Source organism: Paramormyrops kingsleyae, chromosome 16 (assembly GCF_048594095.1).
Source record: "Paramormyrops kingsleyae isolate MSU_618 chromosome 16, PKINGS_0.4, whole genome shotgun sequence".
NCBI lineage: Eukaryota > Metazoa > Chordata > Actinopteri > Osteoglossiformes > Mormyridae > Paramormyrops > Paramormyrops kingsleyae.
In genome coordinates this window covers 21,549,518-21,666,578 of record NC_132812.1, presented here as the reverse complement: position 1 = coordinate 21,666,578, position 117,061 = coordinate 21,549,518, and the positions used below count along the sequence as shown (strand labels likewise).

Sequence of the window (117,061 nt, the reverse complement as noted above, 5' to 3'; positions counted from 1 at the left end):
GGTCGTTCCCTGACTTGCACCCGCAGCCTCCAGGATCGGCTCTGGACTCCCTGCAACCCTGAATAGGACAAGTGCAGAAAATGAATGGATGGATGGATGGACGAATGAATGTATGGACAGTAATAATAATAATTATTTATGATGGTGTTTGTGAGTGAGTAAGGCTGGGTACCGTCCAAGGCGTTCCCTGGGTGTCCCCGCCTATGGAACCTGTTTTTTTTTTTCTTGTCTCAGTCAGCATCTAAATTAATTATCCCCAAGGGGGCTGTTGATTGGACAAATGGCACACATCCAAATTTGTTAAGAAGAACAAGCATCTAAGAGCTCAGTATGACTTTTCAATTGTTTTTAATGCTCAAGCAATCAGGTAGGGATTTGATATAATTTAAATGATATTGTTCAGTGGTAAATTTAGCGTTGATTTCATAGATTACAATATAAAGGAAACAGGAGTTTCCAAACGCACAGGAAACGTAGCCTAAACATGTATTTAACTGATAAATTGTTAGTAATTAAAGTAACGGTTACTGCAGGGTACGATTCATCCACATTTTTAAAGCAGCGCTATCATTATCTTCCACAGTGACAGATATTCCTCAGATAAATTTGGGTGAAAAAAAATGTCTTCAAGTATGCGTTAGATTTAACACGATTCAATCTTGTCATTCGTTCAGGAAGCTTAATCAAAAATACTTAATTCCGAGCTCAGCTGGGGGAAAAAACAGCACAGTCGGTTGCTGAGACTCGGATTACGAATCAGCGACATGGTGGGGACTGTTTGCAGATGATTTATAATTTTATATTTGATAAATATGGGTATTAAATTTCAGGCTTAGTACCATGCCTAATGTCCGACTGGGCCCAGATCGTCTCTTACATACTGCTGGGTGGTACGTTCCAGAAGACTTAGTGGTATGACCGGTCACTGAAACATAACAGTAGCCTGTAGATGAGGCTGCTTTATTCTGGCAATTTCGTCTTCATGAATGTAAAAGGAGATGCATCTTTGCTTCATATCGCGATCTCCTGTGCTGCCAGAATACTGTGGCGTTGCTCCCAGCGCCTCTCCTACACACGGTGCATAAGGCGTGTCTCCTACACACGGTGCATAAGGCGTGTCTCCTACACACGGTGCATAAGGCGTGTCTCCTACACACGGTGCATAAGGCGTGTCTCCTACACACGGTGCATAAGGCGTGTCTCCTACACACGGTGCATAAGGCGTGTCTCCAACACACGGTGCATAAGGCGTGTCTCTTACACACGGTGCATAAGGCGTGTCTCTTACACACGGTGCATAAGGCGTGTCTCTTACACACGGTGCATAAGGCGTGTCTCCTACACACGGTACAAAAGGCGTGTCTCCTACACACGGTGTGTAAGGCGTGTCTCCTACACACGGTGCATAAGGCGTGTCTCCTACACACGGTGCATAAGGCGTGTCTCTTACACACGGTGCATAAGGCGTGTCTCTTACACACGGTGCATAAGGCGTGTCTCCTACACACGGTGCATAAGGCGTGTCTCTTACACACGGTGCATAAGGCGTGTCTCCTACACACGGTGCATAAGGCGTGTCTCTTACACACGGTGCATAAGGCGTGTCTCTTACACACGGTGCATAAGGCGTGTCTCTTACACACGGTGCATAAGGCGTGTCTCTTACACACGGTGCATAAGGCGTGTCTCCTACACACGGTGCATAAGGCGTGTCTCTTACACACGGTGCATAAGGCGTGTCTCCTACACACGGTGCATAAGGCGTGTCTCCTACACACGGTGCATAAGGCGTGTCTCCTACACACGGTGCATAAGGCGTGTCTCCTACACACGGTGCATAAGGCGTGTCTCCTACACACGGTGCATAAGGCGTGTCTCCTACACACGGTGCATAAGGCGTGTCTCCTACACACGGTGCATAAGGCGTGTCTCCTACACACGGTGCATAAGGCGTGTCTCTTACACACGGTGCATAAGGCGTGTCTCCTACACACGGTGCATAAGGCGTGTCTCTTACACACGGTGCATAAGGCGTGTCTCCTACACACGGTGCATAAGGCGTGTCTCCTACACACGGTGCATAAGGCGTGTCTCCTACACACGGTGCATAAGGCGTGTCTCTTACACACGGTGCATAAGGCGTGTCTCTTACACACGGTGCATAAGGCGTGTCTCCTACACACGGTGCATAAGGCGTGTCTCCTACACACGGTGCATAAGGCGTGTCTCCTACACACGGTGCATAAGGCGTGTCTCCTACACACGGTGCATAAGGCGTGTCTCTTACACACGGTGCATAAGGCGTGTCTCCTACACACGGTGCGTAAGGCGTGTCTCCTACACACGGTGCATAAGGCGTGTCTCCTACACACGGTGCATAAGGCGTGTCTTCTGGGAAACATCCCACGTCGTCAAACACATCAATACAGCTGCGATCTGAGTTTGCCAGTTATCAGAACCCAATGGTTATTATTTTACTGTCTTTCTTAATTTATATCCCTGAATTTCCCTTCATCCAATTCTGATATTGGCTCACATTGCACAGATTAGAACCAGTATCCTTCTGGATATGAAACCAGCTCCCTAAGAACATTACCCTCTGTCTTGCCCATGTCAGTTCTGCCCCTCCCCCCCAACCCATTCAGGGATCGGTTACAAAATTAGTGGGAGAATCACTTCTGATACAAGAGTGATTTGAAAACATCCGGCCTTAAAGTCTGAATTTCAATTTGTTGATCACTAATTGCTTAACAAAGAGCACAACAAGCTCTTGCTCAACTTAAAATGCATGGCTGAACGCCTCAGGAAATCGCCGGTCATAAGACTGCACAACCACTGAATCACTCAGGGCACCTGTGCAGTAAAATCCTATTTCTATAAATATCTCTCTTTATTAAACGGTCTAGTGCAATATTTACTGTATTAATCGTCATAATCATCCACCTATTAATTACCATCTCCTTATGTTTTACTTTTTAATTTTTATACAGAAATTGTTGTATGTGGTACTGTGTACTGCTTGTTTCTGTCTTTTTGTGTGGTTGTGTACTAGGCAGTCTGTAATCGCAAACAATTTCCATCCATCCGATTCCTGTAACCACTGGTCCTCTTCAAGGTCATGAGGGTCCGGAGCCTGTGGGCGCGATGCAATGCAAACAATTTCCTCCAGGATAATAAAAGTTTTCTGATTCCAATTGTTAATGTATACTTTACCTTCACAAATCCAATAAAGCAGAGCTCTGAAGGATCATTTAAAGGTTAGAGCATAAGAGAATGACAGCGCTGCATTCCAGGAGCAGGGCATGCTGGGAGGGGAATCTGAGCGGGGAGACAGCCTGGCAGGGACGCTGGCCAGGTGGAGATGGTTTCCCTGAGTTTAATCAAGTCGTTCAGTGGGAACCCAGTATGAGCAGGAAAGGTGGAGGGGAAGGGGGTGGGGCTAAGGGTGGGGGGGGGTTGGGGGGGGGGGGTAGTGACAGATCACGCAGCTGCTGGATAAGAGGATGGCCCCACACGCGAGGGCAGAGGATCACATACGGCGGATGCAGACGGCTCGGCCACCCCCCAGGCCTGGCCTCCGGTCCCCCAGGTCCCCCCCCGTAGAGGACTTTCAAAGCTGTGCCATTTACCCATAAACGCTACGGCACATTTGTAGTTACGGCATATTTCGTCCCCGTTCCACATTTTGGCCGTGTCTTTAGCTGGATCTTTCCTGAAGTCATTCTGGCCCACATCTCTGGCTCTGTGTGTGTGTGTGCAGTTTGTACGGCTTGGCTCCCACAGTCTGAAAGCACGTGGTTAGTCCTTGGTGCGTGTGAGTGTGTGCCCTACAAACGGCGGACATCCTGAAGGGTGTTCCCTGCCTTGGGCCCTGTGCTTCCCAACATAACCATGTAATTGATAAGCAGTTTTGGAAAATGGATGGATGGATGGAACTTTGAGCTTAACGCACAAAGATCCAGGGGCACGCTGTGCGTGGTGCACTGGCATGAAACTAAAGGTCCAACAGCAGAGAGGGAATTTGAACTGGCAGTGCACTGATTCACACACCCACTGCACCGACCGGTGCCCTGTTATCTGTATGCCAGCCTGCGATCGTGCTAGCGTCTGTAACAAGGTAGAACAATGTTCTGCCATTCGTTGGTCGCTGTTGGTTGCTAAGACCGTTTGGAGCAACGCGGGGTGATTACTGGGCCATCAAGCCAAAGGGTGTGGCTGCATCCGAGTCAGTGACGGCCTGGGATTCCGTGATGTGAGCCTCTCTGAGGGAGGGGTCCCTTTCACCGCACCACTGGTAAGAATTTCCATCCCAGCTGCCTTGACAGCAACTGTGAGCAATTTCAGCAATATTAGAAAAAAATCACCTCATATGCCTAATGTAGAACACAGGATGTAAGGATGGATTTGAAATGGATTTTTCATGCTTGTTAACTGTCGTTAGTTACGTCAGACAGTACAGAAAGTAGACCACCCACCGGAAATTCAAAGAAGATTTGAAAAGATCTAGTGGATGTGACAGGAAAATAATGGCAGTCCTGTGCCCAGACATGTTCAGGAACAATCCGCTGAATGTTTTTACTTGTTTACATCAGCCCTAAGGACAACATTACCAGCCAGGGCCAGCTCTGCCTCTCATGTCGGTAGTGGGAGAGGGCAATACCCAAAAAACATCTTATGGCTGATTTATTGATGATGAGACACCCTTTTGTTAATTAGTGTGAATGCATAATAGGCTGCTATGCTGTATTTTCAGACTGGCAGGAGTTACGGGGACACACCTCAACCTGAACGTGTACAATCGGGACACCCTTCCTGGACATACAGCATGTGTAATGGCACCTATCTCCAAATAAGCAATAGTGGGTAATGCTGTACATTAATTGCACCTTCATAATGCATTCATAGAACATTCATAAGCAGCATGTAGATATACATTAAGGTCCTAACATACCCTAACAGGTTCAATATACATAAATGACAAACATTATAATCATATGAAGTTTGTTATTAATGTATATTAAAGCTGTTAGGGTAGATTAGGACATTAATGTATACTTGCATGCTGCTTATGAATGTTCTATGAATGCATTATGAAGGTGCAGTTAACGTACAGCAGCACCCAATAGTGCCAAGCTGTCCCTTGCAGGAGATGCCAGGTGCGCATCTCTCTCCTGGCTGTTTGTTGATCTTTCTCCTCATAGACTGATAACATCTCTGCGGCAGAATGGCTTTTATTCGTCCGCTAAGCAGAATCACTTCCAAACACTTCCGCTCCATTCATACAGAACAACAACGTAATACAGACAGGTTACAGACTCACCACAGACACAAAAATGTTTGCATTTATTAACGGGGCAGAGGATCTCCATGGCGACTTGCAAGTCAGATATAAGTACAGAAGCAGGCGGTCATCAATGCAGGTGCACAGTAGCGCGACCTGGAAGCTCAATGTGAGACACCGTCACAAGTTTTACTACAGTCTACACAAGCTGCTCAGGAGACCGTCTGAATGACATGTACCTGCTTGGTAAAACGTGTTTTTTTTTCCCCTTCCCTTTGTGTGTTTGGCACAGCACTGAGCCCTAGATGATGTCAGTGCGGGAATAGGTGTGTTTTCATGTCACGTGTGCACACAGCTACCCAGAGAAACTTACAGTATTTATTTTCTTAGGAGACATTTTCAATCCAGAGCTAAACGACTTACAGTTTCACCTGTTTTCTCAGCTGGATATTAAGTGAAGGATTAAGTGCCACAGGGCAGGTTCCTAACACTAATGGGAAAAACCAGGCTTTAAAACTCATGGTGAGCGATATTACTGCATGCTGTCAGTCACTGCCTGCATTATACCTCATGGGAAGCAATAAAGTAGCCAATGGGAAGTGGGTAAAAGCAGCCTGTGACCAATAAAGCAGAACAGCCTCACCAACTGTGGGCCTGGAAGCCTTTGTCCTCCCTTTGCTGATTCCCACTTGGAAATAACAGTCGCCGGTTCATTTTTCTGAATTCTGTACCAGCAGTAATCAGGGCGACCCTGGTGGTCCTGTGGCCGCTGCCCGCTCATCACTCTGCAGCCAGGTCCAGGCATGACAGAAGTCCAAGACGTGGCAGCTTTCGCGACCAATGCTAAAGAATCCTTACGGGGATTCGTGGAAAAATCTGTGCGTCCTAAATTTGAATTTTAAATATTTTCCTGCCCATGGCAACAGGAGTGACTAACAGAAGTCAGTGTGCAGCCATTTTTGGCTTCCAAACTGTGAGGAGAAATAAGATGCATACATACTGGAACTCTACAGACGTTGTGTGGAGCATTATACTGCCGATCTGATTAGAAAAGCATCACTGTACATGATAATGGCTGGCTCAGCTTAATGAGAATAGTCTGTAGAAGCTACCGCTTCTTTGCAATGTTTATATTTTGACATTCTGGCACGACTCCTCCTACGGGTTCCATAGCGGAGTCGGTATGCACAAGTAAATTAATATTTCAGTCTTTTCTTGGCTGTTAAATTGACTTTAGTTGAACTTGTTTCAAATGTCTGGCAAAGGAAAGGCTCATTAGAAAAGCAGAATTGTGGAAGTTTTCTGCTCGATAGTTTCTCACAACGGGTACATGCTTATGAATCTGTGCCATAATCCTGTTTTCCTTCCACAGCATGTCCTGTGATGTCACTGTGGATTTGCATTCCCATTGGTCAAATTCAGATGCAGACTTTTATCTTTGTTGGCCATCTCCAGAGGATAGGTGGCACTCGAGGGTGGAGTCTCCGGGTAAGTTATCACGACATGCAGGCTGTCGTAACAGAGACACACAAAAGCCACAATGCTTTTACCCAGAACGAAATCATTTTACTAACCTAGTAACTAGAACAAAATGCAACCATGCAGTACAATTTGGGTGTTATCTATAACCGCTCGTAATATCTCGTTATTAGTATAGTCATGCAAATGTGTGAAGAACATCAAGATTGATTTTCACCGTCCTGAGATTTTAATATTAATTATGCAGTTAATTATGCCTGCCAATTGCTCATGAGATTATGAATCTGATGAAGCTGTCTCATTGCAGGACAGAGCTGTCCATCTCAGATTAGTAACCAATTGGAAGTGTCCTTTGCCTCTGGGCTCTGATTGGACTACTGGGAAGGCCTGTGCTGAATGTTTAACTCTCAGGGGAGGGACACAACTTTTAACCCAAACCCTACTTATTCAGTACAAAGGCTGACACTGCAACTCTGACAGCAGAACTGACACTCAGAGGATTTTGGAGCTGTTTTCAAACCAAGGTTCCGACAAGGATTGTATTACAAAAATATGTCGTAGTGTTTTAATGCACCATATAAATGTTCATGTTTAATAAGTTTGTATATAAATGTTTTAAATGTCATGCAAGAATTATAAGTGTAAGAATGTATTAATGTCAATATTATCCCAGCTCTTTTCTCTTTTTGACTTCAAGCCCACTGGGCACCTCGCCTCATATGAGGAAATTAAGTCTCTCTGAATATCTAGCATCCCCCCCCCTTACAGCTATGCCTTGGAGGCTGTATTTTATGTCTTCTGGGGTCAGGAGGTTGCAGGAGGAATGTTGCAGACGCTGAGGGTGTGGCAGCCGGGGGCCGAGGGCGACGCGGGAATCCCACTGACCAAACTGTTGGGCTGCCAGAGCTGAGCAGCCAATCCCGGCGGCTGTCTCATGTCTCTTACAGCTTACATCAGGCAAATAGACTTTTCTCACTTATCTTTCCCTTAATTGGCCATTTGATTTGACAACATCACGGGTCCTCGGGATAACATCTCCTGAGGCTAAATTTGACGCTCCAGTGATGTTTATATTATTGACTTATTCAGTTTGACTGACATAAACACACTTTAATGCACAGGTTCACCCGGGCTGAAAACCAGGGGCCTCTGTGAATAAGGGGCCTCAAGTAACCTTGCTCAATAAAATTTTTAACACCCCCCCACCCCCAGCCAATAACTTTTACCGAGTTCCCACCCCCACTTGACAATTGCATCATCACTAGAAATCTTAGGGGGGGTTCCTGACCATGTGAATGTGTAGTTATGACAGGTCTCCTGTGTTCTTGTTAAACAGGCAATATGCCCCTTTTCGTCGATGTGAACCGGCAAACTGCTAATCACACATCCGGTTCCTTATCCGCTGTGCGTTCAGCTTCAGGCAGCTCACAGCTTAGCCGTCTGCACTTCCAGGAAAAGGCTGGTTAAAATGACTAGCATCCTGTCTCTCACACACACACACACACACACACACACACACACACACACACACATACACACACAGGTGAAGAGAGATACAGAGGACACACCTGGAATGTGCACACAATGCCCAAACCATATCATCCAAAAGGCCTTTTATTCACTGCCATCATGAAATGCTCGGGGGGGGGGGCTCTGCGTATAACCTCAGGTGGATGTGAAGCGACGGGAAGCAGGTTGAAACCGCAGCTGGCTGGTGAAGATCCAAGCGCCAATGATGTTTCAACCAAACTGTGGCGCTTTCAAACGAACAGACGGCGCACTATGTATCGATTGTGACCTGTTCATGAGACGTGGGTTCGGTGGGCCTCCCTTATCGTTCGTATGTCTGTGCCATGCGTGTGTTGGAAACGCAATAAATTATTAACCCTGTCAAGACCATTCATGCCGAGCGTGCTTATTGGACGTTAGCCCTGGGCTTAGTGCTGGTGTGAAAGCAAAGAACATCTGGCCTCCTTATTCACAGAGGGAACCCTGTTAAAATCCTTGTCACGTATGGTATGTGTACATAATGTAATACATACGAGGTAAAATGTACCCCAGATTAAATTGTGCTCTTACTCAGATTTATGAAATTTAGCACTTAGGTTAATCTTATCAGACATGACTAATATCCATACCGCTAATACAACGGCTGTGTTCTTTTCTGTCATTCAACCATTTTCTATTCGCTTTTACAGAACAGAGTCGTGGAGTAAAATTAACGAGTTAAAAATAAGATCTTTGATGAGCCATGATTGAGTTGTCAGTAAAGATGCAGTGAATGAATATAGCACGCTAATGTCGGCACTTAAATTTTCTACAGCTGCTTCAGGTTCAAACAACGGTCCTTGGAGATTTTGGAAAAAAAGTGAAGAAACTTAATTTTTTCTCATGCTTTTCTCCGAATCGTTTATAGAATACAACGTCGCGACAAGCACGGAGTTAATGCCATGACTGCAGGCAGTGCATCTACACACTAAGAGTAATCTGCAGGCATTGCATAACGAAAGGAAACTCACAGGAACCGAAGAGAACCTGCAAACGATGCATGCGCATCTCTGTAAGTGTGAGGCCGCAGGGTAACCCGGTGAACCAGCCTCGTTACTTTAAAATTCGTTCAGTCTGCCATCTAGTGGTAGGTAGAATTCTGCCCACTGTTTTCGTAACGTGTCATACAGAGATATCACAACCAGGGGCGCCGTAAGGGGGAGGAAAGCTAGGACGATTCCAAGGGCCCCTGAGTGACAGGGGCCCTAAAAAATTAGGAAAATAACTGGATTGGTTTGGACTGGGGGGCCTAATATGATATGCTTTCATGGGGCCCAAAATCTCTAGCAACGCCCCTGATCACAACTATATCTTTTTATCATCGTTTACTCAATGGGTTACGAAGATGATGTTTGTCATAATAATCTTGGTTTTCGGTTTTGAACGTATGTGTATATATGTTTGTGTGTGTGTGTGTATATATATATATATATATACACACAGTATATACAGTGAATATAAAAAATCCACACAACAGGTTTTTGTGTGATTTACCAATCTTCCGATTGTTTATCCTAGCCCAGATCGCGGGAGATACATACATTATTATTTTTCATAAATAATATATAAGGGTTACACAAAGGCAAAGTGAGTGGCAGTGTTTCCTCACTCCACCATCTCGCATTCAGCTCCCCGAGACCCAGCACGAAATAAGCAGTTGGCAGATGGATGGATAGAAGGTATCTTTCGTATGAAGCAGCACTGGAGGATGTCAGTAGGTGGCGCAAGATAAATAAAATCAAGTACAACAACGTAGGAAATTTCACTTCCGGGGTTATATTGCTGAACATCAAAACTTCCCTTGAAGTATCTTAAGGCGGGTCCATTTAAGTTAGAAATTTCCTTGGTTATTAAACATCCATCCAACTTTTAAACGCTAACCCAGTACAGGGTCGCAGCTTTCGGCATTACTCTTTGGAAGTCATCCGCTTTCATTATTTCGCTAAAGTTAGTGTGGGTTGAAATGTATTTTACAATGTAAGAATATTGCGTAAAAACAAGCTGGGTACCAATGGCCTGACGTTATAAAGGTGGAATACGATTCTGTTCACTTTTAAGTTATTTCTTTTAATTAATTTACTATTTTTTTTTATTTATTAAGCCCGCACGCACCTACTGTTACAAACAAGCTAATGTAGCCAAATATGCAATGAAAGGCAAAAAGGTCCGTTCGTATTACCTCCTTTAATGATTAATAACTGTTAGTGTTTCGAGGATAAACGTGGTTTTACTTAATCTCATTTGTTAATTTTATATGTCACGTAGGCCTATACTTCTTAACTGTAACAGTGTACTATGTCTGTTATTATAGGGCACCTGGTGATGTAGGAGGACCAGAAGTGGCATTCTGATTCACGCCGGGAGGGAATCAACTTTACCTTCTTGAGCAAGATACTTAAATTGTTTCAATAAAAGAATTACAGCATTAAAAAACCGTGGGGCTGAGTAATATATTGTCCGATTAGCCAAAGTGACTATAGCGTTATAATGTAGCACATTACAGCGCAATACTGTGAATGAGTATCGGACACACATCACCCGATACATATGTAAAATGCATGTAGCAATGTACAAATACAAAAACACAGTTATCAGTTGAAAGTATACGAGTTATATGACACATGAATAATTGCACATGAGATAAATTATTGCACCTGAGAAAGGCAGCGGTTGAGAATTGTAGTATTACTGCAAGATAATGATCATGACCAGCAGTATTGTATAGTATAATGGATTACATAGAACACAATTGTGGTACTAAGATCACTGTGATAGAAGCATTGTCATACAGTCACCATGGGTGCATATTCTGTGTGTGTGGTGCCTGGTGTGTGTGGTGTGGATAAGTCACAATACAGTTCAGTGTGGTGTTCTTGTGAGGAGGGGCCCAGTATGTTTAGCAGTGTGACAGACTGGGGGTGGAAGCTGTTCGGCAGTCTTGCCATGCGAGTGTACAGGGCTCTGTGACTCTCGCTAGATGGCAGACGTATGAAGAGGTTGTGTCCAGGGAAGGCAAGGTGTGTTTCTTTATGTGACTTAGGACCAGTCAATCACTTCATGGTTATGGGGGTCTGGGCCACTGGACGACAGTCGTTCAGAAACCTGACTTCTTCCTGTTTTGGATCAGGGATGATGGTGGCAGTCTTGAGACAGGTGGGAACGACGGCCTGTTCTAAGGAGCTGTCCTGCGCACTGCTTCAGGATCCACCCAGAACTCCCATACCCCACCACCCCCCCAGGCCAATTATTGTATGACGTTAACTGTCCAGGACTGACAGTGGAAAGGATTGAAATTTCATAAGTTTGGGAATACATATACTCAGACGTAGTTTGAGCAGAAAAAAACTGCATTATATTAATAGTATTAATAATAACAACAACAATAATAATCTGTATTTATATAGCACCTTTTATACCTGAAATGCAGCTTAAAGTGCTTTACCAGGCCTTGGCTACATACTGAGTGACTCAGCTGCTAGGTCCTTTGCTATACATCTGCTGAATCTCACTTCTGCTCTCTACAGACCTATGTTTTCAGCTCCATGTTATGCAGGTATCCGAAGACATGTACAACTGTGCTGATTGCCATCTCTGAATTTTCCGTTGCATGTGTGTATATGTATAGTGATGTGCTGTGGACCCTTTCTGTCCATTGTGAAATAAGCCATTGAAAGATGCATGGATTAATTAATCCAGTAGGTGGCGACAGCGAATATTGTATAGTTTTCTCCAGTGGTGTGTTCAAGACTAACCGCCTTTTCTTCACATACCAGCTTTGTTACGGTTGGTTTTAATTTTTTTATTTAGTTTTTATTATTATTTTCGTTTGAAATTCAGTTTAATTTCAGTTAGTTTTCTGCGTGGTTTCATTAGTTTTTACTCTTCTTTATTTTAAAGATATATAAATTTCTATTTAATTCTCATATACAGTTGACCCTTTTGCATCGCGACTTACCCGATAACGGTTTCGATATATGGCAGGGTTAGCATAAGAAATCAAATGGAAAATTTTTGGGAGTTTTTCCGCAGACACACAAAGAGTTTTGTAACTCATAAATGTATAAAATCTGTGTACAGTGCTGGTTTGGAGGACGCCGTCCGTGTGATATCTCACAATGATCGCGTCGCGAGTATGTAAAAGTGGGACACTTTTTGGTAAATGATTTAGAAAAATATCTCATGAAAGCCATTTGCTCAAACTAATATTTTTTTTCTATTGGCTGCATGTCTCCTTAAAAGGTTTTGTGTGGACATTTAAACAAGCTATGTAATATTTAAGAGTTAAATGGGATAAAACATAGAGAGGCACCTCTCATTTATTGATGAGCTTGTTCAGTTAAAGTGGGACAGCGTTTTTTGTATGCAACATAAGGCAACATATATTTTAATTGCACAAAGCAACATTTTATTGACCAAGAAAACAAGCCATAAATAAATTCATTGTAACATTTTGTTCACATGATCCAACTACTTCAAGTAAGTAATTGTTTTCTTTTTCACTTGCGCTACACAGCATGTCTGAAATTCTGAACAAAACCATATCACACCAATGAAAGCAGTTTTTGAAGACCAAGCCGTGTTGTGGCATGATTGTAGCACAGTTTGTTTTCATTGGTTGTTGATTTTTTTTTAAGTAGCACAGGGCGAAGCTTAAATGTCCCATTTTACTAGATGTCCCACTTTTGCTGAACTCATTCTATTAATGTCCTCAACATGAATAATATATCTTCCAAGTATTATTCATCGTAATTATATAGATAAACAAATAATTGCTATAGTTTCCGAATAGATATTTATAATTTTCGTTTAGTTGTGCTTTTTGCGTATCTTATTTAAGTTTATGATTTTTTTTTGTTGTAGTTTTAGTTTTTGTTACAGTTTAGTTTTGTTAATAACGCAGGACTGACAGACATTCTCTTGGGCTGTCTGTAAATGTACTGTATGCATTAACATTAAAAATGAGTGCGTGCATTTTCCTTCATGGAGTGTCTTAATTGTTCCTGGGCTGAGGAGGAGGGATCAGAACTGAGAAGAAACAGCCGGCTGAGGCGCTGCAGCATATTGTGTGCTGCAAAGAATCGCACTGCTGCTTGCGTAGGTGAGAGCCGTCGCTGTTCAGCAAGATGAGTGCGAATTGTTAGGAAAGTATGACTTGCTGCTTGCCAGAAAATCAGCAGCTATATTTATTTTCAGTTATCTTCCATTGTCATAGTGGCAGAATTTGGTACCGTAGCAGAAAAATTTAAGTCATATCGCTGTTTTTGCTAATTTGCCAAAATATACTACCTATAGTTTTTAGTGGACAAAACGTTCATGATCCACAACATATTGTTTTTTCTCTCGTACTCACATATAATGTACAATAAAATATAACCAAGCCCTAATTAAATGTGTTATTGGCAGTTTCCCCACACCAAGTTTTTAAGTGTCATGGAGGCATATGTTGGTGTTTCAAGATGACAAAATGCAATAAACACAATGCAAGTGTGGTTATTTCGGACATTTGTTTTGCAGTAAATCAACATTGCTGATATTTTACACCACAGTGTTTGAAAATGAACAATTAACACCTCTATAAGGTATATAAAGGTTGGAATTATAGCGTGCATGTAAGAGATTATTTTCGTAGTGGTTGGAATCCGTGCAATACAGTCTAAAAGTAAGCTTAAGTTGTAGGGATTCAGTCGAGATTTAAAGCCTGAGACTGAGTTGGCATCCCAAATATAGGCTGGCAGACCATTCCACAATATAGCATGTAGCAGAATGCTTTACTTCTCACTGTCATTTTATTTATATGTGGAATGACAAGGAAACCTGCATTTTGTGTTCTGAGTGGATGGCACGGCTTGTAAACTTGAAGTAATTCTATTAGGCAGGCAGATGCTAGACCTAAGTGCTTTATATATTAATTAATTGATCCACAACATATTGTTTTTTCTCTCGTACTCACATATAATGCATATTTGCATATTATATTTGCATATTTGCATACATGCATATTTCACAAACTGATTGCAATTATGTATTTTGCGTAAATAACATCCGCCTTAATAGTTATTCGCGCAACCATGCAAATATGGGTTAATTCACTGACACTGTGTATAGCTGCCCAAGTATAATGTAAGCTGTAATATAATGTACAGTGCAGGTCTATAATTTGTATGATGTTATATTTTGTTTAGGGCATGTATAGTTTTCAAATATATTTCGATTTTTGGTTTATCCCTGTTCATTTCTCATTAAGCCCATTATCCAATAGATGTAACTCTGGCTCCCACTCTCCGACTGGCAAGCCTGGCGTGTAGCGTACCGTTCTTGTGTTTTTACCGGATCCCGCGGTCCGGAGGGGCGGGCTACACGCGCTGCCCCGGAAACGTTCCTCGCGCAGCCGCCGCCGTGTTGAATGAAATACGGCTGATTCATTGCGGGCTTCGTCGAGTTTTTCGACGCGGAGTGTTTGTTTGTTCCGCTTTCAGGGGGTTAATACAGGTAATGAAGACTTATTAGTATAGTACATATATTTCTCTTGTCATGGATCAGATTTGATGCGGCGGATTTCTGTGTTAAAGCAATAATGGACTTATTTATAGCGGATACCACAAGTGTTAGCCGGCTTAGTTAGCATGCTAAGGCGCTAACGTTAGCATGAACGCCGTTAGCATTAACTGGCTAACTAGCTGACTGGTTACTCGGGACGCACTTTACTAGAAATATTAATGGCGATTACCGTGGGTCCAGAACTATGCTGCCAATATCTAAAACTGGGTATCTAGTATAGGGCCGCGTCGGTGGTTGTTCGCTTCCCTGCTAGCTGACATCTGCACTGTCACTCTCTGTTAATGCTGTGGAAGAATATCAACAAACTAATAAAGGCTTTTAATAAATCAGATAAATCAACTAGTAGTTGGTTTGCGAACAAAGCGAAGCATTTTGGCGAAAGTTGCAGGGGGAAAGTAAGCTGTCAGGGACTTAATGTGTCAAATCTTTGCTTTTGCGTCCCCGTTAGCCCGACTGCCTTTGAGGATTGATATTGTAATGAAATACAAGCGATTAATAGATGCACATAGATGTATATAAGACTGTGCAGTTTATGATTTTGTAAGGCAATGCTTTCTCTACATATGCCATGAATTGCAGATGAAAATTCACTCCTGTTACAGTTCTCCGAGGTTGATTTATTGAGATTATATAGATAGTTGTTAGTGTGTGTATGTATATATATAAAATGTCTCATCGTTAATAACCATTTCTCTGGTAATAATGCAATATATGAAGTGATTTAGATGGCTGCTCTACCTTCCGGCGATTTTTACAAAAAAAAACCCGTCTTAATTCAACCCTTGACTCTTCCAGGAATTGCAGTTAATCGGTTTTTAATCAACGTTATTCTGCGCCCATGTATATGAATGAGATAAAACTTTTTTCCTTGCTAATGAGCATATAGATAGAATGGATACCTTCAGCTGTCTCTGTCAGGGTCTCGGTTACTTGACCATTTTGATCATTTGCAGACTGCAGTTGTTGGAATAGATGTGTTCATTAGTGGCATTTGGAAGAGTAACCCAGCGGCTCACCGGAAGCGCCCCTCGTTGCCACACCAGACCTCGGTGTAGGTCAGACTCGGGCATGTTTACTGACCAATCTGTCAAACTCCACGTGAAGAGGTGGAGAGGGCGGCTGCATGGTTCGGAAGAATTGCCCTGGGGTAGACAAGACCTCATGTTTATTTGTGAGGCAGGTTATTTTGACATCAGCGAACAGTATGTTGTGTTACTTGTGGAAACCGGCTGTGGTTTTCTGTCTTCGGAGCCTCCAGGTGTCTTCAGTACCTGCTTGGGTTGGAGGTCATGCTCTTGATTATTTGTTTTGTGTCTGTTTGCTTTTTCTCCCCGCAGAGTCATGGACCGGTTGCTCAGACTCGGGGGTGGGATGCCTGGCCTGGGACAGGTATGCTTTATGTCCTGAATAAACTCCTAGTTGGATGCCAACTGTATGTGTTTCATTTGTAAAGTCATGCACAGTTTTCCCCAATGATGCAATGTTGTATGTGCATATATATGCACCCAAATGACCTGGGCGGAGGAGGGACTTCTCTCATCCGTCCAGCATTTAAAATCATCATCTAACATTTCATGTTTAATGCTGGAAAGACTTAATCTCATATTTAAAAATGGACTGAAGGAAGACTGTCGTAATATAGGATTCATAGTTTATAAAATGACATCCTTTGTTCGGCATGAGCTTGGAATTTCCTTGTGCAGTTTATTTTGCATCATCCATGCTGTGTTGCTTATTGCAGGATTGTGTTTAAAATTTAAGGTCAATAACAAATATAATTCTTGGGAAGAAAATTAACAGGTTGATTAAGAATAGGCTACTTCTCAGTGAACTGGGTTTGGGAGAGACCTTGCATAGGAGTATTGCTCTTATATTCTACTGGTATTTATAATTCTCTGAGTCTTAAGGACTTCAGTGGAAGCCAAAACTGGAGCATCTAACATTGTGTGATTATTATAATTTCAAATTCAACAGCCCTTTCTTAGAATTTTCTTCATTATTTAAGGAAATCACAGCAATTCTGTGTGTGCGGCATGTGGATGCTGTTGAACCAAGTTTAGCCCAAATTATCCAGTTCACACCCCAGTGCCGGTGAGGTCGGCTGGGATAACTGTGTTACTTCCTGCAGTGAAGCACGTGGCATATGGCACTGATTGGTTCTCGCAGCAGCAAACATCTGTCCTTGGCACATGGCAGATGGGCTGATGTTGGCCACACCGATGCGGCTTTATTGAAAGTGTGGCACACGCCAGTGACTCTGTTTACAGATCCTGGTAACTATTCTGTTTTAGGGCTGTAGCTGGCCTCAACTCCTATAAGCTGTGTTATGGATGTCTCGTCATCAAGAAGACTGGATGCCATTAAGGATTTTATTTTATTTATGTATTTCGGTCCTTTTCAAATTAAGGCTCTCCTGGAGTTGCCAAATACAGTACATTTGAACTCTCTTTCCCATGGAACTTTTCAAGCACTTTGTTATGGAGATGAGTCTTATCTCGGCATCCTCATTCACTCGCAGTCCGATGAAGTCAGCATTGATTCCCCAATCCCTGTCCTGGAGGGCCACTCTACACCACAGTTTGCAGATTTCTAAACCTACTAAACCTGGCAATTAGCTGGTGAGCTGAATAAGGTGTGTTTGAGCAGGGAAATCTGCAAACTGTGGTACAGACTGGCCCTCCAGGACTGGAATTGGGTGAACCCTGTCCTAGATCTTTGTACATTTCACTACTTAAATGTTTGGTCTCCAGTCCAGTGGTTGGTCTCTTTCTCAGTCTGCTACTTTGGTACAAATAAATGTGGTTAGCATTAACGCTAACATTGTTTCCACCTCCCACCAGAATATGTCTGATCTGCGTGTTTTCCCTCACAGGGCCCCCCAACGGACGCCCCTGCAGTGGACACAGCTGAGCAGGTGTACATCTCCTCTCTGGCCCTTCTCAAGGTACGGTCGCTGAACCTCGGGCAACATGTGATGACGGGACTGGCTTTGGCTGTCACTAAGGGGAGACCCGCCTCTTTCGCAGATGCTGAAACATGGTCGGGCTGGCGTGCCGATGGAGGTCATGGGCCTGATGCTGGGCGAGTTCGTGGACGACTACACCGTACGGGTGATCGACGTGTTCGCCATGCCGCAGTCGGGAACGGTGAGCGCCGCTCTGTGCTGTTGCCATCTGTGGATCTATTTGCATTTCCACTCCGATCAGCTGGGTGACTTCTCTGATGCCGTCTATCTCTGCCTGGAACAGGGTGTGAGTGTGGAAGCGGTGGACCCCGTCTTTCAGGCTAAGATGTTGGACATGCTCAAGCAGACAGGCCGGTGAGCAACCTGTTATCCTATCCCTCCAATCGAAAGCCGGCATGTGGCTTTTGGGAGCGTAACACTGGTCATATTGGTCTATATATTCTCATCACTGTGTTTGAATGTGGGTAGGTTGACTTTGGGGGTTGGTGCTTTGTAATGAATGAGGATAATGATCTAGGGGTCTCAATTGACTGTCTGATATCCTGCTTGGCCCTCCTGCCCAATTGATGGTCCGGGGGATGGAATGCCGGGGGAATAGCCACAGAATAAGAGAGCCTCATTCCTGCTGATTTCACATACCCCCCCTCTTCATCGGAATCTGCGACCCCCTCCGCTGTGTGCTGCAGGCCTGAGATGGTGGTGGGGTGGTACCACAGCCATCCTGGCTTTGGCTGCTGGCTCTCGGGAGTGGACATCAACACCCAGCAGAGCTTCGAGGCCCTGTCAGAGCGTGCCGTTGCCGTGGTGGTGGATCCCATCCAGAGTGTCAAAGGAAAGGTATGGCATGGCCCCCAGCCAGGGGGTGTGACCTGTCCAATAGTATCTCGGATTGGCAACTGGGCATTGATGTACCGAGTTAGCCTTGGACATAAAAATGACTGCAGCCTCTATAAGCTAAGTATTAGTTACCAGGATATGTATGAGGTAGTTTACTTCTAGAGTTTTTCTTGCTCAGTATATCGAATCTTCATCAGACTGGCTTTTTGATGTATGTACTTTGTGATATGAATGCGTTTTGTTTGTTTGTCTGAAGTTTTGCATTTTTTGGAGCGCAAGAAGGCTAATTATTAGTTAGACTCTCTTTGAAGGGCTTTGTTAGGAAGGAAACGGTCATCACCCCTTTCTGTGGCCCCCCCACCCTGTGTGCTGTTGCAAACCAAGCCCTTATTTCCTGCTCATAGACAGCAGGGGGCAACTCTGTCATCAGCCTCTTCTGGGCAGTCTAAATCTGTGTGACAGAGGGTTTGCACCACGCACAGCACGGCCGCGAAGTGTTAATGCCAGCGAAGTACGAAGATGGGTACTCAGGCTTTTTTTCCCGCTTGTAACGCTGGATGATAGGTGGTGATATGTGGGTGGTGGTGTGGGTTTTCTTTAAGCAAGGATGCAGGCGGGCAGCTTGGAGCAGCCATTCTGGGTGGTGTAGACGTCTGGAGAGTACCACTAATATGGACTTGTAAACCACTCCATAAGGACAGACAGGGCCCCTTCTAGACAGCTAACAACCTTCTAATCAGCATGGCACTGTAATGTCTTCTGACAACCTGTAATGGGTCTTACGAGGTCTGAATCATGCAAGTCGGACCCTTTTGGATAGGTCCTTTACGGAGCTGGAAAACGAAGTGTGTGGCCTGTTACTGTGATGTTTGACCACATCAGCTGTTTGTTTGGCAGATGCCGTCCACATGGTTCTTCAGCTGTTTGTTTGTTAGATGCCATCTACGTGGTTCTTCAGCTGTTTGTTTGGTGGATGCCGTCTACGTGGTTCTTCAGCTGTTTGTTTGGCGGATGCCATCTATGTGGTTCTTCAGCTGTTTGTTTGGCGGATGCCATCTATGTGGTTCTTCAGCTGTTTGTTTGGTGGATGCCATCTACGTGGTTCTTCAGCTTTTGGGTAGATGCCGTCTACGTGGTTCTTCAGTCACCTGTGGTTGAAGCAGCTTGGCAAGTTGGAGGGTTGAGATGGGCTTTGGCTGCTGCTGTGGAGATGTTCCTCCATTATTTTCAGTTAAAGAAAAAGCCAGACACCTTTTTTTTTTTTCTCTCCCCTGAATCCTGTTTTTGTAGGTCGTCATTGATGCCTTTAGACTCATCAACGCCAACATGATGGTTCTGGGGCACGAGCCAAGGCAAACGACATCCAACCTCGGTCATCTGAACAAGCCGTCTATCCAAGTAAGCAACTCGACAGTTAGGAAGCTAATTAGGTTGCAGCCAAGTGTATCTTGGAAGTGGCCGATGAGTAGAAGTAGAGACACTGTAATGGCAGAGCCCATCATCATACTAATAACCCATGTTGAGTCATCGTGTTCACAATCGTTTCCGTCTATCCATTTATGTCCATCGCTCTGACATGCTCCAGAAGGCCCTGAAGAATTTGGTGGGCCTCCCCTGTCGAATCAGGCCTGCTCCTCTGCAGGCTAAGGCCTGTGTGGGACATGGAAATGCACCCTACATTAGCCATGGCATTGCCTTGTTCTTTGGGGTGCTAATTCCATGTGCAGTTCAAGGGGGGTTGCCTTCGCTTGTTCATTAATAAGTGGCTATGTAATGCCCCACTCTTAGAAGACACAGGCAAGTCAGTTCTTGTCCCTTTAGGGGACTACATACTTGGACCTTAGTAGACAGCGATAATGAGCTATCATTCCCCCTTCTGTCTGGGTGCCCCATTTCGGGTCTATAATATTTGAGTGACATTTGCATCTCTTACATCATAATTTAGTCCAATGGAACATAAAAGCTCATATATACTGAATCTGTTTGTTATAACTAGCCTTAGGCATGGTTAATGGAAGAACGGCTTGTTTTGCTGTATTCCTGATTGGCTTTTAATTATGCTCTCGTCTGCTTTTGTAGCGTTGCTGTCATTAATGAATGCTCTTGGCTCAGTCACCCTTAAGGCTGTCCTGCTTGTACTGTCTTCCCAGGCTTTAATCCACGGCCTGAACAGGCATTACTACTCAATCACCATCAACTACAGGAAAAACGAGCTGGAGCAAAAGGTTTGTAACCTCTTATGTGACTTTAAAACCGCAGTGGGAGAAGGTGAAAGGAGGAATGTTTAGTTTCCTTGAGGATGTGTTACAGAGCACAGCGGCTTAAGCAAGTGCGGGACTATTTTGTGTGAGGGAGGGATACGTGTGTTATCTCTGGGCGCCGCTCGGCCAGTCCTCCTACTGGTGTCCCCTTGATATGATGCCCACTCTCACTGCCCCTCAGATGCTGCTGAACCTACACAAGAAGAGCTGGATGGAGGGTCTGACGCTGCAGGACTACAGCGAGCACTGCAAGCTTAACGAGACCATCGTCAAGGAGATGCTGGAGCTGGCCAAGAACTACAATAAGGTGACCCGGCTCTCTGGCCTGCGGAATGTGGCGCCGTGCCAGCGATGTCCGCATCACATGACCTGACTGACACGCTTTCTGTCTGACCTGTTCAGGCTGTAGAGGAAGAGGACAAGATGACCCCCGAACAGCTCGCAATTAAGAATGTTGGAAAGCAGGTAAGGTGTCACAGGGAGTTGGTCTATTCCCCATGGGTATGAAATATGCAAAATGCATAAACATCCTGTGTTTACTTGATTAGTAGTTGTTCACTGAAGCCTGTATCTCAGTTCAACTAGTTTTTTGGATTTAATTGCACATATAAAGAGACTAATTTAATTGATATATTTAAGGCCCTCTCTGCCTTAAATCTGAACAGCCTTTCTGTTGCTCTTGCTTGTACCTCACAGGACCCCAAACGCCACTTAGAGGAACACGTGGACGTCCTGATGACGTCGAATATCGTGCAGTGCCTAGCGGCCATGTTGGATACTGTGGTCTTTCAGTGACGCCTGTCTGTACGTTATTTTCGTTTTTTTTTTTTTTTTTTTGTGCTTTTCCTTTGGAAATAAACATTTAAAAAGTCTGAACTTGGACTGAGATTGCTGGTTTCCTGCATATGTAATTTATACATTAAAATTGACCGTTTGCCCAGATCTGTCCTACCAGTGCTGGACCTGGTGTTTACCTACTCGTTTGCTTTCAGCGACCTGCTAACCCTGACTGGAATCTACTCCCCCAAGCCTGTTTCTGTGGTTTGTAGATGTTTTTAATTTGGACCTGAAACTCCAAGTCAGGTGACTTTGCAAATAATGGCCTCGGTACCTGAGTGAGCTGCATTAGCGGCACACTGCTCCCCAGGGTCTGGGATACTGCTGCTGAACTGTGTATCTGAAGGGCACAGGGACAGGCTGCTCAAATAAAAAAAATACACATGTATAGTTTTAACTATGAATCCTGGTTTTTAGAGTGTTATTGCCGTCTCATTCACGGCAGGAAATTACATGACATTTGTCACGGCTTTTGATGTATTCGTAAAGGTAATGTCATGTGATATGTCTGTCTTGTCTTTTAGATTATGGTTGGGCCAAAGTAATGCAATTGTTTAAAAAAAAAAAAAAAAGCTCTCCTCAAATCGTTATGTTTTTAACCAATAAAGAGGTTTTCATTTAAAATTCGAATGCTAAGGATATTTCCATTGTATTTCATCATATCTAAGCGATTTGGGTGCCAGGTAAATACTTTAAAAAATGAAAAAATGAAATCGTCAAATGATCCTTGATGTTTCTGTATAACTTGAATATTCGATGTATGACTAAAGCTGGCACTTGTAGCTGACCTGAGCAGCTCCAGCGGGTCACAAATGTGGCAAACTGACTCGGAGAAATGGCGTCCTCTGCTGGTGCCAAGTGGGAAGTCACACATTTTCTGTATAACCACTCACTCGGCTGCGTAAGACTTTGAGACAATTTTTATGCACCTGTGTCAGCAATGGGTGTGGCTTACCTGGGTAGTTCCTCTCTAATTAAAAGTGCCGTCCTCATACTTGTGCCCGTTTAGTCACCGGAGTTAAACTAAGCTTCGAATAAATTCTAAGCTGACATCTGCCCTACCCCAATAAAGTCGTCAATGCAGATGGCCTGTAAGTTTGAATATACCCGTAAATATAGCGCTGATGTTTTGCTTTAGTGTATGTCGACCATTTCAAAAGACTTTATTATCCTCATACATCCATTCATGCTTCCATCCATTTTCTATACTCGCTTGTACTATCCAGTGTCACAGAGGGTTTGGAGCCTATGCTGGAAGCTACGGGTGCAAGGCAGGATTGGGCGCCAACCCACGGCGGAATTATTCTAATCCATATGTATGCTTATAGTTCAACAACTGTTATGCAGTCGCCAATAGTGAAATACTTCATTTTGTTGCAGAAAATATAATGTCGTTTGTTCCTGATGGAAATACAGGACTAGTTGTTTGATTTGACGTTGCAAAAAGAAGGTGTGATTTTACATTTTCTTCCAACGTTTTGTGGTCCTCTCTTCAACAGAAGCAACAGATGCTCCTAAGAAGCTGTGTAGACTTACCATTTAGATATGCAGCTGGATCACGATGCCCAACCTTCAGCGATTTTCTCCACAGCATTTCTAACTATGGGCAGCTCTTTTCCAAGTACTGACGACCATGAAGTCGTCTTACAAAAACCAATCTAACCTTCATCGATTAAAACCTGGATTCGCCTTTGACTTTTTTTTTTTTTAAATCAGCAGGATGACAAATTATTCGGAGGCGTATATTTTTGTCGCCTAGCCCGGGGACGCCCAAAGCGGCAAACTACTCGCAGTTCCCGACGGAGTCTCGAACATTCATTACACTTTCGATGAATCAACGGTGAAAGTGATCTCATTTAGTCTAGCTAACTACAGCCGTTCTATGCCAACACCGATGCTATTTCCATCCATCCATCTATTTCCCTTACATTAATCAACACGGATCATCGTATCCAGCTTCTGATCGCTACATTACCAACCCGATGCTAATCAAATAATCCTGAACGGCGCCTCTGCGCAGTGTTACTCCATCGCAGGGTTACTCCATCGCAAGCTATAGCATTACACACAGCCATACGAACCTAGTTAACAGAGCTTTTTACTGCTTCTCGCCAGCGCAAAATGGATTCGTTCCCACAGACACCTGTGGCTCAAGTTCCTCAGACATTATACAGAAATGATTATCACCCCCCGGGACGGTAGGTGCGCTCATAGCAAGCTTTTTAATTTTTAAAAGGCGTTTTAATTTTATCCTTTCGTTACTAATGCTATAAATGTATTATCAAAATGCAAATAGCATATAAATGTGCTTTCTTTCACGAGGGCAATTAGTTTTTACAGCAGTATTATGAAACCTAAAACAGTTTTATTTAGGCCAACGTATAATGTTTCTTTTTATGTGGAACATATATTGCAGCTATATTTGGGTAGGTAGGAGAATTAACCATATCGGATATTTTATTTTAAAAACGAGCATGTAAATAACTGCTTTAACGTCATCAATTCATGCATTCGTTAATGTTCTTGGAATATAGCCGTACTACTTGTTTTACTCAATATTGAACTCAATATTTTAAACTAACGAAACAGTAAGATTACTACATGATTGCTGAAATAATCACAAAGTAACAAAATGTTTGTGTTTTTTTTTCTATCCTCCTGAGACCCAAGGAAAAAAATGTCCTTCAATTTTAGGTTATTTGTCTTTGGAGGAAATAAGACATCTTACAATTTAGATTTTTTCCAAATTTATTTATTTATTTATTTAATTTCACAGCATGTCCTCTTTAGTGCACAACAGGAATAAATACGTTTCCTAACCTCAGTGAAAAGACAGATGCAAAAATAAAATGTCCACTACAATGGACATTATTGAATGGGTGGGGTCTCAGGAGGTTACAGTCGGATGTTTGCAATTTTAAGCCTAAATATATCTGGATTGGATTTGATGGCACATTACAGTATTTTTTGTGGATATTATTTTGGCCGACCCATATCGCTGGAGATTTCAAGGGGGAGTGGGTTCCCTGTGGCATTTATGACACGATAGGTTATAAGATCTTTATTAGGCCATATTATGTACAATGACAGATGCTTTATTTAAACAGTGTTTTAAACATTTTCATATCCACTATAAAATGTAGGCTCCACGTATATTTACTTCATTAAATTAAATGCTAAAAAATGACACAAATAGCGCTTAACGCTGAATAAAATGTGCTCCCTACAAAAAAAAAAAACTTAAAAGGCCTTAAGTAATGGACATCAGTTCGTATGAATATTGCAATTTAGAATATTACATTTTTCATGCTTCAGCTGTTGGATCGTTTCTTGTATTGTTTGATAGATTTTTAAACAGCAACAGGACATTTAGTTAAAAGGCTTTAAAATTACAACTATTGCCCTATCAGAATCAGAAAACTTTATTAATCCCGAAGGAAATTGCTTACATTATGACTGCACAACACACAGAACCAGGGGCGCCGTAAGGGGGAGGAAAGCTAGGACGATTCCAGAGTGACAGGGGCCCTAAAAAATTAGGAAAATAACTGGATTGGTTTGGACTGGGGGGCCTAATATGATATGCTTTCATGGGGCCCAAAATCTCTAGCAACGCCCCTGCACAGAACTATACAATGAAGTACAAAGATTGGTGTAGCTAAATTAAATTAAATTAAGTATATTAAGCATTATTTAAGTGGGATTATTTTCAACTACCATAGTAGTATTATAATATTCAATTTAATATTTAAATGTCACGACTTCGTAAAAATGTATTTTGAAGATGTTGAACCACCATTTAATGCAATAATATCTAATTGAATCTATTTCTAAGAAATGAATAATGTATTTTGCCGAACAGATTTTGCTGATATCGCCGCCACCCTGTTAACATAGGCTACACTTCCATTTCCCCCCGGCGCTTGCCCGGCTACACCGCTGGGATGCTACACACATCCCTCAGGGTTAAGTACTCGAAATACAAACCTGTACTGCAGCAAATCAAGCTTCGTTATCTCCTGCTGATACCCCAGTTCATCAGGCAGCAAGTCTGTCACCTAGACACAGAAGAAAGATTTCCAGTGAGCGACACTGAACACCCCAAAGCAGAGGACTGGACGGAGACGCCTTCCATCCATCAAGATCACAGATTGGCGCGATGGCGGGATAAGTTACTTTGATCAAAGCAAACGGAACGGAACGGAAAAAACAGGAACGGAAACCGGTTCCATATATATCAGGTGAAAACGTCACGACCATGCGAAAGAACTACTCTAAGGAGACCGTTTATTTAAGTTTGTATTCACATAAATAGAAGAATGACTGGGATATATTCTGATATTCTGAAAATCATGTTGTTTCTTGTGTTTCGGTGCCAAAAATTAATTGAAAATAGCAATTTTTCCAAATTATTTATACCTTTCAGTTAAAAATTCACGTCCAATAACCAATACGGTGATGATTAATCGAGTTCCCCCATAATGTTGTTTTTATTTTATGCATTTATTTTTCATAAATTATTAAAGTGCACTGATTAGTATTTTCCATTTGTTGTATATAAAGACCTTGACTTTCAGCTATTTTCAATCCATCGGGAGCCTGGTGTGTACCTTCTAGGAAAATTAAGTAAAATTGTGTACAGGGATTGATTTTCCCGAAATCGTTTAAAAATTAAGACTAACATGTGAAGTTAAAGCGAATTTGTGGACATTTTACGATATTTCCCGTGTAGATCGTAAGACTTCCCGACGTTTGAGTTACTTCAAAATGTTGTTCATTCCACCAACGTAATTTGATAGGCTACAATAATCGCTTTTGAAATGAATATAATTCATTTTTGAGTCATTGTTATAGCAATTTCTTCGAATGGCGTATAAGGGTGAAATACATTGGAAAACATTAGTAAACTATTTTGATTATTATTACAACACGTCTAATATAATTGTTTTAGAAATATGCAAATAAGCACAAATGTGAACAATTAGTACCTCCAAGTAAAACAAATTCTTATCGATTTTTTGAGAAGCGTCTAAGGATACCAGCAACGAAGGATTCTTTCTTCCTGTGTAAAAATTTTAGGGAATACGACGCAATAGGAATCATGGGAAATACACCGATTAATCAAAACAGGTGGTTGTTTATCGCTTCTATGCGCTCAATTTGAGAAGAGCGCAAAATCAAACCTGGAGCTTTGGGAGACTCACGTGACCATATTAACTTCTGAGCATCAGGACGGCCAGTCTGGTAAGAACTGTTGCGTGGTTCCTTCATCGCAGGATGCAGATGACAAGTAATATTGATCATTATTTCATAATTAGCATATTTTGGGGAAACTGATTTATTCCAAAAAGAAGTTAGGACTCATGTGTTTTAAAGTAATACAATGAATATGATGTCATAACCAAACGTAAATATGATCCCCAAAAGTGACTTTTGCACGAATTTCACAAATTTAATGCATTTCTGAGTAATTTTATATTTCGCATATCTCTATTACCTCGACCCTATACTAGATCTACGGTTATGGAAAATGTATAGAAAATGCATATCTCTCTTTGGCCTAAGCTAACAGTACTATGAAGTGCATTCTTCAAAAACCAGATGTCCTGTGCAAAGTGACTCACTCACCCCATTGCTGGGATACAGCAGACACAGCTGGGCCCTTTGATACATTGCAGCCGACGGCTTATAATTTGCAGTTAAAATAGAATTTGTGGGGACGTGCTTAGAAATTCCAGGGCTCTCAACAAAAAAATCACCTTGGGTCCCCCTGCCAGCGTCCCCCTGGTAGATGACAGTACATTTTGTGGTCTTTCTAAAGTGCTGGGCCCACAGAAACTGCTAGAGCCTCCGCGTGCCTCGGACGCCCCCTAGTGTACAATAACTTAAGCTAAACATGCAGGTATGGGGGAGATCAGGGATGATTGTTACATGGGATAGTTGTAACAAAGTCTATTTCTCAAATCAGGAACGAGGTACAAATCACATCTCACCCTGCACGTGCTCAGGTTTGTCTTTGTTTTACATATGAAGAAGGAGCACCCTGTAACAAAGATTTGTATGAAAAAAAGACATTTGAGGTAGGAAAGTATTATTTTGACTTTGTTTATTTTTGTGATAGCACTGCAAGCTTTGTACATGAAACAAACAAATCATTTGTATTCCGTGCCTATGTTAATATCTTTTATACAAGTTCTGAGTGCTAACATTTTTGCTCTTAGCTACAAGGTAAACTTGTTCTTGCTACCGTGTAGTGATATTTCTCCAACTGTCTACCAGGCCACTTCTCAAGCTACCCACCATGGCACTAAAGAAAGCCCCCATAAAATAGGTCTTTATTATTCAGCCAATTATTATTCAGTTATTAAAACTGGTACCAATAGGGCAAAGCAGAAAGTCAGAAACCAAGAAACCAAAACAGTCATACACAGAAGTCAATCAGAAACAGCAAACCAATACAGCAATAGCAAAAGACAAAGCTTGAGCAAGAGCTCAAGCTAGATGTGACCAGTAGGCTTTATTCACGTTGACCGGAACACAGGGCCAGGGTCAGAGGTCAGAAGGGGCGTGGCTGGAAACAGGAAGGCGGCCTGAAGCAGCAACTGGCGAATGGAGCTTGAGGCAGAAGACTGAGGTGTCCTGTAGTCATATCCAAAACACTTACGGCCCGTAACAAACTGAAGACACAGGTAGGTGATATCAAATTTTGAATGGGATTCCATAAAAAAACTCATAAAAATGTAAAAAAAAACGTTACAACCATTCCCAGTCTCCCCTATTAAATGGTAAATATGCAAGTTGTCATGTGAAAAAGATGACAATTTAGTCAGAAATTTTCCTTAGCAATAATTTATTAAATGTGTAGAATATGTCTGCGATGAGTTAGTGCCCCATCCTGGGTCGTTCCCTGCCTTGCACCCGTAGCCTCCAGGACCTCCCACAACCCTGAAGAGGACAAGTGAGTATAGAAAATGGATGGATGGATGGATGTAGGATATGCTATTTTACAAGATATTCTATGTAAACGTTTGGTTATTTTCACATTATGCTTCTTTGGAGAGGTGTTTCAGGCATGTTGGATGGGAAGGAGGCCCCGGGGCAGACCCAGGTCACCCTTTTTAAGAAGGGTAGAGTCTTTGGATTCTGTACGAGGAAACATCTCTTTGAATTGCCCAGCAATGTTGATATATTCAGTATGAAATTCTTGCACTTCCTGGCAGAGGGCGCTAGTGCACCAGATTTCTGGGCAAGACATTTTCCTTAGCGGAACTACAAAGGGCGCTTTGTGGCTCAGTTTGGCATCAGTGCCTCACGTCTCCTACGGTTGCGGGTGCACATGTCTTTTTTTTTTTAGCAGATATCGTTAGTTATGACATACTACAAGTTGAAATCAGTATGATCTTTTTTCAACGACAGAATGACACTATACAAATGACACAGAAACAGGATGCCAAATTTCATGATTTAGGAACTCGTGTTCCAATTGATGCAAAACGCCAGCAGGGCACTCGCAAAAAACACTATTCCACTGAATGAAATCTTGCTGTTGCAATTATTTAGTTTGCATTTTTTAAACCTACACGCACATTTCCATCCATCCATTTTCTGTAACCGCTTTGTCCTATTCGGGGTCGCAGCGGTCCGGAGCGCAAGGCAGGGAACATCCCAGGACAGTGCACCGCCCCATCACAGGGCACGTTCACACAGCCGCGCCTACCAGCAATTTGGTAACTTAAATTAATCTCAGCATGTGGACAGGGAGACATGGCGGAGACTCGGACAGTGAGGCAACAGTTCCAACCACTGCACCACCGTGGCGCCCCCCTGCACATTTCTATATAGAAAATATTCATAATTTGAAATATCTTCATCTTTATTTTTGCATGATAAGCATACGCACAGAAACCCATCCGTTGAAAAGCGGCTATATTAATCCGATAAGCAAACCAGCTTTACCGAAACCCCCCATCGATCACAACTAAAATGATTTAATGCCGTTTACATGACTACATGCACCCAGATAAATATGACCGGGACAGAAAGCGATTAAGCGGCATAATCTTACCACCGTCATAAAGGAGTATCAAAATAGGCCAATCTGTTCGCATTTATGAAATTCTCCACCATCGACTCGAAGAAAAAAGCTATTGGTTGAAAACGGTCACATGGTCAGCAGTAGTAGGACTTTTTCCACACCCTGCATGAATTAGGCTGCATTTCCAGACGGTGCCGTGGTCTTGTGCAGCATGACATTTCACAAAGCATAAGGCTGACATCTGATGATGATTTTATAATTGCAGAAATACATTATTTATTACATTTGACGCTATTTTAGAAGCATCCCAGTGTTTAAGACGACGTTAGGCTACAAAATGCAGGCCTTGTACTGTTTGCAGGGCACAGTAAGTGCTTCAGGTTGAATTGGGGGAACAAGTAAACGTCATGGTCGATTAATGAGCGAACATTACAACTGTTTCCCAGTAGAATTCCTGATAAATATTTGATATGCGTTAATTTTGGTATACGAAAGCAACCCAATAACATGAAATCTTTGACATTAGGTGTCCCTGTTTTCGTCAGTTAGAATGCATCTATAACATAAAAAATTGGATGGTAAGAGCAATGATTTGATGGTCATCCCTCTAGTGGCCACTCACTCGAGATTTATCATCACTAACTTGTGGAGAACAGTTCTTCTCCAAAACCCCTGGCATATATCTCATTTATTTTACATGCCGTGCACATTATTTACAGTACAACTTTAATTAAACAACATGTGCTCCCTACAGCTGGATGACTCATTTCTGTTAAAAACCCGCAGGGCTTCCACTAATTCGTCTTTCTCTGGGTTTCTGTCTCCTGGAAGCGGTAATGAGACCAGAGCAGTTCCCTCACATAAGAGGCGCACGATCATAAATCGTCACGGTCCGATCCGGCCGGTGGTAGTCGGCAGTAAAGCGTGCGGCACGAACAGACTGATGGATCCTTTCACACATCTGACCATGTAGAATTCATTTATGTAAAATTTAATCCTGACACAGAAGCGCCAAATTTTAACACGAAAGAAAGCAACACAGTAAAACCGTGAGAATTAACGTTAAGGGCAGAGAAGAATGGACGCAAAGGATCAAGGAGCGCAAATGGAGCCGCTGCTGCCGACGGTAATAATATTCCATTGTGATATTACATTTCCTGTATTAATCGGCTCATTTACAATATTTCACTGGAAGCTGGACGTTTATATCAATTGTTAATTGTCTAATGTATTCGTGCCTGCTTTCTCCCAAACGTGGGCTATGTGCACCACTAACGCCGAATACGTGTTTGCAGCGAATCTAATAAAGCATTTATTTCCAGGTAAAGGTGTAGCAGCCGGTCAACATTAATTAAAAAGCAAGCCAGTCTTCCATCGATTTATCCGACATAGATGCGTGTATTTCTGTGTTTTCGCATTAAAGTAGGTCAGGTACGTTGGATCTGCGTGCTGGGAGATGAAGCGGATTTATAAGCGGCAGGAAACGGCCGGGCTCCTCTCATACTTTCTGTTCCTGGCTACACTCTTTACCTTTCTCAGTCACACGTTTATTTTATTTTAGTATACATAAGAAATCTTAGCTAACTATACAAACATGAGGCCAGGAGCTCTAATATTTGAATTTAGGAAGACGGTTATTGAGAAAATGGCTTTCTACACATTCCGGGTGTGTGAACCACAGGTTTGCGGGAATCAGTCACATATAAACGAACAACGTATATTAAATGTTAGGCTTTGAATTAATGGAATATTAACTTCTATAGTTATGTGCGTATTTGTAGATTTTTGTATCTTTTCCATATTTTCTCATATCTTTGTCTTTTTTTTTTTTACTTTGGAAATCTTGAAGGACAAGATCAAAGACTGGTATTGAGCATCAGTTTATAGTGTTGGTAATAAAAGCTGATGCGAGTCGTGTGTCGGTCATTGGACGCAGCGCAGTCTTTGTGTGATGGTGGGTCTTTCTGGACGGCGTGAGAGTGTTGGGCGGCTTGTTCCAGCCAACAGCTAAGTGGCAGGCTCTGCCTCTGACCAATCATATTTTAGCTTTGTAATTAAGCGGAATTCTCCGAGGTGGGCGGAGCCACGCAGAGGTCCAGAGGAGAGTCGGCGCTTTTGTATATGCGGAGGGATGCTCGTGGGTGCCGTGACAGATTTACTCATGGTCCTTGAGTGTGATGTCTGACATTGGGAAGATGCCAAACATGCTCAGGACCTCCTTAAATCCTAACCAGCTCACACAATGCACTGGGATCTCCGAGGAGTGGATTGAGTCCAGCTTTTCCTGAAGACAGAGTAGGAAAAATGCATGACCCAGTTGTCATACCTGCAGGGTCCACTGAGGAAAGTCATGTCTCAAAGCTGCAAGCAACAGATGCATCTACAGCCAGCGGTGGCCATGGGAGATTCATGGGAGAGTAGCTGTACCTGTATGTGAAACCTGCATTGATTGCTGGTGTGACTTGTAGGCAGAAGTACTTGGTCCTGAGATGCCTGCATAACCAGATGAATCATTTTTTATTATTCATCAGTGCATCTTATTACTGATAGCTGTGCTATTTATCCTGTACATGCACGCATCCATATATATATGTACATATATTAAATATCTGAATATTATCGTTTATAGTTTTATTTATCATGATTTTTCCTAGTTGCAGGATGGTCTGTGGCTCTGTGGGTTTGAACCCTGTGTCTATTATGGAAGGTCATTGGTTGTGTTCAGGCGGCCATGTCCCTCCCCCCACCCGTAAATAGCCTGGCCACCCCATTGTACAAGGTTTGGCTGTGTCCCTGTTCAAGGGTGCTGGGCACTGGCTGACCCAGTGCTGTGACTCCCACGCAAGGTCCAGTAGAAGGGGGCGGGGGACCAACAGACATGTTCTTAACAGAATATGGATCAAAGGACTCAGAGAATTTGTGGCAGATTCATAATTCTTAATAGACAGAACATGATGGTGGACTTCCTACATTTTTATACATTTCATTTTATCGTCATTTTGATGGTACATCTACGTTTTTGTCTTAACTCACTACGTAGTAGGGCTGACTGGTCTTTTTAAACAAGATGGGATGTGTGAAAAAATGCATCCCGATGTCCCTGTACTTGTACATATGGCAGTTTCATTTCAGTTCAGTAAGACGTCTCATTGGGTCTCTGTGTTCAGGTGACCTGGAATACCTTATGATAGACAAAAACATCCACCTTATTGGTGGTTACAAGGCTACCGTAACTGGGCCAGATCACAGCTTTATTTGAACCACCCCATGTAAAACTTACCATTGGTCAGCAGGACAGAAATACACAAAAATAGAAAAAAAAATAGACAAAGCTCCTTTAAGGATTAATGGAGAATTTAGCAGAACTACAGAAAACAGAGACACGCTGATTACTTCCCGTGGAGCGCGGCCCACAGCCCTTGGACCTCCTTGGTCCACCTATGCTGTCAGAAAAAAAAAATCACCCTTTCTGGGTACAATTACTTGTTACTTGGGCTGTACTTTCAATAGTCTGCCAATTGTGCCTTAGCTGTGAGTAAATGTAAATTTAAGGTACAGAAATGAACTTTGAGGTACATTTTTGTACCATTGGGGGACATTAATGTTGTTTGTACGTTGGGGTACAAAACTGTTTTTTTCTGACAATGTAGCGGCTCCTTATTGCACGTTGACTGGTTGGCTTGATGTCCGCTTGTTCCCTTTCTATTGTATAATCTCACATTTCATTTAGAGGCTGGGAATGAGTTGAAAGTCTGGGCCTTCACGTGCGTTATATCCCCCCCCCCCCCCAACATGTGAGACAGACCCTCTTAGAATGAATCATACATTCTGTGTGGAATTTAGTGAACATAATGTTCTCGCCACTCACAGCTTGTTGAAGCCTTTGTCTTGCTGTGAATTTTATCTCGAGCCGAACTGCTACTTCTCAGCCAGAGCATTCAAGCAAAGCTGTTGGCTAAAGGGGTTTGTTTAAAAATAGACGAGTTTTGATAAGTTCCTAAATAGAGCCCAACAGAATGCTCTTACTATCTTTGTGCTTTCAAGCTCCTGTGTATCTTTTAAGTGCCCTTGCGTAGAAAGTCTCAAAGAAATATATACTATGCTTACCCAGATTGTTCTGCAATGGTGACATTGAGCTTATTGGGGAACAGAACTGAGAAACTCTCATAAATAGTAGGAATGTACTTGACAGTACTGTGTCCTTTGCAGGTCGAAACCCCCATCGGAGCCAGGAGGGAGGTGAGCTCGACCATACAGTGCACGCATGTCCCCTGCATGTCGCAGGTCCGTTTGGTGCACGCAGGCCTGCCTGCCAACACGGGTCTCCCTCCTCGGCCTGCCCGCCATGCGCCATCTCCGCTAGCTCTGCCTGGCATGTATGCTTGTATGCTTCTGGCAACAGTAGCTGGTGAGGCTGGGAGGGAATGTTCTGGATCTCGGTATATATGGGACGCTGTGTAGTTGCTTCCATTCTCGTTACATCCCTGACACGCCTCTTACGCTTATAAAGACACCTCTGTTTTCCATGGAGCTGATTCTGCTGAACTCACAGTAAGCCACCCCGAGGTCTGCCACTCCGCATCTGTGACAGGGCTGTGGTCTGTGGTTGGCGCTCTTGTGTCCCATGCATCAACTTTCGCACGAGACTCTGTGCCGTTTCGAAGCGTTATTTATGTTTTCCATAACCCGTGGCCTGTACTACGAAGCGGGGTTACTGGCTTATCGGGGTAACTTGTTGGATTTAAGGTAGTCTGGGCAAAATGTAAGTGAGTGAATATGAAGTCCATTTAAACTGTGGTACCTTAAATCTGACAAGTTACCCCGATAAGCCAGTAACCCCGCTTCGTAGTACAGGCCACTGGCATGTCTACTGAGCCGCCCTACCTGCAGTGCTATCATCCTCTGTAACTGTGCAGTGATGTACATTTGCAGAGAGGAGACAGCCATGATTAAAGCTGCCCCTGAAGTGGACCCCGTGCAGGTTACTAAGCCATAGAAGTGAGGGAGAAATCTAAGCCAATGAGGAAACGGGGGCCATGCAGTCCCCCCGGGTTCTGTTTGGTGTCTGACAGAGCCAGGTGGAGGACTTATCAGGTGGGATGTGAGCCCCAAATCAATCTGGGTCTCACTGTCTCACTATCTGCCGCTATGTGAGACTCTGTCCCTCTATCTGTCTGACTGTCTCTCTGTCGGTCTCTCTGTCTGTCTGTTTCTCTGTCTCTGTCTGTTTTTCTCTCTGTCTCTCTGTCTGTCTGTCCCTCTCGCTGCTTATCCTGGTCAAGGTAGCGGCTAGACTGTACATTCTAACCATAAACAACACAGGTACCTTCGGATGAGAAGCCAGTCATCTACAAAAGACACACATGTCCACTATGGGCAATTCAGAGGTGCCAAATTTGAACCCCTAACCCTGGATGTGTGAGGCTGCAGTCCTGCCCCCTTCAGAGCTGCATGTAATGAAGCCATATTTAGAGTAGCTGTTGTAAATAGAAACGCAATTAGAGTAATGATGTTCTATAGCATTATGCTAATACGCTGCAGCCCATTAATCTGGCATTCTGCAAACTTCAGTTTTTGGTGTTTATTTTTGTGCTGAAAACAAGCTTCCTTCTTCTGGTGATAAGGAAGGTAAATATGTTTTGTTTATTGGCTGTTTGCGCTGTTCCCAGATATACTGATCCCCGCTGAGCCATTTTCACTCAGGCCAATTCATTTGTTTCACCTGGAGCAAAGAGCTAACCACCTAAATGTTGGAGGCCTATCACACTGTTGTGTGGCTCCTAATTGCTTTATTCATTTATGTGTCGTTTGCTTGGAGAAAGAAAATGATTCAAAACACAAATGCACATCGGACGGGGCGGCATATGTGTGGCAGTAGGGAAGGCATCGCACTTTGTGCGGTTTGTCAGGTAGGACGTTGCAGAAGCTGACACAAACAAACAAACGTGACTTCTGGGGGGTGTTCCACGAAGCGGGACTTCTTGTTTGCTAGATAACTTGTTGGTAGTCTGCGCCAAATGTAAGTGAATGAAGATAATGTCCAAATAGCCCAGACTACCTTAAATCCAACAAGCTATCTGGCTAAGCAAGAAATCCTGCTCCGTGATACAGACCCCTGGTGTAATACTTTTTGTTTGATGATTTTTGTTTTTAGGTTAATCTCAGTGCTGTGGTGTGGGATTTGTGCTTTTCTTCCATGGACGCCTTTCTGTCTGTACGTGATCAGACCAACATTTTGTGTGATTTTCACCTTTATTCAGCAGTTTACTATGTTCACTATGTTTTGCCAGTTATGTTTCCTCACTTCCAAACCCTTGCTGTAACATTGATATGATTTCTGGTTAAAATGCACCACTATTTGTGTAGGTTGCTATAGACTTCATCAATCTGCATTTTAACTCTTACAAGAAAAGTCCGGGTTAATCCCACTGCTCAAGGGTTCAACAGCTGGGTTCTCTTGGTATTATTTTTTTTGAGCAAACTTCAGGCTTTGAGTCCGTCTCTTTAACCACAATGACGTTCTGTGTTTTTTTTTTTCCGGTTAAACATGCCCTGTCTTATTAATCTCCCGCTGCAGGCTGATGCGATTGGAGGTGGGGGGGGGGGGGGGGGTGTAGTATTTATTTTTTTCCCAAAATGTTAGGAGTCACCGTGGCGTAGCAGGGGCCGGCTTAGATGTACAGTCAGCGGCTTTGGTGATGTCACGGTTCCAGGAGGACACAGGACACGCATGGACCAATGGACGTGTTGCAGCCAGAATGTGGATCATTCATTTGTGACAAATTCATAATCATGGAGAATGTGTAGGTCACAGGCGGTCTGTGTCGTTCACAACAAACTGGGAAACCTGGGGAATTCTGCACAGAGAAAGGAGCACTTTATTCTGGGCCATGGACCTAAAGAGCCGATTTAAATGTCAGGTATGTTCCCATATTTAGGTCAGTCTGGCTACAGGCTATTTTTGTTCTTCTTGTTGCTTAACTTGAAGGTGGTTTTGCACATAAATAGGCTCGCTTGCATTCTTTAAATATCATGCCGAAAACAATGTAGTTATTTGGGAAATTTGTTAAAATCCGTCTGCGTTTTCATTTTTGCCAAGAAAGGTGTCAGATTTACCCTACAGCTTAATTTGAATACAGGAAACTTGTAATACAGTATGCATACCTTATTACCTTCATCAGGAAGAAGCACTGCTTCGTCAGGAGATGTATGTGTGATGGACAGCTACAATGTTGAGATACAGCCAAACTGACTTGCTGGTGGAGATGTCCTTCCTGGGTACCTTATTACCTTATTCAGGTGGCTGTGGCGTCCGGCAGGTATCAGTAGGTCTCCTTGACAACACGGAATAGGGTTTGACCCACCATTCTATACCTGTAGTGTCTCTGTTGGTTGAGTGTGTGTATTTGTCTTTCGGGAAGTGTCTGTGTCTGTTAGCCCTTGACTGAATTGCAAAAAATATCTGCCTCAGGTGAGGTTTTTAAGAAAATGAAAAACGTAAGGATCCAGAGAGGACAGCGTCTCATGGCACTGTTGGCAGGAAGCCATTTTCAGCTGGTGCTGATGCTGCTACTGTGGTATCCACTGCCATTGGTAGGGATCTGCCTGAGGGTCATAATGGCTGCTTCGATCACTTATATTATATCAGCTGCTACTGTTAATCCCTGCAAATACCCTCCGCCTGCTTCGTCCCTGACTGCCCCTCCCCCCCAAAAGGACTGTATGTACCACAGCGGGTGGGGGGTGGCCGGGTGTTGGATAGTGCGCATTTAAGCAGCTCCGTGCCAGGGAAAAACCCATCGGAGTGCCACGTGTGAGCGCCAGAAACTGGGTCACGTGAGCCTGGCTTCAGCGTGCAGCTCTCCCAGCCCTGTGGCAGGAGGCACTGCTTCATCGGGAAGAGGCACTGCTTCATCGGGAAGAGGCACTGCTTCATCGGGAAGAGACACTGCTTCATCGGGAAGAGCCACTGCTTCATCGGGAAGAGCCACTGCTTCATCGGGAAGAAACACTGCTTCATCCGGAAGAGGCTCCTCGTTTGTGCTACCGCAGAAAAGGACTTTGCAGAACATGAAACGTGGCGTATTTTATTTTAAATGCGGTTTCGCTGAGGATGTTTGGGCAGGCTGGTCTGTACCATGTACTTGAGCGTTCTGGGTATTGCGGCCCCTTTGTGTTTTCCTGCTACCCGCAATAGGGGGGCGCACTGCGAAAGGAGCTGGCCGAGGGACAGTGGCTGAAAAGACAATAGGAACTGTAACGCAGTGCTTCCATTTGTCAGCATCCTTCATTTTAGACGTACAAAATACTGGTTAGCTGGCTCCTGTTTATTCTGTAGATATTCCTCATCCATGAGCCATGCTGGTAGTGCTCTACCCTGATCGAGACCCAGTCTTGACCCAGAGGAACACATTGTTCCACTGAAGCCCAGGCCCTTATCACATCATAATGCCTTTCCTAGCTGGAGCACAGAGTGTCCTGTTTTATTCATGCATTGCCGGTTCTGTGCACAAGACTTAAGAAGGCTTGGCACCTGCCAGCCTCTTTAGTTGATCCCTTGGTATCAAGTTTGGGCTTTCAGAATCAGTAGGGTCCCAAACTACCTAAGTAGGGTCCCTCAGGACAAAGGAATGGTTCTTCAGTAACAAAGTAAGGTCTCTCAGCAGTGATGTAGGCAATTTCAATACCATGGCAGAGAACCTCAGTCTTAATGTAAGGTTCTTAAGTACCATGGTGGGCCCCCGCAGGACCAAGCCTAGCGATATGAGTCCTCTTCCTGTGGAGATGCAGTTCATTGCTCTGCACTGGGTTTTCCGCTGGTTCTCATTGCTTTACACCAGCAGCCTGTCGGGCCTCATTAGCCGTCCTGCATTTTGGTCTCCTGCTCACTGTGCAGGGACCTCTTTCTGTGACAGTCCTGGTGGTTTCCCCCGTCTCTGCAATACATGCAGGGAATCACTCCTTAACGTCCCATTGGTGTAGGCGACGCTGTTCCTTTGCCTATGCAGCCACACAGGTGTCCCTGGGGGGGGGGCTTTTCCCCGATGTCAGTGCCGTGTCCATTGCGTGGCTGAAATGTGTTTTTTTTGTATCAGCGTCATAGTACTGCGTGTGCTGTGTGGCGTGTCATCTGCCTTTACATGTGTTTAGCATGCTGCCCTGCTTCCCTCAGCTGGGCTTTGTGTTTCCTTTGTTCCGTGCCCAGTGGGGGTCTGTTTAGGTGACATTGCAAATGACAGTGTTATTATTGTTGTCTTTTCATTGTTTCTAGAGGGGAAAGACAACATGCCCCTAAAGGGGACAGTCATGAGGCAAAATTTTGGATTTTGGTGAAGCATGGTGGCTATGAAGTGCGTGCACGTACACACATGTTCACACACACACACACACACACAAATTGGTCTTCCTATGTAAATGTGGACTGTCCATTCACTTCTATGGGAAAAACCCTAATCCCAATCACGACACCCTTAACCTCTACCCATCCCCAACCTTAACCACAAGTAACCAACCCAAATACAAGACTTCTGGCATTTTTACTTTTTTGATTGCATTCACAGATTTTTATGAAACTGAGGTTATCCAAATGGGGACCTCAAAAGATGTCCCCAAAAGTAGGGATATTTCAGGTTTTACTACACTTTGGGGACAATTTGGTCCTCAAATGTGATCTATGCAAACCCACACACACACACACACACACACTATATTATTATCCAAAGTGGAACCCAAGGGCAGTGATGTCATTGTGGGCAGCGTCCAACCTGCTTTGCTGTAGACTGGGCATTGATACGCTGCCCCCCCCCCACAGGTTGGTCATCACAGGAGCCTCAAACTCACCCCCATGTCTGTCTTTACTCCCAGCTGTCTCTCTCTCTGTCTTGCCCTCAGCTGAGGTGAGTGAATGCCATGTGACTCCCCAGCCAAATCGCTGGTACTCTGGTGCTGCCAAATGGTGAGGAGCATTGAGCGTGTGCAGGTGTGGATCTGGGAGTAGACTGGCATCCTACGGAGCCCCCATCTGTTTAAACACCCCTGTAGGGTCTAGGCCATGGGTAGTGGAAATATCCACACACTGGCTGGGTGAAAGGGCCGCTGTAATCAAAGGGGAGTGGAATCTGCACCCGTTTGTGTCTGAGCAAATCTGTAGTTTGCGGGGTTTTTTAAGTTCACAGATACTCTTGTGTTTGAGGTAGATATGCTGCTAATTATCCTGCCAATGGCATTAAAGGCTGAAAAGCACTTACTAAATTCTTATAAAATAAGCATTTGCCCCTTTAGGTTTAAATCCAAAGTCTGACTTTCGGAATAACAGAGAACTGCCCTCTTTAATTTTACAGTTTGTAAAAGGGCTCCTTGATTGGCTTAGAAGTTCACCACCCCTAGGCTGGATTGGTCTAAAACCAGGGGGTGTGGCTTTGCAGACTCTGCACCTCACCTGCTGTACAGGATTAATTGGATGATTTCAGTTCCCTGCCCTGCAGGACTGTACTGGTTGCTCAATCCTTATGGAACAATAATGTTCTACGTTAGCTTAAAGTCGCCTTTGTTAAATGAACAAACTTGCATAATTGTAAATTGTAGGCCAGGTTCATCACTGGGTTGAATTGCTCTGGAGACTTTGGCAGGATTCTGGTTGACACAAACACACTGCTTATGCGAAGAGCGGCAGGTGAAGTGCACCAGGTGGCTGACAGTCCTGCGACTCTACAGCTTCCATTTCGACTTGTAAATACCGGCACCTACTCCTCTACATTTATGTCCCTCTGTCCCACAGTGCTTTCTGGGGACTCACACAGTGCAGCATGTGTGTCACCAGCAGCAGCGCTCTGAGCTGATCCCCCTCCAAGTGGGGGGGGGCAGTGCAGTGGCACAGTGGTTAGCACCTCTGACACCAGGGATCAAGTCTCTGCCATTGCTTCTCCATGAGTCTGTGCCTTCTCCCTGTGTTGATGTGGTGTTTCCCCTAGGTACTCCAGTCCAGTTATCCCCCTGTGTCCAAAAACATGCTGAGGTTAATTGGAGTTGCCAAATTGCCCATAGGTGAGACTGGTGTGTGAGTGTGCCCTGTGAAGGGGTGGCACTCCATCCTGGGTTGTTCCCTGCCTTGTGCCCTGTGAAGGGGTGGCACTCCATCCTGGGTTGTTCCCTGCCTTGTGCCCTGTGAAGGGGTGGCACTCCATCCTGGGTTGTTCCCTGCCTTGTGCCCTGTGAAGGGGTGGCACTCCATCCTGGGTTGTTCCCCGCCTTGTGCCCTGTGAAGGGGTGGCACTCCATCCTGGGTTGTTCCCCGCCTTGTGCCCTGTGAAGGGGTGGCACCCCATCCTGGGTTGTTCCCCGCCTTGTGCCCTGTGAAGGGGTGGCACCCCATCCTGGGTTGTTCCCCGCCTTGTGCCCTGTGAAGGGGTGGCACCCCATCCTGGGTTGTTCCCCGCCTTGTGCCCTGTGAAGGGGTGGCACCCCATCCTGGGTTGTTCCCCGCCTTGTGCCCTGTGAAGGGGTGGCACCCCATCCTGGGTTGTTCCCCGCCTTGTGCCCTGTGAAGGGGTGGCACCCCATCCTGGGTTGTTCCCCGCCTTGTGCCCTGTGAAGGGGTGGCACCCCATCCTGGGTTGTTCCCCGCCTTGTGCCCTGTGAAGGGGTGGCACTCCATCCTGGGTTGTTCCCTGCCTTGTGCCCTGTGAAGGGGTGGCACCCCATCCTGGGTTGTTCCCTGCCTTGTGCCCTGTGAAGGGGTGGCACTCCATCCTGGGTTGTTCCCTGCCTTGTGCCCTGTGAAGGGGTGGCACCCCATCCTGGGTTGTTCCCTGCCTTGTGCCCTGTGAAGGGGTGGCACTCCATCCTGGGTTGTTCCCTGCCTTGTGCCCTGTGAAGGGGTGGCACCCCATCCTGGGTTGTTCCCCGCCTTGTGCCCTGTGAAGGGGTGGCACTCCATCCTGGGTTGTTCCCCGCCTTGTGCCAATAGGCTCTGAGCCCCCTGCAGACCTGAATATGGGAAGTGATTACAGAGGATTGATAGATGGATGCGGACTCAGACTGGATGAAATTTGGTGGTGGGGGGGGGGGGGGCACATATTGATTGCATGCATGACTGAGTACTAACACCGTTTCGGACAGAGGAGCAGTGGGCTGCCCCAATAACGACGCTCCGTGGGCTTTTCCAGAGGGATCACATCCTCGTACTCATTTCTCTGGGACCTCCTGTAAACCTCACAGTCAGGAGAGCTCCGTCTTCAGCACGTGCAGCGCCGCCATGACCCAGAGTGTTCGCCGTGACCTGTGTGGTGTTATGTTACAGAAGCTGGCCAAGTAGCTGAGACCTGCTTCGTGGGCTCGCTGGCCTTTGGCAGAACCCTGTAAAGCTGCCATTTCTTACCTGCTAGCTGAAATGAAAATTTAGGCTTATAGTTAGTTGAACTTTCATTTCATGAATAGACAGTTAGGATCCCTGGTGATGCCTTGATCTTCAGCTGTACCTCCAGGGTTCTCATATCAATTCATTTTGACTAACTGTTACTACTGGATTATATCTATTAAATGCTTTGTGGTCAAATGTAAGTTATATGCTTGTATATGTATGGTGTGAGAGTCAGTGCCTCACAACGCAGTGGTTAATGCTGACCTCAGTGCTTACTGATGTGTTCGGGGGAGAGGGAGGGCTCTTCAAAAGGTCTGGATGTCGCCTATTTTATGGTGTTTACTCGTGTGACATGTTAATAAGCTAGCAGAAATGTTCTTCAGTGCAGGACATACACCGAGCCAGATGTGCACTGGGAAATAGGCCCTCAAGCCGATGTCGGTTGCCATGGAAACTGCCTCATGAAGTCAGAAAGTACTGTGTTTATTCCTGGATATTCTCTCTGCCCACATAAGGAGGGATTCAAAAGTGCACAGGTTGAAGTCAATAGCTGTCCCTTCTGGAGAGGGTAGAGGGGTTTAGGTCAAATGAGTAAGGAGACTCCGAGATCAGCTGTAACACTCACACACCTCACGATGTCGTCTGGCAGAATTGATAAGAGCTTAATCACACCAACCTCGAACTGTGGAAAGAGTTCAGTTCCTGGATATTTCCCAGGAGTCAGATGTTCTGTCAACAGAGATGTCTTCGTCTCCGGCCGTGCTCCCATAGCATGACATGCCGGCTGTTCTGAATAAATAAAGAACTGTCTTGCTTGCTTGAACGCAATTCATACACATTGTGCTAAATGCTACCCCCCCCCCACCCCCCGCTTGTGATCTGCTGGGCGAAATTTGCTGTCACTGGTGTTTCGGTTCATGCCGACGCGGCGACATATTTAATGTTGTTGTTTATTTGCGTTTTTTGCGACCTGACAGAGGAATGACGAGGAAGCAGTGGTGGACAGGGGCGGTTCCCGGTCCATGCTGAAAACGAACTTTGAGAAGGAAGAACTAGAAGGTAAGTGTATGTCCCTGCCCCCCCTCCCCCCCCCCGTCCCACAGTAAGGTGACAATATGGCTGGTCTGGGGGAAAATGATGTGCAGATTGAGTTCTCCCAAAGGTTCGCTTTGATGGTGGTATCAATGTTTCCCGTATAATACAGAGGGACATGCGGATGGTGATAGAGGGAGTGTTTAAATGAAGAGAGAGACCCAGAGACCGAGGCCCCCACTGCCTTCTGAGATTGGCCTCTTGTCCCCCCAGCCTTAGACCTTCTGTAGCCAAATGAATAGAAATGTTAAGGCAGCCCAAACTATTTTATTAATAAATAGAAAAATATCCAAATTTTCTTACTAACTATTTAAAGTCATTAGTATGTCGATATGTTTTTTAGACAGGCATACATCTTTTTAGACCTATTTAGGATTATCAAGCTCAGTAAAAATATGAGAGGAGCAGATGGATTTTTTACAAACGTATGTAAAAAGCTTAAGATCAAAACACACAGCTGAGCGTCATTGTTCCTGCTTCTCGCTGCTGTGAGCTGCCGTTACTCCGCGTTCGGCGTTATGTTGAGAGCTGCCAAAATCAGCTGAGTTAGTTTTTTTTGAGTGTTTCTCTGGTTCTTGTTTGTCCAGCATTTGGAGGAGAACCAGTTTGTAAACTCTTTCTTTCGGGTTTTTATTTTAATACAAGCAGAAGCATATTTTAGCCAGATGTCACACTTGCAGTTACCAAAACAGCCGTAAACACTTTTTTTTTTTTTTTAAACCTCATTCTACCTAGATCACACTCATCCTATATGAACTTCGAGGGGGGGGTCTAGTCCAGTGCCCCCCCCACACACACAGTAATAACCACCATGCCGCACATAGGACATACCTTAACTCAGGGACTGGATTTCTGATGTCATCGGTGTGTGTGTCCTTCCCTTGACAGTTAGGATCCACGGCAATGTTGCATAAAAATATACACCCCCCCCCACCTTCCCCTGAAATAGTGTCACAGCGGGAGCAAACACAAGGGGCGTCTCACTGAAGTCACTTTCATAACTCCTTGCATGTTGTTAATAAAACCCACTAGTTGTGGTTTGGGACTCTCTACTGGTTTGTGTGTTGGAGAAATTCTGCAGCTTCTAGGTTCCATGGAGTGGGGGTGGGGGGGGGGGGTTGATTCTATGGGGGGGGGGGGGTCACAACTATGTTTGGAGATGAAGGGGGAACAAACCACTGTGTCTGGAGATGGAGGAAGGGCCAAACCAATGTGTTTGGAGATGGAGGAAGGGCCGAACCACTGTGTCTGCAGATGAGGGGGAGCCAAATCACTGTGTCTGGAGATGGAGGGAGGGCCATACCACTGTGTCTGGAGATGGAGGGAGGGCCAAATCACTGTTTGGAGATGGAAGGAGGTCCAAATCACTGTGTCTGGAGATGGAAGGAGGTCCAAATCACTGTGTCTGGAGATGGGGGGGGCATGCAAACCACTGTGTTTGTGCCCTCAGGTCGTAGGAGGAGGACAGGCACTGCAGCCTGGTCCCTTTGTCCTCAGCTCACCTTCACGTTTCCATGCGTGAGATCGTGGAACCCAGCCCAACCCACTACTGTCAGCTGCACAGAGGCTGCTATCAGAATAATCAACATCTGTGCTGCATGTCGTATGTTGTATGTTGTGAAGGAGTACATGGTTAGTGCCAGGCGGAAATTAATATCTCTGATTTTGCATCCATTTGGTAACTTGTTGAAGTTATCTGATAGACAGCAATGCATGTTTTTTAAATATTATATATATATATTACTTTATACCATCTGAAAGAAATTGAAATAGAGAAGCATCACTTAGTTTATGATCCAGTGGACAGACGGTATTAGAGAACATTGCTGATGTTTATCACTATTGTTTTTCCGCCTATATACGCTATGACTGGTAAAGTGAAATTTGAGAATGAGACTTTCACTTGGCATTTTAGCCTCAAATAACAAACCAACACTGTAGCACATCATTGCGTTTATATGTGGTAGGTGTTCTATATGAACGGCTCATTGTGGACTGTTTTGATGGAGCTCAACATCAAAAATACGTGTACAAACTTTTGTGAATAATTATTACCATAATATCAAGTAATTGTCTTCCTAATTAATGGAATGCTGCGTTTTGTGGTTATTTCTAGTAGATTTTTTAGTGTTTTTCTATCCCTTTTATTTATAGGCTTATAATAATTGAATTCTAAATATAATATATAAATATAAATAATAATAAGGATCGAGGAATTTTTCTCAATTGCAAAGATAGGCGGTTCATGTTTGTGTGTAACACCTTTCCAAAGTTACGTGCCCAGATTAATGGGTGCGAAAATAAACGGATTCCGCGTTTGTCGGGTTCTAAGGGTTAAACTGTGTCAGGATGTTGTATTATTTAGGTAAAGTTATAGTAACATGAGTGCTTATCCCTCAGTTTTATTTCTGGATCGGGCCCGTTTGTCAGACCTGGTCTGTTTGGGGGAGGGCACATGCTGCAGGTCCCTCGCCACAGTGCGACCTTCAGAAATCCCCAGGTGATCCCCACCTGGCGTTCATGTTTCCCCCTCCTGCCAGATGACCGCTAGGCTGTTTATGCTGCTGGAGCTGGTTGGTTGGGAGCCACATGGTCCGGAATGTCCACCTGAAATCAGGATGATAACTTCAACCATTGTTTTTCTGACATGGAAAGTTGTCTGAGGTCATTAATGTAAAGTAATGTTAGCCCCGTGATTCCTGCCTCCCCCTCCCACGCATCAGGTCACCGGACCCTGTACATCGGCGTCCACGTCCCCCTGGGTAAGAAATCCCACAGGAGACATCGGCACCACAGCCATCGGAACCGCAAGAGGGACAGGGAGAGGGACTCCGGGGCCGAGGACAGCCGGGAAAATCTCAGCCAAGGTAAGGCCTGGTTCTGTGAATCAGCTACAGTGGTGTCAATTAGCAAATAAAAGTAGAGGAGTTAAGATCTCAACCCAACCGCAGGTCTCTCAGTACGTCAGGCAGAGACCTTAGTGACCCTGTGTGAGATGCTCACACCAACTCTTAAATCAGAAGGTGCCGGAACACGAAGGGCATATGAGAAAGGAGGGGTAATGAAGCGGGCCCAGGTCCCGGAAGGTGTACAAAACACGGTGTGGACAACATGCTATGAATTTTAAAGAATTAATCTGAGCTAAGTAAGGACATGAAATTGTGTGAAGTTTGGTCTGTAAATTTAAAATGCATGCTTTATTTTAAATTTTATATTATTGTTTTTGTTTTCTTAACCAGAGAGTTTCAGGATCCATGCAAATAGGTGTCGGTACACAGAGAATCAAAAACAGAGAGGTCCCGGAATGCGTTCTGGCAGGATCCGGCACAAATTAAGCACAGGCTCACAGCATCCCTGCTGCTCCAAGTCTCCCGATACTCAGAAAAGAGGAATTTCCCAAATTAAACTTGGGTCCTTTTTTAAAGATGTGCCTCTCCTAGGATACCCCATAGCCGGCAGGCTTGGGAAGGGTTAGTGGCTCGGGGGAAAGCAGATGAGCTGAATACCAGCTAGCAAATGCTGGGTGCGTGTTCCGGGTCCCACAGACACCCCGTCCCAGAGGGTTCAGTTCCTGCTCGGCACCGAGGACGATGACGAGGAGCACGTCCCTCACGCCCTCTTCACGGAGCTGGATGAGATCTGCCTGCGCGATGGCCAGGATGCTGAGTGGAAGGAGACGGCCAGGTAGCGTGTCGGTCCTCCTCCGCGTCGGTCCCGGCTTGGTGGCGGCGTGATGTCGTGTGACACTCCAGCTGGCCGACGATAAACTGTCACCCTGTCATCCACATTATCCCCGATTCCCTTCCTGAGTGCCTGAGCATGTTTATTGGGCCTGTTCAGCCTGTAAATCCCCCTCCAATAAATAGACCTTTGCATTTAAATGATTCAGTTGTGTTCCTCCCCCAGTATCAAACTCCCTCCTACCCACTAGACCACATGGTTGAACTGGTGCTGAACTGGTGCAATTCACTAACACTATTGGCACCCTGTCTTTCCTCAGAAGATGTGGTCGTATCTCACCCAAAGATGCTGTGCGCTGTGGCGGGGAGGGGAGGGGGGCTTCCACAGCTGCACATGTGTTATGAAAATTGCGGCAAATTGTCACAGTTTCACTAATTAAATCTGACTTAATGGGGACTGGGAATGTAAGTGTAGCAGAGATTTTATGTGATGATAATACATTAGTAGCCATTTATGTGTCTCACAGACTGTAGCATGTTGATATGGAGGAGCACTTATGATGTAGCTATTTCAGATATTTATCATGGCATATCGTCATACCCCCGTACTGTCACACCGTCATACCGTCACATGATCATACACCATACTGTGACACTGCCACACTGTCATACGTCACACCGCCATACTGTCACACTGTCATACCATCATATCGTCATACCATCATACGGTCACATTGTCATATTGTGACACCACCAGACTGCCACACTGTCTGAATGTCACACCGTCACATCGTCACACCGTCATACCGTCATACCGTCACACATCACGCTGTCACACCACTGCACCCCTAATATAGAGAGTGTGTGTATATATGAACATACAGATATACACGTGTGTGTCCATGGGTCTCGTCCTTTGACGGCTTCAGGTGGCTGAAGTTCGAGGAAGATGTGGAGGATGGTGGGGAGCGCTGGAGCAAGCCCTACGTGGCCACGCTGTCACTGCACAGCCTGTTCGCACTGCGCAGCTGCATCCTCAACGGCACTGTCATGCTGGACATGCGGGCCAGCTCCATGGAAGAAGTCGCAGGTGGGGCTCTGCACCTCACGCTCGTTACCCAAATAATTACCTCACCCCCTCCCTACGGACACATGCATCCATACATTGACTGGTGGTGAATTCGTTTTCTTTGAGGAGAATTTTGCAGTTTCAGAATTCCTTAAGAGACAGTGAGGGTTGAGTGGTTTCGTTTCTGCTCCTGAGGTTTCTGTTCCTGAGGTCTTCTGCATGTCAAAGGTCTCTAGTATAGCTGGACAGCAGGTCCAAGTATAGCTGGACAGCAGGTGGTCTGTTAGAGAGTTGGATTTGTTTCTGGAAGATTGCAGGTTCAACGACTTGGGGCCTGGGCTCATAAATATCATCCGTTTCTAAGTTGCTTTAAAGTATTTTTAGCTGTATGCTCTACATGTAGCTAGTACCTGCCAAACAATGGACTCATTTGGTGCCCAGTGGTAGTTTGATCTAATTTGTGCCCTTCTGGCAATTTGTTATGTTGTCCCCAGACATGGTTCTGGACCAGCAGGAAACATTGGGTCCCCTGGGCGAGGAGGTGCGCAAAAAGATCCGAGACGCCCTGCTGAAGCAGCACCACCACCAGAACCAGAAGAAGCTGGCCAACCGGATCCCCATCGTCCGCTCCTTCGCCGACATCGGCAAGAAGCAGTCGGAGCCACACTCGATGGACAAAAACAGTGAGCGTGTGTTTTGCGTGTAAACACCGGGCAAATGCCTGCTATTGGCCAACTCACCCTACTGACCAAGCTGCAGGTTCCCATGTTTGACCCTGTGTTCAGTGTCAGTCTCTTTCTTCTCTCTTGTCTCTTCTGTCACCATCTCACCATCCATAGTGGCCACTTCACCTCCTTGCCACATACTTCCCTTGGCTGCCTGGCTGGTCTGGCCCTGACCCACATGGCCGTCCCATACTTCCCAGTGATTCCATCACCTCCACACCCTACACCTCACGCTTAAGCCACGCCCTCCTTCTACATGGTACCACGCCCCTGAGACAGAGGTGGAGTCAGTGGACAGGAAGCAGCCTGTTCGGCTCCAGCTCGTCTGCTGGCCGAGACGTAACAGGCTAAGGTGGTATTTTTGAAGTTTGCTCCTGCTCTGGTGAACGTTCTGTTTCTGAAGAGGTTGGGGGTTTTCTCAGGACTGCTTCTGGACAGTCGAGATGGGGGGGTGTCTTTATGCGTGTGTTTACTTCCGAAACGTGCTGGTTAATGTTTGCACTGATCACAGTACACGGGAAGAACCTGATTAGGAGGACTCGTGGAAGTCCTCTGGATGCTGTAATAGTGCCGATGATTGTGGCTGTGAGGGTTTAATGGGACGCGCACGTGACATACGCACGGATCACCCCTCTGAAGCCAATCTGCGGATCTGCCTGCGTTTCCTTTTGCACGAGGCACAAGAGGCAGTAATCGCTTTGATTAATTGTCCCTGCTAACCCTCTTTATTTGCATAATTAACAATAGGCTGTGTTCTCAAAACTGTTTGTGTGTAAGCAGCTTAACCATATTTTACACCTTATTTTCCCAAACTTAGCACTCTGCCTGCTGATTTTAAAGCACTAAGAGGCCCGATGACAATTTACACAAGTAATTCTCCAGTCAAGCCAGAATGTTTTTCGTCACCGTACCAGTCGACAGTTGAGAGTTTATCAGAAACACTAATGAGTGGTCAGCCTGCACCAAGATGGCAGCCTGCAGATTGTGACACGCCCACGGGTAGCGTTAGCTTGCTTCTGGCTGTTCATCTCAAACAGGCTTGATTGGGGGTGCTTGAGCATAAGTCATGCCTGGCTGCTTTGATCCCTGTATCCACTGGCCTGCAGATTTCGGCTTCTCGTGGTGTCTGCGAGCTCCGTAGCTGAAGTTTGACGTGGGGGGGGGGGGGGCGGGTGCTCTGAGGACACTGTACCATCAGCTTCATTAAACTTGCCGGTGTTGCCAGACCGATATTGATCCCTTGGCAGCTGGAAACACTGAGAGTGACAGTAAAACCTTATGTTGAGAATATTAAGCAGGCTGAAAGCTGACAAAGAAGGAGAAGGGGGCTTCAGCGCACTGAAAATAGTAACAATGTCTGTCTTTGATCACGACTGCATGTTCCTGGCGAAGAAGAAGCTTAATATGGCACGGTAGCCGCGAGACAGGGCATCTGCCTGTCCCAGGGTGTCCAGATCTCTGGATAGCTGCCAGTGCACCTGAGCTACCTCTTTTGGGGACCTGGAGGAAGTCCACACGACCACGGCGAGAAGATGCGAAACCTGCAGCCGGTTCAAATTCACACCTGGGTGGGAGCCCGACCCTCCGTGCCAGAGAGCTGCTTCATCTCTGATACCGATATTCCTGGGTCACAAGAGCTCCGTCAGCTATAGAACATTTCACTGAGATGTTTGTCTTTGTTTAGAGGGACTTGGTCAGTTGAGAATTTTCTCCCATAATGTTATTTCTGTTAATCCTGGCTAGGTACTTAATGCCTCCTTCCCCCCCCCCATCCATGACCCACTGACTGTCTGCCCTCCACCCCCCCCCAGGACTGACCTGTCCCCCTGTTTCCCCCCCCCCCACACCAGGTCAGACCGCCCCACCCCAGTCACAGTCTGCTATCCCTGAGGGGCGAGGCGAGGTCAGCAGGGAAAATAGCGCAGTGGACTTCAGCAAGGTAAGCTGTGCTCCCCCCCCCCCCAAAACAGCATTCACAGACAGGTGGTGGCCCCACCCCCGAACAGGGCTTCCATTTGTACACAGTCACACAGATGGGTGTCCTATTGTTCTGCTATTTTCACACATTGTCTCAGCAGGAAGGCAAAATGGCTAAATCTAATTAATAACTCATTGTTATGCATCATGGTGGTGCTCTTTTTGACATGTATGTAATATGTATCACTTATTGATGCAGAATGATGGTTATTCTGATATTTGAAAGCAGGTCTTTAGCTCTGTCCCTGGGGAGGGATTCGGCCTCCAGGCTGCGTGTGTGTGTGCGTGTGTGTGCGTGCGTGTGTGTGCGTGCGTGCGTGTGTGCGTGTGTGTGTGCGTGTGTGCGTGCGTGTGTGTGCGTGTGTGTGTGTGCGTGCGTGTGTGCGTGTGTGTGTGCGTGTGTGTGTGTGCGTGTGTGTGTGTGCGTGTGTGTGTGTGCGTGCGTGTGTGCGTGTGTGTGTGTGCGTGCGTGTGTGCGTGTGTGTGTGCGTGTGTGCATGTGCGTGGAGCGTGCTGCAGGCAGACCTGGTCTCGCATACCCTGCCTGTCAGGTTTGCTGCAGTGCAGTATCGCGCGAGACGGGCAGAATGCTCATGCCGTCAGAGAGGTTGGATGTGTGTGTGGTTCTTTCTGGGGAAAGTGTAGCATCACACATGGCCATTTTTACACTGCTGATGCTGAGTCAGCCTCACAGGCATAATCTAAGGCAATTACCCAAATAGTTCTTAATTATAAAACTACGATATTTTCTCTGTTGCATTTAATGGCTTTAAGATAAGATGGCTTGTTTCATGCTCTTGCATCTGATTCTAAATCCTAGATTCAGCCTATCATGGTACCCTTAAGATCTTAAGATGTCCCTGTTTTGATTCTGTGACCCTCTTGCTTAGCGGACAGTATTTATATTCAGAGCACATCTTCAGAGTTTGTCCTAATTAGCTCGCTGTTTCTCAGGGTCCATATGTTAACTAGAGCTCGCTGGTGTCCCGATGTGCCCCCCTAGATAGACCTACACTTCATGAAGAAGATTCCGGCAGGTGCAGAGGCCTCCAACATCCTGGTCGGCGAGCTGGAGTTCCTTGAGCGCCCCCTGGTGGTGTTTGTGAGGCTCTCGCCCGCCATCATGCTCAACGGGCTGGCCGAGGTCCCCATCACCACCCGGTGAGCTCCTCCGACATCCCGCTCCAGAATTACCCCTCAGCCCCATGTCAGCGGTTCCTGCACCTCATTCCTTACTACATCCGTTTACTGGTCCAAAGCTCGACTAGGACTCCACACTGGGGGGTGGTATATAGCTCAGCAGGTTGGGCCTCTACGCCTATGATCGAGACGTCACCCGATTGATTTTGTGTGTGGCAGAATAGTCACATCACCTTTGGGCCTTTTACCGAGGCCCTTAACTCCCAGGGCACTGGATAAATGGCCCGGCTGTAAGCTTTGTCCTCACCAGTGGAGAGCATACAAATGGTGAATAAAGCTTCTTTTCAAATCCTTATCTCGAATGTCAAGTTTCTATTTGTCACGCAATCTTGCATGGTTGCGCTATGGTTAGTGTGGTTGTATTACCCCACTGGGTCTAAGTTTTGAGTCTCCGCCATGGCTGCTTGTGAATGGAGTTTGCGTGTTCTCGCCGCGTCACCGTGGGGTTTCCTCTGGGTTCTCCACTTTCCCTCCACAGTTGAACAACATGCTGAGGTGAATCGGCAAATTGTCAGTAAGTGTCAGTGGTCTGTCTGCCTTGCAATGGGTTGGTGCCCCGTCTTGGGTTGTTTCCTGCCTTGCATCTGTAGCTTCCAGGATAGACTCCAGACCCCTGTTGCCCTTCATTGGACAAGTGAGTAGAAAATGGATGGACAATCATGTATTTCACTACTGTACTTTCAGCATCTCAATCCCACTACTGATCTTTCACAGGACAGCCCAAGCTCTGCTGTCTGACAGTTGGGTTGGTTAACCCCTCCTCAATTGCTTAGTAGTAGTGCTGGACAAAATGACGCTTCGTGAACTATTTGCTAGATGGTGATTTCTTTTTAAAAAAGGGCGGGAAGCATGCTCCAAAGCAAACCAAGAGCGCCATCTAATGGGATCAAAAAATACAGCAAATGGTTCATGAAATGTCCTTTTGTCTATCAGTACTTAGCAGTGTTCTGTGGAAAAGTTCTGTGAAAATCCTGAAAGGATCAAATTTTAAGTAAAAAAAACTTTTCGTATTTCACTAGGTTCACCATGCTACAATAGTTTGTGCTGGGTCTTGTTCCCCTTCCTGTACCTCTTAATAGGTTCCTGTTTATCCTGCTGGGGCCCTTAGGGAAAGGACAGCAGTACCATGAAATCGGCAGATCCATCGCAACCTTAATGACAGATGAGGTGAGTAATCCTCTCACTCTGAGATAGCTCGAGGTATTTCTCTGTTTCAGAGGAACATCTAAAGAGCTCCTGGTGACAGTGAGAAGGGATTACTTCAGTGATTGTTATTTCATTCAAGCTTACCTGGCAAATCGCATTCGCGAAGGCACGTCCGTTTGTCTTGCAGCACTCGGCTGAGAATGTGTTCCAGGGGGGATTGAGAATGGGAGGAAGACCGGAGGGCCAGTTACTCACAGATTGTAGGAAAGGAGGTCAATGAAAAATTCAAAATTAAATAAATCAATGTGCCACAGTCTCTGGCTTGCCGGTTACGTACAAGTCCTCTTTATCACTCACATCCGGTCATTACTTAGGATTGGGGGGAACTGAAAGTCTGCCTGTTGTTTTGGAGCCAGGCAATGTCACACGCCTGGTCCAGGGGAGGAAGGAGTGGGGAGCAGAGAGAAACCTGCTATGTGTGTCCGTTGTAGGTGTTCCACGACGTGGCCTACAAAGCAAAGGACCGCAGTGACCTAGTGGCCGGCATCGACGAGTTCCTGGACCAGGTCACAGTGCTGCCCCCAGGGGAGTGGGACCCCTCCATCAGGATAGAGCCCCCAAAAAATGTACCTTCTCAGGTGCGTGAGGCTCCTTCACTTGGGCTGAGACATCTTTGTCTAAGTATGGTTTAAAGTGAAGCATGCATTGGGGTGGCAGTAACGAGCCGCGTGTCCTCGTCACACAGGAGAAGCGGAAGGTGCCACCGCTGCCCAACGGCATGGCAGAGCTGGGCGAGGCTGAACATGGAGGACATGGGGGCCCAGAGCTGCAGCGCACGGGGAGGTGAGTCAGAGGCGGCTGCTGGGGGCATGCGGGGGGGGCTGCTTTGCCAGGGTAAGAGGGTATCATCTGGGGGAAGGTTTGCTATGCATGAAAAAAGGGGTTCCCCTCTGGGGTATTGAGTGCAGCGGTGAGGTTAGTTTCCAATTTTGGAGGGATTAATAATACACACCTCCTCCCCCCCCAACACCACCACATTGTCCAATGAGCAGCCGGGCCTGTAATCTCCAGTTTCTGCTTCTGTCCAATCAGGCGTGAGCTCAGCCTGACCGGGAACACGCTGGCCCATGCCTTCTTGGTGTCCTTCCTCTAATGTGTGCACGGTAGCCTGTGGTGCACTGTGGGTAATTGCAGCTATGAGTCAACAAAGACGGGCACTTATCATTACGCAACCCCCAGTTTAAACCCTGAGCCTGAAGCTGAAGCCACGTCTTTGGAAGCCAGGAGCGCTGGTGTCAGTTCTTCACCCTCTTCATGCTTCTTCAGACAGAGACTGATTTTGACTCGTGGTCTCCCACTGGGGGGGTGAGGGGGATGCTCTTCAGCTGAATAATGAGTCAAAGTCAAGTCCTTGGTTGCTATGGTAACCCCCGCCTCGCACTTGGCTAACAGAGACTCCTGCTTTTTCTGTGGCTGGGGGATGGGTTCTGTTCTCACTCATGCTATTTAAGCCCCCCCCTGGTGGACGTGTAAGGGTGTGCTCGTCGCTTCAAAGGGGCTGCGCTAGAGGTCATACCACTGCCCTCTGTAGGCAGGGTCTCTGTTAACCTCCCATGCAGAACTTTAGATGCAGAATTTATATCAATATCCACAGGTCCAAATGTTAGATAACACAAAAAGGTACCGCATTGTTATCTAAGCTATTTTTTTATGTTAGCTGAACTGCTGGGATTTTTTGCGGCTTTTACTAGATTATTACAACGTCAGTGTTTCATCCCAGACTTACTGCTGATTCTTCTAATGTACCCAGTTATTTGTGCTTTTTAAGTGATTAACTCAAATGGCTGCCATGACTGAATGATTGTGAGATTGAAAAATGTCTCCGTCAAACTCCCACAAATAAGAAGACAGAGCTACAGATAAGTACACTGATTAAGCAATATATTACATATACAGTACATAAAAAATCACTTTGACATCTTAAAACCAAAAGAAAATGAAACTATGTACTTAATATTTATTTTTAACCTTTTATTCCAAGTGACACGTTGCGTGTTGAGGTACTGCAAGATGTCCGCTATCGAACAGCCTTCTGTAACTGGGAGGAGTTTTTTCTGTCTTGCAGGCCGTTCGGTGGTCTGGTCCTGGACATCAAGCGCAAGGCGCCCAGCTACCTGTCGGACTACACGGACGGCGTCAGCCTGCAGTGTCTGGCCTCCTTCCTGTTCCTGTATTGCGCCTGCATGTCCCCCGTGATCACGTTCGGGGGGCTGCTTGGGGAGGCGACTGAGGGACGCATAGTAAGGGCCCTGCAGGACACCCCGTTAGCGATTAGCGTCGATCCCCGCTCTTCATCGTCCTTGTGGCGTGGCTGAGGAATTCCGAACGATAGAGAACCACGAGCAGGCGGATCTTCTGCGTCTCTCAGAATGCAGAAACATGCAGCACATGGCCATTGTTGGCGTCTTAGCGTAACGACTCACTCCGTTTGGAGAAACGCGCCTTTCAGTCCAGGAGCAGGACTGCAGAACATATAAAACCCAGTATTTCTGCTAGTTACCAAAGAACGGACCAGCCGGCAGAAAGTGGCATTTGGAACGATAAAAGTGATATCACAGTTTACAGCTTTAACAAAAAATAATAATAATAATAAACACAAATGTCTGGCTGAACCTAGATTAAAATGTATTTAGAGCAGAACGGGAATCAAGTCGGAAATAAAAAAGAATGATTAACAGTGATTTGACTCTTCTCCTGTTGTTTGAATTCTTGTCATTCATATATTTTAGATGATACAAATTCATGCAGCAGTTTGTATGGGAGTGAGGCTGTCAGGGTGTGTATGCTCTAGCTTCTGTTTCTAGTGTGTGTGTCTGTGTGTGTCTCTGTGTCTGGGTGTGTGTGTCTCTGTGTGTCTCTGTGTCTGTCTGGGTGTGTGTGTCTGTGTGTGTCTCTGTGTCTGTCTGGGTGTGTGTGTCTCTGTGTCTGTCTGGGTGTGTGTGTCTCTGTGTCTGTCTGGGTGTGTGTGTCTCTGTGTCTGTCTGGGTGTGTGTGTCTGTGTGTGTCTCTGTGTCTGTCTGGGTGTGTGTGTCTGTGTGTGTCTCTGTGTCTGTCTGGGTGTGTGTGTCTGTGTGTGTCTCTGTGTCTGTCTGGGTGTGTGTGTCTCTGTGTCTGTCTGGGTGTGTGTGTCTCTGTGTCTGTCTGGGTGTGTGTGTCTGTGTGTGTGTCTTTGTCTGTCTGGGTGTGTGTGTCTGTGTGCGTCTGTGTCTTTGTGTGTGTGTCAGTGTGTCTGTGCTCTGCAATGGGCCTGCATCCATACTTGTTGTTTCCCTACCTTGTGCCCTCTGCCACCTGGGGCAGGCTCCACCCCCCCTCTCAGCTCCACCCCCCCTCTCAGCTCCACCCCCACCCCCCGGATAGATCGTTGCTAGATGGATGGAAGAGCAGGGGAAGGAAATGAACTTTTGACTATAACCAGTTTTAAAATGCATAAACATTCTTTGTAGAGACACTCAAATAAATGACCAGAAGTGTGTGTGATGTCACTGACACCGTATTCATCTTTCCAGAGTGCGATTGAGTCGCTCTTCGGAGCCTCGATGACGGGGATAGCGTACTCCCTCTTCGCAGGCCAGCCGCTCACCATTCTCGGCAGCACCGGACCCGTGCTGGTCTTTGAGAAGATCCTGTTCAAGTTCTGCAAGTGAGCACGTCTAACGACCAATGTCTGCCACCTCTCCGTCCGGCAGCAGACTGGGCTTCTGATTGATGAGCGAAGTGCGAACGTCCTGCTGTCGTCCCTCCTCTCAGGGAGTACGGCCTCTCCTACCTCTCACTCCGAGCCTGCATCGGCCTCTGGACGGCGTTCTTCTGTCTGCTCCTGGTGGCCACCGATGCCAGCTCTCTGGTCTGCTACATCACACGCTTCACAGAGGAAGCCTTTGCTTCCCTGATCTGCATCATCTTCATCTACGAGGCCCTGGAGAAGCTGATCCATCTGGGAGAAACATACCCCTTCAACATGAACAACAACCTGGAGAAGCTCACTCAGTACTCGTAAGCATGCTTCAGAGTGACAGTGGTACTTTTGTCTATCTATTCATACAAAATCTCAATGCCGTGCTGCCCGGGATTGGCTCCTGGTGACCCTGACCAGGAACAGTTAGATGGGCCCCACAAATACAACCTGCACTTAGTAGTATTTGTAAGAATTCTTAGATCACATTAAAAACTCTTTGTTTTTACTCTGTTTTTACATTCAGTGTGATGTTACCCAGAGTAGAGGTGAACTTTTTAGTGTTACCAGCAACATGGGCCGAGGGGACCCAGTAACAAAGACGCACAGTGTGTCGGGATTTAGACGTAGAAAAGTCCCTCCTGTTTCAGAAGTATCCCTGTGGGAATTGCTGTGGTTGGGATGGCAGGCACAGGAATGGGGCTCGGAATGAAAGGTTTTCAGGAATAAGGCTGTTTGGATGGGGCGTCAGTCAGGTTGGCTTCAAAGAAGCTGAGAATGAACAAGACAAATCAGTTTATACCTTTGCTTATAATGAAGGACAGGTGGAATGAATACACATGAAGTCCCACCCACGCTTTCCCAACGTCACCTGACCCTTACTCCTTAGCCCCACCCTCTTTTCCCACAGTCACCTGACACTCCCTGAGTCCCACCCCCCTTTCCCACAGTCAGCTGACCCTTCCTGAGTCCCACCCCCCTTTCCCACAGTCACCTGACCCTCCCTGAGTCCCACCCCCCCTTTCCCACAGTCACCTAGTGTTGTCTACCCTGCAGGTGTGCTTGTGTTGAGCCTGTAAATCCCAGCAATGCTACCCTGAGGTACTGGAAGGAAAGCAACATCACATCATCGCAGGTCAACTGGATGGGTCTGGATGTCAAGGTAAGATAGCTGACAGGCTCAGAACAATCAGGGAGGGAGGGTCTCTGCTTTGCAGACTGTGAGACTCTGACACATGTGACTCGGACCGTGTGAGCAAGCCCATTTGCAAAGAAGATATAAAAATCACTTAAATTTCATACTGATCTCTATACCTCCTATCATTTGGACTTGGTTACTATCCCACCCTCAAGAACTACAAAATGTTTGCCACTCTGGGCATGTTTTATTCCAGTGTAGGGGTCTCTCTCCCCTGTAGCTAATCCACATGAGGGGGGATTAGAACACATAAACAGCACAGGATTAGTAATGTTAAAATCACCAAAGAACAGGGGCTGCTCTGTGATTCTCCGCTATCAGGCAAGGCTCTGGAGGTTTGCCTTGGAGCGCGGATCTCTGGGCTCTGTGAGGTTTGCCTTGGAGCGCGGATCTCTGGGCTCTGTGAAGTTGCCCTGGAGCGCGGATCTCTGGGCTCTGTGAGGTTTCCCTGGAGCGCGGATCTCTGGGCTCTGTGAGGTTTCCCTGGAGCGCGGATCTCTGGGCTCTGTGAGGTTTCCCTGGAGCGCGTATCTCTGGGCTCTGTGAGGTTTGCCCTGGAGCGCGGACCTCTGGGCTCTGTGAGGTTTGCCCTGGAGTGCTGATCTCTGGGCTCTGTGAGGTTTCCCTGGAGCGCGGATCTCTGGGCTCTGTGAGGTTTGCCCTGGAGCGCTGATCTCTGGGCTCTGTGATGTTTTCCCTGGAGCGCGGATCTCTGGGCTCTGTGAGGTTTTCCCTGGAGCGCGGATCTCTGGGCTCTGTGAGGTTTCCCTGGAGCGCGGATCTCTGGGCTCTGTGAAGTCTCCCTGGAGCGCGGATCTCTGGGCTCTGTGAAGTCTCCCTGGAGCGCGGATCTCTGGGCTCTGTGAGGTTTCCCTGGAGCGCGGATCTCTGGGCTCTGTGAAGTTTCCCTGCTCATCCATCAGTGTCACAGAACTAGCATCAGTTGCCAGTAAAGATGTTTACTGTGGCAATCAGAGCGGGTGCGTTTTTCAAAAGTACAACAGTTACCCACTTTAAATTTGATGCTGCAGAATTTCGGTCACAGTCACATTCAGCAGTGTGTTTATGCAGCTTGGTCGCCCTGTCATTGTAAAGAACATCAATAGTATGTGGCTATATGATGGACGGGCATGTCATCCAGGACGTCCGGCACTGTTTGCCCTGTGCTTTCGGAGATAGATCCCAGGCTCTCCCTCACCCGGGACTGCCTCAGCAAAAAAAAGCACGTGGTTATAGAGACAGAGGTATTTTATTAATCCTGAGGGAAATTGCAGGTTTACAGTGACACACACAACATTCACGAACACATGCAATTAGGCAATTAAAATATTTGGCAGTAATAAACAGTAGCAGTAAATAATAGATGACGATGAACAATAGTGGTACAAAGAATATTAGAGAAAGTATTGCACAGAATTCCATAGTAATAGCACAGTGGGTTGTACGATTAAAAAACATGAATGTGCAGTGAATGTGCAATGTGCCCAAGCGGTTCTTGTCCATTTAGACTGATGGTCACCTCCCCGCCATAGTGTGACTCGCTATAGAGTCTAATGGCCGAAGGTTGGAAAGATTAAAAAAAAACCTGATTTATTATTATAACACTTGTGATTATGATTAAATAATCCTGGTGCTTTAAATGCATACAGTTCGCTCTGCGAGCTGTGTGTGGGATCTTCAGTGAGCTTAAACAATAGGAGATGAACACGGACTGCTGAAGGGCTGTTACTGATCCCTACTATAAGCTGCAATTAGTGACATCATCATGAGGTATCATTCACCCTTAGTTTGCAGCTGCTATGCAGGCATGGCTAAAAGAGCGGCCCGTGCGTTTATTGCAAATTGAGGCCTGATATCTGTCTCTAGGGTCCAACAGCAGCCTTTCATGGTGCTTGAACAGAATGTCCGTCTCCTTTAATTCTGGTCCCTTAAATGTGGCGCGTCTTTCTGCCCCCTTGTGGTTCCCTGTGGGTCTTACCCCGACCCTCCCCTGTCCTCCCAGGACTGCCTGAAGAAGCGAGGCGAGTTTGTGGGTTCTGCCTGTGGCCCCCATGGCCCCTACGCCCCCGATGTGCTCTTCTGGTCCATCGTGCTCTTCTTCTCCACCGTGGCCATGTCATCTTTCCTGAAGGACTTCAAGACCAGCCGTTACTTCCCCACCAAGGCACGATGGCTTCCTTCACCTGTTCTGGAGTCAGTCTGTGGCGTGTGTTTGCTTTGCATGTGTGAGTGCATGTCTGATGCATCTATTGTATTTATTTATTGTATCTATTGTATTTTCACTCTTCTGCTTGATGTGAGGCTGTTTCTGTCTGATGACTCCCTCTAGTGGTAAATTCTGGGAGTGTAGCATTCTTTTAAATCCACATCCCGAGTTTGACTTTTTTATTGATGGTAATTACACTGGTCGGTCGTGCCTTGTTGTTATCTTCTACAGGTGCGATCCATCATCAGTGACTTTGCAGTCTTCATCACCATTGCCACAATGGTGCTTGTCGATTATGCTCTTGGGGTACAGTCTCCAAAGCTTCAGGTCCCCAACGAGTTCAAGGTAAAATCGATACTTATAGTACAGAGGTTGCTGTTCATCTACGCATTGAATGAATGGTGATTGTTTGTGTTTAAACTTTTACCTTAGCATTCATGTTTTGCCTTCCTGTACTTGACTTCAGCCCACCAGAGACGACCGCGGCTGGCTGGTCAACCCTTTGGGACCCAACCCATGGTGGACCATCCTTGTGACGGCTGTCCCTGCGCTGCTCTGCACCATCCTCATCTTCATGGACCAACAGATTACCGCTGTCATCATCAACAGGAAGGAGCACAAGCTGAAGGTGAATTCCCAACCACCTTTATTCATGGTGTTTCCGCGTCATTCCTATAGCAACGTAGAGTTGACGCAGCAATTCTCTGTCAGCCATAGCATTTATAAAGAATCATTTATGTTTTCATTGGTACCATTTATCAGTGCAGTGATTCCCAATCCAGTCCTCAGAGACCCCCAGACGGTCCACATTTTTGCTCCCTCCCAGCTCCTGTCCAGACGGCCCACATTTTTGCTCCCTCCCAGCTCCTGTCCAGATGGTCCACATTTTTGCTTGGGATCTTGGAGGGAGCAAAAACATGGACCGTCTGGGGGTCTCTGAGGGCTGGATTGGGAAACACTGTTTTAGCCTCATAATTCTAGGGCTGCAGATTTGATTCCTGCCTCTGCATCCATTCAGGATTTGTAAGTTTCCCTGGTATTTGCACCACTTCCCTCCCACAGTCAAAACATATGCAGTTTGGTGAATCAGTCATTTTAAACTGCCCATAGTCTAGGTGATTGTGAGTCTGCCTTGGGATTGATTTGCATCCAATTCAATGTCCCCCTACCTTGGGTCTTGTGCTTCTTGAGAAGGGCCCTAGGGGCTTGTAGCCCCATACTAGATAAGTAATTATGCAAGATGGATGGATTTTTTTATACTACTGAAACATGAAATGCAAATTTATAAACTCACTGTAATTTGTGTCAATCACGTTGAATTCTTTGGCTCTTTACTCTGTCTCTGGGTATGAACTCTTGCTGAGACTCCAATGGTTCTTAAGGTGGCTGCACACTTCAAACGATGTCCGGATGAAACGAAATCAAACAAGTCGGCAAGAACGCTTACTTAAAACAATGTTGCCACCTTGTTTGTTCAATGTCACTCCACAATCCTTGAGGGTTGAATGTTTTTGATGCGGCAGAATCGTACACAGAGCACAAATAAGCGTATTGTGGCGAGTGCAGGAGTCATTTTAATGAAGCAGATGACAGCTCGTTTAAAATGGAAGTTACACTCTTTATTAACAGCCGCTACTGGTTGAATACTAGTGGGGACACAGACGGAGAAACCAGCAATTCACACGAATTACATGCTATCGAAAAACAGGGGTTGTCAGTTGCATCGATTTCGCTTGGAGCATGCGCCACCTTTAAGCATGTGCCACAGGTCGTGCTGCCATCGCTGAACGTGAGCCTGTTAATCCACAGAAAGGCTGCGGCTACCACCTGGATCTCTTAATGGTGGGTGTGATGCTGGGCGTGTGCTCGGTCATGGGCCTGCCCTGGTTCGTGGCCGCCACCGTGCTCTCCATCTCGCACGTCAACAGCCTGAAGCTGGAGTCCGAGTGCTCAGCCCCCGGGGAGCAGCCCAAGTTCCTGGGCATCCGCGAGCAGAGGTTCACGGGCCTCATGATCTTCCTGCTGATGGGCTGCTCCGTCTTCATGACCTCCGTCCTCAAGGTCAGCAGCAAAGTGGACGCCTGTTAGGTGGTGAATTGACTAGCTCAGTGCATACAACCTACACCATCAAGAGAAGAGCCCAACATGAAAAATAATTTAAAAAAAAATTTAAAAAGTAATTTCGTGCTCTATACTGCTCTTATCGACAGGCTTTGCCTATTGTATTTGTGTATTGATGTTTGTCCTGAGCATTTAGTAATGAACGTGAAAAGCTCCTTGTGAAGCCTTTATTATTCACATGGGACTGTTTTTAGCCCATGACACTGAACCCTCCCCTCTCTGTTCCCTTTCAGTTTATTCCCATGCCTGTGCTTTATGGAGTTTTCCTTTACATGGGGGCGTCGTCCCTGAGGGGGATTCAGGTAAATACTAATGGACTCTAAGCAATTCACCAGTGGATTAGTTATGACAGTCTGATGTGTCCAATGATGGCTACAGCATGCCCAGCAATCTAGCTCTGAGATTCAATGTGGGCTGTCGTAGTCAGATTCAGGTACATAAATTCTTAGGCTGTTGTTGCCATTGGCTGACATTGTCTTTACTATGGCCCAGCTGTAGTTAGTGTCTAACAGAATGATCCGGTTTGATAACATGGCTTTATTTGATATTGGCTAATTACAGTTAGCATTTAAATGTGAGATCCAGGTTCTTAGGCTAGCCTAGCTGTCACTGCGGTGGACCAGACCAAATTGGCACCCAGTTGTGAAATTCAGGTTCTTAGGCTAACATCTGTTCTTGCCTTCGTCCAGTTCTTCGATCGCCTGAAGCTCTTCGGCATGCCTGCAAAGCACCAGCCTGATTTCATCTACCTGCGCCATGTGCCTCTGAGGAAGGTCCACCTCTTCACCATTATCCAGCTCAGCTGTCTGGTTCTCCTGTGGGTCATCAAAACTTCCAGAGCCGCAATCGTCTTCCCAATGATGGTAGCCACCTTCCCAGCTCCAGTCAGAGATCAGAATTCCACCATGGACCCCTTCAGCAACCCAGAATCCTTAAGCTTCTCAATTACCTAGCTTTAATTTTTTATTATAATGTTAGCTTTCTCAAAACTGTTACTTTACAACAACTGAATCACATCATGGTCAGAGGGCATCTATGCTAAATAGTAGTGATGGACAAAATGACGCTTCATGAACCATTTGTTGCATTTTTTGACCCCACTAGATGGGGCTCTCTATTCACATAAGGGCACAAAGCATGCACCAAAGCAAATCAAGAGCACCATCTAGTGGGCTCATAAAATACAGCAAATGGTTATTGAAGCGTCATTTTGTCCATCACTACTAAATAGCATATCTGTTGAACAAAAGCCTTAAACTACTGATGAAACCAGTTACGTTTAATGTCTGAGTGGATTCTTCTCCCCAGGTGTTGGCTCTGGTATTCATCCGCAAGCTTCTGGATTTCCTGTTCACCAAGCGGGAGCTGAGCTGGTTGGACGACCTGATGCCAGAGAGCAAGAAGAAGAAGCTGGAGGATGAACAACAGGAGGTACCATTTCATGAAGCCATCTGATTGGCAAAATGCACACGAATACCGCCCACTCAGTAGCTACAAAAATTAAATCTTAATAAATACACCAGTGAGGGTTGTATTAAATGTGTCCTTTATGTTAATGACTTTCTTGATTCTCCCTGGTTCTTGCTGGGCTAATATCTGGTCTCTGTTACGTTAAATTTGTTTTTATCCCTGTTGACTTGTGAGTGTGGTTCTGACTTTCAGTACCTTTCTCTGTCCTGTAGGAAGAGGAAAGTGTTGTGGCAGAAGAGGGGATTGTTCAGGTACCACTGGAGGGGCATTACAAGTAAGTTCTGATTGGACTATAGGAGCCACTACACAAAGACCAACCAATCAGAAGAAGCCAAATGGAAATTATAAAAACATGCATGTTTCTGCATTTGCTCCATTATGGCAAACATCCTGCCTACTCAAATATTCTTTGGGTGCAGTTGATAGAACTGTGCTTATCTGTTACTCACCTTGTGTAACTGATCAGTTATTGATCAGAAGAGTCCCAGTTTTAATGTATGCAATCCATCCTTGAGAAGGAACAGATTCTGTGTCCGTTACGTCGAAAATTATACTTCATCCCTGATGTCTTGTATTTTTGTATGATATTTATATATACACACATAAATGTATAATTTTGTGTATTTGTGTACGTATTTATACATTTTAGTTTTTGCCTATTTCTAGCTTCCACATGGGCAGTGGTGGCTTAATGGTTAGGGAAGCGCACTTGTAAGTGAAAGATTGCAGGTTCGAATCCCCGACCAGCAAGGTACCACTTAGGTACCCTGATCAAGGTACCGCCCCCCAAGCACTGCTCCCCGGGCGCTGAATTAGCTGCCCCCTACTATGTCGCAATGTCACATATGGGTTAAATGCAGAGGACACATTTCATTATTGTGTGCTGTGGGTATGTCAACAATAATCACTAAATTCTATTTTTTCTGTTCGTCGTTAATTACATTTTTCCAAAATTAAATATTTTTCAGCTTCTTTCCATTTGTTCCTGAGATTTATTGTCCTGTTGTTTATAAGTTTGTGTAGTTTATAAATATTGTTTATATATTTATGTTTTTACAGAGATGACCCTTCTACAGTGAATATTTCTGAGGAAATGGCGAAAGCCTCATTTGGTAATGAGTGGAAAGCCCTCAGCACGGACACTGCGAAGAAGGAGCCGGCATCCAAAAGGTTTCAGAACGTTTCTGTTTATCCTCAGATTAGCTGACATTCGGCGGCGTGCGTGACCCCACAGCACCTACATGTCCAGCAGAGTGTTCTGTCTCAGAGCTGTCCATGCCAATCGAGTCTGTCTAGCCTGTGCGACATTTTCGGTCCAGGCCAGAGTCGCGGGTGAAATGCTGGACATCTGGGCAGTTTGTCTCCTTCCTCTGATTCACATTAAGTACCAGAAAAGAATGAGGATTATTCCTGGCTGTCTTTACTTAGAAATGTAGATTGTAGTTCAGCTGAATGCTTGCCACTGTTTGGGATCTAAAATGACTCTCCCCTTGTTATCAGTAATAGATCCCAATAGTGGTTTGTCTCTTCCTCTTTACCTTATATGGGGACAATGTGCAAACTCCACTTACTCTGGAGGTGTGAGGCTACAGTTTTATAAAGACCCTGCATTTGACATTTTTCATAATTCTGCACATATTTTGTTCAGATGGTGAGCTTGGCGGCATAGTCAGATTTCCCATTCTTGCATTTTCACTCGATGCAAATTATCAATCATGTCTTCCCTTTGTAACACAGATGTTGATAGGCCTGCGGTGGAACGTACCAGAGCAAAGACTTCTGTTCTCGTGATCTCAGCAGCTGCTGTTCATTCTTAGAAACACTTTTACAATCCCTGTGTGTGTATGTGTGTGTGTGTGTGTGGGGAATCAACACAGACCCTGACAAATGTCTCATTCTGTTTCTCTCGTAAGCTCCCTTTCCTAACCCTCCTCAAAGCTGATTTCCCAAAGGTGAGTCCCCTTCCTGGCCTTTGTTCGCGTCGATGCCACCCTCTGTCGCCCCCTGCTGTTCTTTGGCTGAAAGTGTTGCCCACCTGTGATGCGCAGCATGCCTGTCTTCTCGTTCCTGAGTCTCCTGCTAGCTTTGGCTTGCAGCTGCATTGTAGATAGCGGGAGCCTGCTTGCGCATTCTGTCCATTAACACACTAGCCTTCCCAACACTGATGGACTGTGATCAACCTGCTGCATCTATTAACTTCACATTACATTTTATTTATTTACCCAAATGAGTCCTTGAGAAGCTAAGGGCCTGGCTCTGGGGCCCAGTGGTGAAATCACTCTGGCAAGCCTGGGATTTGAACCAGTGACCTTCTACAGGCGCCATATCCTAACCTACTGAACCACACACTACTCCCCTGTGGTCCTTTTTACAACTTTTGGTTTGATACTTGTTACAAAGCATGCTCTGATTGTGTTTTATTTTGGGGGGGGGGGGGGGCGCTTATACTGAACTGTATGAGGAGTCTGCATGGGCTGCTCTGCATGGAGCGGGGTTGTGGGGAGATGTTGCTGCATGTCTTGTCCACTGCTTTTATCCTGGTTTCTGTGCAAAAAAAACGACCAGTCTGGGGTCATGGCAGTGAGATCCAAAGTGGTTCTGCATGGAACTCAAAAATGAGTGCTGACTCTTTATTACTGATATGAAATGGTATTTAAATTTCCCCCACGTACATTTTCACAGTTCTCTGTGTTACTGGAGCAGCTCAGGTTAAGTGTTTTGCTAATATAAGACTAGAGCTGACAAAATTCTCATCACATTAAGTTAGTGTCCTTCACCACTTGCTACATGCTAATGTTAGTGCGGAACATTTTAGTAAAAGACTGCTTCACATGTAAGCTTTGTGATCCATCTGATTGTCATATCTCTTATGCTCACATGTAGATATCCTTAAGTGGCATAAAACATGTGCAATTTATCTGAATTGCTCTCAGTTAACAAATACGTATATACAGTAGGTCTTAGTATGCATACACAGATATGCATACCAAGACATTTTGGACAATTCTATGCTTCCCACTTTGTGGGAACAGTTTGGGGAAGGCCCTTTTCTGTTTCAGCATGACTGTGCCCCAAAACAAAAAGCAAGGTCTATAAAGACATGGTTGGGTGAGTTTGGTGTGGAAGAACTTGACTGTCCCACACAGAGACCTGACCTCAACCCCATCAGACACATTTCGGATGGAATAGAATGGAGATAGAATGCGAGCCAGGCCTTCACGTCCAACATCAGTGCCTGACATCACAAATGCTTTTCTGGACGAATGGGCAAAAATTCCCGCAGACACTGCAATGTCTTGTGGAAAGCCTCCCCAGAAGAGTGGCAGCTCTTATAGCTGCAAAGGGGGGACCAGCTCAAGTAAAATTTCATGTGGGTATAATGGCTAGGTGTCCTGATACTTTTGTCCTTATAGTGCAGGAGTAAGCAACTCTGATCCTGATGTGCTGGTATTCAGCAGGTTTGCTATCCTACCTGATGCGTTACTATCTGCCTGAGATCAGCTGTGGTTCACCAGAGATCAGGTTAGATGGAAAACCTGCTGGACACTGGCACTCCAGGATTAGGGTTGCCTGCTCCTGATATAGCGTATACCAGGGGTCTCCAACTCCGGTCCTGGAGAGCTACCGTCCAGTAGGTTTTCTATCATACCCAGCTTCTGATGAGCCACACCTGTTCTCAGGTAAATACCAGGAACAGGTGTGGCTCATCAGAAGCCAAGTGGGACAGAAAACCTACTGGATAGCTCTCCAGGACCGGAGTTGGAGACCCCAGGCGTATACCCTCTACTCAGCACACCAGGCCTAGCTTGTCTCGGTTCTTCCAGGCCCAGATGTTTGGGTGACCTACGCTCTCAGGCAGCAAACATCATCATGTGAATTAAGGGGCCACACCCACTAATTAACGTGCAGCCTTGCAATGTGTTCCCCTCCCCTTTGCAGTGTATCCAACTGCGCCGTGAGGAAACACCAGTGGAGAACCCGTCTGGAGAAGGGCTTCGACAGGGAAACCAGTCTTTGACGATTTTCCCGGGCTGTGGTGCTTTGTGGTGAATCAGAATGGTTTGTCAGCGTGAAATATTCTGTATGTCATATCTGTACCTTCTCCCGTCTCCACATGAAGCCATTTTCTGTGTATGTGTGTGCAAGTGTGTGCCTCTTCAGGGAGCTGAGGGTGACGTCTAACAGCAAAGACAAATTTACTCTTTTCTCTGTGCGCCAGTGTGAGATAATATACCAGCAGATGACGATGAAGAGGAAAAGACCATCTGAGCTGCACGCAGATTGGTGGCGTTGCACGTTTCCTGCAGCCACTTTTAAATTAAAAGGTACTTTTATTTTAAAGTAGATAGTATGTATTTTGTATATTTTTTATTGGTTTTATAGAATATGGTACAATCACTCTGGAAATATTACCATTGGGAAGATCATGAAAAAAATGCTTATATGATTCTGAAAAGAGAATATGTCCTGGTATTACAATGCTCTGGAAGTAAATGTAAATGTACATGTGAAAATGTGACAGTAGATTTTTGTTGCATGCATTAACATATTTATTCGATTACAGCGCACTAAATGAGCTTAGCTAATGATATTGGTCACATTGGTTTACCTCATAAGAGACGATGCTTAAACTGAACATGACCTGATTTTTTTATTAAAAAATATGTTGCATATGTACCTAATGTATGTTCCAAGAATTATGTGTTCTTTATTTTTTGACAGTGTTATGAACCAAATTAAGTTATCATCTCTTTGTTTTACTGAGTTACACTGAATGGATCAAATGGATGTAATCACTGAGCCTGAAGGTCAACAGAATGGAAAAATAACTTGATTTTCTGTGTAATATACCTGCCATAGTAATCTGGTTTCTATTAGGTTTCATTCTGTAATATAGCATAAGCAAACGTCTGCCATTAACATTCTTTTGTCACAGGTCTGTGTTTACAAATTATTTTAGCAATATGGATCCCACATTCACACCAGGACAGATTAGAATCGACTGTATGGAGATATTGTTTAAGATGAGAGAATGTGTATTTATTTGCAAAATAATGCAAATAACTCCTTTTAGCATAAGAACAAAATATGTAATCTGTCATACTTAAGGAAGGACTCCACACCTTTTTATATAAAATAATTTTGTTATGATTTGAAATATAAAGCCAAAATAAAATATATTTACTTACTGTTATTAGCGTCATGTACAAGTTTAGAAATTAACACTTTCTTGATTGCTGTTTATTTTTTAACCTTTTGTCGTATGGTTATTAGAGAATTTTAGGTTTTGTAAACATAGAGTAGAAACAAAATATAACGTATGCACTTTAGTGCATAAATGATTAAACTCCTAAAAATGTATAGTGGTCTAAGGGGCGTGTTGTAAAGTACCCATTTTTTGTTTAATCATAGCCTTAAATTAGTTCTTGTACCTTATGAAACGATCGGTATAATTTTTCTGTGGATGCCATCAACAGACAACTTAATTTTATTTCAAATGTCCTTGTAAGTGTAACTTATTTCTAAAGTGTATAAGTGAAAGCCAATAAATAATTGAAAATGCCCTTTTTGCAGTCATGGTTTCACAGAGCATCATCCCTGCTGGAGGACAAGGTCTGAACTTTCATTTTGAAGGTGTGAGTGTAAGGAATGAAGAAGCCAGGAATTGCTTCACCCAGAACATTTTACCTGCTTAGTTACAAAACATCAGCAGATGCAGTGAGAATAATACAGGAATACATAACCCAGATAACACACATATATTGAAATGACATTGATTCCATATCAGACAAAAAGGCTGAAACAACGTTGATCTTCAATCTTTCACCTTATATTAACATTGAATCAAGGTTTTGTCACCATCAATTTTTCAATATTGAAAATCTAACCAAAAATCAATTCAGTTTCAACATTAATAATTTTACACTGACCATAATTCAACGCATTTAACTATAATTCAACACTGAAACAATAACATGATGCTATCTTAGGGTTATCAGATAATCCATGTCAGGGAGGACACTCTGAGCTAGGACAGGAATTGTAAATTACCATTTCAATTACAAGGACCTGGATTTCACTTGAGCACTGAGTTCTTGCTGTGTGCTGATTGGTCAGTCTCCTATAATCATGCATGTGTCACTAATGTTAATGTGAAACAGCTGGATGAGTCTTTCAGTCAAGGAAACAACTGGTTTGTTTCCTTAACTGAAAGACTCATCCAGCTCCAGAAGAGCGGAACTATTTAGCCAAACACAGGAGCCTTTCAGTTTGAAAGTAGTTTGTAAAACCCAAAGTAGCTCAAAGTGCCCTCCCTGACATGGATTATCTGGTCACCCTATGCTAGCTGGGAAGTTATGCGCTGCTGATATTATCTTCTAGAGGTGAAGACATGGGTGATGACAAATGAGACAGAGAAACTGCAAGTGTTTTTATAATAATAATTACAAAAAGTAAGGTAATAAAACTGTGACATGCTTATAAACGCGCAGACTAGGCTCAAATTGAAAATCTCACTCCAGCCAACTGTGCGGTGGCTCAGACAGGCCAACACAACACAAAAGCCGCAACACAAATACAGAAACGGAAATGGACCACGACGGAAATGCGGCGGCCTGTCTATGGAGCACTAGCGCCACCACGTGTCTGGCCAGATCCTCTGACAGGAACCCTCCCTTTGACCTGCTGAACTGGAAGAGATCCTGGCAGGGATCTAGCCTTTCCAGAATCATAATGTAGTCATCCAGCCTGTCAAACCAATCAAGGAGCTTCAGCACGTCAGTGCACGATTTCTCAGTGCCTTCCACTGCCTTGCCTCAGAGGATAAGTTTCTAAAGCAAAGAACAACAATGGTTCCTTTACGAACGGTCGGCAAGGGTTATGAGCTACCTTGACGTAAAGCAGCTGCTACATCATCTGTATGTTTTGTTTTCCTATTATTTTTCAATGAAAGATTAGCAAACATTTCTAGAGGCAGAGGTACTTTTTGCAGAGACCCTGGTCAGCAGTGCCGAAACCAAGGATGCAGCTCGATCTGCTCCATGGTCTGGCAATCTGCTGCCTTTCGCTTCAGGCACTGCCTAATAAGATTCCGGCAGTTTGTGAGAGAATACATTGGCAGAGTCACATAGTCATAATGCAACACTCCCTTTTGGGGGACTCGAGTCACGGGACAAAAAGTAAGCTGCTCACCAGGAGAGACCGACAGGGGAAATTTCAAGCGGCCTCGAATGGCTGCCCTCTTGCTGGGGAAGGGCAGATAGCCGCACACAAGCTGGTAGAGCGTCACCCCCAGAGACCACACCGTGCAGGGGCCAGCTCTGTATTTTTGAGTGAGGAACCACTCTGGGGGAGTGTAGTCCTCTGTCCCTGAAAGAACAAGGTGAAGTTTTTCATACAGCTGGGTATTTTTACTGAAGTGAGTCAGGTTAGGACCCCAGAATACAAATCCAGCTCCTACAGTATAGTGGGAGTTTCATCACAAATCCAGACTTCTTGATCACTATGTTAACCGCTACCTGCTACTAAACTAGGGGTTAGTTTAACAGACTTTTAATCAGCCTCTCTCACTAACTTGCCAATTCGGTGTAGACCGAATCCCTCCAGATGTCTCCACAGCTAAAATCGATTAGTTTTACCTGTAGAATTTCCATTTGGATAAGGAGGATCTCTGGTTTGAGGTCTCGATGTAGTACATTATGTTTCTGGCAGTGGCACAAGACCTGGAGCACTTGTGCCAGCACATGTCTGGCCAGATCCTCTGCCAGGAACCCTCCCTTTGACCTGCAGAATTGGAAGAGATCCTGGCAGGGATCTGGCCTTTTCAGAATCATAATGTAGTCATCCAGCCTGTCAAACAAATCAAGGAGCTTCAGCACGTCAGTGCACGATTTCTCAGTGCCTTCCACTGCCTTGCCTCAGAGGATAAGTTTCTAAAGCAAAGAACAACAATGGTTCCTTTACGAACGGTCGGCAAGGGTTATGAGCTACCTTGATGTAATGCAGCTGCTACATCATGTGTATGTTTTGTTTTCTTATTTTTCAATGAAAGATTAGCAAACATTTCTAGAGGCAGAGGTACTTTTTGCAGTGACCCTCAGGTCACTGGTCAGCAGTGCTGAAGCCAAGGATGGAGCTCACTCTGCTCCATGGTCTGGCAATCTGTTGCCTTCCGCTTCAAGCACTGCCTAATAAGATTCCGGCAGTCTGTGAGAGAATACATTGGCAGAGTCACATAGTCATAATGCAACACTCCCTTTTGGGGGACTCGAGTCACGGGACAAAAAGTAAGCTGCTCACCAGGAGAGACCGACGGAGGAAATTTCAAGCGGCCTCGAATGGCTGCCCTCTTGGTGGGGAAGGGCAGATAGCCGCACACAAGTTGATATAGTGTCACCCCCAGAGACCACACCGTGCAGGGGCCAGCTCTGTATTTCTGAGTGAGGAACCACTCTGGGGGTGTGTAGTCCTCTGTCCCTGAAAGAACAAGGTGAAGTTTTTCATACAGCTGGGTATTTTTACTGAAGTGAGTCAGGTTAGGACCCCAGAATACAAATCCAGCTCCTATACTGGGAGTTTCATCACAAATCCAGACTTCTTGATCACTAGGTTACCCACTACCTACTACTAAAACCTGGGTTAATTTAACAGACTTTTAATCAGCCTCTCTCGCTAACCTGCAAATTCGGTGTAGACTGAATCCCTCCAAATGTCTCCACAGCCAAAATCTATCAGTTTTACCTGTAGAGACTGTATTTGGATGAGGAGGTTTTCTGGTTTCAGGTCTCGATGTAGTACATTATGTTTCTGGCAGTGGCGCAAGGCCTGGAGCACTTGCGCCACCACGTGTCTGGCCAGATCCTATTTAAGATGGCTGATGTCAGAGCACACTGTGATGTTTATGCCTTCTGTCCCTGTGTCTAGATGCCGCTATCCTGCACTTACTGTCTTATGGCACACGTCACATCAGTCTTCTGCAAAAGAAAGTATGAGGGCACTGAAAAGAAAGCTGTGCTCAGGAACCAACAGGAACTGGTTATGAGCTACCTTGACGTAAAGCAGCTGCTACATCATCTGTATGTTTTGTTTTCCTATTATTTTTAAATGAAAGATTAGCAAGCCTTTCTAGAGGCAGAGGTACTTTTTGCAGTGACTCTCAGCTCACTGGTCAGCAGTGCTGAAGCCAAGGATGGAGCTCACTCTGCTCCATGGTCTGGCAATTAGCAAAATTAGCAAATTAGCAAAGATTAGCACACCTTTCTAGAGGCAGAGGTACTTTTTGCAGTGACCCTGATCAGCAGCGCCGAAACCAAGGATGCAGCTCGATCTGCTCCATGGTAAGGCGATCTGCTGCCTTCCGCTTCAAGCACTGCCTAATTAGTTTGCGGCAGTCTGTGAGAGAATACATTGTCAGAGTCACATAGTCATAATGCAACACTCCCTTTTGGGGGACTTGAGTCACGGGAATAAAGTAAGCTGCTCACCAGGAGAGACCGACGGAGGAAATTTCAAGCGGCCTCGAATGGCTGCCCTCTTGGTGGGGAAGGGCAGATAGCCGCACACAAGTTGATATAGTGTCACCCCCAGAGACCACACCGTGCAGGGGCCAGCTCTGTATTTTTGAGTGAGGAACCACTCTGGGGGAGTGTAGTCCTCTGTCCCTGAAAGAACAAGGTGAAGTTTTTCATACAGCTGGGTATTTTTACTGAAGTGAGTCAGGTTAGGACCCCAGAATACAAATCCAGCTCCCATACTGGGAGTCTGATCACAAATCCAGACTTCTTGATCACTAGGTTACCCACTACCTGCTACTAAAACCTGGGTTAATTTAACAGACTTTTAATCAGCCTCTCTCACTAACCTGCAAATTCGGTGTAGACTGAATCCCTCCAAATGTCTCCACAGCCAAAATCTATCAGTTTTACCTGTAGAGACTGTATTTGGATGAGGAGGTTTTCTGGTTTCAGGTCTCGATGAAGCACATTATGTTTCTGGCAGTGGCGCAAGGCCTGGAGCACTTGCGCCACCACGTGTCTGGCCAGATCCTCTGACAGGAACCCTCCCTTTGACAAGCAGAATTGGAAGAGATCCTGGCAGGGATCTTTCCTTTCCAGAATCATAACGTACTCATCGAGCCCTTCAAACCAGTCAAGGAGCTTGAACTGGAAGACACAAACAGGTTTGTAATGACCTTAGATAGTATTTACTGCCAGGTTGGTGACACTGAACCCATCATTAGAATTTTACACAGACGTACAAAAATACTGCCGGCATCATTCCACTTAACAACCACAATAACTTCTAACACAGGCCAATGCGACCAGCGGCTCGGATAACCTTAGCTAGCAACACTGGCTAAGATTTAACACACGATGGACGGACATGTGGTAGAGTTTTGCGGAGATATTCACTAATTTTGATAACAAGCTCTCACCATAATCGCTAATTTTTACTTTAAGCCCACTTTCGTTTTAGTTATATTTAGCATGGATAGGACTATATCAGCTATAGCTGTCAGCTCACCCTGTTAGCCTGTCTGACTAAAAGGACTACGGCTTCCATAATGTCAGTCAGTGTAAACTAAGTTAGAAAACTTAATGTTTGATAGAGATATTTAACAGACTAACATGATGTCAGTCTTGATATAGTTTCAAAATGCACTTACCAAGAACCACAAACAGATCATCACTGTTTGCTGTGACTCTTTTGTTGACTATTAGTGAGGCGCACGCGCATCTGCGAGTTTCAGAAAAGCGCGGTTCAATTTTGGCGGGTCCGGCCATAATATTTAAAAATAAATAAGGTATTTGAAAATACTATTTATCAGTGAATTTGTATATTTTCCCCCTGTCATGGTTGGGTTTCCTCCGAGTTCCCCCCCACAGTCCGTAAGTGTGAAGGCGTGTGTGAATGGTGTGTGTCCCCGTCAATGGATTGGCGTCCCTTCCTGGGTTACTACCTGCCTCGGGGATATTGAAAATGGATGGATGGATAATTATTATTTATCCATTCTCTAATAAGTTGTGTTTTATTCGTTCTGAAGCCGAAAGTATTTCGACCAAGTATACTGTCTTGTTCGGCGACGAATAAAATTAAGAAAAAACTGAGCCGATACGAAATGTTGTCTAATGTGTCTGGGTCGTCACAGACAGTGTAGCACGTTTATGTGAAACTTAGCAAAAATGCAAGAAAATGAGAAAAGCGAACAAGAGCTGGTCACCGAACGACAGTCCTCTTGCGCTGTATGGAAATATTTCCTATTCCCCAGAGACAATACGGTGCAAAAACAAGCGATTTGTCGGCACTGCCTCGTGCCTGTTGGTACAACTGGCGGCAACAGCTCCCAACTTATTTTACAAAATTCCGTTAGAGTTACAGTGTAAGTGCACTATTGACATGGCATTTCCTGACAGATCATTAGCCAACACATAATATATGCCTAAAGTAGATGATTTCAGCAAGCATTCTTACTAATCAAAATTTGTTAAGCAAAATTTTTTCTATTGTGGTACTTCGATCGCTGTTCCCTTCAACGAATTTAATACATCATGTACTATTTAAATCAATTTATAATATTTACTTATTCAATCATAATACACTGCCATAAAATATAAGGGTTAAATACACTATGGTAAAATTCACGTATAAGTTATTCAGATGCACTTGTATCACCACAATTAATTAAAGAGGTTCCTCCACTGTAAAAAATAGACCTTCTTATTTTTAATTATTATTATTAAAATATTCTCACATTGAAATTAAATAAATATAGGAAACGCTTTGATCTTCTGGTTAACACGTTAAATTTGCCAATTTCCCCCTAAAATCTTGAAAATAAAAGGTACCCCAAAACTTACCGCGGATGCATATCATAACTGGCCGTGAAATGTAGTTGGAGATGGAAGCAGCCAGAGGCGGGAAGAGCGAGCGAGCCGGGAAGGTGAGTACAAATTTTATGTTTTAATATAAGTGGTAAGCAGAAAAAAAAACGTTTGTTTTGTCAGTGAAATGTTCTGTATATGGCTGTTATTTTGGGCATAAATTTTCCCGTAGTGTTAAGTGATAAATAATTACATTAGTCCCCCGTATCTGCGGGTGATACGTTACAAGACCAGCCGCAGATGGCCGAAACCGCGGATAAAGCTAAACCACCCACGGACCTCAAATATAACGTGATTATCCTGTACTTACATATGGTAATTGATAAAGCACATTAAGGCATTACCAACATAAAATGCATGGACCATTATACAGTACTGTACAGCTGTACTTTATCGAACGAAAGAGATTTTGACGCTTTAGCAAGAGATAAACGAGCATATATCATGTATCGACCATACTATTTTGCTTGAATACAAATCAGAATAATGTAGTGAACGGCTCTGGGTGTGGTCGCTCCCTGCATGTTAATGAGGAACACCTGGGGAGGGGTTAATAAAATATTTTCTTCTGCCTTGGCGTCCTTATTTGGCTGGGCCTCCCCAGCATTATTAAATCAAAGGTGGTGGCAGTAAATATCGGCCTGGTTCTCTTATGTAGCGTACTTGTTACAGGAAATTACAAGTCACTCCTTTTTGCTTTTGTTAGAATCTTCCATACTGTGAAATTATTTTATGAATAGCAGTTATTTTTGCAAGATTTCTCCACATGCTAATATTTAGGCAATTTCATGCCATTTCCATTACTGACTAATGATTCCATTGCTGTATTCTTACTAGGAGGTCAGTATATCACCAGCCCTGCAGCACTGAAGCCAGAACATCACCAGCCGTGCAGGTGGCTAGTCCGACTCCAGCCGCATGGCACACAAAGTTAGGACTGTAGTCAATTATATGCATTTCTTGGAGTTCATATGTGTACTAAGACAATCAACCATTTTAATAGTTATGAAGCTAATGAATTGTCATTTTCCCAAAGTGCTTACCAAAACTAGTAATACATGTGTTTTACCGATCGATATACTGATAGTTGGTTTAATTGTTATACTCTTGCAAGGAGGCCAACATATCACCAGCCCTGCAGCACAACACCAGCCAATCATCAGCCCCGTAGCAGGCACACCAAGAAAAGCAATGAATTCCATTCTTTGCCAGGTCCTGACTGTACTTGAAGAAATTAAGGATACACAGCAAATCAATGGAAAAATGTTAAATGCACTCTTGAAACATGGAGACTCAGTGCAGCTTCCTGAAGGTGCAAATTTTCCTTTGACCAACTTTGCTGATATGGATTCACTGGAAGAAAGACTGGCTGATCCTACATTTATGAATAATGTAGTAAAAATTTAATATCTTAGTTGATTTGGATTGACAGGTTCAGTTTGATTGTACAGTGAATTTCATTGTAATAAATGTTACTGTGCGTGAACTATATTTTCAGATTTCTGTACTCTCTGAAATAGGTGGTGCTATTTCCTGGTGACTTGTGACTGTGTCCTGAGGGACAACCTCTTTGGGTGCCATGGCAAGTGAGCATTCCGTAATCACCAGCTTTTTGAAGTTGTATATAGTAAGTACACTTTAACCATCTAGTTCTCTCTTGCTGGGGAGAGAGAGATTTCTTATATCCTAGTAGAGGCTGTGGAAAAAGTTTACTCTACCATCCTTAATGTGATATATGTTAAGTGGAAGCCTGTGAAAATGCATTGGTATTGACTTATCATTTGAATATCACATAACACTTGAATTGGAAAACCACTATTTCAGTTTTCCAATTTGCATTATGGTTCAGATGGTCCACATATTCTTACTAAAACAGAGATCAGCACTAGGCCACCGTAGGACATTTGTGATTTTGTTCCTGTGCTATAACAACATCAAGACATTTTGGACAGTTCTATACTTTTATCTTTGAAATGAATTTGCTTTATTAACCCCTGTAGTGAAATTTTCTTTTGCCTATCCCCTCTTGCTCTCCATAGATGAGAGCAAGCTTAGCAGTGACGGGCTTCTCCTGTAGCAGTGCCCAGGGAGCTGGGGGTTTCTCTCAAGGGTCCACAGGTATGCTGAGGCTGGGCTTGAACTGGTGACCTTCTAGTTACCAGCGCGGAGGCCTAATCCTCTGAGCCACACCAAATATAACACATTTGAATTCCACACAGAACCCACTTGGGTAGACTCATGTGGGTCCTCCACGGAACCTATGGCCAAACCTAATTTGAATCAGTTATATTTCCCATTTAAAACACACATGGGCCCACATGAAGATATGGTCTGGGTCTGATATGGGTCCAGTCACAATTGCCCAAATGGGACCCAGTTGTATCCCATTTGGATCCCATTTGGTTCCCTATTTTCAATCCATGGATCACCAAGGATCCTCTGTTTCCTTTAGACCAGGGGTAGCCAATCTTATCCGCAAAGGGCCGGTGTGTATATGGGTTTTCACTGCAACTCCCTAATTAGATTACTAATTAGAGGACTGGCTGAAAGAGTCCTCACACCTGGGTTTGAACAGCTGACCTACAGGTTATCCCAAAAACCTGTATACACACCGGCCCTTTGCGGATAAGATTGGCTACCCCTGCTTTAGTCCACACACACACACACACACACACTTGTACAAAACCACTGTGCTATACAAGAACTGGATAAGGGATATTAGGCCTGAATTAAGCCATAAAGATTCTCCAGGATCCTGATCCTGAAGTGGTGCTGTAGCCGACACGCTGGGATATACAGACCCAGAATCAGACCCAGTGCCCTGGGAGAGTGATCCCAACCGTAGTCTCTACTACAGTGGTATTGTGCCTGAGATAGAAAGACAAATTTTAAAAATCGGTTATAACGATCATCTGCTTGTAATGATCAATTTCACATAGACAAAAGTGCTCACTGCAGTGGTTACAGGAAAAATAGATTTTTGTGCTCTACATGTGATTCTATAAAATTTCTGAACCCTTTCAAATTCTATCTTCCTGCATAAATATGATCTGGAAACGTTTTAAGTGAACTGTTACCCAACTGGGTGACACCAGTTAGTAACAGCAATGACCGAGTCACGGCTTTGTTCCCCAGACAAGTATGTAATATTGGATCATTTTCCACAATAAATCAACAAAGACGACATTAAATGAAAAACACTTGTAAAAAGCATGTGTATAAGTACATCTTTGAGTGATCAGCATTATTTAAGATGGCTGATGTCAGAGCACACTGTGATGTTTATGCCTTCTGTCCCTGTGTCTAGATGCCGCTATCCTGCACTTACTGTCTTATGGCACACGTCACATCAGTCTTCTGCAAAAGAAAGTATGAGGGCACTGAAAAGAAAGCTGTGCTCAGGAACCAACAGGAACTGGTTATGAGCTACCTTGACGTAAAGCAGCTGCTACATCATCTGTATGTTTTGTTTTCCTATTATTTTTAAATGAAAGATTAGCAAACATTTCTAGAGGTAGAGGTACTTTTTGCAGTGACCCTGGTCAGCAGTGCCGAAACCAAGGGTGCAGCTCGATCTGCTCCATGGTAAGGCGATCTGCTGCCTTCCGCTTCAAGCACTGCCTAATTAGGTTGCGGCAGTCTGTGAGAGAATACATTGTCAGAGTCACATAGTCATAATGCAGCACTCCCTTTTGGGGGACTCGAGTCACGGGACAAAAAGTAAGCTGCTCATCAGGAGAGACCGATGGAGGAAATTTAATGTGGCCTCAATGGCTGCCCTCTTGGTGGGGAAGGGCAGGTAGCCACACACCAGCTGGAATAATGTCACCCCCAGAGACCACACCGTGCAGGGGCCAGCTCGGTATTTCTGGCTAAGGAACCACTCTGGGGGAGTGTAGTCCTCTGTCCCTGGAAGAACAAGGTGAAGTTTTTCATACAGCTGGGTATTTTTACTGAAGTGAGTCAGGTTAGGACCCCAGAATACAAATCCAGTTCCTATACTGGGAGTTTCATCACAAATCCAGACTTCTTGATCACTAGGTTACCCACTACCTGCTACTAAAACCTGGGTTAATTTAACAGACTTTTAATCAGCCTCTCTCACTAACCTGCAAATTCGGTGTAGACTGAATCCCTCCAAATGTCTCCACAGCTAAAATCTATCAGTTTTACCTGTAGAGACTGTATTTGGATGAGGAGGTTTTCTGGTTTCAGGTCTCGATGAAGCACATTATGTTTCTCGCAGTGGCTCAAGGCCTGGAGCACTTGCGCCACCACGTGTCTGGCCAGATCCTCTGACAGGAACCCTCCCTTTGACAAGCAGAATTGGAAGAGATCCTGGCAGGGATCTGGCCTTTCCAGAATCATAATGTAGTCATCCAGCCTGTCAAACCAATCAAGGAGCTTCAGCACGTCAGTGCACGATTTCTCAGTGCCTTCCACTGCCTTGCCTCAGAGGATAAGTTTCTAAAGCAAAGAACAACAATGGTTCCTTTACGAACGGTCGGCAAGGGTTATGAGCTACCTTGACGTAAAGCAGCTGCTACATCATCTGTATGTTTTGTTTTCCTATTATTTTTCAATGAAAGATTAGCAAACATTTCTAGAGGTAGAGGTACTTTTTGCAGTGACCCTGGTCAGCAGTGCCGAAACCAAGGGTGCAGCTCGATCTGCTCCATGGTAAGGCGATCTGCTGCCTTCCGCTTCAAGCACTGCCTAATTAGGTTGCGGCAGTCTGTGAGAGAATACATTGTCAGAGTCACATAGTCATAATGCAGCACTCCCTTTTGGGGGACTCGAGTCACGGGACAAAAAGTAAGCTGCTCATCAGGAGAGACCGATGGAGGAAATTTAATGTGGCCTCAATGGCTGCCCTCTTGGTGGGGAAGGGCAGGTAGCCACACACCAGCTGGAATAATGTCACCCCCAGAGACCACACCGTGCAGGGGCCAGCTCGGTATTTCTGGCTAAGGAACCACTCTGGGGGAGTGTAGTCCTCTGTCCCTGGAAGAACAAGGTGAAATTTTTTCATACAGCTGGGTATTTTTACTGAAGTGAGTCAGGTTAGGACCCCAGAATACAAATCCAGCTCCCATACTGGGAGTCTGATCACAAATCCAGACTTCTTGATCACTAGGTTACCCACTACCTGCTACTAAAACCTGGGTTAATTTAACAGACTTTTAATCAGCCTCTCTCACTAACCTGCAAATTCGGTGTAGACCGAATCCCTCCAAATGTCTCCACAGCCAAAATCAATCAATTTTACATGTAGAGACTGCATTTGTATGAGGTTTTCTGGTTTCAGGTCTCGATGAAGCACATTATATTTCTGGCAGTGGCGCAAGGCCTGGAGCACTTACGCAACCACGTGTCTGGCCAGATCCTCTGACAGGAACCCTCCCTTTCACAAGCAGAATTGGAAGAGATCCTGGCAGGGATCTGGCCTTTCCAGAATCATAATGTACTCATCGAGCCCTTCAAACCAGTCAAGGAGCTTCAGCACGTTTGCACACGATGTCTCGGGGCTAACGTGCATCATCAGCGCCACCTCCAGCGGGATGGGGTCATCAAGTCCAGGCTATGAATGGGAGGGCAGAACGTACATATATTTAGGCAGAAATTCATGCAAATAAACCCAGCTCCATTGATGAAAACACTTACCACTTTTAGCTCCTCCTCGTCCCTTTTCACATGTTTTATAGCCACCTAGTAGGGGAAAAATCACAAATTTAATGTAGTACATTTTGAGGAGGTGTCACCTTTTATAAATGTCTGTGACAGGCGTGATAAGATGGATCTCTGGAGAGATATTACTATGCATATTGCGACAACACCATTTGGTGACTTACTGGGAAGCTGTCGCTCTTTCGAGTTTCGGCATACACCGACCCAAAACCACCCTGTCCGAGCAGCACCCCCTGGTGGTACAGGTCTTCCAGTCGGTCTACAACATTAGGCAGATAAACTTGAAAAAAAGAATCCATGCAGCACATTCTCTATGATAACACACATGCAGAAACTTCACTCTTAACTTTAAGTAGCATGCATTCAACATGCAGCACATTCTCTATAACACACATGCAGAAACGTCACTGTTAACATTAAAATTTTATTACTGCATGCCTACCCTGGACTTGGGCCAGTTTATTCAGTATTATCATTAGTTTGCCTTTAAGATGCTGCAGTCAGAATAAGCTTGGTTTCAGAACCATCTCGGCTACGGTATCAAATCAGTCTGATTTCAAGTTTGTTCCAGAACATTCAGTCAATTAATGCATTTGTTTATTTAATCTGTACCTCCTGGACAGTGTTCACATGTGTCCTTGAAGCAAGCTTTATTAGAGTATTATTACATCGCTTTATTTGTTGTAATTCTCTTTCTCTATCACTTTGAGACAATCGTCTTTTCATTCAAACCTTTGCAGGGTCTTTTGAAACTGAAAACAACGCACCACCGCTAGTTGCTTTGGTGTTCTGTTCTTTTGTTCTTCCATACTCTGGTCTTCCGTACTCGGTTCTTTCTTCTTCGGTACTGTCTCTCCTTCTTTTCCTTGGAGAGACACCTCATCGAAATGGAGTGGGGCTGTTTGGTACCCATTTTACCTTTAGAATAATTTAAAAGTTAAAATGCTACATTCTCTGAAGTATGCAAAGAGGGTCCAGTATGTCAGTGCACTCTTGACTTGGCTTTCCCACTAAAGACCGACTACTGGTAAATATAGTTATAAAAATAAAGATAACAATAACATTTTACTATAGTTTTTTTGTGTGTAAATTTTCAGTTTCTTTTTTTTTTTGTTTAAAAAATATTTTACCACTCTGGTTGCAGTGCAGCTCAGAAAATGTAATCATCATAATGTAATCAACTGAGTATGTATCTGCACCTTATGTTAACCTCAAAGTTTCAGTTAGCTATTTTATGTTAGCTCTGGTTGTATGAATATCCACCTCAGTTAGTGTTGCAGTTTATCACGATGTTGAAGGACAAATATATTATCAACCCTTTAGGCAGACAATGTGCAACAAGCTGAAGCTGCCAAGGTTTGCTACTGAAGGGAAGGGATTCGCCTGAGTTCACAGCTGAGTATTTTAAAAATACCAAGTAGAGATGGTCGCACCACAATTATGTTCAGCCAAGGGACCAAACAGTAAAAGAAATGACTGACCTAGGGGTGTGGATCAAGGGAGAAAATGATTGTGAATGGTTGAGGGAATGATGATGCTTAAGTGACAAGATGTTGTTAAACGATAAGAAAATGTGTAAAAATTGGTGTGAAACAGTACTGGACATGCAAGTGTCTGGCCTTGGTTGTAGCCTCATTGTTGCAATAAAGACTGAATTTGCATCTTCACAAGCGGCTTCTGATTTCTGATTTGGCGGAGAAGGAAAACCCACAACAAAATCACTTTATTTGTCACGTCGCTCGACAGTTGGTGAAGTACAGGTGAGTGAAAAAATTGGTCTTGTGTGATCACATAATTAACGGATCACGTGACCAGAGGTTGTTGGTGGTGTAAAGCTTATGTAATGATGTTTGAAATATTGCACAAATGTGTATATTTTCTACACAGTGAATTTTCATTCATAATATGAATGTGAATCTAAGCAATCGAATCTGGGCCGCTTTTAGCTGTAGTTTTGTTCGGCTTTAATGGACATGCAGCTCCGCCCACAAGGATATCCAGCACAGATTCGCTGAGGCAAAAACTCGGGTTTGGGAGGAGTTTGGTGAGGCCATGGAAAACGACTTCCAGGCGGCTTCGAGGCAATTCTGGTCCACCATCCGACGGCTCTGGGTGGGAAAGCGGTGCAACATCAACACTGTTTATGGTGGGGATGGGGTGCTGCTGACCTCAACCCGAGACGTTTTGGGTCGGTGGAAGGAGTTCTTCGAAGACCTCCTCAATCCCACCGACACGCCTTCCAATGTGGAAGCAGTGTATGGGGGCTTGGGTGTGGACTCCCCTATCTCGGGGGTGGAGGTCATTGAGGTGGTTAAAAAGCTCCTCAGTGGCTGAGGCCCGGGGGTGGATGAGATCTGCCCGGAGTTCCTTAAGGCTCTGGATGCTGTGGGGCTGTCCTGGTTGACACGCATCTGCAGCATCGCGTGGACATGGGGGGCAGTGCCTCTGGATTGGCAGACCAGGGTGGTGGTCTCCCTCTTTAAGAAGGGGGAACATAGGGTGTGCTCCAACTATAGGGGGATCACACTCCTCAGCCTCCCTGGTAAGGTCTATTCGGGGGTTCTGGAGAGGAGGGTCTGCCGGATTGTTGAACCTCGGATTCAGGAGGAGCAGTGTGGTTTTCTCCCCGGCTGTGGAACAGTGGACCAGCTCTATACTCTCTGTTCTGGAGGGTTCATGGGAGTTTGCCCAACCAGTCTACATGTGTTTTGTGGACTTGGAGAAGGCATTCGACCGTGTCCCTCGGGGAGTCCTGTGGGGGGTGCTCCGGGAGTATGGGGTGCCGGGCTTCCTTTTAAGGGCTGTTCAGTCCCTGTATGACCGGTGCCAGAGTCTGGTCTGCATGGGCGGCAATAAGTCGGACTTGTTTCCGGTGAGGGTTGGACTCCGTCAGGGCTGCCCTTTGTCACTGATTCTGTTCATAGTTTTTATGGACAGAATTTCTAGGTGAAGCCACGGCGTTGAGGGTGTCCGGTTTGGTGACCTCAGGATTAGGTCTCTGCTTTTTGCAGATGATGTGGTCCTGTTGGCCTCATCGGACCGTGACCTTCAGCTCTCGCTGGGACAGTTCGCAGCCGAGTGTGAAGCGGCTGGGATGAGAATCAGCACCTCCAAATCCGAGACCATGGTCCTCAGCCGGAAAAGGGTAGAATGCTCTCTCCGGGTCGGGGATGTGGTCCTTCCCCAAGTGGAGGAGTTTAAGTATCTCGGGGTCTTGTTCAGGAGTGGGGGGACGATGGAGCGGGAGATCAACAAGCGGATCGGTGCGGCGTCCGCAGTGATGCGGGCGCTGCATCAGTCTGTCATAGTAAAGAAAGAGCTGAGCCAAAAGGCGAAGCTCTTGATTTACCAGTCGATCTACGTTTCTACCCTCACCTATGATCACGAGCTGTGGGTAGTGACCGAAAGATAGAGATCGCGAGTGCAAGCGGCCGAAATGAGTTTCCTTGGCAGGGTGGCTGGGCTCTCCCTTAGAGATAGGGTAAGGAGCTCGGTCATTTGGGAGGGACTCAGAGTAGAGTCACTGCTCCTCCACATTGAGAGGAGTCACATGAGGTGGCTCGGGCATCTGATTAGGATGCCTCCTGGACGCCTCCCTGGTGAGGTGTTCCGGGCATGTCCCACTGGGAGGAGGCCCCGGGGAAGACCCAGGACACGCTGGAGGGACTATGTCTCTCGGCTGGCCTGGGAACGCCTCGGGATTCCCCAGAGGAGCTGGATGAAGTGGCCGGGGAGAGGGAGGTCTGGGTATCCCTGCTGAGACTGCTGCCCCCGCAACCCGACCTCGGATAAGCGGGAGATAATGGATGGATGGATGGATACATTGATTAACACTTCACGTTTAGTATTACAGTCATAGTCAAGCACTGCTACACAGTATGGTGGTGTACTGGAACCAGATGTCCCAGGACACATGAGTAAAGTAAGATTGAATGTTGCTTTTACTCTTTCAATAACAGTTAAAATAGGCATTGTTATCTTAATAAGTCATTGATAAGAAAATTGTCAAGCAACTAAATTAAAAATTGGTATGGGCTACTCTTTCCCTTTCAGTGACTAACATGTGTAATGCTTTTTACTGTATTAAAAGTAATACACTTTAGGTGACTTGAGTATAAACCATAAGGAACTTAAACATATTAGACTGACACCACAGATACTCATTTGGATGGAGAAACTTGCAGGGGCTTTCAGGAACCATCCTGATACCTTTTAATTTATTCCTGGAGAGTTCAAATATGTGACATGGAAAAAGAAGAATAATGATTGCCTCAATATATGACTGATTCCATAAGTTGTGATTGCTATGTGCCGTATTAAAAGTGTAACTGTAGAGATCAGAAGGTTTCTGAACAATGATTGTTGCTATACCCATTCTAATTTTTGTACAATAGTCTGTATAGAATCTCTGAGCAATTACACAAGTAACTCTGGTCTATTAATAGGTTAAAGAACTGTGGTCCAAGAAGCCATACAACACTGTGGTAGCCAGTCTTGACAACAGGGCCATGTTCATCATCCGTTACACAGATTTTCTTTTGCTCAACCCTAACAACAGGCTTGTTGGAGAGGTATGCTCCAAGGATCATGCTCAAACACAATGATTGCTCTAACTGTTCAACTGCAGATATTAGTAATATGTCCATTGTTTACCAATAGACCATAGATTTCTACCTCCACCTAATGAAGAAGGAGCTGGACCTGGAAAATAATGTCCTTGTCATGGACCACTTCTTGACTGGGGCAATTTTAGAGAGCAGACAAGATATTCAAAAGAAGCATCTGTTGAAAAAGGTAAGTGTGAAAGTTAGTGTATGTGAACAGTATATTTAATACATATCACCATATCTTCCATGTCAGACTTTGTGAGACTTCATGTGGAATACAAGGCATGAATACATAGTCAATTTCCACCCAAACCTTATTTCTATAAAGCAACATAGATGGATGTAAGATATCTGCATGTAATCACAGTACACAATACTACATATACAAAACAAAATCACTGCATTTGTATTTTGGTGATACTTGCCAGCCATTTAAACTCTGAGAACTGTGTTTATATTCCCAGGTATGTCTGGAAACATGTGAGACTATAATCGGTGCATGGAATCTTCATCACAATCACTGGGTTCTTATGGTAAGAAGACAGTTGTGTAAACAAAATGTGCATTTCTTAATTACATGTATTTATAAAGGGTTATACGGTAGAATTACTCAACCACAAAATGCTTTATTTCATCTCCACTTTAGAACCTAAATGCCAACACACACATTGTGGTGCTTCTGGATTCACAGAAGAACAATGAGATGGTGGAATCAAAAGTAGCTGCTGACTGCTTTAGGTAATGGACAGTAACTAAAAACGGGGTTGCGGGTTCAAATCATACCTCCAGCATTGCCATCGGGTCCCTGAGCAAGACCCTGAACCCCAAGCAGCTCCAGGGAGACTATTTGTGGAAGTAGCTCTGGATAGTAGCATCTGCTAAATTCTGTATATGTAAGACTAGATGGTCAAATAGAAAAGTCACACTAAAAGTCCTACATTCTGTTCTCTTCCAAATAAAACTGTCCAAATTTTCCAGCAACTTTTTTACCGTACGCGATGAGCGACTTAAGAAACAGGAGCTGTGTGGGGAAAAAATGTAAAGCAGCCACAGTTGCACACACATTACAAAAAGACAGCTTTAGTTGTGGGGTCTTTGTAACGGAAGTGAGTATTTGTACCACAAGGATGTTTCCGTACCAATACAACTTTCATTTAATGTGATGAAAGGTTCAATTGTTGAATAACCCCAAGTAAACCTTTGTCAACAAATGGACAAGCAGTTTATCGACCACTTTCCTCGAGTACCCAATTACATCTTCATTCCAGGTGACATCAAACAATGCCGCGAGACTTTGGCGATGGAAATACTCAGTGGTTGAAGTACACTGCAAGTAGTGCCCTTATGTTCTCTGTCCTCAAGCAAGAACCATATCTACACTATCCTTGACCTGATGTTATTGTTGGCTTGCAAGCTGTACCTTTAACATCTCCACTGCTGCGTGCGCTCCACCTGTGTTGGTACCACAGCCTTAAGGACGATATTTTGGCAATGTTTTGGCGGGAGCTTCGGGGAGGGTGTGTATTGCTGGAGGGCGGCCTTTTGTTTGATTGATGTGAGGGATGGGGGGTGCTGGGTGGTGCGGAGTTTTGGGTGATTGTCACATGCAGTGGGGAGTGGAGAGGATGTCTAGCGCCGTGGAATGTGTCGCCGCGAACTCAAGTGGCGGGCTTCTCTCCTGTTTGACTTCTCGGTTGAGCGTGAAGTGGAGTGTAGATGAAGCAGTGTAGGTGCCGAACGTTGGGCTCTTCTTGGTGTTATTGCTTTGGGTGTAGACGGTGATCGGTGGTGTGGGGGGTGGTCTCATGTCGGCTGTCATGGGGGCGCCGATCTCAAATGTACCTTGCTTTGTTTGACCCTAACAACCCATTGAATGACATGGTGAAAATCTGACTATAGGTTATATGAGTCCAGTTGCTTTCACCTCAAGCTTACAGTTTACTGTGTGTGGCTCAGCAGAACATGTGCATGGTATACCTATGGTTTGTGCTTATTTGGCTTAATAAACTTTGATATGACATGATGAAATGGCCTCACCTTCAACAGGACCTCATATTAGTGTTACACATATATTAAGATTAGGATTGTTTTCCTTGTACCACAATATAAGTAGCCCTTCACGCTGCCCTGACCCATCTGGAGCAGCAGGGGAGCTACGCCAGACTGCTTTTTGTGGACTTCAGCTCGGCGTTTAATACCATCCTCCCACAACGACTGGTGTCTAAACTGGCAGACTTGGGACTTCCATCACCTACCTGCAGTTGGATACTGGACTTTCTGTCAGGTCGCTCCCAGAGGGTCAGACTCGGTTCCCACACCTCTCCTGCTCTCAGTCTCAACACCAGGTGTGCTCAGTCCACTCTTGTTGTAGAGTGGCAACCAATGTGACGTTTCCATAATAGTACAGATATTTCATACGAGTGCTTGCAAGGTGTACAGTAGCTTTACTTATATGAGAAAATTGAATCAGATAACACAAAGACAGTTCGATAGTGCTTGGATATGAGATCTACAAAAATTACAACAAAATACTGACATGTTTGGTGAGACACATTTTTATTTATTGATATATTACGATTTATTTTATTCATCAGCTTTCAAAAGCTTATTTGAAGCTTTCGCATGTCTAGGATAGTCATGATAACAAATCCAACATGCTCCCGTGAGATGTCAAGTCAAGTATCTGGGCTATCTTTTTTCACCAGTTCTGAATAATGAGCTCATGGGCAGCATCATAGGTTGCCGGGTCAGTTGAGGTTGGGGGGCGCTCACTGCGGGGCTCATCTTCAACGGTGAAATGCCCAGTCTTGAAACGCGATATCCAGGTTTTGACAGTGCAGTATGAAGGACACTTCTCCCCCCGTGTTTGTGACATCTCAGTGTGAATGTCCTTTGCTGATTTTCGCCGGAGAAACAAAAACTTGATGGCCCGTAACTCCCACGACGTGAAACTTGCTTGTGCCTCTGCCATCACAGCTTCTCACTAAAAGAGAAAACAGTTTTATGAATTGCAAAGACCTGATATTTGCACAGTTACATACTAAGATATTAGCCTGACATATGCCCCCACACTCATTTTTCTATTTCAACTGGAAGGGGGCAAAGTCAGGAACTTCTCAGTACCCCCTTGTATAACACACTTTTCTTTTTATTAATGAGTTAATACCATTTACAAGTAGCAAAAGGGAGCCTTATTGTAAAGTGGCATGTACATCTTTATTTCAGTGACAGATCAGCATTATTTAAGATGGCTGATGTCAGAGCACACTGTGATGTTTATGCCATCTGTCTCTGTGTACCCTCTCATGGTGGACACAGGAGTGAGAGACAATGTCCATTTTCTCTTACCTGCCCCAAGACTGATCAGTGCCTTCCACTGCCTTGCCTCAAAGGATGTTACGTTTCTAAAGCAAAGAACAACAATGGTTCCTTTACGAACGGTCGGCGAGGGTTATGAGCTACCTTGATGTAATGCAGCTGCTACATCATCTGTATGTTTTGTTTTCCTATTATTTTTAAATGAAAGATTAGCGAACCTTTCTAGAGGCAGAGACCCTGGTCAGCAGTGCTGAAGCCAAGGATGCAGCTTGATCTGCTGCATGGTAAGGCGATCTGCTGCCTTTCGCTTCAGGCACTGCCTAATCAGGTTGCGGCAGTCTGTGAGAGAATACATTGTCAGAGTCACATAGTCATAATGCAACACTCCCTTTTGGGGGACTCGAGTCACGGGACAAAAAGTAAGCTGCTCACCAGGAGAGACCGACGGGGGAAATTTAATGCGGCCTCGAATGGCTGCCCTCTTGGTGGGGAAGGGCAGGTAGCCACACACTAGCTGGTACAAGGTCACCCCCAGAGACCACACCGTGCAGGGGCCAGCTCTGTATTTTTGGCTAAGGAACCACTCTGGGGGAGTGTAGTCCTCTGTCCCTGGAAGAACAAGGTGAAATTTTTTCATACAGCTGGGTATTTTTACTGAAGTGAGTCAGGTTAGGACCCCAGAATACAAATCCAGCTCCCATACTGGGAGTCTGATCACAAATCCAGACTTCTTGATCACTAGGTTACCCACTACCTGCTACTAAATCCTGGGTTAATTTAACAGACTTTTAATCAGCCTCTCTCACTAACCTGCAAATTCGGTGTACACCGAATCCCTCCAAATGTCTCCACAGCCAAAATCTATTAATTTGACCTGTAGAGACTGCAATTCTATGAGGAGGTTCTCTGGTTTGAGGTCTCGATGTAGTACATTATGTTTCTCGCAGTGGCGCAAGGCCTGGAGCACTTGCGCCACCACGTGTCTGGCCAGATCCTCTGACAGGAACCCTCCCTTTGACCTGCAGAACTGGAAGAGATCCTGGCAGGGATCTGGCCTTTCCAGAATCATAATGTACTCATCGAGCCCCTCAAACCAGTCAAGGAGCTTCAGCACGTTAGCACACGATGTCTCGTGGCTAACGTGCATCATCAGCGCCACCTCCAGCGGGATGGGGTCATCAAGTCCAGGCTATGAATGGGAGGGCAGAACGTACATATATTTAGGCAGAAATTCATGCAAATAACCCCAGCTCCATTGATGAAAACACTTACCACTTTTAGCTCCTCCTCGTCCCTTGTCACATATTTTATGGCCACCTAGAAGGGGAAAAATCACAAATTTAATGTAGTACATTTTGAGGAGGTGTCACCTTTTATAAATGTCTGTGACAGGCGTGATAAGATGGATCTCTGGAGAGATATTACTATGCATATTGCGACAACACCATTTGGTGACTTACTGGGAGGCCGTCGCTCTTTCGAGTTCCGGCATAGACCGACCCAAAACCACCCTGTCCCAGCAGCACCCCCTGGTGGTACAGGTCTTCCAGTCGGTCTACAACATTAGACAGATAAACTTGAAAAAAAGAATCCATGCAGCACATTCTCTATGATAACACACATGCAGAAACTTCACTGTTAACTTTAAGTAGCATGCATTCAACATGCATCACATTTATTCAGTATTATCATTAGTTTGCCTAAAAGATGCTGCAGTCAGAATAAGCTTGGTTTCAAAACCATCTCAGCTACAGTATGAAATCAGTCTGGTTTCAAGTTTGTCCCAAAACATTCACAGTTTTAATCAATCAATCAATCAATCAATGCATTTATTTAATCTGTACGTCCCAGACAGTGTTCATAACTGTTCTTGCAGCAAGCTTTATTAAGGAATATTATTACATAGCATTTTTGTTGTAATTCTCATTCATCAAAGACAATCATCTTTTCATTCAAACCTTTGCAGGGTCTCCTGAAACCGCAGTCGCCGGCGCCACCGCAAGACGCTTCAGTACTATGATCTTTGGTACTGTGGTCTGCCGTGCTCAGCTCGTCAGTACTTTCATACTCGGGGCTCGCTCTCATTCTCTTCCTTGGAGGCTCCTCGTCGCAATCGGAGTGGGGCCTTTTGGTAGCCATTTTTTCTCTAGAATACCTTAAGAGTTAAAATGCTACGTTCTCCAAAGAAAGCAAAGAGGTCCTTTACCAAGCCAAGCAGGATGCAAATGATTGTGATGTGGCTGTGCAGTTGCTTATATATGTGACCAACATTTGCGTCCCGTAGCCTAGATTCTAGAACCTTACGCAAAACGGGCTGCAGCCCAGAGACCCCACCCGCGTCAGTAATATTTAAAAATAAATAAGGCGTTTGAAAAATATTATTTATCGGTGAATTTGCAGATTCTCGCGCTGTCATGATTGGGTTTCCTGCGACTTCCCCCCACAGTCCAGAAACAGGCTAAGGTGAATTGGTGACGTCATGTTGTCCGTATAGGTGTGAAGGCGTGTGTGAATGGTGTGTGTCCCCGTCGAAGGATTGGCGTCCCTTCCTGGGTTACTACTTGCCTCGGGGATATTGAAAATGGATAGATGGATGGATAATTATTATTTATCCATTCTCTAATAAGTTGTGTTTTATTCGTTCTGAAGCTGAAAGTATTTCCACCAAGTACACCGTAAATGACGGAGTGGCAAGGAGTCTGCCATTGCCATCTTGTTCGGTGACAAATACAATTAGGAAAACACTGAGCCGACACGAAATCCAGTCTTAAGTGTCTTGGACGGTCACACACGGTGTGGCACGTTTGTGAGAAATGTAACAAAAATGCAAGAAAATGAAAAAAGCGAACAAGAGCTGGTCACCACACGACAGTCCTCTTGCGCTGTATGGAAATATTTCCTATTCCCGAGACAATACGGTGCAAAAACAAGCGATTTGTCGGCACTGCCTCGTGCCTGTTGGTACAACTGGCGGCAACAGCTCCCAACTTATTATACAAAATTCCGTTAGAGTTAATCAGAATATCAGTGCACTATTGACTTGCCTTTGTCACTATAAAGACAGACTCTGCTGGTAAATAATAACAAGATACCATGAACAACAGCAACTTTTGACTATAGTGTTGTTTTGTGTGTATGTTTTCAGTTTCTTTTGTTTTAAAAATATTACACCACTCTGGTTCCAGTGGAGCACATAAGTTTCTTGCATTATTTTGCCTGGATTGCCTTCAACTCCGTAATGACTGTCATGATCATTTCCAATTGTGATGTGAAATCACTTTATTTGTCTCGTCACTTGACAGTTGGTATGGTACAGGTGAGTGAGAAAAAATGTTGGCAAGTGCACTACAGCAGTGACAAACTACTGCAAATAAAAACAAATACGGTGGAAACCGCCAATAGTGATCACGGTTATAGTGATTAACCTCTTATATGATCTAAAACGCTTCGGGACGCAATCATTTCTGTACAAATAGCCACTGTTTAAATAATTCGCTTTAGCAATGAAGTAGTGCGCTTACTGCGCTATTTTTTTAAATACATGACATCATATGGAAAAATGAAAACTACAGTACTTCTTTTATTTTCTTTACATTACTTTGATAGGTCTATTTTGCCTTGAGGTAACCCGTCTGCTTCTGGGTAGCTTCCTGAGGCTAATGCTGCGTGCACAGAGAGTAGTGTTCTCTCAATGACAAATAGGCTATATAGACTCATCGAAGCTTATGACAAATTGCCAAAAACGAGCCAACGAGATGCGGCAGCGGAATTACATACAGTACTTTGAAAAGCCTTTGAAGCAGCTTGCTTTATTTTGAAAGAGTCAATAAATTTCAGTGAACAGTGACGCTGTCCGTTTAAATAACTGATACTTTATTGATCCCCGTGGGGAAATTGTTTTTACGCCTCCCTCAACTTGCTCTTTGAAGAGTAAGTTGTCCGCAAAGGGCAGTCACCTGTTGGGGCGCCCAGGGAGCTGGGGGTTAAGGGCCTTGCTCAAGGACTCACAGACGGGCTGAGGCTCGGTTTGAACCGGCAACCTTGTAATTACAGGTACACAGGCTTCGCCCACTGAGCCACACGCTGCCCCCATTATTATTACCGCATATTCATAAAATAAATCTACAAATGTCAATTAGATGATTGTACAAAACGCCCTCAGGCTGTTATAAGGATTTGGTGACAGAAACTCTTGTTATTTAGTTAAACTTCATTAAATCAGTTATGACACTATTCGGGTGCAGCCATTAGTTTATTTGTTTCCATGGTTGCACGTGGGGCACACGGTGCGAATTTAGTTGCAGTCTCCTGCATCCCCCCCCCTCATATTAATATTATTAAGGATAACTGCGTGTCTAACTGGCAGTTAATTTCTGTAGTGTGCGTAAATGACCGAAGGTGAGAGAAATAGGCCTATTATGTCTGGTTGCATTTATGTTTACAGCGTCATTATACTGTATGCAAGGTTAACTTTAGGATTTCTCTGCAGTCCTTCTGTTTAAATAACTAGTGAAGTAATTAGTGAATGCCTTATTCGCTTCTATCGTGTTGCAATGTGTAACTGAATGTTGAATTATATATGTAGGCTACATATGCATATAATCAGAATCAGAATCAGAATCAGAATCGGGTTTATTGCCAAGTACGTTCACACATACAAGGAATTTGCTTTGGTGGTTGGTGCCAGAGATGTGGAGGTAGATATATCAGCATATAAATATATAACATAAATAAAATGTACATGGGGTATGTTCAGGGTGGAATATATACATATGTAACATACTTGTGTTAGGATGGGGAAATGGGATTTGAGTGAGTGTTCCTGGCCTTATTGATGAGGCGGGCCGCGGTGGGAAAGAAACTGTTCTTATGCCGTGATGTTTTGGTCCCAATGGACCGCAACCTTCTGCCAGAGGGAAGAGTCCGAAGGAGTTTGTGACCAGGGTGAGAGGAATCGGCCATAATCCTTCCTGCTCTTTTCAGAGCCCTGGACTCGTACAGGTCCTGTAGAGGTGAAAGGTTGCAGCCGATTGTCTTCTCAGCGGAGTGAATGATGCGCTGTAGTCTGCTCTTGTCCTTAGCAGTGGCAGCAGGGTACCAGACAGTGATGGAGGTGGTGAGAATGGACTCAATGATGGCAGTGTAGAAGTGCACCATCATAGACTTAGGCAGACTGAACTTCTTCAGCTGCCTTAGGAAGAACATTCTCTGTTGGGCTTTTTTAGTGAGAGAACAGGTGTTCATCTCCCACTTAAGGTCCTTGCTGATCGTGGTGCCCAGAAAGCGGAAGTACTCCACAGCGGTGACTGGTGAGCCGAGCAGGGAGATGGGTAGAGGTGGGGCAGAGCTTCTCCTGAAGTCCACAGTCATCTCAACTGTCTTCAGGGAGTTGAGCTCAAGGTTATTCCCGTTGCACCAGGACACCAGGTGATCAATCTCCTGCCTATAGGCAGACTCGTCCCCATCAGAGATGAGTCCGATGAGGGTGGTGTCATCTGCAAATTTCAGGAGCTTGACAGACGGGTGGGTGGAGGTGCAGCTGTTGGTGTAGAGGGAGAATAGGAGGGGAGAAAGGACGCAGCCTTGCGGCGATCCGGTGCTGATGGTCTGGGAGATAGAAATATTCTTTCCCATCTTCACGTGTTGCTTCCTGTTGGTCAGGAAGTCTGTGATCCATCTGCAGGTGGAGTCGGGTACATGAAGGTCGGAGAGCTTGTCGTGCAGGAGGTTTGGGATGATGGTGTTGAAGGCGGAGCTAAAATCCACAAAAAGGATTCTAACGTATGTTCCTGGGGAGTCAAGGTGCTGGAGCATGAAGTGTAGGGCCATGTTGACAGCATCGTCTACAGATCTGTTGGCTCTGTAGGGAAACTGCATGGGGTCCAGCAGGTGGTCAGTGGTGGCTTTGAGGTGGCGGAGTACGAGGCGCTCAAAGGACTTCATAACTACAGGCGTCAAAGCAATGGGTCTGTAGTCATTTAGTAAATGTCCTGTGTTATTGTCGCGAATGGGCAGAGTTGATAATTGTACAATGTGTTATGTATCATGTGGTGCAGTGCTGTGTCTATATAAGTAATCTGTCGTGGATATGGATTGTGATGTGAAGAGAAAGGTCGCTATGTTTCATTTGTGATTTGAAAACTGAGAGTGTTATGAGTAGTTCGCTGCGAGTGCACTCTAACGATCCTCTGTTTACTTTAGACCACACACACCTGTAGAAAACCCCTGTGTCATGCGCGCGAGAACTGGATAAGGGATGTTGCGCCTGAGTTAAGCAATAAAGATTCTCCAGGATCCTGAAGTGGTGCTCTAGCCGACTCTGCAGAATATGCACAACTTGAATCAGACCCAGCGCCCTGGGAGAGTGACCCCTATCGTAGTCTCCACTACAGTGGTATTGTGGCTGAGATATAAAGACAAATTTTAAAAATCGGTTATAATGATCACCTGTTTATGGTGATCATTTTTACACTGACAGACATGATCACTAAATGCGGTTTCCAGTGGTTACAGGAAAAATAATATTAGTTTCTCTTTGTGCAAGTACTTTGGCCAACCTCTGTTGTTTTAAATGTGTTCTACAAATGATTCTTAATTTTTTCTCTGTTTTTGCATAAATATGACCTCGAAATGTATTGCTGAGGTTACTGTCACCTAACTGGGTGCCACCAGTTATTGACAACAATGAGTCACTGTTTTTTTCCCACAGTCAAATATGTAACATTGGATAAATTTCCCCAATAAATAAATCAATAAATGGAACATTTTTCTCTTTTATGCCATTTGTTTAACTTCTCTTTATCTAATCTGAACTTTATCTAGTTTGAAGTTACTGTGAAAATCTCTGAAAATGTTGAGGAAAATTGTCATGTAATTGTTGGCTTGCAAGCTGTACCTTTAACATCTCTACTGCTGCGTGCGCTCCACCTGTGTTGGTACCACAGCCTTAAGGACGATATTTTGGCAATGTTTTGGCGGGAGCTTCGGGGAGGGTGTGTATTGCTGGAGGGCCTTTTGTTTGATTGATGTGAGGGATGGGGGGTGCTGGGTGGTGCGGATGTGTGGTGGGGTGTTTTGGGTGATTGTCACATGCAGTGGGGAGCGGAGAGGATGTCTAGCGCCGTGGAATATGTCGCCGCGAACTCGAGTGGCGGGCTTCTCTCCTGTTTGACTTCTCGGTTGAGCGTGAAGTGGAGTGTAGATGAAGCAGTGTAGGTGCCGAACGTTGGGCTCTTCTTGGTGTTATTGCTTTGGGTGTAGACGGTGATCGGTGGTGTGGGGGGTGGTCTCATGTCAGCTGTCATGGGGCCGCCGATCTCAAATGTACCTTGCTTTGTTTGACCCTAACAATCCATTGAATGACAAGGTGAAAATCTGACTATAAACCTATAGTCAGATTTTCACCTTGTCATTCAATATATGTGTCCATATAAATATGAGTCCAGTTGCTTTCACCTCAAGCTTACAGTTTACTGTGTGTGGCTCAGCAGAACATGTGCATGGTATACCTATGGTTTGTGCTTATTTGGCTTAATAAACTTTGATATGATATGATGAAATGGCCTCACCTTCAACAGGACCTCATATCAGTGTTACACATATATTAAGATTAGGATTGTTTTCCTTGTACCACAACATGAGTAGCCCTTCATGCTGCCCTGACCCATCTGGAGCAGCAGGGGAGCTGTGCCAGACTGCTTTTTGTGGACTTCAGCTCGGCGTTTAATACCATCCTCTCACAACGACTGGTGTCTAAACTGGCAGACTTGGGACTTCCATCACCTACCTGCAGTTGGATACTGGACTTTCTGTCAGGTCGCTCCCAGAGGGTCAGACTCGGTTCCCACACCTCTCCTGCTCTCAGTCTCAACACCAGGTGTGCTCAGCCCACTCCTTTACACCCTCTACACACATGACTGTGTCCCCACTCTTGTTGTAGAGTGGCAACCAGTGTGACGTTTCCATAATAGTACAGATATTTCATACGAGTGCTTGCAAGGTGTACAGTAGCTTTACTTATATGAGAAAATTGAATCAGATAACACAAAGACAGTTTGATAGTGCTTGGATATGAGATCTACAAAAATTACAACAAAATACTGACATGTTTGGTGAGACACATTTTTATTTATTGATATATTATGATTTATTTTATTCATCAGCTTTCAAAAGCTTATTTGAAGCTTTCGCATGTCTAGGATAGTGGTGATAACAAATCCAACATGCTCCCGTGAGATGTCAAGTCAAGTATCTGGGCTATCTTTTTTCACCAGTTCTGAATAATGAGCTCATGGGCAGCATCATAGGTTGCCGGGTCAGTTGAGGTTGGGGGGCGCTCACTGCGGGGCTCATCTTCAACGGTGAAATGCCCAGTCTTGAAACGCGATATCCAGGTTTTGACAGTGCAGTATGAAGGACACTTCTCCCCCCGTGTTTGTGACATCTCAGTGTGAATGTCCTTTGCTGATTTTCGCCGGAGAAACAAAAACTTGATGGCCCGTAACTCCGACGACGTGAAACTTGCTTGTGCCTCTGCCATCACAGCTTCTCACTAAAAAAGAAAACAGTTTTATGAATTGCAAAGACCTGATATTTGCAGTTACATACTAAGATATTACCCTGACATATGCCCCCACACTCATTTTTCTATTTCAACTGGAAGGGGGCAAAGTCAGGAACTTCTCAGTACCCCCTTGTATAAGACACTTTTCTTTTTATTAATGAGTTAATACCATTTACAAGTAGCAAAAGGGAGCCTTATTGTAAAGTGGCACGTACATCTTTATTTCAGTGACAGATCAGCATTATTTAAGATGGCTGATGTCAGAGCACACTGTGATGTTTATGCCATCTGTCTCTGTGTACTCTCTCATGGTGGACACAGGAGTGAGAGACAATGTTCATTTTCTCTTACCTGCCCCAAGACTGATCAGTGCCTTCCACTGCCTTGCCTCAAAGGATGTTAAGTTTCTAAAGCAAAGAGCAACAATGGTTCCTTTACGAACGGTCGGCGAGGGTTATGAGCTACCTTGATGTAATGCAGCTGCTACATCATCTGTATGTTTTGTTTTCCTATTATTTTTAAATGAAAGATTAGTGAACCTTTCTAGAGGCAGAGACCCTGGTCAGCAGTGCTGAAGCCAAGGATGCAGCTCGATCTGCTCCATGGTAAGGCGATCTGCTGCCTTCCGCTTCAAGCACTGCCTAATTAGGTTGCGGCAGTCTGTGAGAGAATACATTGTCAGAGTCACATAGTTAGTCATAATGCAAGACTCCCTTTTGGGGGACTCGAGTCACGGGAATAAAGTAAGCTGCTCACCAGGAGAGACTGACGGAGGAAATTTAATGTGGCCTCGAATTGCTGGGGAAGGGCAGGTAGCCACACACCAGCTGGAATAATGTCACCCCCAGAGACCACACCATGCAGGGGCCAGCTCGGTATTTCTGGCTAAGGAACCACTCTGGGGGAGTGTAGTCCTCTGTCCCTGGAAGAACAAGGTGGAAATTTTTCATACAGCTGGGTATTTTTACTGAAGTGAGTCAGGTTAGGACCCCAGAATACAAATCCAGCTCCCATACTGGGAGTCTGATCACAAATCCAGACTTCTTGATCACTAGGTTACCCACTACCTGCTACTAAAACCTGGGTTAATTTAACAGACTTTTAATCAGCCTCTCTCACTAACCTGCAAATTCGGTGTACACCGAATCCCTCCAAATGTCTCCACAGCCAAAATCTATTAATTTCACCTGTAGAGACTGCATTTGTATGAGGAGGTTTTCCGGTTTGAGGTCTCGATGAAGCACATTATGTTTCTGGCAGTGGCTCAAGGCCTGGAGCACTTGTGCCACCACGTGTCTGGCCAGATCCTCTGACAGGAACCCTCCCTTTGACAAGCAGAATTGGAAGAGATCCTGGCAGGGATCTGGCCTTTCCAGAATCATAATGTACTCATCGAGCCCCTCAAACCAGTCAAGGAGCTTCAGCACGTTTGCACACGATGTCTCGGGGCTAACGTGCATCATCAGCGCCACCTCCAGAGGGATGGGGTCAAGTCCAGGCTATGAATGGGAGGGCAGAACGTACATATATTTAGGCAGAAATTCATGCAAATAAACCCAGCTCCATTGATGAAAACACTTACCACTTTTAGCTCCTCCTCATCCCTTTTCACATATTTTATGGCCACCTAGAAGGGGAAATATCACAAATTTAATGTAGTACATTTTGAGGAGGTGTCACCTTTTATAAATGTCTGTGACAGGCGTGAGAAGATGGATCTCTGGAGAGATATTACTATGCATATTGTGACAACACCATTTGGAGACTTACTGGGAAACCGTCGCTCTTACGAATTCTGGCATACACCGACCCAAAACCACCCTGTCCAAGCAGCACCCCCTGGTGGTAAAGGTCTTCCAATCTTTCTCCAACATTAGGCAGATAAACTTGAAAAAAAGAATCCATGCAGCACATTCTCTATGATAACACACATTCAGAAACTTCACTGTTAAATTTTAATGCATGCTACTTAAAGTTTATTACTGCATGTCTATCCTGGACTTGGGCCAGTTTATTCAGTATTATCATTAGTTTGCCTAAAAGATGCTGCAGTCAGAATAAGCTTGGTTTCAAAACCATCTCAGCTACGGTATGAAATCAGTCTGGTTTCAAGTTTGTTCCAAAATATTCACAGTTTTAATCAATCAATCAATGCATTTGTTTATTTAATTTGTACGTTTCCTTGCAGCAAGCTGTATTAAAGTATTATTACATCGCTTTTATTTGGTGTAATTCTCATTCTCTATCAAAGACAATCATCTTTTCATTCAAACCTTTGCAGGGTCTTTTGAAACTGAAATCACCATGCCACCACAAGTCGCTTTGGTACCCGGTTCTTTTGTTCTTCCATACTATGGACTTCGGTACTTGGTTCATCTGTACTTTCCTCTTCGGTACCCATTTTCCTCTAGAATAATTTAAAAGTTAAAATGGCCCTGGTTTGTGATTAATTGTTCCAGCTACATCCGGGCCACACATTTCTCATTTTCAAAACAGTTATTATTATTATTTTTTTTTTCTCAAACTCATCCAGAACACAACATTTTTTAAAATTTATTACAAAAACTCCAGTCATAAGAAAAATGTAAATGTTCAAAAGCATTGTAAGAAGCTTGTGTGGAATAAATTGTATATAAATTCAATATCATATGTATATATTTTTTTTAATAATAATGCATCATGCAACCTTTCAACACCACTACTAAGCCACATTTTGATATGTCAGGTAAATTATGTTCCTGCGGGTTTTACTGAGACTAGGGATGCAAATTATCGAGTAATTCATTAATCAATAGTTGTTTCATCTTATCGATCGATGATCGATTAATTGCTAAGCGGCAATTTTTCTATTTACTTCAAAATACTTCCACATATTGTGCATTTGGCGTCGTTGTCGTCATTGACCAACTTGAAGTGGCTCCATACTGCACTCCGTTTTGCCCTCTTCATCCTGTGTACCGTTTGTCTTTTATCTGTTGTTTTATCTGTTGTTTGCTTGTGTTCCCACGTGTGCGTCAAGTACGTCTGGCGTCAAGTGCGCCCCACGAGGACTGGCAAGGAATTATGGGTTCAAAATACAATTAATTGCAATTAATTAATTTTAATCGAGTAATTTCTTATCGACAATTAATTGATAACGATTAATTGCTTACATCCCTAACTGAGACCCATCATTTCTTAATGTTGCTGGCACTACGTGTGACCGGACACTGCAGCCACCCCTGCGGTCGCTGGCTAAATTGACCCACCTGATGGCATGCCCATTTATCTTGGTGTCTGTTGCTTTTTCAGACAGATGACTCTTCTGCACAGCCCCTACAACATATAAAAAGCACACAAAGCAAATAAAAAATAAACAAAAAATAATAACGGAATAAAATGCGTCTTTTCACTGAACTTCCTCTTGTTATTGACACCTTTCCAATTGATTGCCTTAGCCACACTGTCAGAAAAAAATATGTGCTAAAATGTTCCAAGTCAGATTTTTGGTATCTCTCCCCCACAACTGAAGCCAGCATCACCACCTGTGGAAAAGATAGACTGAATTAGTGAGATGCAAAGAACAAAGAAGATAGAGAGGGGTTCAAGTCATTGAGACAGTTAAAGGAGGGGTATGAATGCTTTTCTGATGCCATTTTAGCCAAATTACTTCATATCCTTCTCAAATCTTCTTCAGATCCTGACCAATTAAATGCTCTGATATCAAAATTAAAAATATCAGCCACCTGTTGAACAGGCAGGGCTGTAAAAACCTCCAATCATTAAGGTTACCTTTCCAGCTGTAAACCTAGCGGAAACACTGAAGACTCAGTAACACTACAGTAACGCTGGAAGCAAAATTCAATGAGAATCTGAATTTGAAATGAACGAAAAGTAAGAAACTGAAAAAAGGAGGGAATAATACACTTAATGTTTCATCTCATAGATAAAATACACTTTAAATCTAAATAAACATATTTTACACAGGCGTACAAAAATACTGCCGACACCTCATTCCACTTAACATCCTCAATAACTTCTAACACAAGCCAAAGCGGTCAGCGGCTCGGATAACGTTAGCTAGTGACATTGGCTAAGATTTAACACACAATGGATGGACATGTAGTAGTTTCGCGGAGATATTCACCAAACAAGCTCTCACCATAATCGCTAATTTTTACTTTAAGCCCACTTTCGTTTTAGTTATATTTTTTAATCGCATGGATAGGACTATATCAGCTATAGCTGTCAGCTCACCCTGTTAGCCTGTCTGACTAAAAGGACTACGGCTTCCATAATGTCAGTCAGTGTAAACTAAGTTAGAAAACTTAATGTTTGATAGAGATATTTAACAGACTAACATGATGTCAGTCTTAATATAGTTTCAAAATGCACTTACCAAGAACCACAAACAGATCATCAGTTTGCTGTGACTCTTTTGTTGACTATTAGTGAGGCGCACGCGCATCTGCGAGTTTCAGAAAAGCGCGGTTCAATTGTGGCGGGTCCAGTCATATTATTTTAAAGTAAATAAGGTATTTGAAAATATTATTTAGCAGTGAATTTGTATGTTCTTCCCCTGTCATGGTTGGGTTTCCTCCGAGTTCCCCCCACAGTCCGTAGGTGTGAAGGCGTGTGTCCCCGTCGATCGATTGGCGTCCCTTCCTGCGTTACTACCTACCTCGGAGATATTGAAAATGGATGGATAATTATTATTTATCCATTCTCTAAAATATTGTGTTTTATTCGTTCCGAAGCCGAAAGTATTTCCACCAAGTACACCGTAAATGACGGAGCGGCAAGGAATCTGCCATTGCCGTCTTGTTCGGCGATTAACCCCTCCCCCCGCCACAGGTGTTCCTCATTAACATGCAGGGAGCGACCACACCCAGAGCCGTTCACTACATTATTTTGATTTGTATTCAGGCAAAATAGTATGGTCGATACATGATATATGCTCGTTTATCTCTTGCTAAAGCGTCAGAATCTCTTTCGTTCGTTCGATAAAGTGCAGCTGTACAGTACTGTATAATCATAATGGTCCATGTATTTTATGTTGGTAATGCCTTAATGTGCTTTATCAATTACCATATGTAAGTACAGGATAATCACATTATATTTGAGGTCCGTGGGTGGTTTAGCTTTATCCGCGGCTTCGGCCATCTGCGGCTGGTCTTGTAACGTATCACTAATGTAATTATTTATCACTTAACACTACGGGAAAACTCATGCCCAAAATAACAGCCATATACAGAACATTTCACTGACAAAACAAACGGTTTTTTTCTGCTTACCACTTATATGCTTACTACTTATATAAAATTTGTACTCACCTTCCCGGCTCGCGCCTGCGTTCCCACCCGCTCGCTCTTCCCGCCTCTGGCTGCTTCCATCTCCAACGACATTTCACGGCCAGTTATGATATGCATCCGCGGTGAGTTTTGGCCTGGGGTACCTTTTATTTTCTAGATTCTAGGGGGAAATTGGCAAATTTAAATTTAAAGAAAATCAAAACGTTTCGTATATTTATTTAATTTCAATGTGAGAATATTTTAATAATAAAAAATAAGGCGGCCTATTTTTTACAGTGGAGGAACCTCTAACTGTGGTGATACAAGTGTATCTGAATAACTTATACGTAAATTTTACCATAGTGTATTTTCCCCATTATATTTTATGGCAGTGTATCATTATTGAATAAGTAAATATTATAAATTGATTAAAATAATACACGATGTATTAAATTCGTTGAAGGGAACGGCGATCGAAGTAGCACAATAGAAGAAATTTTGCTTAAATTTTGATTAGTAAGAATGCTTGCTGGAATCATCTACCTTATGAGTTGACTAATGATCTGTCAGGAAATGGCAAGTAAATAGTGCACTTACATTCTAATGAACTCTAACGTAATTTTGTATAATAATGTAATAAACCTAAAATAGCGTTGGAGGTTGTAAGGGAGGAATAGACCACCACAAGACTTGTACTACAATTACAACAAGTTTTATTCAATACAATTCATACAGCGACCGATCAGGTCGGACCTGGGTTCACAAAAGGGTCCGGCCCCGCTATCTCCCCATAGCAAACCAACCCTTCCAAACGTGTGTTAACCCACGTTACCACACAATAAATCCCGCACCACACCACATCCCTATCAGGGCACGGCACACCAATAGCACTGCAATACTCAGTAATCCCCACACTTCGGGCACAGGAAAGCGTCACGGAACCGGTACCACCTCTCTGGTCCCGCCCCGACTCCTAGCGGCTACGCTGCTTACTTTAAAAAACACAAACAAACATACACGGACAAGATTAAAACGTGTCCTCCCACGAGGCTCAAGACCCTCCCACGGGGAAAGAACGTTACTTCGCACAGGTCCGCAAGCAAAGACACCACGCGGAAAGGGAGTTCCCCAGCCGCTACGTCACTATGGGGATGCCGCTATTCACCTCCACCCAACACTTTAAACTCAGCAGCGATCATGCACTCCTAACTCCCCCGTCCTAACTCTCCTCTCCCTACCACACCGGAAGCTATCCCTGCCGCCCGCTATCTGTCTTCGCCGCCGGCAGCCCTACACGGCATACGAGCGGCACCTCCCTCCCAGAACCAACGAGTACTGTGTCTAACACGCAAGCTCTCATTCAGCACGACTCTCCCGAACCCTGTATTCTCCCTCTTTTAATCCCACATCCCTAACAACCCAGGTGTGGCCACTTAATTAACTTGCCATGCCAATCCCTCCCCCCTCCACACACACAGACCTCTCACTACAATAAGTTGGGAGCTGTTGCCACCAGTTGTACCAACAGGCCAAGGCAGTGCCGACAAATCGCTTGTTTTTGCACCGTATTGTCTCTGGGGAATAGGAAATATTTCCATACAGCGCAAGAGGACTGTCGTTCGGTGACCAGCTCTTGTTCGCTTTTCTCATTTTCTTGCATTTTTGTTAAATTTCACACAAACGTGCTACACTGTCTGTGACGACCAAGACACCTTAGACTGCATTTCGTATCGGCTCAGTTGTTTCTTAATTTTATTAAAAACAGGACAGAAAGTTGGGAATTTGGGGACGGCCGGTAGTAACGGGAAGAGACTGTATGAGAAACTTTGGGCTGGGAGACGTTGTTCAACTTGTTGTGTCCGTCGTTGATGTTAGACCGGTGTTCCGGGCAATTCGGTTTCCCTATGTTTCCCCTGTCTATCGGGAAATAATGTTTCCCCTAATATTAAAGCAAAGAGGTATGTGAAATGTCTGAAAATCACTCAAGTACATTATTACATGTGAATACTGTATTGTTATTAGTACCGAGGCCCAGAGTTGCTGTATACCTGTTTTAACAGGGGGGAACCAAATATCCTGGATGTCAGGAAATAATGTTTCTCCTAATATTTAGGCAAATATGTATGTGGGATGTCTGAAAACCACTCAGGTACATTATTACATGCGAATACAGTAGATCGTCACGCATAATATAGTCTTATAAGCAATACTATACCGTTTTCATCAAGAAATATCTCTATCCAGCGAATTAAATACTTTCATTTATTATCAGTAAAAACAAAAAACATGTGATGTTTTAAAATATGTGGCTTGTTTACCTCAAGAGCTTCGTAAAAAGACATGAAAACAACAGCGAAACCGTGTACAAATCAGCGCGCGACAGGGGAAACATAGGGAAACTGAATTGCCCGGAACACCTGTTACGGACGAAGATAGTTAATTGTATAGGGGGGGTAAATGTTTAGAGAAGAATAGGAACTGCGTTTGTTTTAGGGCTGGCAGCGAGGACCGGAGGAATGATATAAGCCCTGTCGGCTTTTTCCCTGTGGAATTTTGGGATGTGTGAAAGAGAAAACTATGAATTTTATCTACGGATTATGGCTTGTGAGCATGAGGGCGGGGTTAGAAGGAAAGCTGGGAATGTTTCCGTTTGGTGCGTGTAGTGTGAATGCACTTGCGTTGTGACTAAAAGCTTGCCGTGTTTTATATTATCTGGATCTAAAAACACCCAGTTATTGTGACTTTAAGCTTGCCGTGCTGTACAGTTTGATTCTCAGTGGAGTAGGGTTGAATTTGTAGCATTCCTTCTTGGGAAGGAGCTGTAATCTGTGGAGTCTTTAATAAAATATTTTCTTCTGCCTTGGCGTCCTTATTTGGCTGGGCCTCCCCAGCATTATTAAATCAAAGGTGGTGGCAGTAAATATCGGCCTGGTTCTCTTATGTAGCGTACTTGTTACAGGAAATTACAAGTCACTCCTTTTTGCTTTTGTTAGAATCTTCCATACTGTGAAATTATTTTATGAATAGCAGTTATTTTTGCAAGATGCTTTTTAAAGCCATTTCTCCACATGCTAATATTTAGGCAATTTCATGCCATTTCCATTACTGACTAATGATTCCATTGCTGTATTCTTACTAGGAGGTCAGTATATCACCAGCCCTGCAGCACTGAAGCCAGAACATCACCAGCCGTGCAGGTGGCTAGTCCGACTCCAGCCGCATGGCACACAAAGTTAGGACTGTAGTCAATTATATGCATTTCTTGGAGTTCATATGTGTACTAAGACAATCAACCATTTTAATAGTTATGAAGCTAATGAATTGTCATTTTCCCAAAGTGCTTACCAACACTAGTAATACATGTGTTTTACCGATCGATATACTGATAGTTGGTTTAATTGTTATACTCTTGCAAGGAGGCCAACATATCACCAGCCCTGCAGCACAACAACACCAGCCAATCATCAGCCCCGTAGCAGGCACACCAAGAAAAGCAATGAATTCCATTCTTTGCCGAGTCCTGGCTGTACTTGAAGAAATTAAGGATACACAGCAAATCAATGGAAAAATGTTAAATGCACTCTTGAAACATGGAGACTGTCAGCTTCCTGAAGGTGCAAATTTTCCTTTGACCAACTTTGCTGATATGGATTCACTGGAAGAAAGACTGGCTGATCCTACATTTATGAATAATGTAGTAAAAATTTTATATCTTAGTTGATTTGGATTGACAGGTTCAGTTTGATTGTACAGTGAATTTCATTGTAATAAATGTTACTGTGCGTGAACTATATTTTCAGATTTCTGTACTCTCTGAAATAGGTGGTGCTATTTCCTGGTGACTAGTGACCTTGTCCTGAGGGACAACCTCTTTGGGCGCCATGGCAAGCGAGCATTTCATAATTGCCAGCTTTTTGAAGTTGTTTATAGTAAGTACACTTTAACCATCTAGTTCTCTCTTGCTGGGGAGAGAGAGATTTCTTATATCCTAGTAGAGGCTGTGGAAAAAGTTTACTCTACCATCCTTAATGGGATATATGTTAAGTGGAAGCCTGTGAAAATGCATTGGTATTGACTTATCATTTGAATATCACATAACACTTGAATTGGAAAACCACTATTTCAGTTTTCCAATTTGCATTATGGTTCAGATGGTCCACATATTCTTACTAAAACAGAGATCAGCACTAGGCCACCGTAGGACATTTGTGATTTTGTTCCTGTGCTATAACAACACCAAGACATTTTGGACAGTTCTATACTTTTATCTTTGAAATGAATTTGCTTTATTAACCCCTGTAGTGAAATTTTCTTTTGCCTATCCCCTCTTGCTCTCCATAGATGAGAGCAAGCTTAGCAGTGACGGGCTTCTCCTGTAGCAGTGCCCAGGGAGCTGGGGGTTTCTCTCAAGGGTCCACAGGTATGCTGAGGCTGGGCTTGAACTGGTGACCTTCTAGTTACCAGCGCGGAGGCCTAATCCTCTGAGCCACACCAAATATAACACATTTGAATTCCACACAGAACCCACTTGGGTAGACTCATGTGGGTCCTCCACGGAACCTATGGCCAAACCTAATTTGAATCAGTTATATTTCCCATTTAAAACACACATGGGCCCACATGAAGATATGGTCTGGGTCTGATATGGGTCCAGTCACAATTGCCCAAATGGGTCCCAGTTGTATCCCATTTGGATCCCATTTGGTTCCCTATTTTCAATCCATGGATCACCAAGGATCCTCTGTTTCCTTTAGACCAGGGGTAGCCAATCTTATCCGCAAAGGGCCGGTGTGTATACGGGTTTTCACTGGAACTCCTTAATTAGAGGACTGATTGGCTGAAAGAGTCCTCACACCTGGGTTTGAACAGCTGACCTACAGGTTATCCCAAAAACCTGTATACACACCGGCCCTTTGCGGATAAGATTGGCTACCCCTGCTTTAGTCCACACACACACACACACTTGTACAAAACCCCTGTGCTATACAAGAACTGGATAAGGGATATTAGGCCTGAATTAAGCCATAAAGATTCTCCAGGATCCTGATCCTGATCCTGAAGTGGTGCTGTAGCCGACACGCTGGGATATACAGACCCAGAATCAGACCCAGTGCCCTGGGAGAGTGATCCCAACCGTAGTCTCTACTACAGTGGTATTGTGCCTGAGATAGAAAGACAAATTTTAAAAATCGGTTATAACGATCATCTGCTTGTAATGATCAATTTCACATAGACAAAAGTGCTCACTGCAGTGGTTACAGGAAAAATAGATTTTTGTGCTCTACATGTGATTCTATAAAATTTGTGAACCCTTTCAAATTCTATCTTCCTGCATAAATATGATCTGGAAACGTTTTAAGTGAACTGTTACCCAACTGGGTGACACCAGTTAGTTACAGCAATGATCGAGTCACGGCTTTGTTCCCCAGACAAGTATGTAATATTGGATCATTTTCCACAATAAATCAACAAAGACGACATTAAATGAAAAACACTTGTAAAAAGCATGTGTATAAGTACATCTTTGAGTGATCAGCATTATTTAAGATGGCTGATGTCAGAGCACACTGTGATGTTTATGCCTTCTGTCCCTGTGTCTAGATGCCGCTATCCTGCACTTCCTGTCTTATGGCACACGTCACATCAGTCTTCTGCAAAAGAAAGTATGAGGGCACTGAAAAGAAAGCTGTGCTCAGGAACCAACAGGAACTGGTTATGAGCTACCTTGACGTAAAGCAGCTGCTACATCATCTGTATGTTTTGTTTTCCTATTATTTTTAAATGAAAGATTAGCAAGCCTTTCTAGAGGCAGAGGTACTTTTTGCAGTGACCCTCAGCTCACTGGTCAGCAGTGCTGAAGCCAAGGATGGAGCTCACTCTGCTCCATGGTCTGGCAATCTGTTGCCTTCCGCTTCAAGCACTGCCTAATAAGATTCCGGCAGTCTGTGAGAGAATACATTGGCAGAGTCACATAGTCATAATGCAACACTCCCTTTTGGGGGACTCGAGTCACGGGACAAAAAGTAAGCTGCTCACCAGGAGAGACCGACAGGGGAAATTTAATGTGGCCTCAATGGCTGCCCTCTTGCTGGGGAAGGGCAGGTAGCCACACACCAGCTGGAATAATGTCACCCCCAGAGACCACACCGTGCAGGGGCCAGCTCGGTATTTCTGGCTAAGGAACCACTCTGGGGGTGTGTAGTCCTCTGTCCCTGAAAGAACAAGGTGAAGTTTTTCATACAGCTGGGTATTTTTACTGAAGTGAGTCAGGTTAGGACCCCAGAATACAAATCCAGCTCCTATACTGGGAGTTTCATCACAAATCCAGACTTCTTGATCACTATGTTAACCGCTACCTGCTACTAAACTAGGGGTTAGTTTAACAGACTTTTAATCAGCCTCTCTCACTAACTTGCTAATTCGGTGTAGACCGAATCCCTCCAAATGTCTCCACAGCCAAAATCAATCAATTTTACATGTAGAGACTGCATTTGTATGAGGTTTTCTGGTTTCAGGTCTCGATGAAGCACATTATATTTCTGGCAGTGGCGCAAGGCCTGGAGCACTTACGCAACCACGTGTCTGGCCAGATCCTCTGACAGGAACCCTCCCTTTCACAAGCAGAATTGGAAGAGATCCTGGCAGGGATCTGGCCTTTCCAGAATCATAATGTACTCATCGAGCCCTTCAAACCAGTCAAGGAGCTTCAGCACGTTTGCACACGATGTCTCGGGGCTAACGTGCATCATCAGCGCCACCTCCAGCGGGATGGGGTCATCAAGTCCAGGCTATGAATGGGAGGGCAGAACGTACATATATTTAGGCAGAAATTCATGCAAATAAACCCAGCTCCATTGATGAAAACACTTACCACTTTTAGCTCCTCCTCGTCCCTTTTCACATGTTTTATAGCCACCTAGTAGGGGAAAAATCACAAATTTAATGTAGTACATTTTGAGGAGGTGTCACCTTTTATAAATGTCTGTGACAGGCGTGATAAGATGGATCTCTGGAGAGATATTACTATGCATATTGCGACAACACCATTTGGTGACTTACTGGGAAGCTGTCGCTCTTTCGAGTTTCGGCATACACCGACCCAAAACCACTCTGTCTGAGCAGCACCCCCTGGTGGTACAGGTCTTCCAGTCGGTCTACAACATTAGGCAGATAAACTTGAAAAAAAGAATCCATGCAGCACATTCTCTATGATAACACACATGCAGAAACTTCACTCTTAACTTTAAGTAGCATGCATTCAACATGCAGCACATTCTCTATAACACACATGCAGAAACGTCACTGTTAACATTAAAATTTTATTACTGCATGCCTACCCTGGACTTGGGCCAGTTTATTCAGTATTATCATTAGTTTGCCTTTAAGATGCTGCAGTCAGAATAAGCTTGGTTTCAGAACCATCTCGGCTACGGTATCAAATCAGTCTGATTTCAAGTTTGTTCCAGAACATTCAGTCAATTAATGCATTTGTTTATTTAATCTGTACCTCCTGGACAGTGTTCACATGTGTCCTTGAAGCAAGCTTTATTAGAGTATTATTACATCGCTTTATTTGTTGTAATTCTCTTTCTCTATCACTTTGAGACAATCGTCTTTTCATTCAAACCTTTGCAGGGTCTTTTGAAACTGAAAACAACGCACCACCGCTAGTTGCTTTGGTGTTCTGTTCTTTTGTTCTTCCATACTCTGGTCTTCCGTACTCGGTTCTTTCTTCTTCGGTACTGTCTCTCCTTCTTTTCCTTGGAGAGACACCTCATCGAAATGGAGTGGGGCTGTTTGGTACCCATTTTACCTTTAGAATAATTTAAAAGTTAAAATGCTACATTCTCTGAAGTATGCAAAGAGGGTCCAGTATGTCAGTGCACTCTTGACTTGGCTTTCCCACTAAAGACCGACTACTGGTAAATATAGTTATAAAAATAAAGATAACAATAACATTTTACTATAGTTTTTTTGTGTGTAAATTTTCAGTTTCTTTTTTTTTTTGTTTAAAAAATATTTTACCACTCTGGTTGCAGTGCAGCTCAGACAATGTAATCATCATAATGTAATCAACTGAGTATGTATCTGCACCTTATGTTAACCTCAAAGTTTCAGTTAGCTATTTTATGTTAGCTCTGGTTGTATGAATATCCACCTCAGTTAGTGTTGCAGTTTATCACGATGTTGAAGGACAAATATATTATCAACCCTTTAGGCAGACAATTTGCAACAAGCCGAAGCTGCAAAGGTTTGCTACTGAAGGGAAGGGATTCGCCTGAGTTCACAACTGAGTATTTTAAAAATACCAAGTAGAGATGGTCGCACCACAATTATGTTCAGCCAAGGGACCAAACAGTAAAAGAAATGACTGACAAACTTATCACCTAGGGGTGTGGATCAAGGGAGAAAATGATTGTGAATGGTTGAGGGAATGATGATGCTTAAGTGACAAGATGTTGTTAAACGATAAGAAAATGTGTAAAAATTGGTGTGAAACAGTACTGGACATGCAAGTGTCTGGTCTTGGTTGTAGCCTCATTGTTGCAATAAAGACTGAATTTGTATCTTCACAAGCGGCTTCTGATTTCTGATTTGGCGGAGAAGGAAAACCCACAACAAAATCACTTTATTTGTCACATCGCTCGACAGTTGGTGAAGTACAGGTGAGTGAAAAAATTGGTCTTGTGTGATCACATAATTAACGGATCACTGGACCAGAGGTTGGTGGTGTAAAGCTTATGTAATGATGTTTGAAATATTGCACAAATGTGTATATTTTCTACACAGTGAATTTTCATTCATAATATGAATGTGAATCTAAGCAATCGAATCTGGGCCGCTTTTAGCTGTAGTTTTGTTCGGCTTTAATGGACATGCAGCTCCGCCCACAAGGATATCCAGCACAGATTTGCTGAGGCAAAAACTCGGGTTTGGGAGGAGTTTGGTGAGGCCATGGAAAACGACTTCCAGGCGGCTTCGAGGCAATTCTGGTCCACCATCCGACGGCTCTGGGTGGGAAAGCGGTGCAACATCAACACTGTTTATGGTGGGGATGGGGTGCTGCTGACCTCAACCCGAGACGTTTTGGGTCGGTGGAAGGAGTTCTTCGAAGACCTCCTCAATCCCACTGACACGCCTTCCAATGTGGAAGCAGTGTATGGGGGCTTGGGTGTGGACTCCCCTATCTCGGGGGTGGAGGTCATTGAGGTGGTTAAAAAGCTCCTCAGTGGCCGAGGCCCGGGGGTGGATGAGATCTGCCCGGAGTTCCTTAAGGCTCTGGATGCTGTGGGGCTGTCCTGGTTGACACGCATCTGCAGCATCGCGTGGACATGGGGGGCAGTGCCTCTGGATTGGCAGACCAGGGTGGTGGTCTCCCTCTTTAAGAAGGGGGAACATAGGGTGTGCTCCAACTATAGGGGGATCACACTCCTCAGCCTCCCTGGTAAGGTCTATTCGGGGGTTCTGGAGAGGAGGGTCTGCCGGATTGTTTAACCTCGGATTCAGGAGGAGCAGTGTGGTTTTCGCCCCGGCTGTGGAACAGTGGACCAGCTCTATACTCTCTGCAGGGTTCTGGAGGGTTCATGGGAGTTTGCCCAACCAGTCTACATGTGTTTTGTGGACTTGGAGAAGGCATTCGACCGTGTCCCTCGGGGAGTCCTGTGGGGGGTGCTCCGGGAGTATGGGGTGCCGGGCTTCCTTTTAAGGGCTGTTCAGTCCCTGTATGACCGGTGCCAGAGTCTGGTCCGCATGGGCGGCAATAAGTCGGACTTGTTTCCGGTGAGGGTTGGACTCCGTCAGGGCTGCCCTTTGTCACTGATTCTGTTCATAGTTTTTATGGACAGAATTTCTAGGTGAAGCCACGGCGTTGAGGGTGTCCGGTTTGGTGACCTCAAGATTAGGTCTCTGCTTTTTGCAGGTGATGTGGTCCTGTTGGCCTCATCGGACCGTGACCTTCAGCTCTCGCTGGGACAGTTCGCAGCCGAGTGTGAAGCGGCTGGGATGAGAATCAGCACCTCCAAATCCGAGACCATGGTCCTCAGCCGGAAAAGGGTAGAATGCTCTCTCCGGGTCGGGGATGTGGTCCTTCCCCAAGTGGAGGAGTTTAAGTATCTCGGGGTCTTGTTCAGGAGTGGGGGGACGATGGAGCGGGAGATCAACAAGCGGATCGGTGCGGCGTCCGCAGTGATGTGGGCGCTGCATCAGTCTGTCATAGTAAAGAAAGAGCTGAGCCAAAAGCTGAAGCTCTTGATTTACCAGTCGATCTACGTTTCTACCCTCACCTATGATCACGAAGCTGTGGGTAGTGACCGAAAGATAGAGATCGCGAGTGCAAGCGGCCGAAATGAGTTTCCTTGGCAGGGTGGCTGGGCTCTCCCTTAGAGATAGGGTAAGGAGCTCGGTCATTTGGGAGGGACTCAGAGTAGAGTCACTGCTCCTCCACATTGAGAGGAGTCACATGAGGTGGCTCGGGCATCTGATTAGGATGCCTCCTGGACGCCTCCCTGGTGAGGTGTTCCGGGCATGTCCCACTGGGAGGAGGCCCCGGGGAAGACCCAGGACACGCTGGAGGGACTACGTCTCTCGGCTGGCCTGGGAACGCCTCGGGATTCCCCAGAGGAGCTGGATGAAGTGGCCGGGGAGAGGGAGGTCTGGGTATCCCTGCTGAGACTGCTGCCCCCGCAACCCGACCTCGGATAAGTGGGAGATAATGGATGGATGGATACATTGATTAACACTTCACGTTTAGTATTACAGTCACAGTCAAGCACTGCTACACAGTATGGTGGTGTACTGGAACCAGATGTCCCAGGACACATGAGTAAAGTAAGATTGAATGTTGCTTTTACTCTTTCAATAACAGTTAAAATAGGCATTGTTATCTTAAGTCATTGATAAGAAAATTGTCAAGCAACTAAATTAAAAATTGGTATGGGCTACTCTTTCCCTTTCAGTGACTAACATGTGTAATGCTTTTTACTGTATTAAAAGTAATACACTTTAGGTGACTTGAGTATAAACCATAAGGAACTTAAACATATTAGACTGACACCACAGATACTCATTTGGATGGAGAAACTTGCAGGGGTTTTCAGGAACCATCCTGATACCTTTTAATTTATTCCTGGAGAGTTCAAATATGTGACATGGAAAAAGAAGAATAATGATTGCCTCAATATATGACTGATTCCATAAGTTGTGATTGCTATGTGCCGTATTAAAAGTGTAACTGTAGAGATCAGAAGGTTTCTGAACAATGATTGTTGCTATACCCATTCTAATTTTTGTACAATAGTCTGTATAGAATCTCTGAGCAATTACACAAGTAACTCTGGTCTATTAATAGGTTAAAGAACTGTGGTCCAAGAAGCCATACAACACTGTGGTAGCCAGTCTTGACAACAGTGCCATGTTCATCATCCGTTACACAGATTTTCTTTTGCTCAACCCTAACAACAGGCTTGTTGGAGAGGTATGCTCCAAGGATCATGCTCAAACACAATGATTGCTCTAACTGTTCAACTGCAGATATTAGTAATATGTCCATTGTTTACCAATAGACCATAGATTTCTACCTCCACCTAATGAAGAAGGAGCTGGACCTGGAAAATAATGTCCTTGTCATGGACCACTTCTTGACTGGGGCAATTTTAGAGAGCAGACAAGATATTCAAAAGAAGCATCTGTTGAAAAAGGTAAGTGTGAAAGTTAGTGTATGTGAACAGTATATTTAATACATATCACCATATCTTCCATGTCAGACTTTGTGAGACTTCATGTGGAATACAAGGCATGAGTACATAGTCAATTTCCACCCAAACCTTATTTCTATAAAGCAACATAGATGGATCTAAGATATCTGCATCTAATCACAGTACACAATACTACATATACAAAACAAAATCACTGCAATTTGTATTTTGGTGATACTTGCCAGCCATTTAAACTCTGAGAACTGTGTTTATATTCCCAGGTATGTCTGGAAACATGTGGGACTATAATCGGTGCATGGAATCTTCATCACAATCACTGGGTTCTTATGGTAAGAAGACAGTTGTGTAAACAAAATGTGCATTTCTTAATTACATGTATTTATAAAGGGTTATACGGTAGAATTACTCAACCACAAAATGCTTTATTTCATCTCCACTTTAGAACCTAAATGCCAACACACACATTGTGGTGCTTCTGGATTCACAGAAGAACAATGAGATGGTGGAATCAAAAGTAGCTGCTGACTGCTTTAGGTAATGGACAGTAACTAAAAACGGGGTTGTGGGTTCAAATCATACCTCCAGCATTGCCATCGGGTCCCTGAGCAAGACCCTGAACCCCAAGCAGCTCCAGGGAGACTATTTGTGGAAATGTAAGTAGCTCTGGATAGTAGCATCTGCTAAATTCTGTATATGTAAGACTAGATGGTCAAATAGAAAAGTCACACTAAAAGTCCTACATTCTGTTCTCTTCCAAATAAAACTGTCCAATTTTTCCAGCAACTTTTTTACCGTACGCAATGAGCGACTTAAGAAACAGGAGCTGTGTGGGGAAAAAAAGTAAAGCAGCCACAGTTGCACACACATTACAAAAAGACAGCTGTAGTTGTGGGGTCTTTGTAACGGAAGTGAGTATTTGTACCACAAGGATGTTTCCGTACCAATACAACTTTCATTTAATGTGATGAAAGGTTCAATTGTTGAATAACCCCAAGTAACCCTTTGTCAACAAATGGACAAGCAGTTTATCGACCACTTTCCTCGAGTACCCAATTACATCTTCATTCCAGGTGACATCAAACAATGCCGCGAGACTTTGGCGATGGAAATACTCAGTGGTTGAAGTACACTGCAAGTAGTGCCCTTATGTTCTCTGTCCTCAAGCAAGAACCATATCTACACTATCCTTGACCTGATGTTATTGTTGGCTTGCAAGCTGTACCTTTAACATCTCCACTGCTGCGTGCGCTCCACCTGTGTTGGTACCACAGCCTTAAGGACGATATTTTGGCAATGTTTTGGCGGGAGCTTCGGGGAGGGTGTGTATTGCTGGAGGGCCTTTTGTTTGATTGATGTGAGGGATGGGGGGTGCTGGGTGGTGCGGATGTGTGGTGGGGTGTTTTGGGTGATTGTCACATGCAGTGGGGAGTGGAGAGGATGTCTAGCGCCGTGGAATGTGTCGCCGCGAACTCGAGTGGCGGGCTTCTCTCCTGTTTGACTTCTCGGTTGAGCGTGAAGTGGAGTGTAGATGAAGCAGTGTAGGTGCCGAACGTTGGGCTCTTCTTGGTGTTATTGCTTTGGGTGTAGACGGTGATCGGTGGTGTGGGGGGTGGTCTCATGTCGGCTGTCATGGGGCCGCCGATCTCAAATGTACCTTGCTTTGTTTGACCCTAACAACCCATTGAATGACATGGTGAAAATCTGACTATAGGTTATATGAGTCCAGTTGCTTTCACCTCAAGCTTACAGTTTACTGTGTGTGGCTCAGCAGAACATGTGCATGGTATACCTATGGTTTGTGCTTATTTGGCTTAATAAACTTTGATATGACATGATGAAATGGCCTCACCTTCAACAGGACCTCATATTAGTGTTACACATATATTAAGATTAGGATTGTTTTCCTTGTACCACAATATAAGTAGCCCTTCACGCTGCCCTGACCCATCTGGAGCAGCAGGGGAGCTACGCCAGACTGCTTTTTGTGGACTTCAGCTCGGCGTTTAATACCATCCTCCCACAACGACTGGTGTCTAAACTGGCAGACTTGGGACTTCCATCACCTACCTGCAGTTGGATACTGGACTTTCTGTCAGGTCGCTCCCAGAGGGTCAGACTCGGTTCCCACACCTCTCCTGCTCTCAGTCTCAACACCAGGTGTGCTCAGCCCACTCCTTTACACCCTCTACACACATGACTGTGTCCCCACTCTTGTTGTAGAGTGGCAACCAGTGTGACGTTTC

The 117,061-nt window shown here is 44.6% G+C and overlaps 6 protein-coding genes, 1 long non-coding RNA gene and 2 pseudogenes across 16 annotated transcripts; 3 read left to right on the top strand and 6 right to left on the bottom strand.

Annotated features, from left to right (window-relative positions):
- Positions 1-14,642: 14,642 nt before the first annotated feature.
- psmd14 (proteasome 26S subunit, non-ATPase 14) lies at positions 14,643-22,396 on the top strand. 2 transcript variants are annotated; one of them, XM_023840170.2, is made up of 12 exons: positions 14,643-14,797; positions 16,204-16,255; positions 17,739-17,810; positions 17,893-18,012; positions 18,115-18,185; positions 18,518-18,668; positions 19,959-20,066; positions 20,819-20,893; positions 21,111-21,236; positions 21,332-21,394; positions 21,626-21,733; positions 21,922-22,396. In XM_023840170.2, the coding sequence occupies exons 2-11, from the start codon at positions 16,208-16,210 to the stop codon at positions 21,722-21,724; spliced, it is 933 nt and encodes a 310-aa protein (XP_023695938.1). In that variant the 5' UTR covers positions 14,643-14,797; positions 16,204-16,207; the 3' UTR covers positions 21,725-21,733; positions 21,922-22,396. The 2 variants fall into 2 exon arrangements, with proteins under 2 accessions (XP_023695938.1, XP_023695937.1); XM_023840169.2 differs by having other exon boundaries at positions 21,626-22,396.
- Positions 22,397-30,466: 8,070 nt separating this feature from the next.
- Positions 30,467-69,342, top strand: LOC111858334 (sodium-driven chloride bicarbonate exchanger-like). 7 transcript variants are annotated; one of them, XM_072700784.1, is made up of 26 exons: positions 30,468-30,927; positions 34,011-34,040; positions 43,137-43,218; positions 45,975-46,118; positions 46,797-46,935; positions 47,861-48,021; positions 48,495-48,683; positions 50,576-50,664; positions 51,706-51,863; positions 52,982-53,069; positions 53,540-53,686; positions 53,794-53,891; positions 55,174-55,348; positions 56,618-56,751; positions 56,859-57,104; positions 57,841-57,946; positions 59,985-60,146; positions 60,420-60,533; positions 60,655-60,816; positions 61,998-62,249; positions 62,543-62,611; positions 62,999-63,172; positions 63,618-63,740; positions 63,992-64,053; positions 64,839-64,949; positions 67,719-69,342. In XM_072700784.1, the coding sequence occupies exons 1-26, from the start codon at positions 30,880-30,882 to the stop codon at positions 67,795-67,797; spliced, it is 3,342 nt and encodes a 1,113-aa protein (XP_072556885.1). In that variant the 5' UTR covers positions 30,468-30,879; the 3' UTR covers positions 67,798-69,342. The 7 variants fall into 7 exon arrangements, 5 of the variants coding, with proteins under 5 accessions (XP_072556886.1, XP_072556885.1, XP_072556884.1 ...); XR_011983086.1 differs by lacking the exons at positions 30,468-30,927; positions 34,011-34,040 and adding exons at positions 38,888-39,697; positions 64,446-64,508 and having other exon boundaries at positions 67,719-67,736; XM_072700783.1 differs by lacking the exons at positions 30,468-30,927; positions 34,011-34,040 and adding an exon at positions 38,889-39,697 and having other exon boundaries at positions 67,719-67,838; positions 67,999-69,342.
- On the bottom strand, positions 61,786-75,710 carry LOC140578814 (serine/threonine-protein kinase pim-3-like). 2 transcript variants are annotated; one of them, XM_072700793.1, is made up of 6 exons: positions 74,443-75,710; positions 73,639-73,939; positions 73,262-73,438; positions 73,034-73,169; positions 70,971-71,147; positions 61,786-63,692 (listed from the first exon to the last, which is right to left on the bottom strand). In XM_072700793.1, exons 1-4 carry the CDS (start codon positions 74,461-74,463, stop codon positions 73,072-73,074), a joined length of 597 nt encoding a protein of 198 aa, XP_072556894.1. In that variant the 5' UTR covers positions 74,464-75,710; the 3' UTR covers positions 61,786-63,692; positions 70,971-71,147; positions 73,034-73,071. The 2 variants fall into 2 exon arrangements, with proteins under 2 accessions (XP_072556894.1, XP_072556893.1); XM_072700792.1 differs by lacking the exon at positions 61,786-63,692 and adding an exon at positions 69,445-70,858.
- Positions 69,445-71,956, bottom strand: LOC140578699 (serine/threonine-protein kinase pim-3-like). Its single transcript, XM_072700502.1, has 4 exons — positions 71,840-71,956; positions 71,353-71,627; positions 70,742-71,252; positions 69,445-70,609 (listed from the first exon to the last, which is right to left on the bottom strand). Coding segments are annotated over exons 1-3 (750 nt in total). The 5' UTR covers positions 71,842-71,956; the 3' UTR covers positions 69,445-70,609; positions 70,742-70,779.
- LOC111858337 (uncharacterized) lies at positions 75,703-77,172 on the top strand. Its single transcript, XR_011983087.1, has 3 exons — positions 75,703-75,717; positions 76,496-76,553; positions 76,773-77,172. It is a non-coding gene; the product is annotated as an uncharacterized lncRNA (long non-coding RNA).
- Positions 77,173-79,364: 2,192 nt separating this feature from the next.
- Positions 79,365-81,279, bottom strand: LOC140578698 (serine/threonine-protein kinase pim-1-like; annotated as a pseudogene).
- Positions 81,280-88,492: 7,213 nt separating this feature from the next.
- On the bottom strand, positions 88,493-91,580 carry LOC140578813 (serine/threonine-protein kinase pim-1-like). Of its 2 annotated transcripts, XM_072700788.1 has the most exons (8): positions 91,230-91,565; positions 90,732-90,826; positions 90,544-90,588; positions 90,082-90,460; positions 89,704-89,880; positions 89,490-89,610; positions 89,302-89,357; positions 88,493-88,936 (listed from the first exon to the last, which is right to left on the bottom strand). In XM_072700788.1, exons 1-6 carry the CDS (start codon positions 91,408-91,410, stop codon positions 89,513-89,515), a joined length of 975 nt encoding a protein of 324 aa, XP_072556889.1. In that variant the 5' UTR covers positions 91,411-91,565; the 3' UTR covers positions 88,493-88,936; positions 89,302-89,357; positions 89,490-89,512. The 2 variants fall into 2 exon arrangements, with proteins under 2 accessions (XP_072556889.1, XP_072556890.1); XM_072700789.1 differs by lacking the exon at positions 89,490-89,610 and having other exon boundaries at positions 91,230-91,580.
- A 5,796-nt stretch (positions 91,581-97,376) lies between these two features.
- LOC111858336 (serine/threonine-protein kinase pim-1-like) lies at positions 97,377-103,242 on the bottom strand (annotated as a pseudogene).
- A 5,871-nt stretch (positions 103,243-109,113) lies between these two features.
- LOC140578697 (serine/threonine-protein kinase pim-2-like) lies at positions 109,114-110,912 on the bottom strand. Its single transcript, XM_072700501.1, has 5 exons — positions 110,909-110,912; positions 110,164-110,258; positions 109,976-110,020; positions 109,759-109,892; positions 109,114-109,444 (listed from the first exon to the last, which is right to left on the bottom strand). The coding sequence occupies exons 1-5, from the start codon at positions 110,910-110,912 to the stop codon at positions 109,114-109,116; spliced, it is 609 nt and encodes a 202-aa protein (XP_072556602.1).
- Positions 110,913-117,061: the final 6,149 nt, after the last annotated feature.

Bases quoted from the DNA above. Each gene is read 5' to 3' on its own strand.
- psmd14 (XM_023840170.2), top strand. From the start codon at position 16,208: ATGGACCGGTTGCTCAGACTCGGGGGTGGGATGCCTGGCCTGGGACAG. The intron at 16,256-17,738 runs GTATGCTTTATG...TTTCCCTCACAG, and splicing joins GGATGCCTGGCCTGGGACAG to GGCCCCCCAACGGACGCCCC. The intron at 18,013-18,114 runs GTGAGCGCCGCT...TGCCTGGAACAG, and splicing joins CCATGCCGCAGTCGGGAACG to GGTGTGAGTGTGGAAGCGGT.
- LOC111858334 (XM_072700783.1), top strand. From the start codon at position 39,368: ATGAAACTGAGGTTATCCAAATGGGGACCTCAAAAGATGTCCCCAAAA. The intron at 43,219-45,974 runs GTAAGTGTATGT...CCCACGCATCAG, and splicing joins TGAGAAGGAAGAACTAGAAG to GTCACCGGACCCTGTACATC. The intron at 60,817-61,997 runs GTGAATTCCCAA...GTTAATCCACAG, and splicing joins GGAAGGAGCACAAGCTGAAG to AAAGGCTGCGGCTACCACCT.
- LOC140578699 (XM_072700502.1), bottom strand. The intron at 71,253-71,352 runs GTTAGTGAGAGA...ATTTGTGATGAA, and splicing joins GGTCTACACCGAATTGGCAA to ACTCCCACTATACTGTAGGA.
- LOC140578814 (XM_072700793.1), bottom strand. From the start codon at position 74,463: ATGATCTGTTTGTGGTTCTTG. The intron at 73,439-73,638 runs GTTAGTGAGAGA...TTGTTCTTTCAG, and splicing joins AGTCTACACCGAATTTGCAG to GGACAGAGGACTACACTCCC. The intron at 73,170-73,261 runs GTGAGCAGCTTA...ATTCTCTCACAG, and splicing joins TCCTCCGTCGGTCTCTCCTG to ACTGCCGCAAACTAATTAGG.
- LOC140578813 (XM_072700788.1), bottom strand. From the start codon at position 91,410: ATGGCTACCAAAAGGCCCCACTCCGATTGCGACGAGGAGCCTCCAAGG. The intron at 90,589-90,731 runs GTAAGTCACCAA...TTCCCCTTCTAG, and splicing joins GAAAGAGCGACGGCCTCCCA to GTGGCCATAAAATATGTGAC. The intron at 90,461-90,543 runs GTAAGTGTTTTC...TCCCATTCATAG, and splicing joins ACGAGGAGGAGCTAAAAGTG to CCTGGACTTGATGACCCCAT.
- LOC140578697 (XM_072700501.1), bottom strand. The intron at 110,021-110,163 runs GTAAGTCACCAA...TTCCCCTACTAG, and splicing joins GAAAGAGCGACAGCTTCCCA to GTGGCTATAAAACATGTGAA. The intron at 109,445-109,758 runs GCCAGATCCCTG...CGGTTAACATAG, and splicing joins TACATTATGATTCTGGAAAG to TGATCAAGAAGTCTGGATTT.